This window comes from Vitis riparia, chromosome 18 (assembly GCF_004353265.1).
Source record: "Vitis riparia cultivar Riparia Gloire de Montpellier isolate 1030 chromosome 18, EGFV_Vit.rip_1.0, whole genome shotgun sequence".
NCBI classification, from domain to species: domain Eukaryota; kingdom Viridiplantae; phylum Streptophyta; class Magnoliopsida; order Vitales; family Vitaceae; genus Vitis; species Vitis riparia.
This window is the reverse complement of record NC_048448.1, coordinates 30,344,155-30,488,333: the sequence shown is the minus strand read 5'-3', so window position 1 is coordinate 30,488,333 and position 144,179 is coordinate 30,344,155. Positions and strand designations below refer to the sequence as shown.

General features: G+C 32.6%; 8 protein-coding genes, 1 long non-coding RNA gene and 1 pseudogene across 17 annotated transcripts; 8 read left to right on the top strand and 2 right to left on the bottom strand.

Annotated features, from left to right (window-relative positions):
* The first annotated feature begins 10,964 nt into the window (after window positions 1-10,964).
* On the top strand, window positions 10,965-12,062 carry LOC117905695 (annotated as a pseudogene).
* A 19,041-nt stretch (window positions 12,063-31,103) lies between these two features.
* On the top strand, window positions 31,104-32,637 carry LOC117907671 (V-type proton ATPase subunit G1-like). Of its 5 annotated transcripts, none has more exons than XR_004650030.1 (6): window positions 31,136-31,168; window positions 31,296-31,358; window positions 31,743-31,844; window positions 31,931-32,031; window positions 32,105-32,309; window positions 32,463-32,637. XR_004650030.1 is itself a non-coding variant. In XM_034821292.1 (6 exons), exons 3-5 carry the CDS (start codon window positions 31,757-31,759, stop codon window positions 32,246-32,248), a joined length of 333 nt encoding a protein of 110 aa, XP_034677183.1. In that variant the 5' UTR covers window positions 31,136-31,168; window positions 31,296-31,358; window positions 31,743-31,756; the 3' UTR covers window positions 32,249-32,257; window positions 32,463-32,637. The 5 variants fall into 5 exon arrangements, 4 of the variants coding, with proteins under 4 accessions (XP_034677184.1, XP_034677183.1, XP_034677182.1 ...); XM_034821292.1 differs by having other exon boundaries at window positions 32,105-32,257; XM_034821291.1 differs by lacking the exon at window positions 32,463-32,637 and having other exon boundaries at window positions 32,105-32,434.
* A 24,434-nt stretch (window positions 32,638-57,071) lies between these two features.
* Window positions 57,072-58,235, bottom strand: LOC117905694 (uncharacterized mitochondrial protein AtMg00810-like). The gene has a single exon (XM_034818580.1). It carries the CDS (start codon window positions 58,233-58,235, stop codon window positions 57,072-57,074), a length of 1,164 nt encoding a protein of 387 aa, XP_034674471.1.
* A 379-nt stretch (window positions 58,236-58,614) lies between these two features.
* Window positions 58,615-66,915, top strand: LOC117905693 (disease resistance protein RUN1-like). Its single transcript, XM_034818579.1, has 6 exons — window positions 58,615-58,811; window positions 63,591-64,683; window positions 64,806-65,111; window positions 65,198-66,000; window positions 66,052-66,511; window positions 66,640-66,915. The coding sequence occupies exons 1-6, from the start codon at window positions 58,615-58,617 to the stop codon at window positions 66,913-66,915; spliced, it is 3,135 nt and encodes a 1,044-aa protein (XP_034674470.1).
* A 2,951-nt stretch (window positions 66,916-69,866) lies between these two features.
* On the bottom strand, window positions 69,867-82,165 carry LOC117907920. Of its 3 annotated transcripts, XR_004650088.1 has the most exons (5): window positions 81,995-82,165; window positions 80,497-80,576; window positions 79,849-79,895; window positions 70,663-70,776; window positions 69,867-70,095 (listed from the first exon to the last, which is right to left on the bottom strand). It is a non-coding gene; the product is annotated as an uncharacterized LOC117907920 (long non-coding RNA). The 3 variants fall into 3 exon arrangements; XR_004650086.1 differs by lacking the exon at window positions 79,849-79,895; XR_004650087.1 differs by lacking the exon at window positions 79,849-79,895 and having other exon boundaries at window positions 80,497-80,568.
* Window positions 82,166-83,436: 1,271 nt separating this feature from the next.
* LOC117907897 (V-type proton ATPase subunit G1-like) lies at window positions 83,437-84,989 on the top strand. 2 transcript variants are annotated; one of them, XM_034821579.1, is made up of 6 exons: window positions 83,480-83,501; window positions 83,697-83,705; window positions 83,974-84,075; window positions 84,162-84,262; window positions 84,336-84,488; window positions 84,694-84,989. In XM_034821579.1, the coding sequence occupies exons 3-5, from the start codon at window positions 83,988-83,990 to the stop codon at window positions 84,477-84,479; spliced, it is 333 nt and encodes a 110-aa protein (XP_034677470.1). In that variant the 5' UTR covers window positions 83,480-83,501; window positions 83,697-83,705; window positions 83,974-83,987; the 3' UTR covers window positions 84,480-84,488; window positions 84,694-84,989. The 2 variants fall into 2 exon arrangements, with proteins under 2 accessions (XP_034677469.1, XP_034677470.1); XM_034821578.1 differs by lacking the exon at window positions 83,697-83,705 and having other exon boundaries at window positions 83,437-83,501; window positions 84,694-84,988.
* Window positions 84,990-95,584: 10,595 nt separating this feature from the next.
* Window positions 95,585-96,218, top strand: LOC117905692 (high mobility group nucleosome-binding domain-containing protein 5-like). The gene is made up of 2 exons (XM_034818578.1): window positions 95,585-95,618; window positions 95,755-96,218. Exons 1-2 carry the CDS (start codon window positions 95,585-95,587, stop codon window positions 96,216-96,218), a joined length of 498 nt encoding a protein of 165 aa, XP_034674469.1.
* Window positions 96,219-98,836: 2,618 nt separating this feature from the next.
* LOC117905380 (disease resistance-like protein DSC1) lies at window positions 98,837-106,403 on the top strand. Of its 2 annotated transcripts, none has more exons than XM_034818303.1 (5): window positions 98,837-99,503; window positions 103,323-104,427; window positions 104,513-104,824; window positions 104,917-105,693; window positions 105,780-106,403. In XM_034818303.1, the coding sequence occupies exons 1-5, from the start codon at window positions 98,998-99,000 to the stop codon at window positions 106,197-106,199; spliced, it is 3,120 nt and encodes a 1,039-aa protein (XP_034674194.1). In that variant the 5' UTR covers window positions 98,837-98,997; the 3' UTR covers window positions 106,200-106,403. The 2 variants fall into 2 exon arrangements, with proteins under 2 accessions (XP_034674194.1, XP_034674195.1); XM_034818304.1 differs by having other exon boundaries at window positions 98,840-99,503; window positions 104,361-104,427.
* Window positions 106,404-111,165: 4,762 nt separating this feature from the next.
* On the top strand, window positions 111,166-117,568 carry LOC117905691 (high mobility group nucleosome-binding domain-containing protein 5-like). Its single transcript, XM_034818577.1, has 2 exons — window positions 111,166-111,193; window positions 117,105-117,568. Exons 1-2 carry the CDS (start codon window positions 111,166-111,168, stop codon window positions 117,566-117,568), a joined length of 492 nt encoding a protein of 163 aa, XP_034674468.1.
* Window positions 117,569-120,172: 2,604 nt separating this feature from the next.
* On the top strand, window positions 120,173-126,621 carry LOC117906034 (disease resistance protein RPV1-like). Its single transcript, XM_034818967.1, has 4 exons — window positions 120,173-120,853; window positions 124,252-125,371; window positions 125,457-125,768; window positions 125,862-126,621. The coding sequence occupies exons 1-4, from the start codon at window positions 120,348-120,350 to the stop codon at window positions 126,594-126,596; spliced, it is 2,673 nt and encodes an 890-aa protein (XP_034674858.1). The 5' UTR covers window positions 120,173-120,347; the 3' UTR covers window positions 126,597-126,621.
* Window positions 126,622-144,179: the final 17,558 nt, after the last annotated feature.

Sequence of the window (144,179 nt, the reverse complement as noted above, 5' to 3'; positions counted from 1 at the left end):
CTGAACCCCTTCCTTTCTAGCACATGATCTAAAAAGCCCCAATCCACATGATCATATGCCTTCTCAAAATCGATTTTGAAGACCACCCCTTCCTCCCCTGACCTTCTTTTCTCATCCACCACTTCATTGGCTATCAACATAGCATCCAGAATGTGTCTCCCTTCAACAAAGGTCCTTGAGAACCAAAGATTGTTTCATGGAGGACTTTGTGTAAACACCTTGATAAGACCTTAGCAATTATCTTATATAAACTTGCAACTAAGCTAATAGGTCTAAAATCTGAAATTTTAAAGGTTTGGCTTTTCTTAGGCACCAGAGCAATACAGGTCGCATTTGTACTTTGATTTATTATCCCATTGGTGTGAAACTCTAGAAACACCCTCATGAGGTCCTCTTTGATCACATCCCAACACTCTTGATATACTGCAAAACCATCAGGACCAGGGGCCTTTTCCTTATTCAATTGGAAAACTGCCAATCTTTCCTCCTCTTCAGAAAAATACTTGTCCAGCCAAACCGCACTCTCTCCAGAAATAGGGACCCAATCTAACCCTTCAACCCTTTAAGAAGCACTTTCAAGTTTGGAGTAGAGTTTCCCAAAGAAATTTACAATCTCCTCTGAGATAATCTCAATGTTGCTTAAAGTCACCCCCCCCCCCCCCCCCCCCCCCCCCCCCCCCCCCCCCCCCCCCCCCCCCCCCCCCCCCCCCTTTCAGAGATCAAAGACTTAATGAACTTCCTGCTTCACCTTCCATTGGCCATTCTATGAAAGAACTTCAAATTGCAATCCCCTTCTTTTATCCAGTTGACCCTAGATTTTTGTCTCCAATGAACCTTTTAATTTAATAACAAATCCTCTAACTCCCTGCTTCTTAAGGTCCTTTCTGATAACAAATCAAGATTCAAGTTCCCTTATTGTTCAATTAGATCAATTCTACCTAAGTCTGAAAGAATGAAATTTTTCCTCTCTCTTAAATCTTCAAAGGCCACTTTATTCCAGTCTTTCAACTTTGATTTAACAAACTTTAATTTCCTCATGAACTTGTGACCTTCCTAACCTTCAACCGTACACTCTTGCCACCAATCACTAAAATTCTCCTTAAACTCAGGATGGAGCAACCACATATTCTCACACCTGAAAGGAGTCAGACCCCATTTTAAATGATTAGTTTCCAAACAAATTGGGCTATGATCTGAGGTCCATCTAGGAAGCTCCTCTTGAAGACTTTGATAGAAAAAATAATCCCACTCAGAAGAAAACAAAAACCTATCCAACCTCTTGCAAATAGGAGCAACTTGTATATTTGACCAAGTAAAAGCCGCATTTCTTAGAGGGGATCCAACAAACCACTCTCCCTTATAAACTCGTCAAAACACCTCATGTTGAATGTTAACCTAGAATCACTCAGTTTCTCACAGATCCTCCTAATTACATTAAAGTCCCCTCATACACACCACATTGGGAAAGTCAGACCATACAGGTCTTGAACCTCCAACCAAAAATCCCTCATCCACAAAGGCTTATTCGGGTTATACACTGAAGTTAACCAACCATTGATTACTACTCAAAAGTGCTATTTGATAGCTTATAATTAATCCTTTTAAACACTTTTGGAGTGTAGTTAGTGCCTTTTAACCCAATTAGCATGTTAAGCCCTTTCATCAATTCTAATCAAATTGTGTAAGTTTTGGTGTTTTTGTTAATATTTTGATCACCAAAGCATTATGAGATTGAGGAGAGTTATATGGAATCCTTGGAAAGAAATGGAAGCTTAGAGGAATGAAGAATCAAAGCTTTGAAGCTCTTTTGCCATAAGCAAAGTGGAAATGCAAGGGGAAGCAAAGAGAAATCAGCCATGAAGCATTCTTGATGACAGTCACTGCAGCCACTTTTGGAGTACTTCCTGATGTCCAATTTATGCATACAATATGTCATTGAAAGCTTGGGAAGTCAACAATCCAATGCCTCAAACCGTGTGCAATTTGGAGCTGAAATGAGGAAGTTACAGCCTTTGGAAGATAACTGCTCCAAGCTGAAGGAAGGAAGGCTTCAGAAAAGTGTGCGAAATCACCATTTTTTGTTGTGAAGTGATTTCGCAGCCTTTTTGCACAGTGCTATGGAGTTCCCCTGAAGCTTCACGCCGCGATGGAAGCCAAACACCACATGATGGAAGTCCACTTTGCAAAGGTGTTGAAGCAGCTGGTTACTAAGAAGAAATTTCGCAGCCTTCTTGTGCCTGCGAAATTTCGCAGACCTCACTTTTCACCTGCGAAGTGGTCCTTAGTGCTTCCCGATATTTGTAACCGACACTTGGAGATATTTTTCATTAGATTTTTGTTGCCTAAATGCCTAAATTCTCCTTGTAAGTCACCAATGATAGATTTCCTTAGCTTTTAAGTTAGGAATTTGGCAAAATATCAGGGGATAGCTGTAATTGTAATTTTGGTTTATTTAGAGCCCGAGGAGCCTGTTCTGAGGGTGTTTTGGTTGTTGAACCTTTTGTAAGTTTCAAAAGAAAGAAATACAAAGAGCTTTAGCTCTTTACTGCCTTACCTTCTCACTTTGTATTTTAATATTTTTATCAAGTTATGCACTCTCTGAGGAGCTTTCCTCAAAGAATGAGTAACTAAATCTTTTAGTTCCTTGGAGTTAAGGTTGCCGGGAAAGGTTCCAAGTGCAAGAATCAGAAGCTTTATGGTTTCAGCTATGAATGAAGAGTAAGTGTGTCCCGTGAATGGTTTCTAATGTTTTTAGTTAACTTAAAACACCTTGAGTCACCTGGGCCAACACTTGGTAAGGCAAGTGATCTCTAACCATGGAGATGCACTAGTTTACCCCTTGCGAGCCTCTGGTAGGTGACTTGAAGGTAGGATTTTCTAGAATAGCCAACACTTGGTAAGCTTTTGGACTCTTAGGAGACATCCATTAGTTACCTCTTGCGAGCTTTTGACGGGTAATCCAAGGTTAAAGATCACCTTGAATGGTAACGGCTAAGTGAGAGGCTTGAACCATTGCAAGTTGCATCAGTGAGAGAATTAAAGCTGAACTCCAATTGAGGGATGCATTTGTGCAGCACCTATTAGAGAATTGACTTTATGTTAATTCTCTAATGTGAGGAAATGAACCAACTGACCGGAGCTATGCTTTTGCATGAGGAACCTCCCCTGTGTACCTGAATCTCCAAGGAATGCTTTTCTTCTTAAGTTATTTTCATCACTTGTTGTGTTGTTAATCTAAGTCCAACCCTTTTTCAACCAAAGTTTGTGTTTTATTTCTTAAGCTAATCTTGAAATGAACAGCACCAATTCACTTTGAATTGGTATCATTTTCAACCTTGAGTACCCTTCCCAGTGGAACGATCCTAGAGCCACTATGCTATAGTAGCTTTGTATTTGCTACCCTAGTTCATGGTGTTATAGGTTAAAAATTTTGTTAATTACACCTGCCATCAAGGAGCACCAGCTGGACATACATCAGCTGAGACACCAATTAGGCATGAATCAACCATTCCTCACCAGAATTCAGCTTCATAGTTATAGAGAAAGACCCTAACACCTTCTCTATACACTTTAACTTATTTGAATCCCACATAATCACAATCCCCCCTGAAGCCCCACAAGTAGGAAGAGCAGCCCACTCTATGCTTCTTCCATTCCAAACACTACTCACAAACCTCCTATCCCAAATTTCTCTCTTTGTTTCCTGAAGCATTACAATAACTAGATTTTGAGAACTTAAAAAAACTTCTGACAATCCTCATTTTCTTCTTAGAACCTAACCCTCTTGTATTCCAACTTAAGATCTTCATGTAAACAAAAAAACCTCAGCACAAACTACAACCAGACCTAAGCCTCTCCCTAGATTCCACAAACGGTCTTTCCCTTTCTTCTGAAATAGACCTTGTCCGCAGAAAGAGTACTTCTACTCTCTATTGTCGCACCTTTTCCATTATCTTTGAAAATTATAATCCTCAAATTCTCCAAAATCGACTGAACCTTGACCATCTTCCTGGGCGTGAGGCCCTCAATCTGAAAACCTTCCAACGGGAGGGTGAGAGTTCTAGATCTGGGGACGAAACACTACCTGAGACACAAAGCTCATCTGGGTTATTAAGTGGTTCCCTAAGGAAATAACAGTCTTTAAGATTTTGGTTAAAGGCTTCTAAGGGGGACGCCACACCTTCCGAAATGGGCAAGCCAATAAAACGGCTAAACTCATCACTAGGAAAATTAAAAAAGTGAACAACCTGAGAAACAAAGTTTGACTCCAGTGGAATCGAAGAAAAGGGTTGGCACCGAAAAGAGTGAGAAACAGAAACAGAGGAGACGGGAAGAGATTTTGGAACAAAAGCCCTAGCCAAAGGATGACCCCTCTCAAAGGAAGCTAAGAAAGGAAGACACACCTTGTTTGCCAAACTGCAATGCGAAAGCCCTTCGTCTCCCTCTGTCTCCACAGTGAAATCTTGGGAAATTTCTGGACTACCCTATTGAAAACTGAATTGCCCCATAAAATGGGTAGATTTGCTTCCGCTAAAACACCCCCATCTAGTTTACGTTTTGGTGCAAAATGCAACACCTTAAGGTATGGAGGCCAGCTTCTTGCTTTGCACCTTGCGACAACTGAGGGCCTTTTATCTTTGATGACTCTTGAGAGTGTACAATCAACAGGACCTCCTTTTCAGAAGATTATGTGCACTAGAGCTTTGAGGACGAAAACGCTACAGGGCCACCCTTAGAAGACCTTACTTCTGTCTAGTTTATGAACAATTTCACCCTCTTGTTATTTACTTTACGCTTTTTACTCCATTTTTCTTTAGAATTTTATCTAAAAAATCATATTACTTCTAATTTGTAATAATTTAGAGTCTAAATATGTAACTGAGATAGTTTAACTTCAATTCTATTGACTTGTTCACATGAGTCCCCATGGATCGATAATTGAAAAGATGTACTATATAACTTCTCATTTTAAATTATTTTGGTTGGGATAAAAGACTATTGCAATATAGTTTTGTAAATTTGGTATTGTTGGACATTAAACAACTATCATGACTAGACTTATATCTACAAATTTTACCATAAATATATTCATTAGAATGTTAATGGAATTTAACGCTATGGTAATAATCACTAATATTATTAAATATTTATCCTGAATATATTCTTATATGCAAATATGTAGGACCTCTTGAATACTCAATGGTTGCCATCTATTTTTTCTTACTATTCATGACCTAAGGTTCTATTTTATCATCAATCTAATCACCGATTACTTTTTTTCCTTTTGTTATCCATGAATATATATCTTTACTTATATGACTTAGATGTATCATATTTCTCGAGAAAGTGATTTAATTGATAGGATTTGGTATGATACTTATGAGATCGATAATATTGATGACATTGATATTCAAATATTTCTTCTTAGAACATATTAATTTGACCCCACATTTGCATATATTTCATAATGTTGTCTAACTAAAATAAGTGTCTCATAAAAATTAAAAATAAATAAATAAAAGTTTTGATATATGCATACTATGTATTTCTTAGACAATTTTTTTCCCATATAATTAGATCTATAGAAATAACTATTTTATGGGAAAAATGCAGCCAACTAAGGAAAAATGAAAAACAGGTCTTCAAATGAAGTTATAGTTGGCAAAAAGATTAAATTATTCTCCTAAGAATGAACAAAAGCAACAAAATCTATACTTAGTTGATTACTACTCAAAACATGCTATTTTGTAGCTTGTAATTAGCTCTTTTAAACACCCTTGAGTAGTAATTATTACCTTTTAACTCAATTGACATGTTAAGGACCCTTGCAATCATTTCTAATCAAATTGTGTTAAGTTTTGGTGTTTTTGATAGCTTTTAGCTACACCAAAGCAATCCAAAAATGAGGGAGAGCTGTATATAGTTCATGGCAAAGCTTTTGGAAGCTCAAATTCATGAAGAACCAAGCTTTGGAGCTCCATAGCCCTTTGCCAAAGTCGTTGAAAGTATGCAAGGAAAGAACAATGGAGAAGAGGAAAACAGAGTGAAGAAAACAGAGGACAGCAGCTGCAGTCTTCTTTCGCACTTTTGGGGCACTTCCCGAAGTCCATTTTCTACATGCTATATACCATTTCAAAGCTCAGGAAGTCAAGAATTCAAAGCTTCAAACCGTGTACAATTTGGAGCTGAAATGATGAAGATATGGCCTTCGGAAGACAACTGCATCAAACCTTGCGAAAATTTCGCAAGGTGAATTTCACCTTGCGAAAATTTCGCAAGGGGATTTTCCTCATGGTGCGAAATTTGGCCATTTCGCACCATGAAGAAACCACCTTGCGAAATTTCGCAAGGTGGATTTAGGCACCTTGCGAAATGCCAAATTTTCGCAAGGTGGCTTTTCACCTTGCGAAATTTGGACCCTTCATCTTTCCCCTTGCGAAAATGCCTTTGAAATCCCCTGTTTTGAGACGCTGTTGATGATATTCCTCTGCCGGTTCTCCAAGATATTTTGCTTGACTTTTAGCTTTGTAAATACCTATTTTACCCTTGTAATCAACCAATGAAAAGGTTGCTTTTGTAATAGCTCTTGTAATTTAGCTTTTTATTGTCTTTAAATAGAGGTGAAGAGCCTCAGACACGATCATCTTGTAACCTGTAACTTTATAAGTTATAAGAGCACTTTTGTTCAGAAGCTTTTTTTCTCTTTCTTTCTCATTTTCTTAGTAACCAAACATCCTTGGAAGATGAAATCCCCAAGGATGAGAGGCTAAAACCTTTTAGTTTCTTGAAGTAATGGATGCCATGTGAAGCTCCTGTGTCAGGATGGAGATTTCCAAGCCATAAATGTTAGTAGCTGAGCGTCATAAATGTTTTCATTCAAAGTAAAGCTTTTAATCCCTCTGACTTGCTTTGAATGGCCAATACTTGATAACCTTTTGGTCTCAGTGGATTCTTATTGTTAGATCCACTGACGTTCATTAGTTATCTCCTACAAGCCATTGTATTGCAAGTCGAGGAGATGACCTATATCAATAAAGAGCATTTATGAGGTTCAACTACCCTTTTTGTAAGTTTCAAGGACTAAAACTCAATTGTTAAACTCATACCGGTTCAGGAAGTAAGCATCACCTTAGTTGCTTCCCCAACTCGAGGTGAAAAGTCCCAAAATCTCCATTTTTACATAGTGAGTTAAGCATGGCTATCCAAAGCTTTGAGAAACTTCTTTTTCCATCTTTTAACCTATTTTCATGTTAGTTTAGTTTACAACACCTTCATCTTTTATGTTTTCATCTTAACCTAATTTTTATTAAGAAAAGTTCACTCCATCCTCCGAACTTCACCAGTTAAAGTAAAAACCCTTCCCAATGTTCGATCCTAGAGCCACTATGCTATAGTAGCTTTGCTACTTTAGTGTAAGGACCTTACGTATAAATTTTGTTGATACCCTTACATGCCAAGCTACCAAGAGTCGGGTTATCATTAGTATATAAGGAGTCAAGAATATGTTAGTTTGAGTGAATAAACAAATCTAAATATAAAAGCTACCTAAAAAATTTATAGTGACCTTAAAAATTTTAGTGCCTAATTGTAGACCCCCATTTAGGGCTCGTTTTTGTGCAGCCCAATTTTGCCAAGTGTCGCAATCTCAAGGAGCCACGTGTCCATGCATGGTTGGTTGTTGAGGAATCAGATTAGTGGTTTGGAGGACAAATGGAAGGATGACACGTGGAAGGGTATTCTAGAAGGTTCCTGCAGGCCGTTAGCAGGAGCGGATGAGAGAGAGGGAAAAGGCAGCTGCAGGCTGGTGGTGGTGCTTTTGGGGTGGCTTTGGCTGCAGATGTTGTTAGAGGGGCAGATCGGGTAGAGAAAATAGAGATATTTTGGAGGTATCCAGGGCTTTAAGGAAGTTAGAGAGAGACCAGAGAAAGAGGGACTGATTTTCTGGGATAACGAAGAAAAACAGGGAAAGTTTTTCTGGGGTGAAGGGAGAGATATTTTCGGGAGGAGATTCCAGGAGCTGGAGGAGCTTGGGCTGCAAGAGAGGGAGGGATCCATTGCTACCTGGAAGGCTTGGGAGGTAAGAGAGAGTAATCTTGCTGAGAGTTAAGGTGGTACTCCATGGCCAGAAGGAGTGGTTGAAGAAGATTGCCCGTGGAATTCCCAGACAGCCCTCAAGCTATGTATGTTCTTGTTTCTTAATATACTCTCGCATTCTCTACTGATTTACGAGCAAAGTTTGGATTGTTTGCCGTGGACGTCAAGGGCCACGGGGTTTGTTTCGATTGAATATATTTATTCATGTATGATGTTCTGCTTCATCTCTCTCCTGTGCTTGATTTTCTTTTCTTCTGAAAATGATTGGATCCTCATTGAGTTTTGGTTTGGATGTTCTGATGATTATATTGTGGATTTTTAACTCATCCCACCAGCTAGCCACTCGTTCATCGTTCATGAAACGAGATGTTGCTTAGTAATTCCTTAATCCATCCATTCTTGCTTTGTTTCCTTCTTCATTCTCTATCCTCTGTTTTCTATTTCTTTTAGTGTGGGTATTTTGTTTGAGTTTGACTGTCCGGACTGGGTGTTTTTGAGAAGACTCTGAAAGTTTGAAGAAGAAGCTTTCACGTGTACGCCATGTGGGTGTAAGGATGAAGAAGGTGACTTGAGGCAAAGAACCCTCAGTGGAAGGGGTTAGTTTGTGTTAGACTGTTTGGAGCGAGATGCGAACAGAGAATTCTCTTTCTATTATGCATTTCAAAATGGCAATTGATCACGGGCCGTTCCGATGTTGTGAAACTTCCTGGTTCTCCAAGTGATGATGTTTGCGAGTAGCCGTGTGGACCCTAAGATATATTGCTAGTGATTTCCCCCCAGATGTAGTGATTTTGTCTTTAGCCATGGAGCTTTGCTTTCTTTGCTAGTGCAGTGGGAAGAACTCGTCAAGCTACCTATGCATGCATGGCGTGCACGGCACGCGAGGCCACTTTACGTGGTTCGTGCTTTTAACAGAGCCTTAAGTACCCACGGGCAGCAAGTTTGAAATTGAGGAGAAAGCTTAATGCCAAATGCTTAAGAGGGTCAGAGCTTGGAACCTAAGCCGATAGCATCAGGCGGTGACGTTGGAGCTCCATGACTTGCGATCTTATTCTGACGTGGTACAATTCCCACGAGGATGAAATACAGTTGAAATGAAGGACGTGAGACGCGATCCTCTGTTTCATGATGATTTCGCGACTTAGAGATGATGAAAACCTGAGAGAAAGTGAAAGCCTACGGTAACGAAGATCCTGGAATGATAACTAGGCTACGATGAAGGTTGGATGATGTGTTTCCATAATGAAGAAGTTTCTGATACAGTAGCGGCATGACGGCGGTGTGAGCGTTAACGAACAGGGCCTGGTGCTATGGCTTTTCAGTATGGTGCTGGATCATCATCTGGGAAAGGGACTAGATGTTTCTATTTTTCCAATCAAAAGCCACGCGGAGTGCGTCCGATATACGAAATCATTTAATGTGCCACTATTGTTGTCGGGTGGTGGTGATCATACCCTCAGAAATGTTGCTTGTTTCTGGTGTTATGAGACAGGTGCCGCCATTGGGATTGGAGTTGATGACAAGACGCCACAACACGAGCACTAAGGGTACTTTGGGTCCAGACCATATTCTTCATGTCACTCCTAATAACATGGAAAATAAAAGTTTGCACCATCACCAGGATCTGAACCAAGGCCTCCTGATTCGGGTAGAAAAGGTTCTAACTCGTCACCCTGCAGTTTTCATCCTTCCATTCTCCATGGACTTGTTTTCCCTTGCAAAACCCACCTAATCATTCCTCTCCCACCATGTATATAAGGAATCTCCATAAACACCCATTTCCTATTATCTCTCTCTACCTTTTACCTGCACAGGCCATACTACTTCATACTCATTTCTATTCCTGACCATCTACTTTATTCACACATACCCAGCTGGCCTGCTCCTCATTTCCCACGCATACGTGATCGCCATGCATGGAAATACCCTACCCATATCACCACTTTTCATTACATCATGCATACCCATTTCCTACATTTTCTCTCTCCTCACCACTCCGCATACCCATTTTCTATCACATTCCACATCCATTCTTTCTCCTGATGCATGGCCCTAAGAGTCCACATTAACACCCATTACGTCTTTCTCCAGCCACCTATATCCTATTAGACACCATTATACCCGTGTTCTCTACCCATCCCACTCTCATACTTCTTCATGCATGCCCACTGCCAATGGTTCACTTCACCACTATATCCGCATCTACCACCCTTATAACCTATTCACATCACCCTCCATATCGTATGCCCACTCATCCACATCATCATGTTCATTTCCCTACGTCCCAATATCCGTTTTCATATCCACATGTATCACCAATCTTTCCTCCCTCGCGAATGAAGACCTATCGTGCATGGTCGTTTTTATGGGTATCGGGTGACTCACCAGGAGCGTCACTTGTACCAGAATTTGGCTGATCAAGCAGTCATCACCACCATGATCTGAGACATCAGTTTTCCACTTGCTTCGTCAAGCTTCATCAACCCAAAAACACAGTCAACAGTCATCACCGCCGCGACGTGGACCCGCCGGAACGTGCAGGGATGGTGATCGGAACTTTTACCATTTTCATTACTGTTGAGGGCCACGTGTTGACCATTATATCTTTGCTTGAACTATGATTGCTTCTGTTGATTAAGGCGTCATGCAATGCTAAGTCTCCGCACTCAGGTTGAGATTTTGACTTCGCGGATTATCCCAAAGTGAGGAATTGGAATAGAGAAGGGTGCTTCGCTAGGTGTGTTCATCAAAGGTGGAAATGCACTTGAGAGAGCGCACAAGAAGCAAATAGTGAGCATCCAATAGCGAAAGCTGTAGTGGAGTAAGCTAAGAGACTGCACCGGAAGTTCGGTCCTCAAACGGAACAAATGATGGATATTAGGGAATTTGAGGTGTATCCAGAAGTTGGGGTGAGCGGAAAAGTTGGTGACAAATTAATCTCGGTTGAGAAAGCGCACAAGTGGCAGCCCAAATATTTTCATTGGAAAAGGGCATACAGTCCATGACAGTTTTGGGAGTATTTTTCAATATCAGGTGCACCAGCGTAATGCAAATGGCAATGGTACAACCGTTTTGGAGATGGTTAGTCAGAGAATGTCCAGGTGCGGAGATAGGTGTTTCCATGTGGTGAGCAATGGATGCACTCCCGGGATTGATAAAAGCTTGTAAGCAGTGGAAATCCTCCTATCAAACTGATCTCATTCTCCAAACAAGCAGCTGAAACTTTGATGATAACTGGGTCAAGTCATTTATGGTCGGACTCTCCGGGATTGAGCACATAGTTACACAGTTGTGATTATATCCCCAAGTACTAACATAAGTGAAGATCTGAAATTTCAGCAGAGGTGGAAGTTCAGGAGGAGAGACAGTGACGTTGATTCTTCAAGTGATGATTCCAAATCGAGTTCCAGTGATGAGCCATTTCTCAAGAAGCACAAACTGGTTTCCTCTCTTATTTCGCCTGAAAATGATGAAAACAGTGGTACTTCTAGATCTCAACCAGAAGATAAGTCTGATCATAGTTCAGGGGATCAATTCAAAACTAGGAAAGCTAACAAAATGCAGATTGGATCGATCAAAAGGAGACTCTGATCGGATCACAGCTTTGGTGGCATTGGCACTATTCCTATGGGTCGCGTTGAAACTGGGCACATTAAACTTCGTATGGTTGTCACCTTTGGGTCCAAGTGGACTCACTACTACAGTCCAGTCAGCTGGAATTCACCATGAGTCTTTGGCAGAGGGTCTGCCTGGTGATAATGTTGGTTTCATTGTGAGGAATGTTGCTGTCAAGGATCTAAGACGTGGCTTTGTTGCACCTAACTCCAAAGATGATCCTGCAAAGGAAGCTGCCGACCTCACAGCCAGGTATTATCAAGAATCACCATGGCCAAATTGGAATGGTTATGTCCCAGTCCTTGGCTGCTACCTCTCACATTGCAGTAAAGTTCGTTGAGGACTGTCACTAGCAATGGACTTCATTCTTCTCTGCTGTGTCAGTACAGGATTGATACTCCTATCATTGTTCACCTCAATCATGGAAATTTGAAGAAATAGCTGGTGGATGTTCTTGTGCTGGGATTTGGTGTAGTTACAGTGGATGTTTCTCACTCTTCACTTCAGGGACAACCTCTCATGTTCTATCCTATCAGTGACTCCTCAGACCCACTGATATGATATTAGCTTGCATGGCCACCTTTGGCATGCAACTAAGGGGCCACGTGCCATCTTCTATTTTCTCTTCCCTTTGATTCCAAAATAATAATTTCCAACCCCGTTTTGAAATGATTTTCCAACTTTTGGTTTTTAAAATGTTTTCAAGTCATCAAATTTTCCATTCTTAAGGTTTTTAGATACCAACATCTCATTTTTAATAAAATTTGGTTGCCTTTTTCTTTTTGGCAGGCCACTTTCGAATTTTCTTTGATTTTCAAAATGTTTTAAAATAAGTGTGAATTTATTTTTCGTAATTCTTGGCGATAGAATTTACGAAATTAATTCATACAAAATAAATGGGTTTTGGTGGGGGCCCAACATCAATGAATTTTCTTTAAAATAAAAGTGAATTTTGAGTGAAGTGTCATGCGTGCTTTGATGATTTTGCACTCAATTTAGTGACATGTGAGCTATGTTTATGCTATTTATTGTGCACTAACCTCTCTCTTGATAGCGCATAGTGGTTCGCTGCTCAGGTACACACTCATTCTTACTCTGTTTAGTCTATGTGCATTTTTTGACTCCCGTATGTGTATGTTTCGCTCTGAGTATTCATTGATTTATTCATCCATTGCCATGTCAGCTTCATTTTATTAGTAGAGACCCGACTTTAGGGACTTAGAGGGGTGCTACGATCTTTACCGTACCTTCCCGATAAGTAACCTGACCCCCGAACCAGATCCGGTTTTTCACAAACCGCCTTTTCCAAAATAAGGAGTCACACTTAGGGTTTTTCTTTCTTATTTTGTTTACCCTTTAAAAAATAAAACAAAAATAAGTGGCAACTCCAAGTCATTTTCTTAATCAATAAAAATCAATTTTTCAAATAAAAATCGAGTTCGCCATCGAGTGGGAAACGCATGAGCACGAAATGCGGGGTCCACACTAATATATTAAGTAAATATAGTAAAATAAAGATCAAAAGTTTCATCAACATTGTTGGTGATAATATGTGGATGGCCCATAAATTTGAGAAATGTATAAATGTAAGTATTTAACAAGTTGGACCTTAGTATGCTATTGCTGGCACAACCATGGCATCATAATAGGCTATGATCCCATTATTTGCATCAACTATATCCTATGGTCTATTTTCAAAGTTGGTGTTTGATAAGAAACCAAATGTAGGATGATACTTAGATCCCTAGTAGTAAAACCCTTGAGGCCTAGCTCAAGTTTGGGTGATTCTAGGTTCAAGTCCTAATAGGGATAAAAATTTACCTATAAAAAGAAAAAGAAAAAAAGATCCCCATAAGTGGCTTCATATGGTCTAGTGCTCAAGTTATAAAAGGATTTTGGTTTTATTTTAGCAATGAAGTGTCATGTAAATCAATTAATGGTGGAGTCAAATGAGGAAAGAGAACTAGATAAGAATGGAATGGACATCCAAATCTAGCACAGGTGGATTTTTATCGAAAATTTTCTATAGTCTCATTGTGAATCTAAGACAAATACTTCTCATGTATTGTGGATCAAACTAAACTATTAGGCTTGATTTGTGTTTTTTCTCATCACAAATCTAGTGCAAGTGGATTTTTCTCATTGTGATGAACTCACACCACCATCTAGTTGTGGATAATTTCTAAGACTTTCTAGTTACAAATAATTTCTAATACGAATACACCCCTAATGCATTGTGGATCAAACAAAACTATTGGGCTCGTTTGTTATTTTTTCTCATCATAAATCCATTCTTAGAGTTCTACAAAGAGTTTAGGTATGAGATAGATATAGAAATAAAGCTATTAAACTTTGACAAGTTACTTTCTCTTAGAAAACAAGTCAAAACTATCAAATTTGAGGATAAGTCTATCTAATGTAAGACATGAGCTAATGAGTTTCTCTTCTATTCTCTATATAAGAGAATAGTGGAAGACAATTTGAAGATTTTGGAAATCTCTCTACCTCCTATCTTTTCATAAACCCTAGCATCCTAAGTGCTTTTTTATGCACTCATGGAATTGCAAAAGCCTTTCAAGAAAACCTTAGTTCTCTTGTATTGAATAATTGAGGAGAACTAATTAACATCCCCTAGTGCACTAAGATCTTGAAGAATGCACATTGTTTAAAAAAATTTGGAGTTGAAACTAGGGGTATAAAAAGATGTGATTTGAATGAGGTTTGGAAAAGAATTTATCAAAACCAACATGGTTGTTTTTATTTGAATCAAAACAAAACCAACTTTTTAGTGATGAAAAATTGAGTCAACAAAGATTGTTTAATGTTGGTTTGGTTTAGTTAAATGATCTATTGGATTCAAATTAATTTAGATTTTAAATCCAATTGGTTTAGCTTTTATCCATTTGGAGGCAATAAAATAAAAAATCAAATCAATTAAGTCAATTTTTAAAATTCACAAATCGAACTGATCTTAATGGTTTTTTTAAACCAAACCAATTTGCTCAATTTTGGTTGGTTTGGATCAATTTTATTGGTTTTCGCTTACATCTTTAGTTGAAACATTTCATAGATCATGAGAGATTGAAGTTCAAAGTGTGCTACAAATCTTCATCATATTCAAAGACCATAAGGTAACATCTAAATAGTTGTTTAGATATTTATTTGAGTTGAGCTTTCTTGGTTGTTTTTCTTCATGTAGGTCATAGGAAGAGAATTTAAAACTTTTGTTCTACATCAGATTCAAATAAAAAGAAAGATTTTGTTTTTATAAAAATTTGTTTTTCCAAAAACCCAAACAACATATGTTTCAAAAGCAAAGTTCCTAGTTTTAAAATTGAAAGTTTTAATTTTCTTTGGACATTTTAACAATCCTAAGGACATAAGGCTTCTATTTAGGGTCCAATTTTCCTTACTATAGTTTAGTCAATTCCTTCTTTCTACCCTATTTTGATTTTGTGCTTGAACTATATTTAGGGGAGTATTCAAATAATTGTGAGTTGCGTGGAAACCCTTACTATGAGTTTTATGTGCGTACTCTTATCATGTGAATGCTTTTATACTTATTTGCTATATAAGTGATCTCTTCCCTACGTTCTAGATAACTAATAACTTAGGGAAACATGAGATATATTCAACTAATTTAATTTTTATCAAGATGTAGGGTTAGAAATGATGTTTAGAGATCAACATGATGCAATTAATTCTTAATTTTGATTTATGAAATATTAGCATGCCATGACTATCCTAACACTTCCAATCATACATGTACTCATGTTTCCTCTATCGTTGTAATTTTTCTTTTCTCAAGCAAAACCTAGCTTTTAGGAAGCTAAGTTGAGGATGAGCAGTACCATAACAAGCGCCTAAAACTATTGTGTCTTTGCTTCTAGACATGGAATCCATTTGTCTTTTCTTTTACTAGACATAATTTAAAACTTGGGTTGTATTAAATCCATAAGGCTTAATCTCTTAGTCTTTTTGTTTTCATTAGTTTGGAACTTTTTTGTTGTTTTCTAAACTTTCTTTCCATTATTTGTCATATTTTATTAAATATTTGATGTTGAGCTAGTGGCTACACAATTGGTCTCAGTCTCATGTGAGCCAATTACCTCTGTAGCCCATTCTCAAGGTTAGGGTTGCCACACTTGAACCTTGTTAAAAATAAATCCTTTTGGTAACCCAAGTCCATTTACCGTTAATCAACAAGTTATATTAGTATGCTATGTTAATTAACAAGTTAACACTCACTTGCTATTTGGTACGTTGTGTGGGATATTTAGACTATCTTTGGGAAATATTAGAACCTAGCTAATGCAAATGAAATACATGGTCAAATTAATGATGCTATAAAGAAATTGTTCCCCAACCCCCTCCCCATCCCCAAAATAATAATAATAATAATAATAATAATAATTGTAAGTAGATCAATGAGTTAGTTGGATTAGTCCAAGTAAAAATGTCTTACAAGCTAGTAAATATAAGAAATAAAACTTAGTAAAAAAAAAAATTGGCATTTCTATAATTTTAGTATATGCTAATAAAATTAAATGTAAAATACGTACCTTTTTCCGACTCCGCTCAAGCTATTGTACTTCCCAAAAAAACAAACCTAAACAATAAAAAAAAATATATGTTTTATCTTATTTAGGATAACAGTGATTTGTAGCATCACCATATTGAAGGAATTACTTAATTTCTTAGGATGATTGACATAATTGCTTTTGTCGCCATACCTCTTTTTGATGAACAAATGATTATGTCTTTTATCTTGTTATACTAGTATCATTATACTCCTTTTACATCATACTTCTATAGCATGAATTAAATTGTCTTATTCAACTACTTGTTCCTTACACTAAAAGGGAAAACATACCACCTTATCAAATGCAAAGAGTAATGAATTATGAAATATAAATTTTTCTTATGCATTGAAGAAGAAATCACAATAGACTCAACTTGGTAAGGTCCTTCTTCCAAGTAACAATTCAAGTAAGTCATCTAGCCCAGAAACACTAATATCATCTTCTAGCAAAGTACATATTTCCTCTAGTGCGTTACAACCCCAAAGATAAATGTAGACTAGATATTAGAGTTAGAAATTCAAGTTGCAATCCACACATTTTTAGAGGATCTTAGCAAGTTCATGAATAAAAAATAATAAATGTCTCATCATTTCTAGAAGTAGAATTTGAAAGGAAAAAAGCCCATACCTCTAGATGAAGGTGACATGTTCTTATCCTTAGTGTTTCTAGACAAGATGCTATTCATGAGAGAATTATCACCTAAAACACTAACACAAAGAAGAGTCAATTTTTGAAATGAAAATTTTATCAACAACCATAATTTCATTTCATTGTCATATTGTAGGGACTTTTGAATATATATCAAAATCGTAACATCAAATCTTGTATCAAACAATGTGTAAAAAAGGTTGAGAAAATGACACATCCATCTCCCTAACCCTCTCAAAGGTTAAAGGACTTAGTCATATATATCCAAATGGAAGATATAGCAAATAGTTGTCCCAAGCACATTAGATAGGCATGTCACTTGGAAACCTTAGGATTTTGCTTTGGAAAATCTACTAAAATTTATAAGGTCCAAGACATATAGAGAACTTTCAAACTTTATTTTAAGAATAATTTTTTGGATTTAGGAAATAAAGGTAAAAATAGTCAATTTGAGCTTTTGATTAATCAAAGCTTAGTCTTGACTAGTGAATTTGTTATTATATCTTCAACAAAACCCAAATACTCAATTAATCAAAGATGAAACTTCTTGCTTGATTGATATGCATTTCTTCATAATCAATATGTAAGTTTTAGAATACCATTTAAAAAAGTCCTATTTCCAAATTAAGAGTTCATTTTAAGGCTACTTTCAATTAGTCTGAACTTCCTTAAAAACTAAAAAGAAGAAATAGTAAACACTTTCCAAGGAATATTTTGGGAAGATCAAGTACATCTATGTTTAAATCTCTTACCCTTATTTCTTAAACTGAGTCATCACATTTAAAGAATGCCTCCCAAGAGGCTAGGCTTCACCAAGGAATATGGGGGCAAGTCTTGGGGTTTCCCTTATTCCGGTTCTGCCTTTGTAGGATAACACTTTCCCACCACCAAACCAAACCCAAGGCAACTTAGGGTCTGGACTTCATCCCCATCTATTAAAAAAACTGGAATCTTGCTGCTACATTGTCCCACCTCAAATATGATCTAGGTTATGCCAAGATGCATGGACCTAGCCCATTCCCTTTTCTATTCACCACAGGTACATCACACAAAAAGAAATTATAAGAAAAAAAGAAAAACAATTTTAGAGATATGTCAGGCCCTATGTCTTCAAATTGATAAATTGTAGTTTTTTCATTCATACTTTCATTCGTTCATGTACAGAGTATATATAGAGGGTAATCACCATTCTAAGAATGGGAAAGAATGATACAAGGAAAGAATGATATAAGGAAATAACAACTAATATCCTAATATCTCAACTTTCCTAATATCTCAATATTCCTAGTATCTCAATATTCCTAATATATCAATATTCATAATATCTCAACTTTCCTAATATCTAAATATTCCTAATATCTCAACACTAAATGATATAAGGAAATAATGATATAAGGAAAGCATTCCTAATATCTCAACACTCCCCCTCAAGTTGGTGCATAGATGTCACACATGCCCAACTTGTCTAAAATTTTTTAGAACACTTGACTTGAGACAGCTTTGGTAAGGATATCGGCCAATTGATCTTCTGATCGAATCTTAGGCAATTCCACAATCTTATCATCCAACTTTTCCTTAATGAAGAATCTATCCACCTCGACATGCTTTGTACGATCATGTTGTACTGGATTATGAGCAATATCACATGCGGCTTTATTGTCACAAAATAATCGGATTGGTTGCCTAGATAGGTAACCTAAATCCTGTAAGAGGAGTCTTAGCCATAATGCCTCACAAAGTCCTAGAGCCATACCTCTAAATTCCGCTTCTGCACTTGAACGAGCGACGACATTCTGTTTCTTACTTTTCCATGTCACAAGATTACCACCTACAAAGGTAAAGTAACCAGATGTAGATCGCCTATCATCCACTGCACCGGCCCAATCAGCATCAGTATATACTTCTATACTCTGATGATCAACATTTTTAGCGAACAAAATTCCCTTCCCAGGAGCATTCTTCAATACCTCAAAATACGCATGACTGCATTCATATGTTGTTCTCCAGGATTATGCATGTATTGACTCACTACACTCAATGCATAAGCAAGATCTGGTCTTGTATGAGCTAAGTACATTAATCTCCCCACAAGTCTCTGGTATCTTCCCTTATCGGTTGATACTTGATTAGGCTCAACACACAATTTTAGACCTTCTTCTATTGGTGTATTAACAGGTTGACATCCCGACATTCCAGTCTCCTGTAAAAGATCTAAGGCATACTTTCTTTGAGACAGAAAAATTCCTTCACTTGATCGAGAAACTTCAATCCCAAGAAAGTATTTCAGAGGACCTAGATCTTTCATTTCGAATTCTCTAGATAGATAATTTTGTAGAGCTTTTCTTTCTTCAGGATCATTTCCTGTAACTACCATGTCATCTACATATACGATGAGTGCCGTGATCTTACCATGTTGCTTTTTTAGGAACAAAGTGTGATCTGAATTACTTTAACGATAGCCAAAAACTCTCATTGACTTTATGAACCTTCCAAACCAAGCTCTCGGGGATTGCTTCAACCCATACAATGACTTCTTCAATTTGCACACCTTCTGACATTGCTTTTCTGACACCATGCATCCTGGTGGAAGATCCATATATACTTCTTCAGATAACTCGCCATGCAAAAAGGCATTTTTCACATCAAATTGTTGTAATGGCCAATCTAGGTTTGCAGCTAAAGACAGTAATACTCGAATTGTGTTGATCTTAGCTACAGGTGCAAATGTCTCTGTGTAGTCAATTCCATAAGTTTAAGTGTACCCTTTTGCTACCAGTCTTGCTTTAAATCGTTCAATACTACCATCTGCCTTGTACTTCACAGTATAGATCCAACGACACCCAACTGGCTTCTTTCCTGGTGGACATTCTACCAGTTCCCATGTTTCATTCTTCTACAATGATTTCATCTCTTCATTCATGGCTGCTTTCCACCTTGGATCAGCTAAGGCTTCCTGCACACTGTTAGGAATAGCTACAGTAGATAATTGATTTACAAATGACTTATTTGATTCAGACAAACGATGGGTAGACACATAGTTGCTCATGGGATATTTGACTTTAGTAGACAATTCAGGTTCATATGTGGGTTTAGGAATACCTCTATTATGACGATGTAGTAACCGTTTCATGAATGGATCAGGTTCCAGATTAAGAACACCCTCAACAGACGACGATTGGTTTGGTATTTCAGTGAAGACATCTTCGGACCCAAATTGTTGACCACTCATATCCAACTCACCCACTTCCTGGTTCACTAGTTCAGATTGTCCAGATTCATCTTCCTCAGAGATATGATAATCATAATCGAGAGTCTGAATTTCCTTATGGTACCCCCCCTGAAGTTCAGACTCAGATGAAAAATACATTGAATCTTCATGAAACACCACATCCATTGTAATATACATTTGTCGAGTTGGAGGATGGTAACATCGATATCCCTTTTTGTGCAATGCATATCCAACAAACACACATTGCAATGCATGGGAAGTTAACTTGGTGCGTTGGTGCTTGTGTAGATGCACAAATGCCACGCAACCAAAAACACGAGGAGGTAGATTTGGGACGGTTGGGGCAACTACGGCATTAGTAAGAGTTTGGAGAGGTGTTTGAAAGTTAATTGAGCTAGAAGGTACCCGATTGATCAAGTATGCGGCAAATGTGATTGCTTCTCCCCAATAAGATATCGGTGTTTTTGCTGCTATCAAGGAAGCACGAACAACCTCTAACAAGTGTCGATTTTTTCGTTCAGCGACTCCATTTTGCTGGGGTGTATTGGAACAAGTAGTCTGATGAATGATGCCATGTCCTTCCAAATACTTTTGAAGATCAGAACTTTGATATTCTCCACCATTATCACTACGCAGAACCCGAACCTTTGCATTGTACTGAGTTTCAATCATTTTATGAAATTTTTGAAACAACAAGTTCACTTCATCTTTGGTCTTCATCAAGCATAACCATGTCATTCTGGTACAATCATCAATAAAAGTAACAAACCAACATGAGCCACTCAAAGTTGGGACTTTGGACGGGCCCCAAACATCAGAATGTATAACCATAAAAGGAAACGAACTTTTATTCAAAATTAACGGAAACGAAACACGATGGCTTTTAGCCAATTCACAAATATCACAACGGAAACCAGAAATATCACTCTTTGCAAACAAACTAGGAAACAATTTTTTTAAATAACCAAAGGAAGCATGTCCCAGACGTCGATGCCACAACCAAATTTCAGACTTTTTCTTCTCCCCCTCAGATCCATCTGCCATCAAGGCTTGTTGCAACTTATTTGAATCCTTTGACTGCAAGTCCAAGTAATAGAGTTTTCCCCGTTTAATACCACAACCAATCGTCTGTCTTGTTTGGATGTCCTTAATCACACAAAATTCAGGCCAAAAAATGACAATACAAGATAAGGCTGCAGTGATTTAAGAAACTGACAAAAGATTGTAATCTAAAGATGGAACAACTAAAACATAATCCAAATTCAAAGTATCAGTAAGAGTTAAGGATCCTTCCCCAATGACTGGGGTTGTGTTACCATTGGCTGTGGAAACAATTTTTTGTGAGGAAGGTCTAAGGGGTGAAACCTGTCTAGAATCAAAAGTCATATGATCTGTAGCACCAGAATCAATTATCCATGCACTATTAATAACAGGTGTAAAAGTATTTAAAAACTTACCACCATGATTAGTAGCGGCTACCAATGCAGAGGCTTTCTCAGCAACATTAGCCTCTGTTTTTATTTCGGCAACAGTTGCAGTCGAGGTTTTATTGGAATCCTTCTTCCGTTGATCACGATTATTATAATTAACAACAAAGTGTTGATAGCCTAAACATGATCTAAAGGTCCATGGTTCAAACCCTCGGTTCCTTATTGTTTTCCTGGTCATACCAAGAGTAGCTGCTTTGAAATTGTGGGATATCCAGACTGGTGGGACCAGTCTTATTGTAGTGAGTGCATTTGAAGGTTGACTTATCAATATTAGGGCTTGTCTTAGGATGGTTGATCGCTGTCGGACTACCATAGCGACAAAATATCCAGGATTTCAGTTCCATGGCTCTGATACCATCTTCAAATTGATAAATTGTAGTTTTTTCATTCATACTTTCATTCGTTCATGTACAGAGTATATATAGAGGGTAATCACCATTCTAAGAATGGGAAAGAATGATACAAGGAAAGAATGATATAAGGAAATAACAACTAATATCCTAATATCTCAACTTTCCTAATATCTCAATATTCCTAGTATCTCAATATTCCTAATATATCAATATTCATAATATCTCAACTTTCCTAATATCTAAATATTCCTAATATCTCAACACTAAATGATATAAGGAAATAATGATATAAGGAAAGCATTCCTAATATCTCAACACTATGTTCCTAAACAATGATATTTGCAAATTGCATGTTGAAGAAAATCAAAGAAAATTAAGCACATTAAAAACAAACCCACTTAAAAATAAAAAATAAAAAATGAAATCCAGTTAAAACCAAATTTACCAAAAATAAAAGAACTCAAATCTTGTGAAAGGTTAAGAACTTCAAGCTATCAAGATCAATCAAATCTAGATGATGAAATATATCAAAGAAAGCAATCATGCAAAAATGGAAATGAATTGAAGCATGAAATATAGAAAATTCCACTACATAATGGATAAAAAAAAAAGCCAACATCAACAAAATCATGATATCGAAACCTCTAAAGCCGAAAGAAAAATATATTTGGAAAAAAAAAAAAAGGGGGGGGGGAAAGATTGTGAGAATACCAGGTCTGGCTGTTCTTTGAATGTCCAACGAAGCAGTGAATCCTCCTAAAGATGAAGGGTGTAGAGGGAGAAACGAGGAGTTTTTCGAGAAAGGGAGAAAGTAAATTGCGACTCAAGAGATCAAATCAATGGCGCCAGAGGCTGGCTACGGAGGGATAACACATTTGGGAAATTAAGGGTTAGTGATTTAGGAGACAAATGGGTGTGGTTATGGAAAGAAACGAATGTAGAACACGTCTTTGGAGGTTAGATCCACGTAAGAGTCGCGCCCACATGTCCAATCCACTTTCAAATTTAAAATTTCAAGCCCCTACTATGCTGATATTATTTTGGTGGGTTGATATCTCTCTAATTTGGTAGGTACGTGCACAAAAAATAAATAATGACAAATACCTCCTTAAACGCGTACATTTATCTTCTTTTATGAGAATGAGAATATACTATAAGAAAAAAAGTTAACCATGACGTTTTTTAAGTGTCAAGAAATATATTCAATGGCGCTTCCCCAAAGCGTCATCTACTAGCCTGTCATAATAAGTATTTGCCTACAATGATGCTTCTAGAAAGCGCCATTAAAGAGAACCTTGATGCTTAAAAAGTGTCATCATTAGTTATATCAAACTACATTGACACTTTTATAAGCGCCATTGTTGAGTAGAAGAAACCTTGACACTTTCTATAAGTGTCATTGTTTAGCAGTTTCAAATATCGAACTATAAGGACACTTCTAGAAAGCGCCATTGAAGAGAACCTTGACACTTAAAAAAGTGTCATTGTTAGTTGTTCACACTACCTTGACACATTTATTAGTGTCATTATTGGGTTATATAAATGTTACTTGTGGTTACTCTCATTCCTTAACACTTAGTAAAAGCATCAAGGAAGATAATTGTTTAATTTTAAATTTAGTTTTAATTTAATAATTGTTGCACCTAATTTTTCACCTGCTATTGAAATAATGTATACATATAAGAAAAAAAAATTATATACCAATGAAATTAGTTGTTGCACCTAATTTTTCACCTGGTAATACATTTCCAAATTGCAGTATTTAATCACAAATAGAGAACTTGTATTTCATAAATAAGAAACACAAAAAAAGCTAAAATATATTAAAATAACAAAAAAAAAGTCACAACTTTAATGTTTAGTCCCTTAACATAGTCCATTTTTTCTTTACAAACCCATTTCTTTACATGCAACCCAATTGTGCTTTGGTTTTCAACATACTCCTTCATGCTAGCTTATCCAACTACAAGGTTAATTTCCCAAAAAGATGACTTACATGCACAAAAAACTAAAATCAATTACAATTTCAGAAAAAGATATATAAGTGAATACTTTTAGAAATAGAGAGAAATAAATGAAAATGAAAATATAATAGGAAAACAAATGTGTATACCAATTGACATATGTGACCCTAACAATAATTACAACAAAATTACTATCAATAGTTAAAACACAAAGCAAGAGATTAATAAAAAATGGGCACAAGAGAACATCAACAATCCATTAAATCTTTAGTATAGCCCAAAAGAAAATAGAAAAACAAACCAAGTTTGGGACAAGAGAATATCAATATCAATAGTCCATTAAAATATTTAATTAGGCATCATCTAATAGTAATAGACCTCATCGAATGCGCAACATTGACAAAGGAAGGTTTGGGAATAGGGTGTAACATAAAATAAATAAGGTTCACACCATGATACTTTATCAACTAAGTTTTTTGTTAAGTTAAAAGAATTAACATTTCCTACCATCTGATATGCATTGCAACATTGCATCCAAAATAGTAGCCAATTGTATCATACATATCATTCATCTTATTTATCACTATCAAGACTAGCAACAACTATATGAATTCCACAACTTAATAATAAATAAATTGGCATGTATAAAAAAATGTAGAGAAAAATATCTACAACTTAATAGTAGATAAACATCTTCTAATGATGAACACATAGTATTCACAAAGCCATAGGTGTTTACACATACAGATAAATAAATAAATAAACACATAGTATTCACATACACATTAAAAAATCCAATGAAAAGTATAGATGTTTCTTCATTGGAACTTCAAAGCCATAGGACAAATAGTAAACTATATCTTCCATGTAATTTTAACTAAAAGAAAAATTGCAAATATCCTATAACACATGGTTGAAATTCCAAGACTGATCCACCTACTAAAATTTGTTATATTATTTAATAATAAAAAATTAAAAAATATGCTACATTTATAGAAATATTAAACAATTTTCTACTTTATAAAAGTAGTGCATAATATTTATTATCAAAATAAAGGAGAATATTTTTTTACTTCTATTATAGAAAATAAAGATTACATACAAAAGACTTGTCTTCTCATCAACTACCATATTTAGATATTTAAGTAATCATTTTTTTTTATACAAAGTATCCAATTATACTTCCAAATTCATGAACAAGTTTGAATCATGTTTTCAAGAAAGAAAAAACCTAAAAAAACAAAAAACAAAAAAGCAACAAAATAAAAAAGGCATTGCTTTATGAAATAGTTTAGAAGAGTCAATTCTTTCAAGGAGTACAAGACTCCACTTAAAATAGAAATAATTTTTAATTTCCAAAAATCCACATAATTCTTGACACAGGTTCAACCAAATGACATAACCCATGGCCAATGAAAGAGCCCAATTCAAGCCATATTGCAACTTTTTTCACATGACCACACGAAATTTAAAAGCACTCACCTTGCTCAGAATAACAACATCAAGATCGATTTGCTCTATTGTTAATTCTTCAGCTTCTAAAACAGCTTCTGGAATAACTTGGCAAAAAATTTGACATAATCTATGACTTCACACACAATTTTATCATTCACTTATTACATGCCCAAATTAACAACATTATTTGCAACATGCATGAAAAAGGAGAAAGATGGAAAGGAACAAAGCCCAAAAAGAAACAGTACTATAAAACTTTCAATGTCCTTAAGAAGTGAAATTATATATTTTATTCAATATCCCACACATAGAAAAAAATAAAACTGAAAATGCATTACTAAAATCAATTAATCATGGCATAACCAATTTTCTAACAGCCCAATATATATTTATGATTCTGCATTTTTAGAGAGAGAAAAGGCATGGAGTTAGAAAGAGAGAAAAGTGGGTACATTGTCATTTAAAGAAGAGCAACAACAAAAGATTCAAATTCGGATTAAGAGTATGTTACCTAAAAAAATAATTAAATTAAATACAATGAGCTGACACCCTTGTTTTTTTCCCGCTGCTTCTTCATTAATTCTCTTCCATCATCCTCATTGACTATTGTGTGTCATTTTGTTGCCCTACTTTTTTTTTCTCAATATTTTAGAATTTAAAATAACTAATAATCTACCTATAAAGAAAGAAAAATAAAATCATTTTTATTTAACAATATAACACCCTTTAAATCATTTTTATTTCTCAATATTTCTAAAGTTTGTTTCTTGTTCTAAAAGATTATTATGAAATTTATATTAATCCAAAGCTAAGAAAAGGAGGATAACAATAATATAATGTTTTACTGTGAGTGTGTAGCAAAAAGTAATTTATTAGGAATCAAAAAGTAATGTATGGAAACAAAATCTGACTACAAGATGATTGAAAAATTTTAGGGCAAGAATTTATTAGGGATAGTTCAAGTCCCATCTCTTACAAATTAGAACATTGAATCAAAATATCTAGGAGGAAATAAATACAATCAAAATTATCATGACACATGAGACAACACTAACAAAAAACAGAGAGGTTTTGTATTCAGAGCAGTGCGACACATTAGACCACAAAATAAGCAAGCTTTGAAAGTACTTCTCCATGAAGTTCGTGCTTATGTGGCCTCCAACAGCTCTCCTCTTCCAAGCCATTGGTTAACCGCCAAATTTTGCCAAATTCAAAAGCTAAGATGTGAAAGAAATTGCTAACATTCTAAGCATTCGCCCCAACCTTTAGGAATTCAACAATTGGACTTAAAGTTAAAATTATTCTCTACAGTGTGCTAGCCCACATTTAATCCACAACAAAATCACAAGAAATGTCTACAATAAATTTGTAAGTATAATTGTTTCTGATTTATTGACTTAAATATACTTACCATTTAAAAATGTAAAAGCAACAAGGTTTTAGTGATTTTAGAAAAAGTGAATGTGTTATAAGAAATAACAATCCAAAATTTAATATATAGTAATTAAATTTTACTACTACTAATAATAAAAATCATAATAATTTTCATATTAGAAGGAAGAAGGGAGAATTATGTTTTAGGGGTAGATGGGCCCCCAAATTAACAAAAGGTCCATATAACTCTTCAAATTGAGTTGAAGGATATGAAATAGTAACGGACAAATATACCCTTTAAGAACACATATAAAATATTTTATAAAATTAAGTTAAATAATTTTTTCTCAATAATTTTTTTTTCAAAAATACTAAATTAAATAAAAGTGGTTTTCAAAAATATTAAATTAAATTTTTTTTTCAAAAATATTAAATTAAATAACTTTTTTTCAAAAATATTAAATTAAATAAAACTATTTTAAAAAATATTAAATTAAATAAAAGTATTTTTAAAAAATATTAAATTACATAAAAGTATTTTTTAAAAATATTAAATTAAATAAAAAATATTTTTAAAAAATATTAAATTAAATAAAAGTATTTTTCAAAAATATTAATTTTTTCTCAAAATCAACAAAGGGCATTTTTGGAAATACTGAAGGATAATATCCTTCAACTCAATTTCCATACTTTCATTGAGTCTTGGGCTCAATTTGAAGAGTTACACGGACCTTTTGTTAATTTGGAGGCTCATCTACCCCTAAAACATAATTCTCCCTTAGAAGAATTGGAGATAGTTAATAAAAGAAAGAAGAAAAGATATAGATTAAGTTGGATATATAATTAATAAGAATAATCTATATAGTTAACACCTTTAAAGCAATTTATTTGTGCATGTTCATTAATTGAAATTAATATACTTATAAAAAAAGTCAAATTTAATTCATTTGTTGTCTTAAATTAAGTTAGATTAATGAGCATTTCTTATGCTGTAATTTATCTTTGCTATTATTTTGTTATATTTGCTCCATTATTTTATGAATAAAGCATATATAGCATTTTCATAGCTAAGGTTATTAATGTATAAAAAGAGAAAAAAGGAAAAACTTACATAGCAACACGTTTTCTTTTTCAATTTCTCATTAAAAATCTAACTGTGCACAGTACCCAAGTTTCATATGTATTCCCCCATCCAAGTTTCAAATGATAAAAGAAAAAAGAAAAGAAAATATTAAATTATAAATTATGCATATAGATAAATACATTTGAAAACAATAAACTTAATTGAAACATATGAATGTTATGTAGTTAATCTAGGAAACTATAGGATAAAACAAAAAAAAAAAAATTCAGTCCACCACGTAAGGCTGCTCGACATTCAAGTGTCGTTGGAATTGTGCTTCAACTAGAATTTTCAGTTACCTTATATTGTCTATACCACAAATCAATCCAAGTCCAAAATCACCAATGCTAATGCACAGATTTCTTGATTTTCCATGCCTTTCGTGCATGTGAGGAAGTATTATTGGTCATGTTTTTCATAAAAATAAAAAATAAAAAATAAAAATTCACTTGTTACTGTACGTTTGTCTATGCATGTGTTTCAAAACCTCATCTTTCTTCATTTCTTTTCACTTGGATTTAACCTTCTCCCACATTATTTAGAGAGGGGAAGTTCCCTAAAATAGTCCTATTGCATGCAAAAATAGACCAAAAATGCATCATTGAGGAGAAATAACCTTATTTGAAGTTAAGTTCATGATTGCTAGTGAATTACTAGAGAATTAGACTTAAAAGGTCTCACCTAGAAAGCCTAGTTGAGATTTTCTGTCATTGACATTTTGGCCATAGATAACCAACACATCTCCAAAAGATACTCTTTCTAGTGATTATACACAGTTGGCAATAGAAGTGAATAACAAAATGCCCAACATGTACCGACTAGACTACTTGGCATTAGCATCGGAAATAAACATGGAATATAAACCAGAAAATAAGAAATAAAAATAAATTAAAAATAATGATATAGCACATATAGATACATATATCGGGGTTAGATGCGACCAATCTTCAAACAGTGGAGGAGTAGAAAGAAGAAAAAAAAATTGGGACCTGACAGCAATCAGGAATGTTGTCGATTTGCAGAGACAAGTGTTTAATCTGATGGTCAAGAAAATGGTTGCTCTTAAGAATAGGTTTCTGCTTGCCCCCCAGAAATTATTAAAAGTCATAGCAAGATAAATGTCATCTACTACTCAACAAAACACTAAAGTTGAATTTTTTTTTTTTCAAAATAATAATAATAATAATAGTAATGGAGCCTCAAATACAACCAAAATAGGGGATTGGGGTTGAATTGGGAAGATTGCAATTCCAAATTATATCTTCCTGATTTTACTTGAATTTCTTAACAATAAATGAAAACATTAACACAAAACCACAAAAGAATAAAGAAATGAAAAGGATAAAGTAAAAGAACCAAGCAATAGAGACTTTGATTTCACGAGTGTGAAATTGCGAAGGCTGTGACACCATCAGAAAAAAAAAAAAATTATAGAAGCTCTACCTTTAGAAAAGGGATTTACTTGTGTTGATTATTTGAAGGAGTTCCCAATATCTTGGTGGCGGCAAATCAGTTAGGGCATCTCACTACTGGAGATCATCTATGAAAAAGGGTTAGGGCCTCTTCGTTCTAGATTTCTCCAGTGATGAAGGTTGTCTGTGGTAGTTGTTTTCTAGTGAAAAATCATCACAATACCCTGTAAACATAGAGATTCAACTTGCCAATAATATTTATTGAGGTTATCGACTTGATAGTAGAAGGAGCGTTCTAACTGGTTGTTGTTGTCCCCGATGAGGCTACAGATGGGTGTCTACTGGTTGCCATTGAGTTCGTCGGTCATCTTTGCTGTGGCTGTTGTTGGTAGATTGCAAGGCTAGAGTTCTTATTTATGATATCAATGGTTTGCGAGATGGGAGAGATTGGGAAAATAGAAGTGTATATATAGGCATAGAGATAATGACATTTATTACAAGTGTTAAGGTTGGCAAATTTTACTCTAGTAGACAATGACACTCCAAAAAAGCATCATCTTATTTAAAGCGCCAATATTTAGGTAAATTTCGTAAGCGTTAATATATTTATTCAAGAAGCATCCTTGTTAGCCAAATTTCTATAAGTGTCATGATTAATGCAATTCCTTGACATTTTTTACAAGTGTCAAGAAAATGAACGTCATTAAATACATTTTTTGTAGTAGTGATATGGAATGTGAAGCGAGCACAATCTCTAGTAAAGAGTCCATGGATTTTCCTCATGTAACAAGTAAAATTTCTCTTCAAAAGTTATGAAGTTAAATTAAAAGTTCATATATTTGGAGAATGTTATAAGTACAATCTCCATTTTATTACTTAATTTTTTTTTTTTATGAGAGCTTGAAGAAGTTTAATCTCAAATAAAGATTTTTGATGATATGATTTTATAGGCACTTAGCTTGGACATTTGTTTTGAATCTTGGATTGATTCGAGCCTTCACATAACTTAAGTTTTGGTTTGAATTGAGCTTTGATTTGACCTAAGTTTGATTGCAACTTGGGCCTTAATGTGACTTAAACCTTGATTTATACAACATTGATTGAGAGGATTTTTTTTTTTTTTTTTTTTTTTTTTTTTGGGGTAGATTTGAAGATGAAGCTTGAAAAGGTTAGAAAATTTTGAAAATTTTTATATTTCAAATAAACTTTGAAGAAATTGAAGATAATCTAAAGAAACTTTCCAGATTGAAAGATGATTTGAAGTCATTTTTAAAGATACGAAGATGTTTTGAATCTACTTTCAAGAGTTTCTCTTCAATTCTAACTTAGGTCTTATGATTTGTCTTCTAAACCATGCTATAAATTAATAAGGATGCAAAAAGATGTAAAGGATTAGATATAATATGATTTAGGTGTCCTCTTCTTTAAAGGTGATCATAATCATAATAATAGTCCAAACATTTTGTTATAACTACTGTGGTCCCACTTGCTTATATTATATGTAGTGATGGGACGTAACAATTAATATGTTTAATACTTATTAATTTACATCCTATCTCTAGTGCCACCTAAAAAATAAATAAATAAATCGTAGTAAAAAGAATATAGGAGGTGGCTAGTCCCAAAAAAAATGAAGTAAAATAAATAATTAAATGTAACAATCTTTTAATTCAATTAGTACTACCCACCAAGGAAGCCGGTGAACAGGTGGCAAATGATCCATTTTTATCTCAATACTACCAGAGCCAAATAATATCCTCCTCTACCTCAGTATTTTTGCCTTGAAAAACTAACTGCAACCTTCTCCCTTTGAAGAAATTAAACACAGGTATGGGGTGCATTTCCTTGGTTTTTTTTTTTTTTTTTCAATTCAATTTCCTCCCTTTAAAATTTTTTATTATTCACAATCCAATTTGAAGAATTGGGTCTTTTATTTGGCATATGGAATTTGGAAGACCCACTTAAATACATCGATTTGAGTCGCAACATTTTGTTTTTTCATCTCTCAGATCCACCAGGTCGGGGAACGCATTTGAGATAAGTATTTTAGAATCATTTGGAAAGCATTGGAATAGAATGATCCATTTACATCAAATTGCAGGGTCATTCTGCAATTGAGACATTGAATGATCTTCTTCGGCAGAATTTTATGAAATGATGCTACTTCTGTTTTCTTTTTCTTTCTGATTAAAATTTCTCAAAAATGTATCCTGAATTATACAGAAGCAATTCAGTGATATATTTCTTTTCCAAATCCATACAATTATCTTATAGATTAATCACTGAATTTTTATTTTTATTTTTTCTCTATATATGGGATTGAAAAGTGCTTATTCTTCACTGAATTGTATTTTATATTTCTCTACATGTGTGATTGGAAAGTGCTTATTCTTGTATTTTAGGTAGCATATTTTCCATGGATTCCATGAAAGGACAAGGAGGCATCCAGATGCTACTGACTGCAGAGCAGGAGGCCCGACAGATTATTTCCAGTGCTAAAAACTGTAAAACCCCAATCCTTACATATCTCTTTCCAAAGTTACAGTACTCGTAATCCGAAATGATGCTATGATTGAACAATGTGTTTCAGTAAAGTTGACGAGGTTGAAACAAGCTAAAGAAGAAGCTGAGAGGGAAGTGAAACTCTACCACTCCAATATGGAAGCTGCCCACCAGAAGAAAATTTCTGAGGTATCAGCACAAATATTGTCATTGCCAAAGGTTTTAGAATGACAAGGTCTCACTTCACTTTTGATTTATATAGACGAGTGGGAGCAGTGGGTCAAATGTAAAACGGCTTGATGAAGAAACTGCATTGAGGATTCAAAGCTTGAAAGAGTCTGCTTCTAGGGTTTCATCAGATGTTGTTGCCATGCTCATCAAGCATGTCACAGCGGTGGAAGCTTGATATGTGGTGGTCAGTACAACTACTTCATCAGTTACATCGATTAAAGCTCGATCTACTTTAGGTCTAGGGCTTCTACTTTTATGGTCTTTTCTAAAATTGTAGAAACCCCGAGCTCCATTTGGATCAGGGAAGTAGCCGATAAATGTTATTAACTTCACGATCCTGATTTAAATACCCACTTTTCTCTATGTTTTTCTTTCTTATTTATTTTTAGGTTCTCAGTTGCAGAGTATGAGGCATATGAAAAATGAAAATTGCAATAAAGGAAGAATGGGAGATGAGAGTTATGGAATAGGCTGCCAGCCTTCTCCAGACAGATTTTTTAAATTAATTCATGTAGTCGCCTTGATGAGTTGATTACTTAATATAAATTCCATGGAGAGCGAAGTAGTGGATGAGTTGTTGCAATTTGAATGATTCAACTGTCATATGATTTCTTTGAGGGATCGATAAAAAAATCTCATAAGACTGGACGTTACAAATTTTGAAAATTTATGTGGACAGATTAAATAGAGGCTAAAAGAACTTGATTTTCTTTATTTAATTTGTTATATTTTCTCTCTAGATAAATACAGATCATATCAAGTGATTCTTTGGTTAATTTCTTTGATACCCTTGAGAACATAAGGTGTACCTTTTTTTTTTTTTTTTTTTCACAAAAGTAATGACATGAATTGATTCCCCTACATTTCTTTAGGGAAGCTTTTTACTCACTATATATGTTTGAAGAAGTAAATCAGACATATAATGCCTCATAAATAATGTTGCTTATCTTCTTGGTAATACAGCTGCTGCTGCTGCGGTATCTAAGAATTGAATAGATAATGTTGTTTATCCTATTCTAGCTTCACTTAATCCTTAGAATGGAGGAATGAGACCAAACTGATTAATGTTGGAAGAATATAAGGCCTGTTTATTACTTGTTCAATTATATATATTTATTTTAAATAAAATAAATCAATATTTATGCTTTTATAAGATATTAATATCCATATTTTTATAATTAATATTCATAAAAAAAATATACTAATTCTAAGTAATAAATTTATTTGTTAAACATTCATATTTTTCAAAGTATTATAGAGACATAAATTAACTACAAAGATATTTACTATAAAAGATGAGTTGTGAATGTAGGATCATAGTCATAAAATATACGTTCGCTAAACATGAATAAATAAGGCAAAAGAAATTTGAGATTAAAAATAAGTTAACAATTTTAACATAATATTTAAAGTTAATTTTTATTTAAAATTGTGATATTAAATTATTTTACCAAACATGCTTAAACTACTTAATAACTTAAGTCATTAAATTATATTAAACTGCATAACACCTTCTTAATCTCTAATTTAGAGTCATTGTTGGGTTAATAAGTTACGGTACTTTACACCTCAATCACAGGCCATTTTGATTCTAACCATGACCCATTCAGATTCTGATTCGCATTTGAAAGTTTCAGAACTGAGATAATGGAGGTTTGCCTCTTCATTATATGACAGTTGGTAGTAAGGCTTATCAATTGATCGCATTGCTGCTCTTATACATCGATTCTTGTCATATCTTTCTTTCTATTCTTGAGGTTTGAGACAGGTAATATTAATTTCTTGGGTTTTTTCTTGGAGTTTTGACAGTGAATTATGTTCTTATGTCATTGATCTGAGATAATTTTAAACAACCTTTCTGTTTCATCTTTGCATTTTTAGGTCTTTGATCTGGACTGCACTGAAAATCAAATGTTTTGTATGAAAAAAAAAAAATGATTATTAAATAACCAAAATCTACAACCAAGTACGTCTTTTCTCAAAGAAAAATCACTCTGTTTTGATACGTAGATACTGAGAAATTAAATTTTAGTGGAATAGCCAGTTCTGTTGGAAACGTATGCAATGTAATCTTCTTCTTTCCTGCAGTGGAGGAGTTCCCTGCAGTGGAGAGGAAAAACGTTTTGATCAACTGATTTGTTAGGATACCACAGTCATCCCCTATTTTCATCATGTTAAACTAGAGGTGGCCATCTTAATTTTGTTGGTCTTTTTTATGGTTTTGGGTCGGAAACCTCTAGAACAAGTTCAGAATGCATGAAAGGCATATGGTACATGGATTTTCTTCAGTCCTTCCACCTAGACATCAAAATGAAGGTTCTTTCAAGGCCTCTCTAATTTGGTCAACCACCAGCGAAAGGTTGGCCACAATGCCCCTCCCAGGAAATTGATGCCTTAAGAAGTAAGGCTTGAAGTTGTATGTGGCTGGGATTTGGTGTCGGCCCGAGAAATATATCCAAGATCAAGTTGGCTCGGGATTTGGTATTGGCTCAAGGAGTAAGCTAGAGATTGTGTTCTTGGGATTTGGTGTTACCCTAGGAAGTTTGTCCAATGTTGTTGGCTTGGGATTTGTGTTACTCAAAAACCACAAAAAAAAAAAAAGGATTAATTTGATACCACTAACAACCTTGGTAGGACCATAGAGGAAAATATCGGGATATTTCGACGATATATTACCAAAACATCTGTGTGTTGGTGCACGTGGAAACGAAATTTTCCACAGAAATATCGGTGGTCAACGTCCGCGTTGATCGAGGCAAATCTCATCATTGATCAAGTCAAAGCTCAAAAATGAGCTATTTACATCCTGTTCGGGGAGTTGAACCCCCAACCAAAAGGTTGGGGGAGCATCCTTGTTAATATTCTTGCACCATATATACATATATTAAAAGTTTTCATATACACAAAATATTAAAACAATACTTTAAACAACAAATTAATTATAATTATTTTATAATTAAATAAAAAAATTTCATTTAATTGAGTAACAAAAATTTTTTAATATCATTAATATATTAATTAAATATTAAAAAATTATACATTTATCATCATTTGTTTTATATCATTTAATACAATTAAATTAAATATTTATAATTTAAATATTAAATATATTTTAAAATTAAACATATTATAATCAAATATCATAATATTATTATAAAATAATATTTGATGTAATTTAATAATCAATGTACACTTATATATATATATTAATTTCTTTAACAAAATAACTTTAAAATATTTATTATACTTCCAATTTAATTTCTAAGAGGTTTATTTTACATTTTCAAAAGTTTTGATCAATTTTAAATCAATCGATATTTTGTATCAAAATATCCGCCGATATATCTCCGATATATTTGATATATCCATAAAATCGAACAACCGATATATCCATGATTACGGATATTTTTAGTTTTGGATAGGACATCATTGCAGGAAGGAACATCTTATAATAGAAGTATAATATCTCCAAATGTAGGTTTATAAGGAGGCTTTGAGAGTGAAATACAAAAGTACTTTTCACTTGTTTATTTGCAGAACATGCAATTGAATGTGGACAAATCTCAAAAACTAATGCCAATGCCTTACTTTGATAGCATTAGCATGAAGATCGATTCTCATACCTCAAACCCCTCTTTTTGTTACCCAAGCAGATGACCACAAAAATTACTTTTCAAGACCTTATGATCTTGATGGCTATAGCTTATACCATTTCAAACCATGGCTGTGCTAGGTAGTCTCAGCATGGTTGTTATTCAGGAAACCTCTGATACAATTTGAGGCCATCCATAGATTATGATCATTTAGTACTTTAGTTTGTGCCTATGCTAAATGGCAAAATGAATGAATCAGTTCCCAACATGCTCTGATTTAGTATTTCGTGCCTGTTAATGCGATTTTCATTTGACCTTTAGTGGTAGTTCCTTTTGAGTTATTATTAGAGTTTGAATCAATGGTAGCAATTTCTTTTTTAGACATTCTGCGTTTGTCTAAAGTCCCCACTATCAATTACCAACTTGAAGACATATTAAGGCAGATGGATTGGTTGTGCTTTACACATGTTCTTCTTGCTTAATCCATTGAAGACTTCTTGTATATTCCTTGCAATTTATAGAAGACCTCCCAAGTATCCTCCAAACTAAAATATTTATCACGAAGCCACAACTTTACCTTTAGAATTATTTAACTCTTTTACCATCTTCATGACATTGCCAAGTTCACAACCATTGTTTTCTTATATATGCTTTCATTAATTTGATATCAGTATTTTGGCACTTTAAAAGTGCACACAAACTCTACTCGATAAATATTTTCAACCATTGCTTATATATGCTTTCAACCATTGCTTGGTCTTTATCTTCAATCTTCACTTTACTATTTTCAAGATCTAATTTGATATTATTGAAGTTGTCAATGCAGTCTTCAACCTGTTATGCCATTTTCTACTTTTAGTATAGTCTATTTGTCAATGATTTTGCCACGAGCAGATGCTTCAATTTCAACCATATCAAAGATATAGTTGACTCCTTTAAGACTTCACATAACATCTTATCACTAAGACTCGAAAAGACAGCACTGTGTGCTTTATCAAGGATCTTGGTCTTGTCCTCAAAGGATAAAGAAATTGGTAAGTTTACTCCTCGGAACTTCTTGAAGACCCTCTTAACTAGTGATGCTATCATCTCCATTCTCCATAGTACCAAATCATTCTTCCGATTGAATATCAACCTTTGTTAAATCCATCTACAGGCTCTCAGAACAGTTTGTTAAGGGGATTTTACCTCGACAAGATCAATTCAATAAGCCCAAGAACTTAAATACAACAAAAAATAGCGTACAATCACAACACCAAGATGCTTCGTGGTTTGATAAAGATCACCTATATCCATAAGAAAAGAATCCACAAATGCTTTGCTAGTCAATGATATTGAACCTTTGTTTCTCTCTTTTGCACAAAATAGAAGGCTTTCTCTCACCCTTTCCTCATGGCCAAACAAAAGAGTACTTATTCAGTTAGATTCACTCAAGAATTTCTTTTCTTTTTTAGATTATTTCTTACAATGATCTATCTACCAAGACCATGTATATTCCCTTTAGGATGAATAAAAGAAAACTCATTTCTACTCATTTATACCTAAGATATTCTTAAACATAAGTTTGTTACAAGTCAATAACCTAATGATAACTTTTAAGCACATATTTGAAGTGCTTAAAAGTTATTCTAATTTAAAAATTTTAAATTTTAAAGTTGCTTTTAATTTCTTGTTGCATGTTAAGTTTTGCGGTTGTCTCGTTATATGCTTTAAACTTCATTTGATAATTAGATCTCAATACACAAATTAAATGGGCGTTTGTTAAAACTCTGTACTTATTAATTAATGACTTAAGGTAACTTTAAATTAAATTATTCTTAAATTGTTAACTTAAAACTTATTTTTTATTTTTTACTTTAAGTATTAAAGTTTTCTTTTCTTTTTTTTTGGTAAAATTAACTTAAAATTTTTTCAAAATCATCACATTGATATATTTATCTTCATTAATTCTAACTAATATTTATATTTTCACTAATTCTAAGTAACAAATTTATTTGTTAAACATTCATATTTTTCAAAGTATCATAGATGCATAAGTTAACTACAAAGATATTTACTATAAAATATGAGTTGTGAATGTAGGATCATAGTCGTTAAATATACCTTCGCTAAACATGAATAAATGAGACAAAAAGGTTTTGAAATTAAAAATAAGTTAACAATTTTAACATAATATTTAAAGTTAATTTTTATTTAAAGTTGTAATATTAAATTATTTTACCAAACATGCTTAAACTACTTAATGACATAAGTCATTAAATTATATTAAGTTATTAAATTGATTTATCAAACACCAACCAAAAGTTAAACGTGCATAACACCTTCTCAATCTCTAATTTAGAGTCATTGTTTAAGTTAGGTTACTTTACACCTCAATCACAGGCCATTTTGATTCTAACCATGACCCATTCAGATTCTGATTCGCATTTGAAAGTTTCAGAACTGAGATAATGGAGGTTTGCCTCTTCATTATATGACAGTTGGTAGTAAGGCTTATGAACTGATCGCATTGCTGCTCTTATACATCGATTCTTGTCATATCTTTCTTTCTATTCTCGAGGTTTGAGACTGGTAATATTAATTTCTTGGGTTTTTTCTTGGAGTTTTGACAGTGAATTATGTTCTTATGTCATTGATCTGAGATAATTTTAAACAATCTCTGTTTCATCTTTGCATTTTAAGAGCTTTGATCTGGACTGCACTGAAAATCAAATGTTTTGTGTGAAAAAAAAAAATTATTAAATCACCAAAATCTACAACCAAGTACGTCTTTTCCCAAAGAAAAATCACTCTGTTTTGATACGTAGATACTGAGAAATTAAATTTTAGAGGAATAGCCAGTTCTGTTGGAAACGTATGCAATGTAATCTTCTTCTTTCCTGCAGTGGAGAGGATAACCGTTTTGATCAACTGATTTGTTGATACCACAATTATCCCCTGTTTTGATCAACTGATTTGTTAGGATACTACAGTTATCCCCAGTTTTATTGGAAAAGTATGCAATATCCCTTGTTTTCAGCATGTTCTTGGGATTGGGTGTTAGCCTAGGAAGTTTGTCCAGTGTTGTTGGCTTGGGATTTTGTGTTACTCAAAAACCATAGAAAAAGGATTAATTTGATCCCACCAACCTTGGTAGGACCATGGAGGAAAATATCGGGATATTTCGACGATATATTGCCAAAACATCTGTGTGTCAGTGCATGTGGAAATGAAATTTTCCACAGAAATAATGGTGGTCAACGCCGGTGTTAACCGAGGCAAATCTCAGCGTTGACCAAGTCAAAGCTCAAAAATGGGCTATTTACATGCTGCCCAGGGAGTTTTGGTTGGGGGAGCATCCTTGTTAATATTCCTACACCATATATACATATATTAAAAGTTTTCATATACACAAAATATTAAAACAATACTTTAAATAACAAATTAATTATAATTATTTTATGATTAAATAATTTTTTTTCATTTAATTGAGTAACAAAAAGTTGTTAATATCATTAATATATTAATTAAATATTAAAAAATTATACATTTATCATCATTTATTTTATATCATTTAATACATATCATTAATATATTAATTAAATATTAAAAAATTATACATTTATCATCATTTGTTTTATATCATTTAATACAATTAAATTAAATATTCATAATTTTAATATTAAATATATTTTAAAATTAAACATATTATAATCAAATATCACAATATTATTATAGAATAATATTTGATGTGATTTAATAATCAATGTACACTTATATATATATATATATATATATATATATATATATATATATATATATATATATATATATATATATATATATATATATATATTAATTTCTTCAACAAAACAACTTTAAAATGTCTTTTATACTTCTAATTTCATTTCTAACAGCTTTATTTTATATTTTCAAAAGTTTTGATCAATTTTAAATCAATCGATATTTTGTATCAAAATATCTGCCAATATATCCAATATATTCGTAAAATTGAACTACTGATATATCTATGATTATCGATATTTTCGTCATTAGGTAGGACATTATTGCAGGAAGGAACATCTTATAATAGAAGTATAATATCTCCAAATGTGGGTTTACAAGGAGGCTTTGAGAGTGAAATACAAAAATACTTTTCACTTGTTTATTTGCAGAACATGCAATTGAATGTGGACAAACCTCAAAAACTGATGCCAATGCCATACTTTGATGGCATTAGCATGAAGATCGATTCTCCTACCTCAAACCCCTCTTTTTGTTACCCAAGCAGATGACCACAAAAATTAATTTTCAAGACTCTATGATCTTGATGGCTATAGCTTATACCATTTCAAACCATGGTTGTGCTAGGTAGTCTCAGCATGGTTGTTATTCAGGAAACCTTTGATACAATTTGAGGCCATCCATAGATTATGATCATTTAGTATTTTAGTTTGTGCCCATAGTAAAAGGCAAAATGAATGAATCAGTTCCCAACATGCTCTGATTTAGTATTTCGTGTCTATTAATGCGACTTTCATTTAACCTTTAGTGGTAGTTCTTTTTGAGTTATTATTAGAATTTGAATCAATGGTAGCAATTTCTTTTTTAGTCATTTTGCATTTGTCTAAAGTCCCCACTATCAATTTCCAACTTGAAGACATATTGAGGCAAATGGATTGGTTGTGCTTTCCACATGTTCTTCTTGCTTAATCCATTCAAGACTTCTTGTATATTCCTTGCAATTTACAGAAGACTTTCCAAGTGTCCTCCAAATTATAAAATATTTATCATGAAGCCACAACTTTACCTTAAGAATTATTTAACTCTTTTACCATCTTCCTGATGTTGCCAAGTTCACAACCATTGTTTTCTTATAAATGCCTTCATTAATTTGATATCAGTGTTTTGGCTCTTTAAAAGTGCACACAAACTCTAGCAGATGGGAATCAATTATAGCATAAATCTTTTCTTTTTTTTCGGCACAGGATATTAACATTCATGTTACAATAGTTCCTATTAGCTTTTCACTGACTACTTTACACAATTTCAAATGTTAAAACAACTCTAATGGAAAATTTTTGAATTATCCATCTGGGATACGATTAGATTTATAACCTTCACCAGGAAGGTTATTCATGAAAATATGTCCTCTTTCCCCCTTTAGCCAATACTCTAGGCACCTAAATTTTGGGTCCAAACTCATGTGTTCTGATTGAAATAAGATTAGCTAAAAGTAAACACAAGACCAGCTATGATACATAGTACTAATACATAAATGTTTTTTTGTTACTTTCTTATAGATGGTACTAATACATAATTTTTTTTTTTGTTACTTTCTCCATTAGAAAACAACTTCTCTAAGCTATATCTTTAGAGAATGATTCATGTTTTAAATTTTTATGTGCCTTTGAATTTGAAATGTTTATCTTATCTTAATTGGATTTCTTTCTTCTTAATTTAATATAATATATCTGAAGCTAGAGAATTTATGACCCATTGTGATTTCTGAAACCCCATTTTCAGATTTTTAGATGATTTTCAATTATTTTATTACATGTCATGAGGCACTTTAAATTGGAATCATAATTTAGTTAGGAAATCCTTTGATATATTGGATGGTGTTAAGGAGATTTTTCTCAAACAAGGTTAATTAAACAAACCTAAGAATCACAAAAACACAACAAAAAATACAACACACTTAAAACACAGATACTACCTGGTTCAATGAAGACCACTTACATCCATATGAAATGAATCTACAAAGGCTTCATAATTGATCAATGAGATATATGACTGTGGACCCGCATTTTTCACGTGCGTCCCCACTCGATCGGCGAGACTCGTTTTTTATTTGTGAAAAAAATAATTTTGGAAAAAAAGTCGGAGTCGCCACTTATTTTATTTTTATTTTAAAGGAAAAATAAAACAAAAAATAAAACCCTAAAAAAATGACTCCATAATTTTTGGAAAAGCGTGTCTTTGAGAAACCCGAGTCTAAGTCCGGGGATCAGGTTACTTATTGGGAAGGTACCTCTAGGAGGTAGCACCCCTCTAAGCCCTAAAAAGGTCTCTACTGACTAAATTAGGGGTTATGTGGCAATTAATTGATTAATTGTAGATACCTAAGTAAGCTAGGTGATTTCAGAAAGTAGCATGCTAAATAAGGAGATCAATCACAATAAAGGAGAGTTAGGGTGCGTACCTAAACCACTTCTTAAGCGCTATCATAAAACATCAATGGTTAATTCAAAAATATGACACACGACATGCATTTTATCAAGTATGATCAAACAAGCATCGAGACAATCAAGTATGGCATCAAACAAGGGCAATGACATGCATATTCATGAAATTTTGGGAACGTACCTGGATAGCATTTATAACTCCTAATGCGCTTCCTCAGGACATGGGGGTTAGATAATAAATAATAATAAATCCTAGCATGCTTATCTAATTAATTAGCAAAAATTATAAAATTCGGAATAATTAATTATCATACATATCTTGTATACAATTCCTAAAAAGAAAAATGCAAATATAATTACAATAAATAGTAGGGTGGTAGCAAAAATAAATTTTTTAAAAAAGATTTTCTTATGTAGGGGTTTCACTAATTCCCCAAATTAATATACACCAATTTAGCCTAAAATTGTCCCATTTATTTGGGACCACAAGCTTTGATTCGTGTTTTGTTTAAAACCAAAATTATTGTTGAACATTTAGAAGGATGCAAACCGATTGAGATATGGTTGCATGTTATTTTTTAAATAGAAAAGAGATTTTGATTCTAGAGGCTTTAAATGAATTTTTAAAAGAAATCTCTTAAAAGGTTTTTTTTTAGAAAAGGAGTTTTGTTTTAAAATAAAGGAAATTAATTTTTAAAATAACAAAAATAGAAAACAAAATATCAATCAAAACAAAAGGAAACAAAGATCACGAAATAAAGATTTTAGGAAATCTTGTCAATTAAAGTGGTGAGAATAAAGGCCAACCTTCATGGGTTTCCAGTAGCCCTCAAAAATAAATTTGACCAACAATCACTAAGGCAACAAATTTATAACTTCCTAACCAAATAAACTAACAAAATTATCATCCAAAAACTAACATTTAGATTTTAAGAAACACATGAATAACTAGAATTAAACTAATTGGAATTAAAAAAAAAATGTAAACTTTACCTCACAGGATCAATTAAACTAAAGAATCAAGATTGATAACACGTTCAAATTAGAAATAAACTAGGATTAAACTAATTGAAATTAAAAATACGAATTTTACCTCACAAGATCAATTAAATTACAGAATTAAGATCAATAACGTATTCAAATTAAAAATAAACTAGGATTAAACTAATTGAAATTAAAAATACGAATTTTACCTTACAAGATCAATTAAATTAAAGAATTAAGATCAATAACGTATTCAAATTAAAAATAAACTAGGATTAAACTAATTGAAATTAAAAATACGAATTTTACCTCACAAGATCAATTAAATTAAAGAATTAAGATCATTAACATATTCAAATTTAAAATAAACTAGAATTAAACTAATTGGAATTAAAAATATAAATTTTTCGTCACAAGATCAATTAAACTAAAGAATTAAAATCAATAACATATTCAAATTAAAAATAAACTAGGATTAAACTAATTGAAATTAAAAATATGAATTTTACCTCACAAGATCAATTAAATTAAAGAATTAAGATTATTAACATATTCAAATTAAAAATAAACTAGGATTAATCTAATTGAAATTAAAAATATGAATTTTACCTCACAAGATCAATTAAATCAAAAAATTAAGATCAATGATGTATTCAAATTAAAAATAAACTAGGATTAAACTAATTGAAACTGAAAATACGAATTCTACCTCACAAGATCAATTAAATTAAAGAATTAAGATCATTAGCATATTCAAATTTAAAGTAAACTAGAATTTAACTAATTGAAATTAAAAATATGAATTTTACCTCACAAGATCAATTAAATTAAAGAATTAAGATCAATAACGTATTCAAATTAAAAATAAACTAGGATTAAACTAATTGAAACTAAAAATACGAATTTTACCTCACAAGATCAATTAAATTAAAGAATTAAGATCATTAACATATTCAAATTAAAAATAAATTAGGATTAAACTAATTGAAATTAAAAATATGAATTTTACCTCACAAGATCAATTAAATTAAAGAATTAAGATCAATGACGTATTCAAATTAAAAATAAACTAGGATTAGACTAATTGAAATTAAAGATATGAATTTTACCTCACAAGATCAATTAAATTAAAGAATTAAGATCATTAACATATTCAAATTAAAAATAAACTAGGATTAGACTAATTGAAATTAAAAATATGAATTTTACCTCACAAGATCAATTAAATCAAAGAATTAAGATCAATAATGTATTCAAATTAAAAATAAACTAGGATTAAACTAATGAATTGCAATCATAAAAGAGAGACATTTAATCTAAGAAAAATAAAAGATTGTTCAAAATCAAGATTTAAAAGAATTTATCACAAACAATTAATTAAACCAATCAACTAAAACTCAAACTAAAAAAAAGAAATATTGTATTGAAAACCGAAATCTAACCTGTATTGTCCCGGGAAAATACTCTCTTGATCTGTCCTCTCTAGAAAAAGATTACCCTTGTAGGTGAATTTCCGCTCCAAAGGAAAAAGTCTCCTCCTCCAAGCCAAAAAGGTCCCTCCATGTGGATCTCTTTGCCAAATTAAAACTCCAAAAAAAATCCCCCTCTGAAGAAAGTTCCACCTTCTTATTTATATGACAACCCAACTTTATGGAATATTTTATTTCCTTTTGGGAGATGTGTTTCCAACCTTAACGGAGATCCCACTTTCTAAACTTCTCATGGCAGTTACCATTTCAATTGATGTAATAAAAGAAACCTGTTAACCCAATGAGTTGTCTGGTGGGTCCCATGGTTATAACATCTTCTCTCTTCCAATTAGACACAGCCCGCCTATGCCATTTCTTCGTGTTCCTGGTATGAGACCCATAACTACACCATATCAAGTGCTAAAATGCGCCATAAGTGACTCGCCCTCATACCCAATGCGCGTCTAGAGGCCTGTTGAATCGGACGACCATGGTTGGATGGATATCATCAAAGCTCAAAGTTGCAGAAACCTTTCTTCAACAAATCGACCAGCAAGCGGCAGTCTCTACGGAAGAACGAGACACCACAATCAGATGAGCATGATGAGAGGATTCCCGTGAAATCTGGAGGGGTCATGCCTTTGAGAGATCAGAGACTCTGCTTCCTCGTCTAACTCAGAAGGTGAACGCATTAGAGAAGAAAGGAGATGAGGAGTGAACATCGGTGGCAGGGGCAGCGGTCGGAGAGATGGCGCCGGTGAGGGCATTCGCGATTCTGTTCTTTGATGGATTCAAGCTTTTTCTCTCACTCGCGATCACGGTTTCTCCGCTCTGAATCGCGATCCCGGTCTCGGTTTCTGGAAGAGCAGTGGTGGCGGCTGTCCAGAGAGAGGTCTGATGGTTTGTTGGTGGAGGCAGCGCATGAGGAGTGGTCGGCGGAGGGAAAACACAGTGATGGAGATCGCGTCGGGGGGTCATCCTCGAGGAGAAACCAGTTCGAAGGCGGATTCAACATGCTGGATTTTATGCTAAAGATATCACACTTATTTGGCTTCGAGTGGGACCTCCCGTCGGAACGGCTGGTGATGGTGCTGGCGATGACGTCCTCGTGGCGATACGGTCAACGGGGAGTGAACTCCATAAACACCGCCTTGTTCGCCTATGACTAGCCACCATTGTTGCCGTTCTCGCTACGACTCAACTTCACCAGAAAAAAAACTCGCTACGTCGCCGAGGATCTCAGCCACAACGGATCTGGGAAGGTCTTTCATATCCAAATCTGTCAAAACCTCAAATTTTAGGATAAAAAAAAAAAAAAACTCCAAGGCTCCTCATAGCAGCTCATGCTAGACCAGGGTGTGAAGTGCTTCCGGGCTCGGGGAACTTCGTGATCGAAATGAAGACCCTCACGAACTGAAGTAGAACCGGTTACCTTTATGCTTGACATGGGTCCCAGCTTTTGACGCAGAGGAAAGTGGAGCCAAAAGGTTCCAACTGGCCATGCTTTTTGTAACGGAATCTTGAAGTCGTTATGTGAGAGCGTGTTCATCCTTGCTTCTATTGGAGAGTGCTCTAAATGGTTGTGGGTGTCCTCCTTGCAGCGTGTTGGCATCTTTGGAGCGGCGACGTGTAAAGATGTCTAAGGGTGGCGGTTGTTTGTTCTTTTGCTTAATGAAGCCTGCGTGCTGCCCCAGACCCATATCACCAGGCTGCGTGTTGTCTTCCCAATGGAGCCTACATGCCTCTCCACGTGTCAATGCCTTTCAAATAATAATGCAACCCTTGGAGCATTACAGTCGTGTATGTGGATCATTCTTAAGTGGCAGTTCACATGTGTCATTCTTGTTGAGTGGCAATCTTTGTGTCATCCCTCCCATGTGCGACTATGCATAGAGATTTCTTCCTAGCAGTCTCTGAGACCTTGGTGCCTAGGATCCTTCTTGAGAAATTCCAGTGCTCCTCATGCAAAACAGAATAAAATAAAATTTAAGAAGGTAAAAGAAAAGAGAAGAAACTGATAAAAATTATGAGATTGATAATAAAACGAAATACGATTTTAAAAGCCAAGAAAGAGAAAAGAAAGAGAAACCAAGTTATATAATTCCACCATCCAATCAAGGGTTATTTGCACATTTTGGAGTCTAAACAATTCGAGCAATTTCCTATTAAATGAGTGAATAAATAAAATAAAAATAAAAATAGTAATAATAATAATAATGACAATGATAATGATGAACAAATAAAGGGTAAAAAATGAAAATGAATAAACAAAATCAATATAATTATCGAATGCATGCAATAATAATAATAATACTAATAAAAGTTATATATATATATATATATATATATATATATATATATATAAATTAAGCCCGATGAAGTGTTTATACGGGCCTAAGTGGGTGCCTAATGAACTAAGTGTCCTAAAGTGATCAGGATATTGTCCACGTGACCTAAACATGCCTAAGAACTATCCTAAAAATGAATAGAAATCTTAAGTCAAAATCAAAACTGCCAAGGGTCACAATAAAGGGGTTAGGCAATCCCTTAACCAGAGTCTCCAAGGTGGCTCAAGAAAGGTAAGTAGCGTGAGTAGATATGGGCCACCAATGAGCTAACTGTAAAGTATCAAACAAGTATGTAATAAGACATGTGCTAGGAGGACAAAATTGAGGGTCTACAATGACCCTCATATTTTCTTTCAAGACTCTCTCATACTTTCCTATTAGGAAAGCATAGGAGCACTTCCTGGTTATATTCACACAAGCATTTCTCGTGTTTAGAATCTTTCTCATAACGATCTATATATCAAGGCGATCTAGATTCCCTTTACAATAAGTAAAATAGTACTCATTTATCTTGAATAAAAGTTGTTAGAAGTGAACAACTAATCATAATAAACATTAACTCAATAAACAACCTAATCTATATTGGTAGCAAAACTAGTGTACGTGCCCAAAGTACTGAAAAGACCACACAAAGAGACTTGTCCACTTGGTGTGCATTACCTTACGTCACCTAAAGTTTTCAAAATGGAAAATGTCACTTTGTACACACCTTTGAGCTCTTACCTTACTCTATGCTAATGTACACAAATGAACAAAGTGTCTTTTGAATGTGATTTCACTCGTTCATATAGTTTAAGTGAGAAATTTCAAACTCACTCCTCAACAATCCTCCACATTGGTTGTAGAATTCAAATCACTTGCAACACTAGCCTTTTCCTATTTCCTAAGTCAGCAACCTTTTACATAAACTAAGTCCAAGCAATACTTGAACTAATTAAACATTGTGGCCTTTGTGATTATATCTATTGGATTCCCAAGAGTTAAGATTTTCTTTATGTGTAATACTCCCCCAATGTTTATGTCTAAGATAAAATGAAGCATTACCTTAATGTGATTTATCCTCTCAGGTTATATTTGATTTTTGGACTAATAAATTACACTTTGACTATCATAAAACACTGTTACAGACCCTTGCTTCATGCTTAGCTTACTAACCAACCCTTGTATATGTCCGCATAATTGCTTCCTTGATAGATTTAGCTATTGCCATATATTCCACCTCTATGATTGAAAGAGAAACTATGCACTATAATGAGGCTGTCTAGCAAACTATGAATCTCCCTAGATAAATAATATAACTTGTCAATAATCTCCTACCATCCAAGTCTCTTGCATAATTAGAATCCACATAGCCATTAACCTATTGACTTGTATTCTACCCTCCTTAATACATCAATCCAACATTCTTAATACATTTAAGATGCCCTAGTTGTTATTTCACAACATTACAATCCATTTTCTAGATTTTTCATACCTACTGATCACACTCATAGCATTACATAAATTAGGTCTATCACATCAAAGAGTACATGATACTTCCAACTACACGAGCATAGTGTCACAGGATGTTTCAAATGATCCTCCCCATGGGCTTATATAGAGCCCAGGAAGCTTCTGGAGACTCCTGGAGCCATCTACACTAAGACATTTGTGGGAAGAGTGTGGAAGGTTTTAGAGATGTCTAGAAAAGTCCACACATCTCTACACTATGGTGGAAGGCATGAGAGGAGTCCAGGGCTTTGTAGAGAATTCTAGAGATTTCTTGTATATTCTTGTACATAGGATTGTACATAGATTAGTGTAAGGAGTTCTAGAATATTCTTGACTTGTAAGGAACCCTCCAAGGTTCCAGAGAGTTCCATTGATGCCTATAAATAGGTGAGGCCCTCATTTGGGTAGGGCATCACTCAAATCACTTCTTGACCAAGCAAGTGAGCTTCCAAGCACTTGTAAAGGCTTCCTTGAGTTAATAAGAGCTTCCATTCTCTAAAGAGTTGCCTACTAAGCTTCTTAAGCTTTCGAGTCGTGAGCGTCTTAGCCTAGCTAGCTAAGCATTGGGAGCAAGGTTGACTTAGCAAGATCAAGCGTCTTGACTTGCCTAAGTGTCGCACGAGCTTAGTGAACGACTAAGTCTGTGACAATAGGGTACCTTTACCATATAATCCTTATCCCCGATTTTAGGTCAAGGTGACTAAGCTTGGGATAACTTAAAATACAACGCAATTGTTGTTCCCACTGGATTTGCCCTTGACTTCACAAACCTATCAAGAACCTTTATGATTTCAATCCCTAGAATCCTCTTGGCTAGTCCAAGATCCTTCGTCTTTAACTCACTTTGAAAAAAATGACTTTAGTCTATTAGATACTATGAACATGTCATCATAGATTAGCAAATAAGTGGCATTATAAGGCATTCTTATAGTACACAAAAACAATGGAAAATAAGTGGCAGTATTAGATAGGAGGTTCTTATAGTACAAAAAAACTATCACATCTAGTTTTTTTAAAACTATATTTCAATTGGAATATATCAAACCTGTTGTACCAATGCCTTGGAAACTACTTTAAGCCATACTATGATAAGCATGCATGCATGGTTCGCCTTCCTTTTCTATAGAGCCCTCTATACAGTTGTTGCATTTAGATTTTATATACACCTATACTCTTCTTTGATAATCATCAATCAATGTAAGGTATATCTAATCACTCAAAGAATCAATCCTTGTTGGCCCAAAAGATTTAAATGAACATAATCGAGAGTTTCCTTTGTCCTTTGATTTGCTATATTGAATTTAATTCTACAAATGTCACCATAAATGCAATCTTCCGAAAATTCCAACTTACTCATATTATCTCCCCAAAGAAGATTTTGTTTACTTAATTTAGACCACTCCTTTCACTAATATATAAGTAAATGTGTCAAAAACTTTACTTTGTCTAGAATATATATTCCTTGAAGTTGTAGTACCCTCATAATTCAAAACATCCACCTGTAGCATATACAAATTATTCTTTTGAAATCTTACATCACTACTAGTGATCCTTTAATTACCTTCAAGTCTCCATCTTCTCTTTTACACTTTTGTCCAACATTCTCAGTGAAATTAGATTACTCTTCAATTCAAGTATATGTCTCACACCTACAATATGCTTTCAACCCAATCTGCTATCTTGATTTTTGTAACTCCTACTCCAATCACGTGACATGCCTTATTGTTTCCCAGCAACACTTAGTCCCCATCAATCATTTAATAGAAGAAAATCAAGATTGATTTGGAAACATGTGAGAAGTGTGACCAAAATCAATAATTCATTTAATTATTTTCAATAGATTTTGAAATGGATAATACCTTAATGCTTTCATACCCCTTTGATGTAGTGCCAATATCTTTAGGGTCCTTGAAGTTATCTTTTTAGTTAATCTTTCTTTACATGGCATTCTTTATGATAGAGAAAACATTATGTACTTATATTTCAACCTTGACCTTGGTCTATATATATCCTAAAAAAGTTTCTTACAAGATCACCATCTCACTGTGTGCCCCTCACCCCTGAGTCATCTTCTTTATTCTTATAACATTTCTTCTTCAACTCCTTAGAATTTAGGGAATCCTATACTTCTTGCATAAATAAATACCCTCTACCATAGATCATGGTGTCTACAAAGTGCTTATATAACTCAGACAATGAATTTGATAGGATTATTGCTTGGTCTTTATCTTCAATCTTCACTTTACTATTTTCAAGATCTAATTTGATATTATTGAAGTTGTCAATACAGTCTTCAACCTGTTATGCCATTTTCTACTTTTAGTATAGTCTATTTGTCAAAGATTTTGCCACAAGCAGATGCTTCAATTTCAACCATATCAAAGCTATAGTTGACTCCTTTAAGACTTCACATAACATCTTATCACTAAGACTCGAAAAGACAACATTGTGTGTTTTATCAGGGATCTTGGTCTTGTCCTCAAAGGATAAAAGAACTTGGTAAGTTTACCCCTAGGAATTTCTTGAAGACCTCTTAACTAGTGATGCTATCATCTCCATTCTCCATAGTGCCAAATCATTCTTCTGATTGAATATCAACCTTTGTTAAATCCATCTATAGGCTCTCATAACAATTTGTTAAGGGGATTTTACATCGACAAGATCAATTAAATAAGCCCAAGAACTTAAATACAACAAAAAATAAAGTACAATCACAACACCAAGACGCTTCGTGGTTTGATGAAAATCACCTATATCCACAAGAAAAGAATCCACAAATGCTTTACTAGTCAATGATATTGAACCTTTGTTTCTCTCTTTTGCACAAAATAGAAGGCTCTCTCTCACCCTTTCCCTCATGGCCAAACAAAAGGGTACTTACTCAGTTAGATTCACTCAAGAATTTCTTTTCTTTTTTAGATTATTTCTTACAATGATCTATCTACCAAGACCATGTATATTCCCTTTAGGATGGATAAAAGAAAACACAATTTCTACTCATTTATACCTAAGATATTCTTAAACATAAGTGTAGACCCCAAAATTTGTCCCAATTTTATCTTTACATTAATTTTGAGCCCAGTTTTAAATTCCCTTAGGATATTTTTTTGTCATTGAAGAGCAAACTTTTATTCCAAGATTTTGACAGGAGATTGATTTGTTTTTCCTATTTTTATATATTTTTGAAAAGTTTTTTAGATAAAGTATGAATACTTAAAACAAAAAACAATACAATTACAAACATGTTCATAGTTTCATTTAGGATGAATAAATTTTATTTTTTAAATGTTTCCCTCGATAAAATAATTTAGTGGGACACAATTTAGTTTGTGATGGGATAGTTGATGTGCCCACTCCATGCTCAACAATTATCCCAAAAAAGAAAAGTCATTAGGCCTGGCCCATACTTGGAATTTAACTCTTAGCTTAAACTCAACCCTAAGCCTAGGTTTAATGCAGACTATGGTTTGATGACTTGAAACGTCAGTGTAAAATCTCATCCTATGCATATACTATTTTATTTTTTATTTTTTATTTTTTAAGGTTAGATTTAGTTTCTAAAAATCTGAGGAAAAGTGTTAGAAAAAGAAAACATAGAAAAAAAATCGAAAAAAGAGAGAAAATGAAAAAAAAAATTAAAAAATAAGTTTAAAATCAATAAATTATTTTTGTATATTATTTTAAATTATTTTTTGTTTTTATAAAAGTCAAATGATTTTAAAATGTACACATTTTTATAATTTTAATTATATTTTATTTTATTTCTTTCTTTCACAACAAAATTAAATGTGATTTTCTTCCATTTTTTTTTTAATAATCTTCTGAACAAAACATGACCTTAGAAATTTAATTACACCACTCCCAACTCACCCCTATGTGTGTGTATATATATATATATATATATATATATATAGTCCTACAAACTATGGTCTAAAGACAAATTATTTTTATTTTTGTTACTAAATAACTATTGGACATTTTTGTTATGAAAGTAATCTCACTTAATGTCTCAAAAGAAGAAAACAAATTCATTTGAAACTAAGAAAATAAACATTGGTTTCCTAATTTTAATACAAAAATTAGTTATTTTTTTGAGAATTATGTAAAGAAAACAATTTTCATGAGAAAGTCTCTCTTTCTTTGACACTTTGGTTTAGTAATATATATACTTTTTTATTTTAAAGTTTTTTCTCAAATATCTTGCAAAAAATACTTAAAACATCTTTTAATTTTTCCTAATTTGTTGTTCCAAATCCATAATTTGTGAAAGTTATTACAAAATGAAAATATTAATGCACTCAAGTTAAATTCTTGTTCTTGGAAAAAAAAAACAATATTTTAATAATTTCTATAAATATTAGTGACTTAAAAAATTGAATGTAAAATCGATGGTGGTATTCGAAGACCTTTTTGTTTTTTATTTTTAGAAAATAGAAAATAGCTACTGAAAGATGCATACTTTAACAAGACAATGATTTTCAAAAAAAGTTTAGAAGAATATATAGGTATTGAAAAAAAATTTACTATCTCAAATTTTAAAAATTTTGGTAACTACTTGTGGACCCCGCATTTCGGCTCATGCGTTTCCACTCGATGGCAAGCTCAATTTTATTTGAAAAATTGATTTTATTTATTAGAAAATGACTTGGAGTCGCCACTTATTTTTGTTTTATTTTTAAGAGTGTAAACAAAATAAGAAAGAAAACCCTAAATGTGACTCCTTATTTTGGAAAATGTGGTCTATGAAAAACCGGATCGGGATCGAGGTCGGGGTCAGGTTACTTATCAGGAAGGTATGGTAAAGACCGTAGTACCCCTCTAAGTCCCTGAAGTCGGGTCTCTACTAATAAAATGAAGTTGACATGGCAATCAATGGGAAAATCAAGGGATGCTCAAGTCAATTATGCACATATGGGAACCAAAACATGCATAGAGAATGACCACAAAGAGAGTGGATGCGCACCTGGGCCACAAACGAGCAACACGCTATCATAAAAATGGGGTCAGTGTACAATAAAAAGTACAAAACATATCACATACATCACCAAATAGAAATTGAAACTGTTCGAGGGAAAACTGGATTTTTAAAGTTTATTTGAAAATTGGAGTCTTAGAGATTATTTGAAAATTGGATTTTTAGAAATTAAATGTAAGAATGAGAATTTTAGAAATTAAATTTGAAAGAGATTGGAATCTTGAAAATTATTTAAGAGTTCGGGATTTTTAAAAAAAAAATTAAGTTACGAAAATTGGGACCTTGGAAATTAAATTTTGAAGGAAACCAAGATTGAAAATTATTTGAGAAGTAGAAGTTATGAAAATTGAATTATAGAAATTGAAAATCTTGGAAATCATTCGAAGGTAGAATTTTTAGAAATAAATAAATAAAATGATAATAATAATAATGATAATAAATAAGTAACAGAATAAATGCGAGAATTGGAGTATTGGAAACTGAAAATTAAGTTAAAAAATTAGAAAATTGGAATTTCAGATAACTAAATTTAGAAATCAAAATTTTGAAGAATTATTTAAAGGCGGAATTTTAAGTAAATGATTAAGTGAATGGAATAATAATAATAGCAATAATAATCGTTAAACAAGTAAATGTGAATAGTGGAATTTTTGAGATAGAGAATTAGATTTGGAAGTAATGACGAAAATAATACTTAAACGAATGAACGTGAATAGTGAAATTTTTTAGATTGAAAATTAAATTCGGAAAACAGATTTTTGAAGAATTAAACTTTGATGATGGGAATTTTTAAAAGAAATAGACTAGTAAATATGGAATAGCAATAATAACAACAAAAATAATGTTTAAACGAGTGAACGTGAATAGTAAGATTTTTTAGATTGAAAATTAAATTCGGAAGTCGGATTTTTGAAGAATAGGACTTTGACGATTGTGATTTTTAAAAGCGATAAATATGGAATAATGTTAATAATTAATAAAAAAATGATATTTAAAAGAACGAAAGCGAATAATGGGACTTTTGAGATCGAAAATTAAATTTGCAAGTCGGACCTTTGAAAGATTAAACTTCAATGATTGAGATTTTTTTAAAAGAAATAAACAGATAAATATGGAATAACGTTACTAATTAATCAAAAATGATATTTAAACGGATGAAAGTGAATAATGGGATTTGGGAGATTGAAAATTAAATTTGAAAGTCGGATTTTTGAAGAATTAGACTTTAATGATTGAGATTTTTAAAAGAGATAAATAGATAAATATGGAATAACGTTAATGATTAATCAAAACGATATTTAAACGAATGAAAGTGAGTGGTGGGGTTTTTGAGATTGTAAATTAAATTTGAGAGTCGGACCTTTGAAAAATTGCTTAAAGACATAAGTTTTGAAAATAGGATTTAAAATTTGGAATATAGAAAATTCATTGGGACCAACATAATCTAATTATAAAAAAAATTTCCATATACGATGATTAGACATAACTAAATAAGAGAAGATAAAATATAAATTATTTTAAGTTTCGAAAATGATATTCAATCCTAATAATTTGTCTTTTAGTTGAGTTTAAGTTGAGTTAAAAATATGTGAAAGTAAAATAAGATAAAACAAAATAAAATAAAAAATAAATAAATAAATAAATAAATAAATTACGAAAATGAGAAGCTTGACAATTACTTAGAATTGAAGTAGCCAAATGGGCTGACTTAATATGGGTATGGGTCATAAGGGTAATGGGAATGAGGGGCATGAGGCCCTCCATCAACAAACTTAGGCCTGGGCTCCAACTCAAGCCCATATTCGTCATCATGGGCGAGCCCAAAACCTCAATCTCCATCACGACCCTCCTCTCCACCGGGCATCATCATCTCCACCAGTAGCCTTCTTGGCAGCCGCCTTCAAGTCCTTTCTCTCCACTCTCCCAGGGTGACCACCACCAAAGGGACATGTGTTAGCGAAACCAATGTGCTTCTGTGGCTCCACCCTTACCGACAATGGAGCACCCATCACGCGTGGGATCACTAAGAAGGCTCAACGTTCTCGGTACCTCCTTTCACAACTTGAACACCAAGAGAGAGAGATGACACTTTGTTGTAGCGGATATGCACCCCAGCTTGCAAATCAATTCCTAGGCACTCTTTAAAATAGGATGTCCGCATGTCACGTAGGGGACAACCCGTGCAGCATATTCATTGTTGTCTTGTTCACTTTCGAAAAGACGCCATTAAATATTTGTCTCAAGCGTAGGAACTGCAACATCTTTTTGGTCTTCGGGTGGTTATTGATGGAACGAAGGATGAAGGGTAGCAAGATGAGAGGGTTTTGTGAGTTTGGAAGGAATGGAAAGATGGTGAGTGAGAGAAGTGGGCACGCGAAGATGGGTATAAGGGTGGAGAGAAATTGAACATGACATGAGTGGCCATGTGCATGATGCACTGTTTGCATGGGAATGATGGAAACGGTGAGAATGAAGGATTGGTAAACGGGTATGGAGGTAGGAGTGGCCATGCATGCGTGAGGATTGGCAAACGGGTATGGAGGTTGGAGTGGCCATGCATGGCCATGCAAAGATGAAAGAAATGGGTTTAATGCGTGAAAAAAATAGGTTTGAAAGGCACGTGGTGTAGAGAGAGAGAGAGAAGGTGGTGATGGACATGTGGTGGTTTAGAGAGAGAAGTGAGTATGAAGATGAGCATGCGAATAAAAAGAAATGGAGCATGGTGAGGGAATTGGTTGCTTGTAGTGGATGAAATTGATGAAGAAAATGTGTATGATCATGAGTGGAGATGTGAGAGAAATGAGGGTGGCCATGCATAGGGTTCGGTGGGTATATGGGTATGGTAAGAACCATTGAGGGTGATAGAAAGTGGTGAGGGAAAGTGAGATTTATGAGTTCAATGATTAGGAAAATGGGAAAAATGATAGGAGAGGTAGGTAATAGAAATGGGATTAGAAAAAATGGGTTTATTAGATGCATTATGAGAAGAATATGGGCTGCCAGGTAATGGGAATAATGGAAATGCATAAGGGGGTGAAATATGGGTATCTAGGTTAGGTGATGAGTATGGGTAATGGGGATAATGGAAACGCATGAGGGGGTGAGATATGGGTATCTAGGTTAGGTGATGAGTATGGGTAATGGAGGTTGGTGAGGAGTGGATTCAATGGGTATTAAGAGGTAGAAAGGTATATAGGATAATGGGTATGCAGGGTGGTTTTTGTAAAAAAAAACTTGTGGGGCCATGCATGGCCATGCAAAAAGTGATGGAGATGGCGGCTTTGGCAGCATGCACTTCACTGCATCATTTTTATTTCACCAAACAGCAAACACGCATTCTCTCAGGCGTAGGTCACATTCCATTACAGACGGAGACTCAAAGGCCCTGCTAGTGATCTCTGTCACAGAAAACTACAGTGAAGGCTCCATCGAAACAGAGAGATGCAGTTTGATAAAAAAAAAAATATCTGAGCACCAAGCATGTTTAGGTTGGTATAAATGGGTATCTTCATGTTCAGCGGACCATGGCAGATATCATAGATGACCTCATTGTCTCAGAGCAATGCAACATCAATGTGCTCAATCACAGTCGCCTCTTCCCAAACTCTTCCTTAAGAATTTGTCCATGAGAACCTAAAAACTCTTCTTCCTTCCCATATATCAATCAAACACAGTAAATCGTTTCTTTCAAATGACAATTCTGCGTTCACGGTTCTCAGACTCTGTTGAAGAAATGGAATAACAGAAACGATTAGAAGAAGAGGAAGAGAAAACAGAGTAAGAGAAAAACAGAGTAAAGTTTCTTGCTGTTATTTTCAGTGCTTATATCATTACACTTCTGTAGTATTTATATACTTAGTTGTTGATAGCTATAACTAACTTGAGAGGTTGGTTTTAAACAGAAATGATTAGTTGAAACTAACTGGACTTCACAACTAACTCAACTAGTTCACTAACAGCCCCCCTCAAACTCAAGGTGGACTTTGGTTGACACTGAGTTTGGCACGTATGGTGAGGAATCTGGAGTTAGGAGTTGCCTTGGTGAAGACATCTGCCAACTGATCAGAGGAAGGTACATGATGGATTTGTATTTGCTTCTGAATAACTTTTTCTCGGACAAAATAAAGATCAATTTCGATGTGCTTAGTCCGAGCATGAAGAATGGGATTAGCCGAGAGGTACACTGTGTTGAGGTTGTCACACCAGATGATCGGAGTTGTGGAGGAAGATATGTTTAATTCTTTGAGGAGAGACTGCAACCAAGAAATTTCAGCAACTAAGGTAGCTACACTTCGATATTCTGCCTCGGTGGAAGACTTAGAGACTGTATGTTGCTTTCGTGAGTGCCAGGAAACCAAGTTTGGACCAAGAAAGAGGCAATATCCTGATGTGGAGTGGCGGTCATCAACATCTGATGCCCAATCTGCATCACAGAACCCTGTTATGTTGAGATGTGAGTTGGAGCTGTGCTGAAGATGGAGTCCATGGTGAAGAGTGCCAGCCAGGTAGAGTAGAATTCTCTTGACAGCCTTCCAATGAGCAGTCAGAGGAGCTTGCATGAATTGGCAAACTCTATTGACACTATAGGTGATATCTGGCCTTGTGATGGTGGCATATTGGAGGGCACCAACAGTGCTTCTATAGAGTTGAGTGTTGCTGAATGGAGCACTTCCAGAGTTGGATAGGGACTGATTAGATACCATAGGTGTAGGAACCGGCTTGACATGAAGCATCTTGGTTTTTTGAAGTAGATTGGAGATATACTTGGCCTGTGACAAGTGCATTTTAGCGGATGTATGCTTGACTTGGATACCCAGAAAGTAATCAATATCTCCAAGATCTTTGAGAGCAAATTGGTTGTTAAGCTGAGTGATCACTTGTTGAACAAACTGATCATTGCTGCCGGTGATAAGAATATCATCCACATATACTAGAATGTAAGTGGAGTGAGTAGGTGTGATGTTGATAAATAGATATTGATCTGATTTGGTGGATGAGAAACCAAGAATGCCAAGTGCTTGATGTAGCTTTTCGAACCAAGCTCTAGGGGCCTGTTTGAGGCCATAAAGAGATTTATTGAGCTTGCAGACATAGTTTGGGTTGACAGGGTCGATAAAGCCTTGAGGTTGATGCATGAATATGTCTTCATGTAGGTCGCCATTGAGAAAGGCGTTATTGACCTCTAATTGTCGAACTTTCCATTGTAGATTTAAAGCAATAGTGAGAACAATGCGAATGGTAGTCGGTTTGACAACCGGGCTAAAAGTTTCATTGAAGTCAAATCCAGCAATCTGATGAAAACCCTTAGCAACTAAACAGGCCTTGTATTTGTTTATAGTTCCATCGGGATTCTCCTTGACTTTGAACACTCATTTGCAGCCGATCAATTTACGATCAGTGGGAGGAGGAACAAGATCCCAAGTGTTGTTTCAGAGGAGAGCGAGATATTTTGTTGTCGTTTTTTCGGAAAACTATGCTCATTCAAAATGATGCTTGGATGAGCTTGATAAGATCATGCGGTGCAGCAGAGAAAGGGGCCAAAAAGTTCTACCAATTTTCTACCATGTGGATCCGTCTGATGTGCGGAAACAAACGGGAACTTTTGGAGAAGCATTTGCAAGATACGGAAACGTCACTGAGGAGAGGGTGCCGAGATGGAGGGCGGCACTGACCCAAGCCGGCGGTCTGTCTGGATGGCATGTGCAGCATGGGTATGTTATATAACTACTCCATCTCTTCCGTTTTGAGTTGCTTTTTATTCATTGACCAACTTAAGTCACAATTATGTTTGATTTTTAAGTGTTGGAAACTGAGTTTAAGCATGACCAAAATTAACTGAGAGTCCGTTCTTGGCATCCCCATTGCTCACTTCCTATATGCTTGTTTACATATTAGAAATTTAGGGCGTCGAATTAGCAATGCTTTTTTCTACTTGCTTTTAAAAATTATTTTTAAAAGAAATGGGATTTGATAGCTCGTCTTTAAAATCACTTTTCAAAAAACAAAAAAATAAAAAAACCCATTTGGATAAATTATTTTTAAAAGTAATTTTACTATTTAAATTTTATCAAAAAAATTGTGAATTCAATTTATATGATATTAATGAAATTTAGTTCAAGTCTTATTAAACTAAAAATAGTTTTCTAATTATAAATAAATTAAAAAATAAGTAGTTTTAGTACTAAAATAATGAATTATATATATATATATATATATATATATATAAATATGATCATCTTTGTAAAGCTTAATTGATTTTTTATTAAAAGAAATAATAATTTAAAATTAATAATATTTTATTCAAAAAAATTTTAAAATAAATAAAGGTTAATATTTTTAATATTTAAATATGTAAAATTTTTTATCACATCTATATATTTACCATTCAATTAAAGACATAGTATTTTGGATTAGATTTTATCTTTAGTTTTTTTTTTTTTTTAAATTTCAAATTATCTTAAAAATGAGAAGATTCATTAAAGAATTTAAGATATTAAGTCTTGATTTGGATTTTATTTACCTAGCAAGAAAAATTGGAAAATATGGTCATGCGCTTAGGAGAAACAGTAAGTTATAACTTATTATGTATTAATTTCGGTTTATTATTTTTTATAGTACTTACGTCTATTTTTGAATTCGATTAAAAATCCATTTTTCAGCGACAAAACTCATAAAAATAAAGTTATGTATGGGAGATATAAGAGTCATTTTGAATTTTTTTTAAAAATTAATAAATCATATATATCAAGTACCATTTGATTTGAAATTTATTTACCTAAAGAAATTTAAAAGTTAAAGTAAATTCAAAATAAATAAATAAATAAAGTGTAATTAAAAAGGAATCATATTTAAAAATTTTGATATTGATCCGTGGAGAGAGAATAAAAGAAGAAAGACATCTATCGGACTTTGTTTATTTTTTTGTTGTTTTCTTTTTTAAATTACTTCCCAATGCTTTTCTTTGTTTTTATAAATATGTAAAAATAACTTCTATTACTTGTTCTCCAAAATTGTTTTTTATTTCATCTTATTTTTAAAGATTATTTCTAGAGAATGACCACCAAACTGACCATAAATTTTTTAAAACAGGGTTTTAATTTCAAAAATAGAAAAACATTTTTTTTTAAATGTTTTTGAACAAAAATTTAACCAGTTTTAAAAAAATTAAAAATTTACTTTGAGTGATTCTTGAAAAAACACTGTTTAATGGAATCTTAGTCAATTCTTTGTATTCCCCTCCTATATGCTTGTACATATTCAAATTTTAAGATCGGTTTAGCACTGTATTTTTATACTTATTTTTAAAATATATTTTAAAATTAAAGAACAAATACCATATTTTTAGTATTTTTAAAAAACAATGGTACTTGATAACTTGCTTTTAAAATCACTTTTCAACAAATAAAAAATAAAATACTCATTTGGATAAATTATTTTTAAAAATAAATTTACTATTTAAATTTTGTCAAAAAATTTGTGAATTCAATTTATATATAATATTAATGAAATTGAATTCATATTATATTCATTATTAATAGTTTTATAATTACAAATAAATTTAAAAACAAATCATTTTTAGTACTTTAGTATTAAAATCCTTTTCATATATATATATATATATATATAACTTAAGTGTCTCAGATGACCTAAAAAATATGCTTTGTAAGGTAATGTTAAGCTCCACAGATTCTGATACCATAGACACCCAGGACAAGGTCATATGCAATGAACAAATGAATTATGCAGATGATTCAAAACAAAGAAGAGGGTTAGAAAATACAAAAGATATCCAACCAGAAATTTAAAAATACCCAAGCTCCTAACCAGAAAACCGCTTGAAGTCATTGCACAACTTAATCCCTTCAGCTGTGACAATGCTTATAATCTCACCATAGGTTAGCTTATCATAAGGGATTTGACCATTATACTGTTCCCTTATTTTGATCCTAATTCTCTCAGAGAAAAGCTTGGGTAATCCTGAGACAAATTTTTCTTTCCAAAAAGACTGGTTACAGTCTGACCTTAGCATGACTTTGGTTAGGAAGACTTCCTTATACCACCTAAAATCATGAAGCTTAGGACACTTAAGGTTGGTTAAGAGATCTGCAGTTTTATCCTTAATTTTTGCAGGATCTCCAATGAAATGCTTAGATATTGAGTAGATTAGAGTAGCCACTGCATCCTCTATATCTTGGCCATCTTCGTCCTTAACAACTTCACTATTCTCATTCATCCTATAGGCTTTAAGGATACTATTTCTATCATCTAAAGTGAGATAATTATCCCACCAACCCTTAAGCTGACCTGTAAACCCAACAACAATGGTCTGAGCTACAGCATGATCTGGCAGTCTATTGTTTAACTTATAGGCTGTACTTACCATGGTCATTTCTTGAAGCTTAGTGAGTATGTTATACTCGGTCATACCGTCTATGTTCCATTCATAGATAGTACCACTGGTGTATGAGGCTTGAGTATACTGATTTCTTTCCTCAAACTGCATGTCAGGAAATGTAGGTCTAGGATAGTAATTCCTAGTCTTAAAGGTTTCTAAATTGTTAATAATTTGATTATGGGGTTCCTCAAACATCTTAATTAGTTCATCAACTTCTTCTTCTGAACTAATATCACCTTTAACCATATTGATTCTCATATGAGGCTAAACAGTCAAAGGGGTAACAAGATTATCCTTAATCTTCTGATTAATCCTATCAACAAAGGCTTGGTTGATTTGGGGATTTTCTTGGAATTCCTTAGAAAATTCAAAGGACTCAATGCTCTTAGTGTTATTAACACGCTTACTAGGATAATCTGGATATTCCTCTTGTTTGAAGAGTTCAAACCAAATCCAAAACTTAATGTTTTTCTTTTCTTGTCTTAAGTAGGCATAAAATTCTTCTTGGTAAATGGTTCTAATGACCTTAGGGACGGTGCTAAAGAACCAATCATTTCTTTGCTTATTGACTTCAGAATAAAAGTCTTTTCTTAAGAGATCCTTGTTGATCTCAAAGTCTTCATCACTTAGGCTTATGGTATTAATCATCTGGGAATAGGTAGGAGACATAACAGGGGACTCATCCTGTTGGGATTCCTCATTTTCCTCAGAGTAAAATGGTCTAGCCACGTTGGTGTGACTTCTGACACCTGTTAGCTTAATATTCTTAGGATTTCCTGAGCTGGAACCTTCTTCTTCCCTAGTGGTTCTAACTGGGATGGAAAAGCTTGAAGCTCTAGAGGGTTCATAAACAGAAACTCTAGGGCTGCTGGAATGTCTGAAAGAGTTGGAGAAAACCAGTTCTCCTCCTCCATCAGGATATTGAACAATTTGTTCAATACTTTCAGAACGCTGTGTTATGGCTGGAACAGCATTAGCAAAATGCCAATTTTCAGGAAACTCAACATCTTTCCACAAGATCTTCTTGGGGATGATGAAGTCTGACTTATCTAGCATATCAGAGTGAAAATAAGTGGTCTCACCTTTAGGACTGGTGCAAAGAGCCCCAGATCCAACGCTTGTGTTCATGCTCTTGTAGGCAAACCTGGTTATGATGGAAACAGGACTGTTTCCTGGTTTGATCTTAAAGCCATGAGTCTTAATATGCAGGACAACTGAATCTAAGATGTCTGCATCTCTTATTCTAACTGTGAAGTTAGGATAGCACTGGAAATAAACTGGGCCATCATTCAGTCCAGCTTGGACTGCGCCTATAATAGAATCTCGATATTCGAGATGCCTATTATCCCTTAAACACATGACAATAGAGGTGTTTAAACCTAATCTTGTCAAAGGCTTAGCTGCTACTTGAATCATACCAAAGTGTATGAAATTATAGTCATCTTTCTTATGCTTTTCAATGGATCTATTATCCAGAAGTCTTATGACTTGGTCGTCTTGTTCTAAACTGACTGACATCTCAGAGGTCTTGATGGTATAATCTGTGAAGAACTTAAAGGTTCCTTTCTTATAAATTTCTTGATTAGACACCTTGGGTAACTTCCAATCATCTAAATCATTTTGAATCTTAGGATAATTGATATCTTCACTGTTTACAACAGTATCTTGAGAATCACTGGATCTCCTAGACATGGTTCGGAAAATTGAACTCATTTTAGGGTTTTTGAACTAGAGTCTAATAGCAGATTGACAAACCTGATGAGACGTCACCCCAACCCTCTTACAGCCTAACAAAGTTATTGAAAGAGAATTTTTCTCTGAAAACCCCAGAGAGATTGGAGCTTGATGCTAATTCCTTTTGGTTATTGAAAGAGAATTTTTCTCTGAAAACCCCAGAGAGATAGATATATATATATATATATACACAAAATGATAGTATTTTGTCTCCATGATAGTAATATTGATCAGAATGAGGCATTAGGATAAATCAATTGATAGCATGACAAATATTGAAATTAAACATCATCAATTTATTTTTTCCCTGCCTTTCTTATAATTAATTTGTGGTTCGTATATTGTGCTTTTTATTTGGCAGGTATGAATCTCAGATTATTCAAGTAATTGTTCGACGCATTTCGAAAATGCTGATCAGTCGTCCTGAACTCTTATTTATTTCTGACAACCTGGTAGGATTCAATTCCCGTTTGGAAGAAATGTCGTCACTATTATGTATGGAGTCAAATGATGTTCGAATGATAGGAATACATGGAATTGCTGGAATAGGCAAGACTACCCTCGCCAAAGGAATATACAACCAAATTGCTCATCAATTCGAAGGTGCTAGCTTTCTTTCAAATGTTTCAGAGGTAGAGAGACACCGTGGATCGCTTAAATTACAAAGACAACTTCTAGCAGATATCCTACGGAAAAAAATTGCACGCATAAGCAACATTGATGAAGGCATTAGCTTGATAAAGAAGACGCTTTGCTCTAGAAAGGTTCTTATCATTCTAGATGATGTTAGTGCTTATACTCAATTAGAATTCTTGGCAGGCCGTCACTGGTTTGGTTCAGGTAGTAGAATTATCATAACATCGAGAAATAAACATTTACTCGATGTGCATGAAGTTGATGGATTATATGAGGTTCAGAAATTAAAAAATAAGGAAGCTCTTCAACTGTTTAGTTTGTGGGCGTTCAAGGCAGACCTTCCTGACGATAGCTATTGGGAGCTCTCCGAACAAGTATTAAATTACTGTGATGGACTTCCGGTTGCTGTTAAAGTTGTGGGATCTTTCCTGCGCCATAAGACGGTGCTTGAATGGGAAGATGAACTGCTTAAGCTAACAACAGTAGGGGAGATTACAGTCCACATAGTGCTTAGATTAAGTTACGATAGACTGGATCACACAGTACAGGGTCTATTCCTTGATATTGCATGCTTCTTCAGAGGGAAGGACTCAGATTCTGTTGGAAGAATACTTGATAGTTGCAACTCCTCTGCAATTGGAATGAAAGTTCTCAAAGATTGTTCTTTGATTAGTATTTTAGACAACAAGATAGAAATGCATGGTTTGATGCAAAAAATGGGTTGGGAAATCATTCGGAGAGAATCACCTGGACAACCTGGCCAACGGAGTAGATTGTGGAATCCAGAAGATGTCCATGCTGTGTTGACACAAAAAACGGTAAGAGCCAAGTGCCTGAACTTATTTAAACTTTTAAGGCATTTAATTTCACTTAAAGAAGTTGCTTATGCATATGATTTTAAGCATTTTGTGCTTCACTTATCCCCTGTTGTTGGTTTTAGGGGACAAAGGCAATCGAAGGAATATCCTTTGATGTGTCGGCATCAAAAGAAATACAGATTACGACTGAAGCTTTTAAAAAAATGACAAACCTTCGACTCCTCAGGGTCTATTGGGATGGACTTTCATCATATGATTCTAACACAGTGCACCTTCCCGAAGAATTCGAATTTCCTTCCTATGAATTAAGATATCTTCATTGGGATGGATGGAGTCTGGAATCGTTGCCGTCAAATTTTAATGGTAAGAAACTGGTTGAACTCAGTTTGAAGCATAGCAGCTTAAACCACCTTTGGAAAGGGAACAAGGTATGATCACTACTTATTCTCAATAAATTTTGAAGTTCTTCCAAGAAAATTTATTCAACAATTTTTATTTTATTTTTATGTTACAGTGTCTTGAAAATTTAATGGTCATGGATCTCAGTCACTCTCGATACCTGGTTGAATGTCCGGACGTGTCTGGTGCACCATCTCTGGAGACACTAAATCTGGATGGTTGTACAAGCTTGCATGAGGTGCACCCATCAATTCCTAGGCTGAAAAATCTTAAGATCTTGAATTTGGGAAACTGCAGGATGCTTCACTATTTTCCCAGAATCATTGGATTGGAAAAACTTGAAGTTCTTAACCTCTCAGGGTGCTCAAGACTTGAGAAGTTTCCAGACATCGAAGCCAATATGGAGTCTTTATTGGAGCTTTATTTGGAAGGCACTGCTATCATTGAACTTCCCTCATCGGTTGGGTATCTCCGAGGGCTTGTTTTATTAAATATGAAAAGCTGCAAAAACCTTAAGATCCTTCCTGGCAGAATTTGTGATTTGAAATCCCTCAAAACTCTCATCCTTTCTGGCTGTTCAAAACTAGAGAGACTTCCAGAGATCACGGAAGTTATGGAACATTTAGAAGAGCTTCTTTTAGATGGAACATCTATAAGAGAGCTGCCCTGTTCAATTCTTCATCTCAAAGGTCTTGTGTTACTGAATCTGAGAAAATGCAAAGACCTCAGGAGTCTTCCAAATAGAATTTGTGGTTTGAAATCTCTTGAAACCCTCATTGTTTCTGGTTGTTCAAAACTCAACAGATTGCCAGAGGACCTGGGAATGTTGCAATGCTTAAGGAGGCTTCAAGCTGATGGAACTGCCATAACAAAACCACCTGTCACACTTGTTCATTTGACAAACCTTAGAGAGTTATCATTTAGTGGATGCAAAAGATCAACATCTAACTTCTGGATCCCATCCCTTATATTCAGGTTACTGCATAGAGAAAATTCAGATGATATTGGTTTGCAGTTGCCTTCTTTGTCAGGTCTACGCTTCATGGAAAATTTAGATCTAAGTGACTGCAATTTAATGGAAGGAACAGTCGATAACAAGCTTTGCCACTTGGAGCTTCTGGAAGTATTAAACCTCAGCAGAAACTATATGGTTAGCATACCTGCAGACATCAGTAGACTTTCTAATCTGAAAGTTCTTTTGGTGAGGCAGTGTGAGCGACTTCAAAAAATTCCGAAGCTTCCACCAAGAATAAAATTATTAGATGCCTGTGATTGCACATCCCTGATGTCTTTACCGACTCCATCTCGGATGATAAGCCTACAACACCGGTTGGTTTCCACTTGGCTTCGTCCTGTGGAATTCATGCTATGGAATTGCTCCGGACTATATCAGGATCATGTGGCAATGGCATTAGAGACACTTCATCAGGTCTCTCTCTCTCTCTCTCTCTCTCTCTCTCTCTCTCTCTCTCTCTCTCTCTCTCTCTCTCTCTCTTTCTTTCTCTCTCTCTCTCTCAATGGTATTATTATATTAACATTATAAACTGCATGGTGCAGAAACTTTTTCCAGAAATAGGATACAGTATTGTGATTCCTGGAAGTAGGATTCCAAAGTGGCGCTGGCATGAGAATATGGGAGCTTCAGTTTCAGCAACCCTGCCTCCACATTGGCTTGACAATAACTTCTCGGGGGTTGCTCTATGTGCTGTGTTTGCACTTGAGGAGGGCGAAACTATTCAGCGGCCTGGTGAGATTCGCTGTAATTTTGAATGCAGGGAAGGGCCTTATTTCAGTCATTCCATCACTTGGACACACAGTGGAGACAGTTGTTGAGACGGATCACGTGTGTATGATGTATCAGCCTCGCACTCAATTTGTCAAATCAAAGTCTACCCATGCCAGTGTGTTCAAGCACATCAAGGTTTCTTTTAGTCTATCAGGGGCATCCCATGAGGTGAAAAAATGTGCGATCCGTCTTATGTACGCCCCAAATACAAGTGGTAACAAAAGAAAATTCCTCGCAGCCCCAAATACCGACATTGATTTTAGGGATACTCATATATTAAAAAAAAAAAAAAAAAAAAAAAAAAAAAAAAAAAAAAGAGGAGTGAAAGAAGATCAATAGTTTTGGTCCCTTTAATTGCCCATTATCTTTAACTTCTTATGGTAGGTCTCTCTAAATTATAACAAATTGAAAAGAGAAAATTGAGAGAGAGAGAGGTCCCTTGAGAACTTTGATTCAAAGAGTTGGAAGAAAATTTTAGGATTTATTGTGTTCTACAATTGAAATGTGTGGATTAATTCTTTTAAGAGAACTTTGATTCAAAGAATTAGAAAAAAATTTAGTATTTACTGTGTTCTACAATTTAAAGGTGTGAATTAATTCTTTTAAGAATTTGAGTGATTTCTTCAAGATAGGAGTTAATAATGCAATGAGTTATTTTATAATTCCCTATTTGTTATCATATGTTTTTTTTTAAGGTATCAAAATATTTGAATTCCCTAAAATAATTTTAAAGTGATATTTTCTTATATATACTGATTTGTTCATTGGTTCATAAAATAAATGGGGAATATCATATTTGTTTGATTGTTATGCAAACGAATTTTATCTTTTTCAATTAATTAAAATAATTATGAAAACTTTGGATGTCAATGGCTTGGGTCAATAAGGGTTAAGTTATTGACCTTCATTACCCTTGGATGGGATAGTGATGTAGTGCAATCCTAGTCAATACGGGTGTTATTAGTCTTTGGTATACCATTAATTAGAAACCATTCCATCCATTAGGAAGAGGAATAATCTGTGGTTAGTCACTTAGATCAAGTCCCATTATTTGGGCATTGTGATATTATGAGGGACTAGAATAAAATGTTTGTTTATAAAACTTTTTTGAATATGAATTAATTATGCAAAGTATACTCATTGGTTCTATCTTCAAATTGAAATTGTTGAATTTTCTAAAGAAATTGAATTTTATTATTAAATTAAATGAGTTTACCTATAAATTAATTTATGGAAAAGAATTCATATCTTATGAACTATTTTTCCTTATTAAGTTGTTGAGTTTATCCTTATCTATTATTTTAGGGTGTTTCTATTAAAAACTGCTTTAAATTTGATTTTATTTAAGATTCTTAACCTAAGATTGAATTCAGTTATGATTTTTAGAATTTTTATCCAAGTGTTTAACATTATTATTTTTTTTTTAAATTTTGGATTCGTTAATTAATCACACTCATATGTTGGGTTCTATGGGTTTATATGTAAAATGACAGAGGCCTCCATAGCCTTCGGGTTTGGGTGTCATATTATTAGCTATGTTGTTGAAGTTGAGACCCTTCCTAAAACGTTTGTCATACTTTTTGCTTACCGTTCCCATCTTTTCTCGGATTTGATTTATATTCTTTAACATCCCACTTAAATAGTGAGGCCCTCCTAACCATCTTTGGGAAGTCCCTTCTAACAAAAAATGAATGAATAATAATTTTTTTTTAAAAGTAATATTTTTCAAAAAGAATAAAATAATGATAACTTGTGTAAAAGATGAGTACTAAATAATAAAAACATAAAATATATTTCTTTGTTAAAAAAAAATTATATTACTTTACTAGATATTATAAAATATGGATATGCTATGAGTAATAATATAACAGTTAATAATATTTTATTTGGAGAAGACGAAAAGAAGTGTAATTTGTTTTTTTGTAAATTCTTTTTTTTTTTTTGCTTATATGCACGTATATATACCAACTTATTACTGCTAGGGCATTTTGGATGCATTTAGTTAAGGAATTTTTTCATTGGAATTAATTTTGTAAATTTAAATTATTTTTTAAATTAGTGGATTCGTTCACAAATCTAAAACATTAAGTTTCAATTGATTTTGAGTTCATTCTAATGATTAAATTTTTTTTTTCTAATTTTAATTAAACCAAAATTATTTTAAAAAATTATTAGACTCAATGCAACAAATCGATTCATTTTATTTGGAGTACTCTATTTGTTAACTAAGAAAATATGGACAAATTCATTGAAAATTAGGTACAAATAAATACACATAGGGTTCAATCAAACACATACACTAATAGTTTAAACTTAATTAAAGAAATAAGTGTACACTACGCATTGTTCATGCATGCACTATATCATGCTCAAATAAATATTACTTTGATAATGAAACACTCATTATAACTTTTTATAACTTTTTGAAGGGGTTAATGAGTCTTTCACAATTTTATAATGGGAGGTAGATTTTAAATCAAACGAGACTTAATTTATTAAATATTCAATAAGTTGAATAATTTTTAAAAATGATTAAAAACTGAAAATTTAATCCCATTAATACTAAAATTTCCTAAACTAAACTTAGTTTAGAATGATTATATAAGTTTCTTTTTTATATATTATGCTTCCCTAATTTTCTCATTAAGCAAATAAACTATAAATTAAGGTATAATGCTTTGAATTTTTTATGAGTCTCTTGATTTAAAATAGTGATATTTATTTTCCCTTTACATCTATTTAAACAAACTCCAAATCAATCAAGACTCAATGCATTACGCTTATTAAAAGGTATAGTAACTTCTAAAAGTTATTTAGAGATGGTAGAATTTTTTTCATTTTCCAAAATATCGCATAAGCAATTAATAAATGTATACTTCTAATGTAAAAACTAAGGTAATTTACATATATATTTTTTAAAAAAGGACTCTGCTTGTTTTAATAATATATTTTAGACAAAATATTATTATGCATTATCATTTTTTTTTTAATTTTCTAATTATTTATAATGAAAGTTATAATTTATGAATTTATGAAATATTCATATCCATGTCTTATAGCATGTACTAAAATATTGCAAGGTATAGCAACAGGAGCAGAATCTCGAGGGAGAGATGAGAGTAATGTTGATGAAGGCACAAAAAGTGGCTTTGGTGGTGTCCGATCGTTCTCTCCTACCCATCCTGGTCCAAACTTCACTCTAGGGGCAATGCTCTAAAACTAGGTATCTGTGGAGATTGAAATTTGAAGGAAAATCAGTAACCCTTAAATTTATTTATTGATCGATGAAGAACACATCTATGAAATCTACACTGATTTTACCCCTCAGTAATCATATTTCAACTGATCAAACAATTGATCCTCACAAATCAAATAGAAATTCCTGAATTACTTGGGCATAACTGAATACATCCCTTGGGAAGTGAGGGATTGACTGTAACAAGGAGCCTTGCTTGGATCAAATCTATAATTATGAGGATCATCAAGCAAGTATTATACCACATAACCACATTGCCAGAGATTATGTTCTTCTTCCAACAGTTAGCCAAGGCACTAGCAGCATGACCATTTCCATGTTCTTATTTGAAATGTGGTTAAGTATATATATATAAACAAGAACTCAGAAAGAATTCATGTGGTATCAGTACTCTAAATTTCTTTTCCTTTTTATTTTCCCATTCTAGTTCCTAGGAAGCAAAGAAAGTTGCCTAATGAGCTTACATTGCAATATTAGATATAAGCAAGAGGAACCAAAATGAACATTATCATAACAGGATTAATAAAAATGTATTTACCTTATATTTTGCTAAATCATTGATTCGATCTTGAGAATTCTTTTTCTCCTTGACTATGCATATTAATTTCTAGGTAAGTACACATTCTTCTCTATCATGGACCTTTTCATATCACTGCAATCCAAGCAAAAATGAAAGAAATTCGTTTGAGATTATATTTAAATAGGGGTTATACTTGAGAATAATCCAAACAATAATGGAGCTACATAGATACACATTATCAACAGGCAGTATGAAACACATAATGGAGCTTGATTGAATTAACCAAGGTCCTTATCCAAAAAACCACTTAATTAAGCAAAAAGTCATGCAAACTCCATCTAAGTTTAAATATTTTAAATAATCCTTTACCATTGATTAAGATCCTTAATTCATACACTAAAATCCAAATTAAAAAAACAAAAACCTCCAATAATTAGACTGCATTTGTAAAACATTTATGCCTCTTCATCAATGAAGATCATCCCATTATATGATAAATTTTCTAGGATTTGACTCAGATATAGAAACAGATAAAGCAAATTCACTCTAGATTAATCATTTCAAATCATTTATGATTCAAAATTAACAAGAACTAGAATCTCGATATACTTAAATTTTAATTTCTCATATTAAAAATCAAAATGAACTTTTAATTCAAAATATTAATGTTTAAAACTTCCATATTGTAATTAAATTCTAATGATTTAATTATTCAAAATACCATTTTTTTAACCTTTAAAATGTGTTTAATAATTCTATCAAAATATATCATTCATGAGGCTAACAAAGAATGAACATTTACATACTATTCACCCCAAATAATTAAATCTCCTAACATAATAGCAAATCTAGGAAGTAGATCTCATAAAATCAAGTTAATAATTTAAGAACAAATTAATATACAACACTCTTCATCTAAGCTAAATAATCTGAAATAATTCAAGAAATATGCTGATTAATTAATCCAAAAATCCTAAATCTAGTTGAAAATTTTGCTAACCATAAATCATTATAATTGCTAAGTATATGAATGAATATACTTAGGTTTCAAAATACTTACCTTTTATTAACTCAACTTGGTGGCATGATTAAGAAATCGAATTTTCTCCTTTTACTCATGAAGTTTATGAGTCAACTTTGAAGATGCAAAAAAAAAAAAAAAAAAAAAAAAAGATCTCACTTTATAAAATTGAGCGAGAGATTGATGATTTGTAAGAAAAGTGATACCACCAAGAGTTTCAAAAAGCTCAGATAGAAGGTGCTTGATATGGATTTGCTACTTAAGTCAGCAAGTTGGAGGAAAAGTAAAACATGAAGAAGAGAAAATTTTTGTTTACCTTGTAATTCGAATGGAGCATTCAATTTATAATGGATAAGTTCATTTGAAGATTGGGATGGTGCCTAGGGTTGGAATTATGATAAGATTATGATAACCCTTATCCCATGTTATCCTTATCACTCTTAGGATTTTATAGTCGGTAAGCCTTATCTAAAAGGAAATTTGGAAAAATTGTGATCCTTTAAAGGGAAAAGGGCCTCGGTGGGACTTAATTGGAGTGACTAGACCAAAATAACAACATAAATATGCAAATTTGGGCAATTTGGCCTTAATGATTGCCATGGATCATCCTCGCCCTAGCAGCTCAGGCCTAGATTGAGATAAGCAAGCTTGAGTTAGTTCACATGAGCATAGCCTAACTTAATTAGGCATATCTAAGCTAATTGGTATGGCCCCCACTCAACCTTGTTAAGGAAGCCTTGAAAAGGCTTAGAATGGCATGATGACACGGGCTTGGGTGAATATATAGGCCACTTGGACCTTTCTTAACTTAGGCCTACCTAAGCATATCTGAGTAGGTAGTGGGCTAGAGTTGAATTTTGTAGACAACATGCCATAGGCTCAAGCTCATATTATTTGTGGTACTTTTTATTGAGTAAATTATATTTTAAATAAATTAATTATATTCTATGGGTTAAGCTACTTTAAGTTTCACGAAGTTTCACCATAACATATCAATAATTAATTCTTGGGTTTTATTGGGCTATTTGATTAATTGAAACCCATCTTATGGCTAATTAATTAAATAGGACCAATAAGCTAGATTAAGTGACCTTAGCCCATATTTTGGGCCCTAGCCACTTGTCCATTTCTAGCCTATACAAAAGCTTTTAGAGTTTAGGGTTAGGCTAACTCTTAATCTCACACCTAAACGAATTGTAGTCTCCATCTTCCTCAATCTAAGTGTTAATATCCAAATAGGAGTCATTGGGTAGAAGACATACAAGAGGTACCGTCTTCAAGAGCTTCACGAAATTGGAGAGAAATAGTGCGCAGGAACATCCAAATTCAATGGTATGGTTTATGAAACTTAAAGATCCTATTTTTGAATTGTTATGACTTTCACTGTGCTAGGTTTGAGATGCCAACAATGCCAATTTGGAATCTATGTGATGCGAATAAAACTTCCTAGCAGCCTTAAGTTTGATATGAGTCGTTTTTTAGGGGCAAAGGCTGCATTGGACATGTAGTTCTTCCAATCACAAAGAGGAATTGAATGCTATCAAAGATAGGGTTGAGTTTGTTACTAGAAATTCTACTAATCTATATTTTTTCTTCTAGTGTTTTCCAATCGTCTCTCCTTTCGTTACTTTTTTTATGTTTCTGTTTTTTAGATTATTCTCATTCATAGTAATTAAGAAAGATAATAACATTTATCTTTTATGTATTTCTTAGCTAAAAATGAAGAAAGAAACATAGAAAAAAATTTCATACAATTTTGAAGAGAAAAATGAATATTAAAATGTACCTTTTGGTATTTGACCTCAAAACAAAAACTAGCATATGCTTGAAAGCCATTCTCATCACTTTCTCATAGCATTTATTAGTTTTTCTAAAAACAATTAATATTGAACTAAGAAATGGAAAAAATGAAATGCATTTTCATCATCTATAGTAACATTTCACAAAAGTTGTGTGCTATTAAAACCATTTAGTCATTAATGTCTACTATAAAATTTGAAAGCTTTACTCTTACCATCTTCTTGCCATACGAGGCATTTTCAATTTTTATGATCATATCCTCACCATTGAATAAGTTAAATTCAACTACAAGGCCTATTTATCACTAGTTGTTGATTTGAACCCTCCTTATCTATTGGGATGAGCGTTCTTCACACCATCTTTCCTATTGATCCATTGGAAATATGGCTTCAGCTTCCATTCTTCTCAAGGCCAAAGATGCTTCCGCATCTTATCAATCGTCTAATGCTTTCCTTTCTTATCCACTACAAAGTTGAAAAAAAAAAACATGTAGATACTTATATAGTTTCTGAATAAAACAAAATCAGTTGTTATTTAGGGAAAATTTAAAGTTGAGATCATATTTAACTTACAACAAACTAAGGAATGTTACATAACTATAAGTTATGTTTGTTATTTTGATTAGAGATTTTTAGGAACCTAAGATTTGGGTATAATATATATTATCAAATTAACATAGGAACTTAAAAATTAAAATTATACCTAACAGTTAAAAAGGCTTTGATTTGTACTCAATGTTTGTATTAAAAGTTGATTAAAGACATGGTTTTGAGTATATAAATACAAATCAATGATTTTACCTTGAATTTGAGCTAGGGATAGCAACAACATGGGTTCAAACGAGTCGCCTCCCACATCCTAAACCCATTCCATTTACACAAAGTAATTCCTATCGCCACCCTAAAAAAAAATAAATAGTACAGGATGAGGTAGATATGAGAATTTCCCATACTTGTCCTACCCCGTTTGATTTTTAAATTTTTTTAAAAATTACATTAAAATTAATATAATTTATAAATAAGTAAATATTATAATTTTTGTAACTTATTTTATTAATAAGTAATTTTTTTATTTTATATGTATTAAAATAGGAAAATAAAAAAATAATTAAATTATTTTTAAAATTAGTTATATATAATCAGAACAAGGCAATAGTCAAACCTGCCCTAAACCCATCCCTAGTTTAAAGAAAAATCTCAAACTCACCCCTAACCCTTTTATCTTAATTCCAAACCCATCCCATTAAAGGCAGGGTAGGGTGAGGTCTGTACTAAAAAAAACCTACCCTATTGTCATCACTAATTTGTGCTAAGACCCATTTAGTGGACAAATCAATGTTTTTAGCTTCAATTTGTGCTAAGGTACAATTTAATGGACTAATTCTTTGTTTTAAAGAAAATGCATAAATAAAGAGTAAAAAGAATATTTAAGAGTCAATGGAGAAAGATAGCTAAGAAAGTGTTGAAGGAAATATGACTTAGCATGATTACTAAGAGTGTAGTTCAGTATTAATGAAGGAAAAATTATAGTATGAAAGGATCATGGCATAGTCTTGCAATTTTTGAAGATTAGAAGTGTACTTTAAGTGCAAGAGGACATCTTAGTTTGATATTAGAAAAGCTACGAGGAATTAGTAAATCAAAATTTCCATGTGGTTATGAAGACAAAATCCCACATTGAATTTTGATGTGTTACAAGCATAGAATCAAAATGTGGATATGAAAATCTAGACAAACAGTATCTATTGATGCGACCATTTGCATACATCAAAATTTTGATGCGGTGGAGAATGAAGTAGGAGCTCACATTGAAATTTCAATGATCAAATTAATGAGAGGGTTAATATATTGAAATTTTGATTTCCAATGTAACATTATATTGAAATTTTGATTTGTGGTTCATGTCAAATAGATTTCCATTATAAATAATCCTTTTTTATTCAAAGTGAACTTTAAGTGAGGCAAAAGGCTTGTAATAGTTACTTTTACACTTGTTTTAATGATAAGGCGTGATGAGATGTTGCCACATAGCTTATAACTTTATTGAGAATCTTCTAAACATTTTTGTAATTAATATTTTGAATTTAGTTTAGAGCTTTTTGTATTTTTCTTTTCCATCCATTCCATTTTCCTGCATTTTTTTAGCTGCAGAACATAGGAACCAAGGTTGAATTTCTTATGATTAGTGGCTAAATCTTTATATATCTAGAGAATGAATGCATTTAAGGGAGAATTTCAATGATGAGTATATCTCTTGTTATGAATTCTATCTCTATTCTCCAGATTCTTGGATATCAATTAGTAGTGCGACAAAATTCTCTTTGGATCTATCAAGACCTGATATCTTTGATGCTTATATTGGCTCACTGAATGCTCATTTTTTTTTATTTGATTTATTAAGCATAGACTTTGATTAAGGATGTGCAAAATCTTATATTACGGCTTGAGATGAATTTGGAATTAGAAGTTGCAAAGACTAAATTTGAAAGAGATATATAGATCATCTTGAAGAATGCCAAGATTCTATTCTTAGTAGAAATTTGATCTTAGATGTGTGGCCTTTTATGAACAATTTCACCATCTTGTCATTTACTTTACACTTCTTACTCCATTTTTCTTTAGAATTTTATCTCAAAAAGCATATTACTTCTAATTTGTAATAAGTTAGCCTAAATATGTAAATGAAATAGTTTAACTTCAATTCTATTGACTTGTTCACATGAGTCTCCATGGATCAATAATTGAAAAGATGTACTATATAACTTCTCATTTTAAATTGTTTTGGCTGGGACAAAAGACTTGTGCAATATAGTTTTGTAAATTTGGGATTGTTGGACATTAAACAACTATCATGACTAGACTTATATCTACAAATTTTACCATAAATATATTCATTAGAATGTTAATGGAATTTAACGCTATGGTAATAATCACTAATATTATTAAATATTTACCCTAAATATATTCTTATATGCAAATATGTAGGACCTCTTGAATACTCGTTGGTTGCCATCTATTTTTTCTTACTATTTATGACCCAAGGTTCTATTTTATCATCAATCTAATCATCAATTACATTTTTTCCTTTTTTTATCCATGAATAGATATCTTTACTTATATGACTTAGACATCTCATATTTCTTGAGAAAGTGATTTAATTGATAGGATTTGGTATGATACTCATGAGATCGATAATATTGATGACATTGATGTTCAAAAATTTCTTCTTAGAACATATTAGTTTGACTCCACATTTGCATATATTTCATAATGTTGTGTAACTAAAATAAGTGTCTCATAAAAATAAAAATAAATAAATAAAAATTTTCATATATGTATACTATGTATTTCTTAGTCAAATTTTTTTCCCACATAATTAGATCTATGGAAACAACTATTTTTTGGGAAAAATGCAGCCAACTAAGGGAAAATGAAAAGCAAGTCTTTAAATGAAGTTATAGTTGGCAAAAGGATTAAATTATTTGCCCGAAGAATGAACAAAAGCAACAAAATCTATACTTAGTATATAAGGAGTCAAGAATATGTTAGTTTAAGTGAATAAACAAATCTAAATATAATAGCTACCTAAAAAATTTATGGTGACCTTAAAATTTTTAGTGCCTAATATATTAAATAAATATAGTAAAATAAATATCAAAAGCCTCATCAACATTGTTGGTGATAATATGTGGATGGGCCATAAATTTGAGAAATGCATAAATGTAAGTATTTAACAAGTTGGATCTTAGTATGCTATTGCTAGCACAACCATGGCATCATAATAGGCTATGCTTCCATTATTTGCATCAACTATATCCTATGGTCTGTTTTGAAAGTTGGTGTTTGATAAGAAACCAAATGTAGGATGATACTTAGATCCCTAGTAGTAGAGCCCTTGAGACCTAGCTCAAGTTTGGGAGATTCTAGGTTCAAGTCCCAATAGGGATAAAAATTTACTTATAAAAAGAAAAAAAGGATCCCCATAAGTGGCTTCATATGGTCTAGCGCTCAAGTTGTAAAAGGATTTTGGTTTTATTTTAGCAATGAAGCGGCATGTAAATCAATCAAACGAGGAAAGAGAACTGGGTAAGAATGCAATGGACATCCAAATCTAGCACGGGTGGATTTTTATCGAAAATTTCCTATAGCCTCATTGTGAATCTAAGACAAATACCTCTCATGTATTGTGGATTAAACTATACTATTAGGCTTGATTTGTGTTTTTTCTCATCACAAATCTAGTGCAGGTAGATTTTTGTCATTGTGATGAACTCACACCACCATCTAATTTCTAAGACGAATACACCCCTAATGCATTGTGGATCAAACAAAACTATTGTGCTTGTTTGGTATTTTTTTTTTCTCATCATAAATCCATTCTTATGAGTCCTACAAAGAGTTTAGGTATGAGATAAGACATTTCAGCGGTAACAAAAAAATTGAATCTATTGTATTTATCCATAGACTAAATTGGTTGTGGACTACTATATGAATATAGAAATAAAGCTATTAAACTTTGACAAGTTACTTTCTCTTAGATAACAAGTCAAAACTATCAAATTTGAGGGTAAGTCTATCTAATGTAAGACATGAGCTGATGAGTTTCTCTTCTATTCTCTATATAAGAGAATAGTGGAAGACAATTTGAAGATTTTGGAAATCTCTCTACCTCCTCTCTTTTTCATAAACCCTAGCATCCCAAGTGCTTTTTTATGCACTCATTGAATTGCAAAAGCCCTTCAAGAAAACCTTAATTCTCTTGTATTGAATAATTGAGGAGAACTAATTAACATCCCCTAGTGCACTAAGATCTTGAAGAATGTACATTGTTTAAAAAACTTTTAGAGTTGAAACTAGGGGTATAAAAAGGTGTAATTTGATTAAGTTTTGGAAAAGAATTTATCAAAACCGACATGGTTGTTTTTATTTGAATAAAACAAAACCAACCTTTTAGTGATGAAAAATTGAGTCAAACCAACATTGTTTAATGTTGGTTTGGTTTAGTTAAATGATTTGTTGGATTCAAATTAATTTAGATTTTAAATCCAATTGGTATAGCTTTTATCAATTTGGAGATAATGAAACAAAAAATCAAATCAATTAAGTCAATTTTTAAAATTCCCAAATCGAACTGATCTTAATGGTTTTTTTAAAACCAAACCAATTTGCTTGAATTTATTGGAAATCTTAACAATCCTAAGGACATAAGGCTTCTATTTAGGGTCTAGTTTTCCATACTATAGTTTAGTCAATTCCTTCCTTCTACCTTATTTTGATTTTGTGCTTGAACTATATTTAGGGGAGTATTCAAATAACTGTGAGTTGTGTGGAAACCCCGACTATGAGTTTTATGTGAATACTCTTATCATGTGAATGCTTTTATAATTATTTACCATATAAGTGATCTCTTCCCTACGTTCTATATAACTAATGACTTGGGAAACATGAGATATAGTCAACTAATTTAATTTTGTCAAAATGCAAAGTTAGAAATGATGTTAGAGATCAACATGATGCTATTAATTCATAATTTGATTTATGAAATATGAGCATGCCATGACTATCCTAATGGTTCCAATCATACATGTACTCATGTTTCCTCTATCGTTGTAATTTTCTTTTCTCAAGCAAAACCTAGCATTTAGGAAGCTTCAAGTTGAGGATCAGCAGTTCCATAACAAGCCCCTAAAACTATTGTGTCTTTGCCTCTAGACATGGAGTCCATTTGTCTTTTCTTCTACTAGACATAATTTAAAACTTGGGTTGTATTAGAGCCATAAGGCTTAATCTTTTAGTCTTTTTGTTTTCATTAGTTTGGAACTTTTTTGTTGTTTTCTAAACTTTCTTTCCATTATTTTTCATATTTTATTAAACATTTGATGTTGAGCTAGTGGCTACACAATTGGTCTCAATCTCATGCGATCCCATTATCTTTGTAGCCCATCCTCAAGGTTAGGGTTGCCACACTTGAACCTTGTTAAAAATAAATCCTTTTAGTAACCCAGTTCCATTTACGGTTAATCAACAAGTTATATTAGTATGCTATGTTAATTAACAAGTTAACACTCACTTGCCATTTGGTATGTTGTGTGGGATATTTAGACTATCTTTGGGAAATATTAGAACCTAGCTAATGCAAATGAAATACATGGTCAAGTTAATGATGCTATAAAGAAATTGTTCCCCAACCCCCTCCCCACCCCCAAAACAATAATAATAATAATAATAATTGTAAGTAGATCAATGGGTTAGTTGGATTAGTCCAAGTAAAAATGTCCTACTCTTACAAGCTAGTAAATATAAGACATAAAAACTTAGTAAAAAAAAAAATTGGCCTTTCTATAATTTTAGTATTGCTAATAAAATTAAATGTAAAATACATACCTTCTTCCGACTCCGCTCATGCTATTGTACTTTCCAAAAAAACAAACCTAAACAATAAAAAAATATATATATGTTTTATCTTATTTAGGATAACAATGATTTGTAGCATCACCACATTGAAGGAATTACTTAATTTCTTAGGATGTTTGACATAATTGCTTTGTTGTCATACCTCTTCTTGACGAACAAATGATTATGTCTTTTATCTTGTTATACTAGTATCATTATACCCCTTTTACATCATACTTCTATAGCATGAAGTAAATTGACTTATTCAACTACTTGTTCCTGACACTAAAAGGGAAAATATACCACCTTATCAAATGCAGAGTAATGAATTATGAAATATAAAATTTTTTTATGCATTGAAGAAGAAATGACAATAGACTCAACTTGATAAGGTCCTTCTTCCAAGTAACAATTCAAATAAGTCATCTAGCCCAAAAACACTAACATCATCTTCTAGCAAAGTACATATTTCCTCTAGTGCATTACAACCCCAAAGATAGATGTCGACTAGATATTAGAGTTAGAAATTCAAGTCGCAATCCACACATTTTTAGAGGATCTTAGCAAGTTCATGAAATAAAAAATGATTAATGCCTCATCATTTCTAGAAGTAGAATTTGAAAGGAAAAGAACCCATACCTCTAGATGAAGGTGACATGTTCTTATCCGTAGCGTTTCCAGACAAGATGCTATTCATGAGAGAATTATCACCTAAAACACTAACACAAAGAAGAGTCAAATTTGGAAATGAAAACTTTATCAACAACCATAATTTCAATTTCATTGTCATATTGTAGGGACTTTTGAATATATATCAAAATCATAACATCAAATCTTGTATTAAACAATGTTTAGAAAAGGTTGAGAAATGACACATCCATCTCCCTGACCAACTTAAAGGTTAAAGGACTTAGTCCTATATATCCAAATGGAAGATATAGCAAATAATTGTCCCAAGCACATTAGATAGGCATGTTACTTGGAAACCTTAGGATTTTTCTTCGGAAAATCTACTAAAATTTATAAGGCCCAAAACATATTGAGAACTTTCAAACTCTATTTTAAGGGAAAAAAATTGGATTTAGGAAATAAAGGTAAAAATAGTCAATTTGAGCTTTTGATTAATCAAAGCTTAGTCTTGACTGGTGAATTTGTTGTTATATCTTCAAAACCCAAATACTCAATTAATCAAAGATGAAACTTCTTGCTTGATTGATATGCATTTCTTCATAATCAATATGTAAGTTTTAGAATACCATTTAAAAAAGTCTTATTTCCAAATTAAGAGTTCATTTTAAGGCTGCTTTCTATTAGTCTGAACTTCCTTAAAAACTAAAAAGAAGAAATAGTAAACACTTTCCAAGGAATATTTTGGGAAGATCAAGTACATCTATGTTTAAATCTCTTACCCTTATTTCTTAAACTGAGTCATCACATTAAAGAATGCCTCCCAAGAGGCTAGGCTTCACTAAGGAATATGGGGGCAAGTCTTGGGTTTTCCCTTTTTTCGGCTCTGCCCTTGTAGGATAACACTTTCCCACCACCAGACCAAACCCAAGGCGACTTAGGGTCTGGACTTCATCCCCATCTATTAAAAAAACTAGAATCTTGCTGCTACATTGTCCCACCTCAAATATGATCTAGGTTATGCCAAGATGCATGGACCTAGGCCATTCCCTTTTTTATTCACCACAGGTACATCACACAAAAAGAAATTATAAGAAAAAATGAAAAGCAATTTTAGAGATATATCAAGCCCTATGTTCTAAAGCAATGACATTTGCAAATTGCATGTGGAAGAAAATCAAAGAAAATTAAGCACATTAAAAACAAATCCACTAAAAAAACAAAGAAGAAAGAAATGAAATCCCGTTAAAACCAAATTTACCAAAAATAAAAGAACTCAAATCTTGTGAAAGGTTATGAACTTCAAGCTACCAAGATCAATGAAATCTAGATGAGGAAATATATCAAAGAAAGCAATCATGCAAAAATGGAAATGAATTGAAGCATGAAAAATAGAAAATTCCATGGATAAAAAAGGCAACATCAACAAAATCATGATATCGAAACCTCTAAAGCCGAAAGAAAAATATATTTGGAAAAAAAAAAAAAAAGGAAAAGATTATGAGAATACCAGGTCTGGCTGTTCTTTGAATGTCATCGAAGCAGTGAATCCTCCTAAAGATGAAGGGTGTAGAGGGAGAAACGAGGAGTTTTTCGAGAAAGGGAGAAAGTGAATTGCGACTCAAGAGATCAAATCAATGGCGGCAGAGGCTGGCTACGGAGGGATAACACATTTGGGAAATTAAGGGTTAGTGATTTGGGAGGCAAATGGGTGTGGTTATGGAAAGAACTGAGTGTAGAACACGTCTTTGGAGGTTAGATCCACGTAAGAGATGCGCCCACATGTCCAATCCACTGTCAGATTTAAAATTTCAAGCTCCTACTATGCTGATATTATTTTGGTGGGTTGATATCTCTCTAATTTGGTAGGTATGTGCACAAAAAATAAATAAAGACAAATACCTCCTTAAACGCATACATTTAATTATCTTCTTTTATGGGAATGAGAATATGGAATGTGAAGCGAGCACAATCTCTAGTCTAAGAAAATAGTCCATGAATTTTCCTCATGTAACAAATAAAATTTCTCTTCAAAAGTTATGAAGTTAAATTAAGAGTTCATTTATTTGGAGGATGTTGTAAGTGCAATCTCCATTTTATTACCCTTTTTTTTTATGAGAGCTTGAAGAAGTTTGATCTCAAATAAAGATTTTTGATGATGTGATTTTACGGGCACTTAGCTTGGACATTTGTTTTGAATCTTGAATTGACTTAAGTTTTGGTTTGAATTGAGCTTTGATTTGACCTAAGTTTGATTGCAACTTGGGCCTTAATATGACTTAAACCTTGATTTATACAACATTGATTGAGAGATTTTTATTTTTTTTTTTTTGGTAGATTTGAAGATGAAGCTTGAAAGTTAGAAAATTTTAAAGATTTTTATATTTCAAAGGAACTTTGAAGAAATTGAAGATAATTTGAAGAAACTTTCGAGATAATTGAAAGATGATTTGAAGTCGTTTTTAAAGATACGAAGATGTTCTTAATCTACTTTCAAGAGTTTCTCTTCAACTCTAACTTAGGTCTTATAAATTGTCTTCTAAAACGTACTATAAATTAATAAGGATGCAAAAAGATGCAAAGGATAAGATATAATATGATTTAGGTGTCCTTCTTCTTAAGGGTGATCACAATCATAATGATAGTCCAAACATTTTGTTATAACTATGATGGCCACACTTGCTTATATGATAAGTAGTGATGGGACATAACAATTGATATACTTATTAATTTACATCCTATCACTAGTGCCACCTAAATAAATAAATAAATAAATAAATTGTAATAAAAGGAATATAGGAGGTGGCTAGTCCCAAAAAATGAAATAAAATAAATAATTAAATGTAACAATTTTTTAATCCAATTAGTGCTAGCCACCAAGGAAGCCGGTGAACGGGTGGCAAATGATCCATTTTTATCTCAATACTACCAGAGCCAAATGATATCCTCCTCTACCTCAGTATTTTTGCCTTGAAAAACTAACTGCAACCTTCTCCCTTTGAAGAAATTAAACACAGGTATGGGGTGCATTTCCTTGGTTTTTTGTTTTTTGTTTTTTTTTTTTTTGTTTTTAATTCAATTTCCTCCCCTTCAAATTTTTTATTATTCAGAATCCAATTTGAAGAATTGGGTCTTTTATTTGGCATATGGAATTTGGAAGACCCACTTAAATACATCGATTTGAGTCACAACATTTTGTTTTTTCATCTCAGATCCACCAGGTTGGGGAACGCATTTGAGATAAGTATTTTAGAATCATTTGGAAAGCATTGGAATAGAATGATCCATTTACATCAAATTGCAGGATCATTCTGCAATTGAGACATTGAATGATCTACTTCGGCAGAATTTTATGAAATGATGCTACTTCTGTTTTCTTTTTCTTTCTAATTAAAATTTCTCAAAAATATATCCTGAATTATACAGAAGTAATTAAGTGATATATTTCTCTATATATGGGATTGAAAAGTGCTTAGTCTTGTATTTTAGGTAGCATATTTTCCATGGATTCCATGAAAGGACAAGGAGGCATCCAGATGCTGCTGACTGCAGAGCAGGAGGCCCGACAGATTATTTCCAGTGCTAAAAACTGTAAAACCCCAATCCTTACATATCTCTTTCCAAAGTTACAGTACTCGTAATCCGAAATGATGCTATGATTGAACAATGTGTTTCAGTAAAGTTGACGAGGTTGAAACAAGCTAAAGAAGAAGCTGAGAGGGAAGTGAAACTCTACCACTCCAATATGGAAGCTGCCCACCAGAAGAAAATTTCTGAGGTATCAGCACAAATATTGTCATTGCCAAAGGTTTTAGAATGACAAGGTCTCACTTCACTTTTGATTTATATAGACGAGTGGGAGCAGTGGGTCAAATGTAAAACGGCTTGATGAAGAAACTGCAATGAGGATTCAAAGCTTGAAAGAGTCTGCTTCTAGGGTTTCATCAGATGTTGTCGCCATGCTCATCAAGCATGTCACAGCGGTGGAAGCTTGATATGTGGTGGTCAGTACAACTACTTCATCAGTTACATCGATTAAAGCTCGACCTACTTTAGGTTTAGGGCTTCTACTTTTATGGTCTTTTCTAAATTTGTAGAAACCCCGAGTTCCATTTGGATCAGGGAAGTAGCTGATTGATGTTATTAACTTCACGATCCTGATTTAAATAACCACTTTTCTCTATGTTTTTGTTTCTTATTTATTTTTAGGTTCTCAGTTGCAGAGGATGAGGCATATGAAAAATGAAAATTGCAATAAAGGAAGAATGAGAGATGAGAGTTATGGAATAAGCTGCCAGCCTTCTCCAGACAGATTTTTTAAATTAATTCATGTAGTCACCTTGATGAGTTGGTTACTTAATATAAATTCCATGGAGAGCGAAGTAGCAGATGAGTTGTTGCAATTTGAATGATTTGAAACAACTGTCACGTGATTTCTTTGAGGGATCGATTAGAAAATCTCATAAGACTGGACGTTACAAATTTTGAAAATTTATGTGTGGACAGATTAAATAGAGGCTAAAAGAACTTAATTTTCTTTATTTAATTTGTTATATTTTCTCTCTAGATAAATACAGATCATATCAAGTGATTCTTTAGTTAATTTCTTTGATACCCTTGAGAACATAAGGTGTAATTTTTATTATTTTTTAACAAAATTAATGACATGAATTGATTCCCCTACATTTCTTTAGGGAAGCTTTTTACTCACTATATATTATTTTTTATCTAAGAATTGGATAGATAATGTTGTTTATCCTATGTTAGCTTCACTTAATCCTTAGAATGGAGGAATGAGACCAAACTGATTAATATTGGAAGAATATAAGGCCTGTTTATTACATGTTCAATTATATATATTTATTTTTAATAAAATAAATCAATATTTATGCTTTTATAAGATATTAATATCCATACTTTTATAATTAATATTCATAAAAAAAAATATAAGTTATGATTATAATTATAATATTACTATTCATATTTTATTAAAATTACTTATTTTTAATTTATTTATAGTCTCAAAATTATTTTTATTTTTAATAAGACTTGAATTAAATCTAATTTATGTTATATAAATTACATTTATAATTTTTTTACAAAATTAAAATAAAAAAATATTTTTAAAAATAGCTTATTAAAAAAAGTTTTGGGTTTTTAAAAATTTTTGAAAAGTATTTTTAAAAATAACTTGCACTAATGAATCAAAATACCTTCTATTAGAGAGGAATAAAAATTTCATTTATAAGTGAGATTTCATTTCCTTTGAAATCATTCTTAACTTCATTCTCATTATACTTAGGGGGTGTTTGGTACGTCGGAATAAGGAATGGAGACGAATATTTTGTTTCCATTCCTATTTCTTAGTGGAAAGAAATGAATTTGATGATTCCATTTCTAGCATTTGGATGAACTTAGGAATGCAATATTGGAATGATTATTTGTTTCCATTCCAATGTTTGATAATAATAGGAATGGAAATGAAAAATAAATAAATTTATAATAATATCCTTACATATAATTTTAAAATTTTTTTTATTTTAAAAATAAATAAATTTTGAGAGTTTTTTGTTATTAAATAATAAGAGTAAAAAAAAATATATACTTAATAAATAAAAAATTAACTATAAAAAATCGTATAACCCTAATGTACAAATATTCAATTAACTCGATTCTTTACATGATGTGCGAGAATATGCAAGAATAATGCAACCATTTCTTCTACATCAACATATTTTGAATCCTTTAGTTTACCAATAGTACAAAGCATAGAACATAATGTGGTGAAAGTATGTCTATCCATCCTAAGTTGCTCCATACATGCTATATCACTCCCATAAATCAATCGATTAAGATTTTCAACTCGCAAAAATTCTCTTTTAGCTGGTCTTTCCATCAATGTTTGCCTCTGATAATGTTTCCTTGTAGTCGTACCAAGTGTAGTAAGCATATTAAGTATGTTTACTATAATATATAGAATCAGGATAAGTTGTTCTCTTCTTTCCATCTCAATGAGGTCCATGGCTGTGCAAGAGTCCTAATTATAAAGGAGGAAAAAAAAAAAGCATTCTGTGTTTTTAATAGGAACAAAAAAATAATACATGTCTATATTTGACCTCATTATTAATTTTCTATAAGCAAAGAAAAATTAATATATGCAAATTCATTTGTACCAAACTAATACTAATTTTCATACCTTTTAAGAAAATTAGTAGCTTAACAAAATCAAAAAACTAATTTAAATATTATGTTAGCAAGGTGTCTTTTTTATTTTTTATTTATTTTCCCCCGGAAAAAGGGTTGAAAAGAAGGCACCCATGAGCCCTCTTGCAGGTTCCACAATAGGGTTCAAAGCCAATAACTAGTCCTAATATTCCTCAGAATGCTCCTGACTTTAGGAAGAAGACATGAATTATGGCATCAATGTGGGTATATGTCCCTCTTCTTCAGTAAATCTAGAGTGCCAACTAAAACTTGGGACTGAATAAAATCCCAATTCAAAATTAATAAAAATATAAAGCATAGATGTGACACATGTTTGTTTCTTTTCTAGAATGGAACATGAAGTGTGTTTATTTAATTTGTTTGTATAGACTGTGGAAGGCTTGAACAGAAGAGCAATGCATTTCGAAGATATTAAAATCCAGATATCAAATCTTTTGGTGCTGACTTCTTATATCCAAACAGAACCATAGCATCTGATTTTGACATTTTGCATTTGGCTGTGATCAGAAAATTAATTCCTTGTGTCTACAAAATTTCCACCAACAACCCCGCACAGATTAACGATCTTTCAGACAAAATAGCTTATATAAGTTACAACTTCTCTTCACATTTCATGGCTATTTGGTAGTTAATCAATGGCTTTTTTTTTCTTTATCTTTTTTCAGTATGGTACGTTATACGCTCATTCTATGATTCTCAATACACAATTATGACCTCTAACTTATGTGGGCCTTGGAAGAAATTTTGAGTCATCCTCATCATTCCTATTCAAGAAATTTTTTTAATAGAATTTTCCTCTCTTGATTTTGACACGTAGAGAAATTATATCATCTTGCCTTTTGATTTTATGAGATTAAATTAATTTTAAATATTGGCTTAAAATTAATTCTAATTTGTATACCTTGATATCTCTCATCTTTATCCAAAGTATTTATCGTTGAATCATGTTTCAAAATTTATCACACAATTGACCAGTCCGTACTGAAATTCGGATTATGCTAATGAACCCTAACAATAAATAAGGTTACAACTTTTATCAGGGCTCAAATCCATGAACGTGCCCAAGATCCAGAAGTCAAAGTTCGTGAAGTGATTGATGGTGACGAAAATGGTTTGTTATATGCATGCAACAGGTAATCGGGAGCCCAGGCCATGAACTCGTGAGGACACTTGAGATCGAAAATTGTAACTTTCGTAACATTAATAAAAATAAAAATAAAAAGGAGTAGAAAAAGAAAGACAAATACAAGATTCCAAACACAAATTAATAAAAAATAATAATCGATTTATAGAGAAGAAGAAAACAGATAAAGAAGTAGAAGAAGAAAGACAGATAAAGGTAAACCTGATCGGAGATGTAGAAGGAAGTTTTCAGAATCTAATTGTTGTGAACAATGACGAATCCAAGATATAACAATCAAAATAAACACCCAAAACCCTAAAAATTAGAAATTGAATTTTTTTTTTTAAATGTCGTGGAAGGTTTTTCAGTTTGGGAGAATCACTTGTTGTAGAGAAGTAGATGATGAATGAGACTCTAACTTTGCAAATAAGATAAGCATCGGGTTTGAAGAATGAGATAAGAGGGTAAAATAGTAAATTTAGGTTATTTTATATTATCAAATGGATTTAATGAATCAAAATACCACCTATTTTTTATGAATTCAAATCCGACTTATAAGTGGAATTTGATTTCTACCTGAATCATTTTTTATTCCATTTCCGCCTTCTTAATATTTATCCAAACATAGGAATAAGGGAGAAAAGGAATGAGATGTCTATTTCCACTCCCTATTCCCATGTACCAAACACCCCCTTAAGTTATCCAAATATAGGAATGAATGAGAAAATGAATGAGATGTTCATTCTTACTCTTCATTCTCGCATACCAAACATGACCTAATAGAAATTATTTATCCTTTCTTTAGAGTTCAAAATTATAGATTAAACTTGAACAAATTATTTGCATTGTTATTTTAGTGTTTAATTTGTGCAAGAATTCAATTCTATATATATACATATACCATAACATCAATATATATGTTCTAAAGTTGATACCAATTAACCTTACCATATTGGGCATTTAATGATAATTTTTATTATTTTTCTTTGAATTTATTCTTTAACCACATGAAGATGTTAAATATAAAGAGAACTAGGAAGAATTGTTTGTAAAATTGTGCTTACTCAGTTGATTCATGTGCACACAAATTTATAAAATAATGTCATTGGGCATACAAGAAATGTGAAAAAAAAAAAAAAATCATCTTGACTCATAGAAGTATGGAAATAACAAGAAATTATACGCTCAAGTTCCTAAAGATTTGCATGAGAATTAAGGGACCATCAATAATGGAATGAATTGAGCTTGATGTCATTGTGAATCTTTTGCCCACATTGAAGATACCAATCTTGAATCTAAGAAGAAAAAAAGGTGTTTACTCAGGGTTTTGGTTATGATGTTTACAAGTTGATTGTTAGTGTAAACATAAGCTAGACATAATGAGCCACTAGTTAATTTATCACCCACAAAGTGCCAGTCAAGTGAAACACGTTTCATGCATCATTGCGGCAATGGATTGACACATACGTAAGTTGCACTTAGATTGTTTAGAGACAAGATTTAGTGGTTTCAAGGGACTAAAACCAAGCTAACACAAAATATTAGATATCTAGGTTACTTTTGCAATTGTAAAGTCAACAACCCTATACTCTTACTTCATTAGATTACCTCACAATGGTGACTTTTTTTTTATCATTAGGAAATGAGATTGTCATCAAGAAAAATAACATATGTAGTGATATAGGTGTTACGATGGAGCCCTTAAAAGTAGTGACATGATATAACATTTTGATTTCATGATATCAGTTTTCCCTTTGTCTATTATGCTTGCAGTGTGATAGAATTGAGCATTATGTCATGATCACTTGTATTGTAAATGACTTGAGTATATTAGGAGTTGTATAGAAGATTTAAGTTGTAGGTTTCTTACAAATTAATGAGTTGGTTCATAATTGATTTATGGACTTGGGCAATCTATTAAAAGACATAGTGCGCTATCTCCCAATTGGTGGATGACTTGTCTTAATCATTAGGATGAGTTTCCAATGGTGAGTATACTACTGTATATGATTACCATTGAACATAACTTTCAGGGAGTCATGACTAATGGCTATTTGGTTGTCATGACTACTCAAACCTACTATGTTGCATGACTTATCAACTTTAAGAGAATATTGCACTAGTTATGAGGTCATCAATTACTTAACCTATGGGTGAGATCCTGAGTTATCATACATTCCATATGGATTGGGTAACCAGTGGTTAAGGCAAATGACAACAAAAATTCTTGGTAGAAGCACCATGATATCCCATAGGCTTGAGATAGTATGTCTCTTTGAGTGATCCTTGAAAAAAATGGGTACATTCTTAAGAAAAATACTTACTTTTTTCTAAGGTGGACTGCGACTCTATTATGCCTTAGTTAAGTCTAAGTATTCACCAATATATGCCTCAAAATGAAATTGAGGTTACCTTCTTAGCCATTTCTAGATCCTACGTACTTCCTTAAGAAAAATACGTACATTCTAAAGAAAAATATGAACATTTGTTAATATATATATATATATATATATATATATACACATATACATTTTTAAAGTTTGACTGTAACTCTATTCAACCTTATTTAGATTTAAATATTTTCATAAGGAAATCTATCTTCCCTTGGCTTGTTGGTCATTTCTAAACTCCACATACTTTCTTAAGAAAAATATGTACATTCTTAAGAAAAATGTGTGCATTTTTTGAAGGCAAACTATGATCCTATTATGTCTAAGTTTTTGGTTTAAATATTTACTAATGTGAACCTTAGAATGATTTTGAGGCATTCCCCTCCCCCATTAGCCATTTGCAAACCTTATGTGCATCCTTAACAAAACTACTTCCATAAGTGAATATTTTACACCTAAATAAGGTTGAGTAGGGTAACATCCTACCTTAAAAAATTTTACTCATTTTTTTCATGAATGTATCTATTTTTTATAAGGATGAATGTAGGGTTTATAAATGGCCAACAAGGTAGGGGAAAGGCCTTAAATTTATTTTAAGGCTTCCATTTGTGAATATTTAGATCAAATAAGGCTTAAAATAGGCCACGGTTAGCCTTAAAAGAATGTACGTATATTTTTCTTAAGGATATATGCAAGGTGTAGAAATGGCTAAGGGGTAGGGGAAAGCCTCAAATTCATTTTGAGGCTTACATTAGTCAATATTTAGACCCAAATTAAGTACAAGAGGGTTATGATCCTCCTTTACAAAAAATACACATATTTTTCTTAAGAATGTATACATTTTTCTTAAGAGTGTATGTAGGGTTTTGAAATGACCAAGGAGGAGGAAGGGGGTGGACTCAAATTCATTCTAGGGTTTACATTGGTGAATATTTACACCCAACTTAGGCATAGTAGGGTCATAGTCCGACTTACAAAAAACCTATGTATTTTTCTTAAAAATGTATCTAGGGTTCTACCATGCTAAATGGGGTTTGGCAAGCCCTTAATTGCATCTTGGGCATACATAAGTCAAATTTTAGACTCAAATTAGTCCGAATGAGGTTATGATTTGTGAAATCAAGGTTTGGTCAATCTTGGTTGAGATGATAACAAAACAAGGTTTAGAACTAATGATTATATTTCAAGTGTGACTAGGCAAGATGATTTCCAAAGTGACACTCACAAATAACAAAATCATGTTAAAGGGAAATCAATAAGAAGAAGAAGATCTCAAAGAGAAGTGTTTTTCAAGACCTAAGCTTCTTAGGATCTCTTTATAAGATTGTTGGTGCACCAGGTTTTTCATACATTACATTCTTTACTTATGCACCAAAATCATTAAAGAGTTATTTTGTTTTAAATCTTTTAAAATTAGATGATTTCATATTTTTAACTAAAACCTTGTGTCAAATGTTTTTTAAACTCATTTAAAAGGTTTTAAGTTAAACAAGATGGTTATTGAGCAAAAAATGGCTCAATCGATTAAGGGATCAACTCAACTGATTGAGGAATCTACTCAACCTATTGAACCAATTAAGGAACTGATTGACCTTTTCAACTCAATCAGTTGAAAGGTGTAAAAACCTTTTCTCTCTTCTGGAACTCTTGTTTGACAGGTTGAAATTGAACTTCATCTAGTCGACTACCGATCAAAGGGCGGTCGAGGTTCAACGGTCACCTTCAATCTATTAAATGCTAACGGCTGGTGAACCGATCAAACTGGAACTCGATCGGACAAACCCTAACGGCTAGTTTTACCTCTTTTCTCTATAAAAAGGCTCAAATCTTTATTGTTTTAAGAGTTTAACATTTCAAAACCTTTCTTGAATTTATTTGAGACTTGGGAGAGTGTTTTTTAATGCACCTTTGTTCTAAAACTTGCAGATCATTGATTAGTGCACAATTCAATCCTAATTTATCTTGTATTATTTTAGCTTAAAGTTTTGTATTAGGATTTTGTGAGGATATTTCCTATCTTTATTTATAAATTTTTTAGAGGAAAAATCTAAGTGTGAGGTATCACTTAAAGATTCTCAAATGTGGGGCTATCACTTGAGGGATTGTTCAAGATTGATGTATCTCTTGAGGATTGTAAAGTGTGCTTAGAACCAAAAGTCCAAGATAGTGGATTAAAACCATAATTCAATTGTATTACTTGAAGGTTTGGTTTGGAAGCTTTGAATTAATGAAACCTTAAGTTTGGGATTGAAGCTAGAGGAAAGTGAACGTAGGTTGGATTGTGTCGAACCACTATAAAAATCTTGTATTTACATCCTCTCTTTCTTACTTTTTTATTTTGTATGCAATTGTTTTTATATTGTTTTTATTATATAAATTGCATATCATTGTCTCTTGCATTTACATAATCTAAATTTGTAAAAAGAAACAATCACCCTATTCACCCCCTCCCCCTTCTAGGGTGATTACTTTCGATTGGATTAACCAATTTTTCTAACATGATTAACTTCAAATCATATACACATATTTTTCTAAATTATGTACCTAGGGTTTTACCATGTCAGGCAAGGTTTAGGAAGACCTCAAATGCATCCCAAGGCATGCATAAGTTAAAGTTTAGACCCGAAGTCGAATGAGGGAACTATTTAACTCTAATCACACATTTTTCTAAAGGATATGCCTAGGGTCCTGCTATTTAGAATGGGGCATGAGAATGCCTCAAATGCACATATTTCTTTGTTAGATCTAAATTAAGTCGAATGAGGAAACAATTCAACTCAAATCAAATGTAGGTATTTTTTTTAAATTTATATGTATTTTTCTAAAGAATGTACCTAACGTTCTACCATGTTGAACGGGCAATGGAAGGCCTTAAATGCATCTGGAGGCCTACAAGAGTGAAATCTCATGCCCCAATTAGGTAGAACTAGGTAAGATTCAAGTTAGATGGAATGTACATATTTGATAATAGATGTACCCATTTTTCTAAAAGAATGTACATTTTTAAAAAAGATGTAAGTATTATAACAATTCTACAAAAAAAAAAAAAATTAATTAAGAGAAAATTAATATAAAATATTAAATACAATTTTTTTTAATGAAAAAATATATTTTCTTGATTTATGTAAATTTTAAAATTAAAATTTTTAACCAAAGAAAATGTTAGAACCAATATCAAATTAAAATCATAAGAAAAAAACTAAGACCACCATCACTTGTTGTGATTTTGATATGAAAATTTTAAATTTTAAATTAAAATAATATAAACTATAAAATAATATTATAAATATATTTCTATTATCTTTTAAAAATAAAATAAATATTTTTTTTACAATTTATATAAAAAAATTCATATCATAAATCTTTAAATAATAAAATGTATGTTTTAAATCCAAACTCTAAATTATCAAATGTATTATTATAATTAATATTTAAAATTATCAAATATAATATTTGCAGAATGATATTTTCATTATTTGTTTATTATATATTTATATTTATATTTAACTTGTTGTAACTAATTTTTTATTATAATTTTATGTTTAATTATCAAAAAATAATAAATATGAAATGGTGAAAGAGTGAAAGAGTGAAAATTTTGAAATTAAAAATGCTTTACACTAAAGGACATGTCGGCCTATAAAAGAAATGAAAAAGGAAAAAGAAAAAACATGTGCTAGGCATGTAAAAGTCAAGTGTGAGGTGTGTGACGTGAGGCATGTAAAAGTGAAGTGAGGGAGAAAAAAAATTAAAATAAAAGGTTGGCAGGGTCGATTAAATTGCTATTCAAGTGCACATTATAGAATAATTTTCTTTTTGTATTTGTGGGATGAAATATGAAAGTTCGACTTCATAAAATGTAAATTTTTTATAGATCGTGTACGAAAGCATCAATATTTTTAGAAATAAATGGTCATTTAATCGAAAAAATTATCAGTTCATAAATCAAACAAGTTATTAAAGCGCGATTAAATCGGTGTCATAATAAATATATATTTTATATTTTATATAAATTAAATTTTTTAGTAAGAAATTAAGATTAAAAAATAATAATATTTCATTTTGTTATTAAAATAAATAATAAAGATAAATATAAATATATTAATATATTAAATTTTATTAAATAAAAAATATATGATTTAATGTGAAGATATATTTAAAATGGAAAAAAAATTATAATATATAGTTTTGCATAGATATCAAAAGTTACATATTGTTTTATAATTTTTTTAAAAAAATAATGTGTTATTTTCATACATATTAATATATAGTAAATAATTACTACTAATTATTTAAGGGTTTTTGAAAGACATACTAATTTTATATATTGGTTTCTGACGGTAGAAAATAATGTCAAGTTTCAGTACCCAATGGTTCAATTTTGGACAAAGTACTTTCCTACACCTTAAATTTTGGACAAACAGGTGGGCTGGAAGTGGAGTCTCGGAAGAAAACAAGCCCAACCCATGAAATGGATAAGCGGCCCCCCATCAAATTTTGGTCAAATGAGGTTTGACCAGTTATGTGCAACCATGACCAATAAATATTGTAGTTAATTGTAAACAAACAAAAATAGAAAAGATCATGCTATAAGAAAGAAATTGAACCCGCAAACCAAGGAATACATCCCTATTAATTCTAGCTCTACTAAAATAAATAAATATTAAACCCTTAATTAATCATTTCAAACCATTTACATTTTCAAAATTAACAATAAATACGAAGTGAGATTAATTCAAAACTCGGAATTATTTAAACAAAACAAGAATTTACATTTCATAAAATCAATTTAATTATTATATCCTAATCATTTCCTAAATGAAATAATACACAATTTTGTTCATCTAAATTGAATTTTAATTTATAAAATTCAAAAAAACCTATTGATATATTCATAAAAATTTTCTTACTCTTTAAGTTTAGTTAATTACACAAATTAAAGTACATGGCCTTATTCATTGAAATATACTCATATTTGAAAAATTATTGCTTAATACCCATTTAATCTCACTAGTTTCAATGATAAGGTAAGGCTATGTTTGGTTCTCGGAAAATGCAAGAAAAAGAAAATTAGAAGGAAAAATGGAAGGAAAGAAAAAGTTATGAAAAGTAATATAAATTTTTTCACTTGTTTGGTTATTCATGTAAAATTTAAGGGAAAAAAAAGAATTTATTTTCTTTTCTTTGGTTAACCACGAAAAAAAGTGAAGGAAAAATAGAAGAAAATAAATTCAACAATTTATCTTAAATGATTATCAATTTGTTAAATAATAAAATAAATTTTATGCTCTTATTTTCTAAAAATCAGAGGAAGAACCCAATTTTCCAATCTTCCACGTAATTCTTAAGAGATGGATTCCAGATGGACCAAATTGAAGATCCTTCACAATTGAAGGGTCTCGAATAAAGCAAAGCACCAAACCCAGTATAAAAACAATTAAAGCAGCTGGAATTGACGACATAATCCGCAATCTCCATCGCACACGGCGACAAGAGCGATTCACATAATTATTTTCTTCTTCGTCGCACAAGGGGATAGCTTCATCGCCAAAATCACCAGAACCAGTGACCAAGACCAAGAACAGAATAGCGAAAAGGGCAAGTGCAATTCCGTCGAGGCCGAGCCAATTTCTAGGTGGACCGGATTTTCTGGCAGAGAAGTCCTGGTTGTAACGGATGTATTTGATGGCGGAGAAGGCGAAGGTGAGGCCCTAGGAGAGATGGATGCCACGGACGACGGGGAGGGGGATGAAGCGGTAGAGGAGGGACATGAGGCCGGTGACGCCAAGGATGAAGAGGGTGGCGGCAGTGGAGAGACCCGCGACATCGATTTGGGGGAGGGAGAGAAGGGGGTCGGAGATGGCGATGACAACGATGGACTTCATGGGCTGGACAGGCATTGGGATGCCGAAGAGAAAGCCGGTGGAGATGTTGTAGAGACCCATGAAGATAAGGGTTGTGGAGAGGTCCAGGTGTTTGACCAGTGTGAGAGCTAGGACGATGGGTCTGTAGGTGCCCAGGTCGATGAATTCAATTTTGCGGTGAGAGAGAGAGAGAGGGGTGTGATAGTGAAGAGCACAATAAAATTTCCCCATTATTTTTTAAAAAATAGTAAGGAAAATATTATGATATTTTCTTTAATATTTTTCTCTATACTTTTTTCCCATCATATTTTTCATATCACCCAAACTAAAGAAAATATTTTTTCACATGATTTTTTTTCCTTTTCTTAGCATTTTTCGGAACCAAATATAGTCTAAGTGTTTGCTCTTATAGTTACAGTTATTGAAGTTAAGGATCAAGCTAATAACCTAATTATGAGATGGCAAATTCCACAAAATTTTCTATCTTCATCTTCAAAGTTCACGAATTAACTCTCAATTCTCTCTCTAGTTTTTCCAACTTCACTAAAATGGTATTAAAGTAAGAGATAGTTCACCTAAAACAAGTATTTATAGTAATGGAGACTGTAATGTCAAATTCCAACAAAATCATTCTCATGTCTTATAAAATTTAAATAATAAAAAAGTATCTAAAAATCAAAACAAAAACAAAGTTAATCAAATAAAGAAATATATCCTACTATTTCCTAGATCCATTTGAAATTGATATATGTCCGTTGTCCTTAATTTATAAAAAAATTGAATAATGCAATTTTTCCCACTTATCGACCTCTAGGTATACTGGAATATTCATACAATGCATATTAACCATTTCTCATAGCTTGTAGTCACAACTTACCACATAAAAGAATGTATAAAAATTATGGTAACTATAATGAAAAGAAGAACACTACTATTTATTATTTATTAATATTAAATAACATTAATTATTATAAATATTTTATTTAGTACTCATACTTTTAGGTTTAATTTGAAGATGATAATTATCAGGTTAGTTTTTCAATTCTAGGTTTTATTGAAATTTCCTATTATCCATAATATGTTATACGAAATATAAGTATTAATGTAATTTATTGTATTCATGGAATGGCATGTGACCATGTGACAACGTCAGAGTATATAATGTTTCTTCTTTTTTAGTCTGCCACTCAATGGATTCCCGTGAATTATAGAGGAAAAGTGTATCACTGCGTGTGCACGCCTTTTTTTACATGCACCGACTGACATGTGACCATGTGACAACGTCAGAGTCTATAGTGTGTTCTTTGTTTGGTCTGCCACTCAATGGATTCCCGTGAATTATAGAGGAAAAGTGTATCACTGCGTGTGCACGCCTTTTTTTGCATGCACCGACTGGTATGTGACCATGTGACAACGCCAGAGTCTATAGTGCGTTCTTTGTTTGGTCTGCCACTCAATGATTCCCGTAAATTGCGGAAGAAAAGCGAATCATTGCATGTGAATGGTTTGTGATAATATATATCACGTGAAAGTGTCTTTTCTCCCTTTGATTGCATTCACTGAATAGCATGTGACCATGAGACAATGTCAGAGTGTATAGTGTCTTCCTCTGTTTCTAGTCCACCACTCAATGGATTACCGTGAATCACTGTGCAAGCATTTTATCGAGTGGTTTGTGACAATCTATATAGGAAAAAGTTACAAGAAAAATATCATTTCCAAATAATAGAATGTCTTAATGAATTTCTGCCACAAGACTTTGGGTGCTAAGCAGCCCTGCTCCTCAATTCAAATACGGTATTTTGTAACTCAAAACCATGTCGCAGAGTATAACACCATAAAGATAACAGGCAAGAGGAAATGGACATAGAAATGGAACAGGCTGGAAAACCACTACCTCGAAAACAACGTTGGAAATTAAGCAGCAAAAAGACAAAAATTGATGGCTTTTGATGTACCCAACTCATCTGCAAAATTTCCAGTCATACAAATACTACAGGACAGAATTTGCTTGACTTTTGGGGCCCACGCTGCTTCGTAGAAACCTGCTCCCACCCACCAAGTTAAGATTCTAAGAAACTGCTTCAAATGTTTCTTTTACCTTAGGCCTTAGCATCCTATTCCTATCAAGGACCATTACATTCACATCGATTTCATAGAGCCAGTGACAAGCCACCTACCTCTGGTGTTAAGATTCTAAAATTCTAAAATTCTTAAATACTTACATTTAAAAAAAACAAAAGTGAGGTATTAAAAAGGTTTAATTATTATAAATTATAAAATTTCTAAAAAAATCATTTTTAAGTATATAAAATAAGTAAATGCTTTTTTATTGGAGAGCTGTAATGTTTTATATAAAACTTATTATAATTTTTTATTTTTAAAAATAAAAAAATAAAAAGTGTATTTAAACTCTACATATCCTTGTTACTTTCTTGAAATTTTAGCATGACAAAAATATTATGGAAATAAAAGTTTTTAATTTAAAGTCAAGGGCTTTAAAAAATAAATTCAAATACGGTATTTTGTAACTCAAAACTATGTAGCAGAGAATAATTAACCCCATAGAGATAAGAGGCAAGTATAGCGTCAAAAGGGGGATGGTGCACCCGTATGACTAGTTCACGAGGGAATGGACATATAGAAATAGAATATGCTGGAAAACCACTCCTTCGAAAATAAAGTGGGAAATTAAGCAGCAACAAGACAAGAGTTTACGGCTTTTGATGTACCCAAAAGGACACAGAATTTGTTCGACTTTTGAGGGCCGATGCTCCTTCCTGGAAACCTGCTCCCACCCACCAGGTTAAGATTACAAGAAACTGCTTAAAATGTTACATTTATCTGAAGCCTCAGCATCATAGCAGAGAAATCCCAGTTCTTTGCAATTTTAGCACACCACCTGTCTCGAATGGCTTCAACCAGTACCAAAACCTCGTCCTCTTCTTCCAATCTCCCACACAAGTATGATGTATTTTTGAGTTTTAGAGGGGAGGATACCCGTACGAATTTTGTCGATCATCTTTATGCAGGTTTAGTTGCAAATGGATTTCATACATTTAGAGATGATGAGCAACTTGAACGTGGAGGGGAGATTGCATCTCAACTCTTAGATGCTATTGAAGAATCACGTGTTTTTATAGTAGTTTTCTCTGAGAACTATGCTGATTCCCGATGGTGTTTAAATGAATTACTGGCTATTATTGATACAATGGCACGCGATGTTAGCAAAATTGTTTTGCCCATTTTCTATCATGTGAATCCTTCAGATGTACGACATCAGAGGGGAAGTTATGCCACAAGGCATACTTCTCCCGTTGAAGACGCAGACGATGATGAAGTTGCGATGATAGAGGACTGGAAATATGCTTTGACTGAAGTAGCCAATTTTAGTGGATATCCTGTGGACCCAAATACGTAAGTATAACTTTCCTTCATCTCCTGTTTGCAAATTTTCTCCTTTATGTCTCTTAATTTATTTTCTAGTAAACTATAACAAGTTTTACTACCCATATTTTGTTATATGGAAGCGTTGTCCCGTGGAAGCAATTAATCTCATCTCACACCTTTCTTCTTAAATTATATTATCTACTTACGTACTTAAACTGGATTCGATAAAACTTAATACTTTTTACTTAATGATTTAAGTTAAATTTAAATTAAATCATTTTTACGTTATTAAATTAAAACTTATTACTTAATTTTAAGGCTTTTTATAAAAGAATGAAAGCTTTTAGGAATATTTTTATAAATTTTTTAGGTTATAAAGGAAAAAAGTTATGATACAAAATGAGTTTGGGAAGATTATATATGATAAATAGAGATGAATTTGCATCTAATTTATGTTATTTATAATATTCTCTATAATACAGTGGAATGATCTCCTTTATCATGTCAAAACCTTGTATACATTTGTGAGTAGTTTGTTTTATCTTTATGTACTTACACTAACACGTTGATATTAAAGCTTTTGCCTCTATAAGAAACTAGTATCAAATCTTTCATAAGTACAACAAGGCCAACCCCAATTTTTATATATTCCTTTCAAATTTTAATCTAAATCCTTTTAATTTAATTAGGAGCATTTGTAATTAAAATGGTCATCTCATTCAAATTTTCCATTGGTCTGATATTTAAAAGCTCTTTGTTATGTTGAAGTGCTTTATCATATGTTTCATTAAGCATAAAAATTTTGAAGCAAATGAGAGAGATTTAGGATTTAAAAACGCTCATTTTCAATCCAATCAATTAAGGGGTTTTAGAACTTTTTTTTTTTCATTTAATGAGGAATTTGAAATATAAGGATCTTAACAAAGCAAACACGCCTCAATTCATTAAAACATGATATTGTGTATATTTATATAATTGAATAGCAAGCTAAGATAGGCTAAGACACATGCTATAATCTTAGGAGATTTATGCCATTTAATAGCTTACTACGACAAGTGTAAGGCTAAGAAAGAGAATAATCTTGGCAGTTGAAACCATTAGAGTTATTTATTTATTAATTTTGGCTAGGATATGGTGGAACATATTTTTTTCTTTATATATCCTAGAAAGTGGCAACAGATATTCTCATATTAGGTACTATAATATCTCATGAGATCGAGATAACATGTCTTTTCTGGGTGACCCTAAACACTTGTCATAGTGTAATATGTGACCATAATAATTTCTTAAGTGGAATTTGACATATGTCATTTGTGGACTAGAATATGTCAATTGAACACATATTTAAGGATTGTAGAGGTAATTTTGAGAGGTTAATAGCATTTACTTTGTTGAATTGTGGACACCAGCTCATAGGGAGTCTATACGCAGTTGATAGTAGTCATGGATTTGAGGAATTGATTAAATTAAATTTAATAAATTTTCATCTTGATGTAATTTCATAGGATATTAAAGTGTAGTCGACTCTTTTTAATAAAATGTTGAGTTAAATTTACAATTGGATTCTTAGGGAGTTAGTATTTTCTTGTAAGTCTCATTGATCCCTACTCGAGCTCATATTCTTTGTTGGCACAAAATCTTAAGGTTTTATGGAGAATTAATCATTTATGTGCATAAGGGTGTTTTGATAATAAAAAAAATGCAAGGTTGTGTAGGATTTTATAATTAATTAATTTAGGTTTTTTGAATTTGGCTAATTAATTAATTAGAGTCTATTAGGAGTAATTAATTCATTAGAGCTTAATAGACTATATTAAGTGATCAAAACCCAAGTTAAACCAAAGTCACTTAAATTTATAAGAAAGTTTATATAAACACTCTTAAGGGTTTAGTACTAGACACTTGTCTTTTAGAGAGCCTCCATCTCTCTCTCTCTCTCTTTTTCAACAAAATTGTATAGCCAATCTACACAAGTGCCAAGGCTCAAAGAACTAATCTAGGAACATCTAGATCAAAGGCAAAGATTTTGAGCTCTAGATCTTTGCTATTCGCTTTTTTGTCTTCCATTGCAATTAGATCTAGTTGTTGAAATTAAGAGAAGATTTGAAGAGAAAAAGAGAAAAGAAAATTTAGGACTTTTCATTATGAATTCTCTTTAAAAATGGATAAAACACTATTACAATTTCAATAGGCCTAATAAAATAAAATAAAAACTAATTTACCCTTATTTTTAAAAAAGAAAAAAATAATTCTAATATAGTAACTAAATAAATAAAAGATATAATAACTAAATATATAATTTTAATATAGTAACTAAATATATTAATAACTTCTAACACTAGTGTCCCTAGATTGACAGAGGGCATGCCATATTGTCACTATGGATAGTAGCATGCTTCGAAGTGCATGTAGCAATGCCTAGCTCTCAAAGGAACCTCCTCAACCAAATACGCTTCTGGAATACGGCTAAGCAAGCTATATGCTCTGATACCAATGTCAAAAATTGAAACAATGTAACAATAATGTGGGCACATGGTTCATTCATTGATTGGGTTAGGGTCTCCAAGACCTCTTACTCATCAGGGACATATTGGATTTTGTGATGCCATATATCATAATTATCACCATCTAGCTTCTCCCCTTTGTAAGATAAGCAATAATTATTTTTTTATGGCATTTCCTAGACAATGCACAAAAATAGGGATATTATTATGGCATATATTCAAGATTATTGCAGCATGAATCTTAGGCCAGGGTAAAATTAATAATTCCCTAGGTCACAAGATTGACAATAGAACTAGGTTTCCAATCATCTCTCGCACCACACTAGGTCATTTCATTACCAATTTTAAACCTAAATTTGTTTCACAATAAAGAAATAGAAAATATGCTTATCCTTTATATGATGAGTGGAACTAAAGAATGTGCAGATTTGATATACCTCATGATGTCAGAAAATGGGAAGAGAAGGGAGTGGGGAGAGATACTACTCGTGCTTTTGATTGATGCTTAATATGGGAGAGAGAACCTCTTTTCATAGAGCCTTAAGCTATAAGGGGGATCGTGAGTTTAAAACCTTTCAACAATCCTCCCTTATCCATTCTGCTCAGCTCCACATTAAGCAGTTCCTAAAATCCCTGCCGTATCAGTTGGCAAATAAGGAACGAAGCAAACACAAGGGCAAGTGAATTGAGAAGACAAAAAAGTCCCTCATAATTAATACATCGGCAAGTTGTTAGAAGCAAATTAGACAAATAACACTAATTAAATGGAACCATGTAGAACTTATTTGAAAAGTATGTTTTTACGAACACTCTTGTCTGCCCTAGTTCACTAAAATGTCGGAGAAGTGTTCTCATGAACAACTTGTTTGAAATGGAAAAAATGAATGGAGTGGAGGATAGTTTATGCTTTAGCATATACTAGACTGAAAAGATTAGACAACATTGTAATAGCTTGGCCTATGTTAAATTAACTGGTGGTCATTTTATCTAGGATTCTAATAATAGCATCATTTACCATAGAAGGGACATAACATTGCGATACCTTAATTAAGACAATAACTGAATTCTGAACATGTATCATTCTTAGGCTAACAAAAATCACATTTTCCATTTCATTCCAGTTTTCTAACCTTTTTTTTTTTTTTGCATAGGTACAAAATGAAGCTAGATATGGAATTTGATTAAATTTGATTCAATTCCTTTAATTTATATTATTTTCTTCATAATTTAATTGCTTTGAACAAAAGTGAATACCATCAAATTTACTATGCAAATATTTACATCTCTATAGTTCACTCTCGGAATCTTGACATCTTCTTTTGTATCTTATAATTGTGTATAGACGTGAATCCGAGGTTCTTGAAGAGATTATTAGTGATATTTCATCTTGCCCCAATCGTGTAACTTTACATGTCGGCACACACCTGGTTGGAGTGGATATACGTCTGAATCAAATAATGAAGTCGATGAACATTAAGTCAAAAGAAGTTCCAAAAGATGTTCTGATGGTTGGGATATGTGGATTTGGTGGAGTAGGCAAGTCCACAATGGTTAAAGCTATTTACAATGAAATCTCTAATCAATTTAAGAGCAAAAGCTTTCTGGACGAAGTTGGAGACGTTTCCAAAGGCTATCATGGTCTACTGGATTTGCAAAAACAACTTTTTTGTGATATCTCACCCAGAGGAAAACGAAAAATAAGCACTCTTGCTGAAGGAATTAATGTGTTAAAGAACGTGCTTTGCCATGTAAAGGTCCTTCTTGTCATTGATGATGTGAATAATAAGGAGCAATTAGAAAACTTAGCTGGAGGACATGATTGGTTTGCTGAAGGAAGTAGAATTTTTATAACATCTAGGGATAAAAGTTTGCTGGTCCGGCACAAAGTGGATGTATTATATGAGCTTCCACAATTAAACTGGGACGAAGCTATTGAACTCTTCTGTTGGCATGCTTTTGGTCAAAGATTTCCATATGCTAAGTTTTGTTCTCTTTCCAATCATTGCGTACTCTATTGTGACGGTCTTCCCTTAGCTCTCAAAATATTGGGTTCTTTTCTATTCGAAATGCAACCTGATGAATGGGAAAGTGAGTTACGTAAACTTCATGAAGAACCTAACATGGAAATTTTAAATGTGCTTAAAGTAAGTTTAAATGGACTACAAGATACTCATAAGGCAATATTCCTTGACATTGCATGTTTCTTTAAAGGAGAGTATAAAGGCTTTATTATAAAAATACTAGATGGTTGTGGTTTTCATGCGAGGAGTGGAATAAAAGTTCTCCAAAATAGGTGTCTTCTAACAATTTCAAATGGAAAGGTTGGCATGCATAATTTGATACAACAATTGGGTCATAAAATCGTTCGTGCTGGTCTCAGGGACAAAGGTATGCGCAGCCGATTGTGGGATCATATGGATGTACAAGATGTATTGAAGAAAAGGACGGTATGAATGCTCCTTGGTGATCTATGCAACTAGGTAAAATTATATGCACGTTATGCTTATTGCTTATCATCTGCTCTTTTGACAGGGGACCAAGTCAATTGAAGGCATATTCCTAAATTTATCGAAACTAAACAACATAAATTTAACTACTAAAGCAATGAAAAAGATGGCCAATCTTCGATTGCTCAAAATTTTCTTGGGTTCTGAAGTTGTTTCTGGTGAAGAGGATTACAAAGCGTACATTTCTAGTGATTTTGAATTTCCTTCATGGGATTTATGCTATCTCCATTGGCATGGGTACCCTTTGAATTCTTTACCATCAAATTTTGAGGCTGAGAAACTTGTGGAACTCAACATGCCATACAGCAACATAACAAATTTTGGGGAAGGGAATATGGTATGTATACTTTCTTTATACGTTTCCTTTTTTATGCACCTTTTCTTTATTTACTCGTAGTTTATTTATTCAAGCAACATATTTTTTAACAGGTTCAGTTTTCCAAACTAACAGCCGTCATTCTCAGTCACTCTAAAAACCTCATAAAAGTCTCAAACTTTTCCAGCACCCCAAATTTGGAGAAACTAATTCTTGAAGGTTGTACAAGCTTGCGCGAGATTGACCCATCTATTGGGGATCTGGAAAGGCTTGGTTTGTTAGATTTGAAAGAGTGCAAGTCACTGGGTAGTCTTCCAGACAGCATCTGCAACTTGAAATCTCTTAAAACTCTTTATCTTAGTGGCTGTTCAGAACTCAACTGTTTGCCCGAAGACTTGGGAAACATGCAACATCTAACTGAGCTTTATGCAAATAGAACAGCTACAGGAGCGCCCCCTCCTGTAATTGGTCGTTTAAGAGAACTTCAAATACTATCCTTTAGTGGATGTACAGGGGGAAGAGCTTACCCATCATTGTTTTCTTTATCAGGTTTATCCCTCTTGAGGGCATTAGATCTAAGTGATTGTTATTGGTGGGATGCAAGAATACCCAGTGATTTTTGGTGCTTATATTCGTTGGAAAAGTTAAATCTGAGTGGAAACCATTTTACTATGGTTCCAACAAGCATCACAGAACTTTCAAGGCTAAAGGTTCTTGTGTTGGGGCGTTGCCAGAGGCTCCAAGAAATTCAGCAACTTCCACCAAGTCTGGAAGAACTGGATGCACACGAATGCGTATCCCTGTTAACTTCCTTGGCTTCATCAAGTGATGTTGTGGAAGCTACCTCACGAATGATGTCGCTGCACAGAACCATATTAGAGAGGATTCAGGTCTCTACCTCTCTCTCTCTCTCTCTCTCTCTCTCTCTCTCTCTCTCTCTCTCTCTCTCTCTCTCTCTAATGATTTTCCATGGCAGGACCACGCTCCAAAGAGTGAGTTCTGTATTCTCATTCCTGGAGATGGAATTCCTGAATGGTTTGAACATCGGGAAATGGGTTCTTCACTAACAATGGAGCTGCCTTCAGATTGGTACGACCGTGACAAGTTCCTAGGATTTTGTGTATGCTTTGTCTTTGCTTTCAAGGATCAACTGCCTCAGATCCACCACGACATATTATGCCAGTTGAACAATTTTTCATTTTTCTATCCCTACTGGGACAAGTGGAGTGGTGAGCATTCATCAAATGATCCCCACATGTGGTTGGCATATCAACCACGCTCTGGAGTCGATATTTGCTACCCAGAGGCATGGAATAGCATTCGGGCTTCCTTTGAACTGTCTGGTGTGACTGATGCGTTGTCGATAAAGTGTGGCCTTCATCTTATCTACAAATGACGTCATTAAAAAGTAATTGTAATACCCATCCATAGGGATAAACTCAAGGGAAAGGTCTCCTACAATGGCCACAACATTATTTGAACTCTTCTTCTAGGGATCTCTGTTTTTTTAATATTGTTCGATTTTCCATGTTTCCAATTATCCAATTTCTTGTTTCATGCATACATTATTTTATTTAACAAATTGTTAATTTGTGCATTATTCATACCCCCAACTATCGAAATAAGTAGACAACATCCTAATATGAGCAGGCAAAAATAAATCAACACAAGGAACATCAAATTTTTAGACTGGAAAAACCCTCCCACAAGAGGTAATACAAGAGAATGAGAAATATTTAAGGAATATATTAGGAATTTTTAATAAGTAATTATTTAAATTTTTATGAAAAATTATTAAAAAAAAAAAAGAAGAAGAAGATATGTTATATATTAAAGAATCAAAAAATATGGAAAAAGAAAGAAACAAAGAAAGAATGAGAGGAATATGAAATTAGAAGGTTTAAAAGAATCTATGGAATATATTAGGGAATTTTAGCGTAACTAAATCATTTATGTTATAAATGCATTAATAATAAATGAATTCAATATCTTGTTTGCTTATGGCCAAAAATTACATTCAATTCTCATTTAATACTATCATTGGTAGATGCAATGTGCAAATTCTTATGCAGTCCAAAGGTATGTAAAAATTATTCTTATAATCCGAAACTATTTGCAAATTATAATAAAAGTTGTGCAACAATTATTTTACTTAAACACAATCAAAAGCTGTAAAAACTCAATCGATTTCACTATCCTAATGAAAATATATTAACAAGGACCTACAGATCGCAAATATCACAACTTTAAAAAGAAATTATATTAATTTTAAAAAATATATTTTATTGTATTTAACTTGTCGGGGAAAACTTTTAATTTAAAAAAAAATAAAATAAATCATTATAGATTTTATTTCATTCAAGTTTTAAATTTTTATTTGAACAACAAAACATTACTTTTTGTTCCTTCGGAGTCCATTAAATTACTTTTTAATAAACTTAAAAATGAAAAAAAAAAAAAAAAAAAAAAAAAAGGAAAAAACCTTTGTGTTAATTTTGAGTTTATTAATATATTGCAACCTTATTTAGTATAGGTCACATCAATTCTTTGCTATAAAACATTTATATAGTATTAAATTATATATTTACATTAATTAAACAATAAAAAGTTAAATTTTACTATAACAATATACATTATTTTTTATAATAAATTTCAATAATTTTTTTTTAAAAAAATTATAGTTCAATTAATTTTAAATTTTAAATTTTATCTTAAAAATCAATTAATTCAATTTTTTCTAATTAATTTTAAGTTGTAGATTGTCATAAAATGTTGTCTGCATTGAATTCTCATATCTAAGATAAATGATTTAAAAGGAAAAAAAAAATCACTTTCCTCACAATTTTGATAAAGAAATCTGCTCTTTCAAAAATAATGTATAAGATAATGAAGAATAAAGTTATATTGAATCTAACTTCTCGTAGATGAGAAATTTTAAAGAGTTTTTAAAGAAATGAAGTTGTTATATATTTCACCTAATTTTTTTTTATTTTTTTTAATAAAGAAGGGACGAAGCATTAATAAATTCATTATTAATTTTGAGTGTATTGAATTATTTTTTAAATAAAAATTGTTTCCTTGCCCTTTTTAAATTAATTTGATTAAATAAAATTTAAAGTTGAAATATTTATTATTCATCTTAAAAAACAACATAAAGTACCCAAAAAAAAAATTTGTTTTTATGTGGTGAGGATAATCTTCAATGTAGAAAATATGATGTTCATGATAAAATACATATAGATGATATATAGTTTTGCAATAATGTTATTTATAAATAATAAAATTGGAATATTTTTGGAATTGATTGAGTACGTGCAGACTAAAACATGATCATGTATTTCCATAATTCACGGGAATCGATTGAATGACAGATTAAAACAAAGAAGAAACACTGTATATTCTGACATTGTCACATGGTCATTTCGATGAATACAAAATAAGGAGAAAAGACACAATTCACACTATATACTCTGACATTGTCGCATGGTCATTTCGATGAATACAAAATAAGGAGAAAAAACACAATTCACACTATATACTCTGACATTGTCACATGGTCACGTAGCATTTCGATGAATACAAAACACGGAGAAACTTTCTTCCACAATTCACATCAATCCATAGGGTGGTAGAGAGAAAAGACACTTTTCTTCTACCATTCACCTCTGGCATACATAAAAAAAAGGGAATTTATGTAATCATACACCAAGGGGTAAAATTTTGCCTTTTGGAAACTTTACTTTTTACTTTTCAAATTCAGTGAATTTTGTAGAAAATAAACAACCTTTCATACACTGTAATAGTGATGTTGAGACCCTTCCAAAAATACCCTTCTATAGTTTGACATCTCTCCTAGTTGGATAAGTTGCTTGTTGTCCACTTAAGCCAATGACATGGCTCAGTTACATGTCATCGGCTAGCTAGACATTTCACATGGATTGATGTTTTAAACAATATTTACCCCCAAATATCTTCTTCTTTCTTCAACCAAACCCTAACACCAAAAACCCATGTTTTTTCTTATTCGTTCACAAGCACAACCCATCACAAGGCGAAAGGATCCATAAAAAATCTGGTAGGTTCTCAAATCGCGATAACCCATCAACCCCAAATGAACCTCCAAACTTGATCTCTTATTTTGTTTCTCCTCCATCACCATAAGAAAGACGACATCTTCATTTTCCCACCAAACATCAATCTGAAAACAAAAGTCCAAGTGCGAACCCCTTAACAAAGGCCAGGTAGACAAAAAAACCCATTTCCTTCTTATTTCAGGAGTGACAGTCATTTTTCTCCTAGTTGTACTTCCTATTTTGCTTTTACATCGAAAAAGGAGAAAGAAAGCAGTTGAGAGAATGAGATAACGAAGAATAAAAATATTGTAGTTGCATTTAACTTTTAAAGTAAGGGTTTTTCCAGGTGATATATATATATATATATATATATGTTATTAAATTTTGTAATAACTTTATATTTTGATTTGTCATTTTGATTCTTTGAGATTTGAATAATGTCATAGTTATGTGATTTGTGCAATTTTGTGATTTAAACTTGATTACATTGCATATTTCTACATGTTCAATGTCCATTAATATTGTATCTAAATTTATATTTTAATTTATTTAGGGTTTATTTGAAATGAAATATGGCTTAAAATTTGATAAATGATGGGAAAATGAGATGGTGGTAAGCTATATTGATTTTGTTTTATTTTCTGAATTGTTGTGTTTGTGTTGTATGTGGTTGTTGGGAAGAATACGGAAAAGAGAAGAAAAATATGACTATTGCATGTGAAGGGAATACAATTTTTAGGAATGTTCAAACAATTTGTTGTTTAATGTTGTTTATATGGGATTCGAGATGTTTTGTTGTTTAATGTTGTTTATCTGGGATTCTAAAATGAGTAATTTGAGTGATCTTTTATAGTTGTTAATTGGTGAATCTAATGCATGGGAAAAGAATTCATGTTTAGTCATGAGTAGATGAGTATAAATTTTAAAAATGATTGAGATTAAAGTTTGAATAAATTTCTTAATAAAAGTTTTGAATTTGTAATGAATAAGGGTTGAATTGAAGAAGAAAATAAAACAAATTTATTAAAGCGGGCATTAATTTATGTGGGAATTAGGGAAAATAGTATTGGAGCCTTAGGTTCAAAATTGATGGTTACAACCACAAATATGAAATTTGTTTTGTTTATGTGTGTAGTGGTCATAGTAAGGGTCTACCCTTGGATGAAGGGGTTGGCCGTAATTCAGTTAATGACATTTGGATGAAATTATTGTTTTCGTAAGAGGTTGCAGTAAGTGAATTAAAGGCTGACCCATTTGTTTGGAGGTAGACCCTTAGTTGTAAATATTGTTGTGGTTTAATCTGGATAGTAGGCAAAATAAAGGCTGACCCATTTGTTTGGAGGTCGGCCCTTGGTTGTAAACATTATTGTGGTTTAATCTGGGCAGTGGGCAAAATAAAGGTTGCCCCATTTTTTTGGAGGTAGGCCCTTGGTTGTAAACATTATTATGGTTTAAGTTGGGCAGTGGGCAAAATAAGGGTTGGCCCAATTGTGTGGAGGTCGCCCCTTGGTTGTAACATTGTTGTGGTTAAATTTGGGCAATGGGCAAAATAAAGGTCGACCCATTGTTTGAGGGGGTGGCCCGAAGAGAGTGACATTAGCACAATTTGGCTTGAAGAGTTACCAAAACAATGGTTAGCCCATGAATTGAGAGGTTCACTCCCTAACTTATATAACATAGCAAATTACTACGAAGTAAAATAGAATAATTGCATTGCTTAATGTTAAGTATACACTATGCATGTCTATATTTACACCATTAATTGTAGACTATGAAATGTAAATGAAGCTCGTTTGTAAAGTTTCAAAGATAAACGATGTATTAATATATGATGGTCATAGGCATGATAATCAATTTTGTTATAAGTAAGTTGGTTTATGCAGTGTTATTAAGAAATTAATTAATTGTTTCAGCTTGACTAAAGGTTCATGCTTCTAAACAAGGGCTGCACATGATCGAGTAGCATTTAAATGGATCCAAGTAATACAATTTATTGTTATCTGCACATTGGAGGAGAGCTAGTAAGGGATGAACATAGCAATGTGGAATATATGGGTGGGAGACGAGAGAGTCTAAGTTTAGAACGATCAATGACTTATAATGATTTTGTTTCAAGGATTTGTGGGAAAATGAACATCAATATAGTGGGACCAACATTTTCATATACTCTCCCGTTTGATTTATATGCACTTCAACCATTGAAAAATGATGAAGACTTGACAAACATGTTTCAATTTAGTGATCGACGTGCACGTGTATATATATGTTTAGCATCAACAGTTGAAGACGATGAAACGATTGAGAATGAAGGACAAAGGTAAGTTATATAAAAAAAAATATATAATCTTAAATGATTCCTTGTATTTATTTATTTTGTAATATTTATGTTTATTCATTAGATGTTATAATGCAGCTTGAACGAAACAATCGTAGGGTCTAACTCACCGGTCCCATATTCAACAAGAGATGTTGATATTAGAATGCAATCACGAGGATTTCATCAAAGATGTGCTGAATCACATGTTGGTCCACTAGAGTCAAGCCGTTTTGAGAGTGCAATATTGGGTAGTGGGCATACCTTCTCAACTGCAAATGAATTTCAGGATGCAATATATCTCATGTCAGTAGGAGGCCGTTTTAGATATAAGTTTAAGAGGAATTGTCTTAAGCATATGACTGTAATATGTGTTGTTGAAGGATGCCCTTAGAAAGTAACTGCTCGTGCTGTTGGGAGAACAAAAATAGTTCAAGTGCATACATTTAGAAATGAACATAACCACTCTTTAGAAGATGTGTCAATTTCCGAACCAGTAGTTCGTTGTAATCGAGCCACAGCTATGATTGATGATGTTATTCGTTCAAATCCAGATTACTTACCCCGTCAAATATGTAAAGACTTTCGTCGACAATACGGAATGCAATTGAATTATTGTCAAGCATGGAACTTGAAAGAGAAGGCTAAAGAACGAATTCATGGTGTGCCGCAATGTTCATATAAGTTGTTACCTTGGTTATGTACAGGGCTTATTGAAACAAATCCAGGGACGATTGCTAATATAGATGTTCAGATGATGGTCATTTTATGCAATTGTTTGTTGCCCTTTCAGTGTCAATACATGGGTTTCAACTAGGATGTCGGCCTATTATATCAATAGATTCATCCCACATGAGTGGGCCATACAAGGGTGCTTTATTTTCAGCTTCTTCCTATGATGCTGACGATGACATGTTTCCACTTGCTTATGGCTTATTTAGCTCTGAGAATTACGAGGATTGGCTTTGGTTTTTAGAGAAATTGAAGATGGTCATAGGTGAAAGAGATGTTATAATAATATCTGATAGGCACCAAGGGATTATCCATAGTGTTTCAGAGGTATTTGGTAGTACAAGAGGGTTATGATCCTCCTTTACAAAAAATATACATATTTTTCTTAATAATGTATACATTTTTCTTAAGAGTGTATGTAGGGTTTTGAAATGGCCAAGGAGGAAGGGGGTGGACTCAAATTCATTCTGGGGTTTACATTAGTGAATATTTACACCCAACTTAGGCATAGTAGGGTCATAGTCTGACTTACAAAAAACCTATGTATTTTTCTTAAAAATGTATCTAGGGTTCTACCATGCTAAATGGGGTTTGGCAAGCCCTTAATTGAATTTTGGGCATACATAAGTCAAATTTTAGACTCAAATTAGTCCGAATGAGGTTATGATTTGTGAAATCAAGGTTTGGTCAATCTTGGTTGTGATGATAACAAAACAAGGTTTGGAACTAATGATTATATTTTAAGTGTGACTAGGCAAGATGATTTCCAAAGTGACACTCACAAATAACAAAATCATGTCAAAGAGAAATCAATAAGAAGAAGAAGATCTCAAAGAGAAGTGTTTTTCAAGACCTAAGCTTCTTAGGATCTCTTTATAAGATTGTTGGTGCACCAGGTTTTTCATACATTACATTCTTTACTTATGCACCAAAATCATTAAAGAGTTATTTTGTTTTAAATCTTTTAAAATTATATGATTTCATATTTTTAACTAAAACCTTGTATCAAATGTTTTTCAAACTCATTTAAAAGGTTTTAAGTTAAACAAGATGGTTATTGAGCAAAAAATGGCTCAATCGATTAAGGGATCAACTCAACTGATTGAGGAATCTACTTAACCTATTGAACCAATTAAGGAACTGATTGACCTTTTCAACTCAATCAATTGAAAGGTGCAAAAACCTTCTCTCTCTTTTGGAACTCTTGTTCGACAGGTTGAAATTGAACTTCATCCGGTCGACTATCAATCAAAAGGCGGTCGAGGTTCAACGGTCACCTTCAATGTATTAAATGCTAACGGCTGGTGAACCGATCAAACTGGAACTCGATCGGGCAAACCCCCAACGACTAGTTTGACCTCTTTTCTCTATAAAAAGGCTCAAATCTTTATTGTTTTAAGAGTTTAACATTTCAAAACCTTTCTTGAATTTATTTGAGACTTAGGAGAGTGTTTTTTAATGCACCTTTGTTTTAAAACTTGTAGGTCATTGATTAGTGCACAATTCAATCCTAATTTATCTTGTATTATTTTAGCCTAAAGTTTTGTACTAGGATTTTGTGAGGATATTTCCTATCTTTATTTGTAAATTTTTTAGAGGAAAAATCTAAGTGTGAGGTATCACTTAAAGATTCTCAAATGTGGGGCTATCACTTGAGGGGTTGTTCAAGAGTTATGTATCTTTTAAGGATTGTAAAGTGTGCTTAGAACCAAACGTCCAAGATAGTGGATTAAAACCATAATTCAATTGTATTACTTGAAGGTTTGGTTTGGAAGCCTTGAATTAGTGAAACCTTAAGTTTGGGATTGAAGCTAGAGGAGAGTGAACGTAGGTTGGATTGTGTCGAACCATTATAAAAATCTCGTGTTTACATCCTCTCTTTCCTACTTTTTTTATTTTGTATGCAATTGTTTTTATATTGTTTTTATTATATAAATTGCATATCATTGTCTCTTGCATTTACATAATCTAAATTTGTAAAAAGAAACAATCATCCTATTCACCCCCTCCCCCTTCTAGGGTGATTACTTTCGATTGGATTAACCAATTTTTCTAACATGATTAACTTCAAGTTATATACACATATTTTTCTAAAGGATGTACCTAGGGTTTTACCATGTCAGGCAAGGTTTAGGAAGACCTCAAATGCATCCCAAGGCATGCATAAGTTAAAGTTTAGACCTGAAGTCGAATGAGGGAACTATTTAACTCTAATCACACATTTTTCTAAAGGATATGCCTAGGGTCCTGCTATTTAGAATGGGGTATGAGAATGCCTCGAATGCACATATTTCTTTGTTAGATCTAAATTAAGTCCAATGAGGAAACAATTCAACTCAAATCAAATGTAGGTATTTTTTTAAAATTTATATGTATTTTTCTAAAGAATGTACCCAAGGTTTCTACCATGTTGAACGGGCAATGGAAGGCCTTAAATGCATCTGGAGGCCAACAAGAGTGAAATCTCATGCCCAAATTAGGTAGAACTAGGTAAGATTCAAGTTAGATGAAATGTACATATTTGATAATAGATGTACCCATTTTTCTAAAAGAATGTACATTTTTAAAAAAGATGTAAGTATTATAACAATTCTACAAATAAAAAATAAAAAAAATAAAAAAATAAAAAAATAAAAAATTAATTAATTAAGAGAAAATTAATATAAAATATTAAATACAATTTTTTTAATGAAAAAATATATTTTCTTGATTTATGTAAATTTAAAAATTAAAATTTTTAACCAAAGAAAATGTTAGAATCAGTATCAAACTAAAATCATAAGAAAAAAACTAAGACCACCATCACTACTTGTGATTTTGATATGAAAATTTTAAAATTAAAATTAAAATAATATAAACTATAAAATAATATTATAAATATATTTTTATTATCTTTTAAAAATAAAATAAATATTTTTTTTTTACAATTTATATAAAAAAAATTCATATCATAAATCTTTAAATATTAAAATGTATGTTTTAAATCCAAACTCTAAATTATCAAATGTATTATTATAATTAATATTTAAAATTATCAAATATAATATTTGCATAATGATATTTTCATTATTTGTTTATTATATATTTATATTTATATTTAACTTGTTGTAACTAATTTTTTATTATAATTTTATGTTTAATTATCAAAAAATAATAAATATGAAATGGTGAAAGAGTGAAAGAGTGAAAGAGTGAAAATTTTGAAATTAAAAATGCTTTACACTAAAGGACATGTTGGCCTATAAAAAAATGAAAAAGGAAAAAGAAAAAATATGTGCTAGGCATGTAAAAGTCAAGTGTGAGGTGTGTGACGTGAGGCGTGTAAAAGTGAGGTGAGAGAGAAAAAAAATTAAAATAAAAGGTTGGCAGGGGAGAATTGATTTCCCATAAAAGTTAAGAAAAGGGTCGATTTAAATTCCTATTCAAGTGCACATTATAGAATAATTTTCTTTTTGTATTTGTGGGATGAAATATGAAAGTTCGACTTCATAAAAGGTAAATTTTTTTATATATAGTGTATGAAAGTATCAATATTTCTAGAAATAAATGGTCATTTAATCGAAAAAATTATCAGTTCATAATTTAAGAATTAAACAAGTTATTAAAACGCTGTTGAATTGATGTCATAATAAATATATATTTTATATTTTATATAAATTAAATTTTTTAGTAAGAAATTAAGATTAAAAAATAATAATATTTCATTTTGTTATTAAAATAAATAATAAAGATAAATATAAATATATTAATATATTAAATTTTATTAAATAAAAAATATATGATTTAATGTGAAGATATATTTAAAATGGAAAAAAATTATAATATATAGTTTTGCATAGATATCAAAAGTTGCATATTGTTTTATAATTTTTTAAAAAAAATAATGTGTTATTTTCATACATATTAATATATAGTAAATAATTAATATTAATTATTTAAGGGTTTTTGAAAGACATACTAATTTTATATATTGGTTTCTGACGGTAGAAAATAATGTCAAGTTTCAGTACCCAATGGTTCAATTTTGGACAAAGTACTTTCCTACGCCTTAAATTTTGGACAAACAGGTGGGCTGGAAGTGGAGTCTCGGAAGAAAACAAGCCCAGCCCATGAAATGGATAGGCGGCCCCCATCAAATTTTGGTCAAATGAGGTTTGACCAGTTATGTGCAACCATGACCAATAAATATTGTAGTTAATTGTAAACAAACAAAAATAGAAAAGATCATGCTATAAGAAAGAAATTGAACCCACAAACCAAGGAATACATCCCTATTAATTCTAGCTCTACTAAAATAAATAAATAAATAAATATTAAACCCTTAATTAATCATTTCAAACCATTTACATTTTCAAAATTAACAATAAATACGAAGTGAGATTAATTCAAAACTCGGAATTATTTAAACAAAACAAGAATTTACATTTCATAAAATCAATTTAATTATTATATCCTAATCATTTCCTAAATGAAATAATACACAATTTTGTTCATCTAAATTGAATTTTAATTTATAAAATTCAAAAAAACCTATTGATATATTCATAAAAATTTTCTTACTCTTTAAGTTTAGTTAATTACACAAATTAAAGTACATGGCCTTATTCATTGAAATATACTCATATTTGAAAAATTATTGCTTAATACCCATTTAATCTCACTAGTTTCAATGATAAGGTAAGGCTATGTTTGGTTCTCGGAAAATGCAAGAAAAAGAAAATTAGAAGGAAAAATGGAAGGAAAGAAAAAGTTATGAAAAGTAATATAAATTTTTTCACTTGTTTGGTTATTCATGTAAAATTTAAGGGAAAAAAAAGAATTTATTTTCTTTTCTTTGGTTAACCACGAAAAAAAGTGAAGGAAAAATAGAAGAAAATAAATTCAACAATTTATCTTAAATGATTATCAATTTGTTAAATAATAAAATAAATTTTATGCTCTTATTTTCTAAAAATCAGAGGAAGAACCCAATTTTCCAATCTTCCACGTAATTCTTAAGAGATGGATTCCAGATGGACCAAATTGAAGATCCTTCACAATTGAAGGGTCTCGAATAAAGCAAAGCACCAAACCCAGTATAAAAACAATTAAAGCAGCTGGAATTGACGACATAATCCGCAATCTCCATCGCACACGGCGACAAGAGCGATTCACATAATTATTTTCTTCTTCGTCGCACAAGGGGATAGCTTCATCGCCAAAATCACCAGAACCAGTGACCAAGACCAAGAACAGAATAGCGAAAAGGGCAAGTGCAATTCCGTCGAGGCCGAGCCAATTTCTAGGTGGACCGGATTTTCTGGCAGAGAAGTCCTGGTTGTAACGGATGTATTTGATGGCGGAGAAGGCGAAGGTGAGGCCCTAGGAGAGATGGATGCCACGGACGACGGGGAGGGGGATGAAGCGGTAGAGGAGGGACATGAGGCCGGTGACGCCAAGGATGAAGAGGGTGGCGGCAGTGGAGAGACCCGCGACATCGATTTGGGGGAGGGAGAGAAGGGGGTCGGAGATGGCGATGACAACGATGGACTTCATGGGCTGGACAGGCATTGGGATGCCGAAGAGAAAGCCGGTGGAGATGTTGTAGAGACCCATGAAGATAAGGGTTGTGGAGAGGTCCAGGTGTTTGACCAGTGTGAGAGCTAGGACGATGGGTCTGTAGGTGCCCAGGTCGATGAATTCAATTTTGCGGTGAGAGAGAGAGAGAGGGGTGTGATAGTGAAGAGCACAATAAAATTTCCCCATTATTTTTTAAAAAATAGTAAGGAAAATATTATGATATTTTCTTTAATATTTTTCTCTATACTTTTTTCCCATCATATTTTTCATATCACCCAAACTAAAGAAAATATTTTTTCACATGATTTTTTTTCCTTTTCTTAGCATTTTTCGGAACCAAATATAGTCTAAGTGTTTGCTCTTATAGTTACAGTTATTGAAGTTAAGGATCAAGCTAATAACCTAATTATGAGATGGCAAATTCCACAAAATTTTCTATCTTCATCTTCAAAGTTCACGAATTAACTCTCAATTCTCTCTCTAGTTTTTCCAACTTCACTAAAATGGTATTAAAGTAAGAGATAGTTCACCTAAAACAAGTATTTATAGTAATGGAGACTGTAATGTCAAATTCCAACAAAATCATTCTCATGTCTTATAAAATTTAAATAATAAAAAAGTATCTAAAAATCAAAACAAAAACAAAGTTAATCAAATAAAGAAATATATCCTACTATTTCCTAGATCCATTTGAAATTGATATATGTCCGTTGTCCTTAATTTATAAAAAAATTGAATAATGCAATTTTTCCCACTTATCGACCTCTAGGTATACTGGAATATTCATACAATGCATATTAACCATTTCTCATAGCTTGTAGTCACAACTTACCACATAAAAGAATGTATAAAAATTATGGTAACTATAATGAAAAGAAGAACACTACTATTTATTATTTATTAATATTAAATAACATTAATTATTATAAATATTTTATTTAGTACTCATACTTTTAGGTTTAATTTGAAGATGATAATTATCAGGTTAGTTTTTCAATTCTAGGTTTTATTGAAATTTCCTATTATCCATAATATGTTATACGAAATATAAGTATTAATGTAATTTATTGTATTCATGGAATGGCATGTGACCATGTGACAACGTCAGAGTATATAATGTTTCTTCTTTTTAGTCTGCCACTCAATGGATTCCCGTGAATTATAGAGGAAAAGTGTATCACTGCGTGTGCACGCCTTTTTTTACATGCACCGACTGACATGTGACCATGTGACAACGTCAGAGTCTATAGTGTGTTCTTTGTTTGGTCTGCCACTCAATGGATTCCCGTGAATTATAGAGGAAAAGTGTATCACTGCGTGTGCACGCCTTTTTTTGCATGCACCGACTGGTATGTGACCATGTGACAACGCCAGAGTCTATAGTGCGTTCTTTGTTTGGTCTGCCACTCAATGATTCCCGTAAATTGCGGAAGAAAAGCGAATCATTGCATGTGAATGGTTTGTGATAATATATATCACGTGAAAGTGTCTTTTCTCCCTTTGATTGCATTCACTGAATAGCATGTGACCATGAGACAATGTCAGAGTGTATAGTGTCTTCCTCTGTTTCTAGTCCACCACTCAATGGATTACCGTGAATCACTGTGCAAGCATTTTATCGAGTGGTTTGTGACAATCTATATAGGAAAAAGTTACAAGAAAAATATCATTTCCAAATAATAGAATGTCTTAATGAATTTCTGCCACAAGACTTTGGGTGCTAAGCAGCCCTGCTCCTCAATTCAAATACGGTATTTTGTAACTCAAAACCATGTCGCAGAGTATAACACCATAAAGATAACAGGCAAGAGGAAATGGACATAGAAATGGAACAGGCTGGAAAACCACTACCTCGAAAACAACGTTGGAAATTAAGCAGCAAAAAGACAAAAATTGATGGCTTTTGATGTACCCAACTCATCTGCAAAATTTCCAGTCATACAAATACTACAGGACAGAATTTGCTTGACTTTTGGGGCCCACGCTGCTTCGTAGAAACCTGCTCCCACCCACCAAGTTAAGATTCTAAGAAACTGCTTCAAATGTTTCTTTTACCTTAGGCCTTAGCATCCTATTCCTATCAAGGACCATTACATTCACATCGATTTCATAGAGCCAGTGACAAGCCACCTACCTCTGGTGTTAAGATTCTAAAATTCTAAAATTCTTAAATACTTACATTTAAAAAAAACAAAAGTGAGGTATTAAAAAGGTTTAATTATTATAAATTATAAAATTTCTAAAAAAAATCATTTTTAAGTATATAAAATAAGTAAATGCTTTTTTATTGGAGAGCTGTAATGTTTTATATAAAACTTATTATAATTTTTTATTTTTAAAAATAAAAAAATAAAAAGTGTATTTAAACTCTACATATCCTTGTTACTTTCTTGAAATTTTAGCATGACAAAAATATTATGGAAATAAAAGTTTTTAATTTAAAGTCAAGGGCTTTAAAAAATAAATTCAAATACGGTATTTTGTAACTCAAAACTATGTAGCAGAGAATAATTAACCCCATAGAGATAAGAGGCAAGTATAGCGTCAAAAGGGGGATGGTGCACCCGTATGACTAGTTCACGAGGGAATGGACATATAGAAATAGAATATGCTGGAAAACCACTCCTTCGAAAATAAAGTGGGAAATTAAGCAGCAACAAGACAAGAGTTTACGGCTTTTGATGTACCCAAAAGGACACAGAATTTGTTCGACTTTTGAGGGCCGATGCTCCTTCCTGGAAACCTGCTCCCACCCACCAGGTTAAGATTACAAGAAACTGCTTAAAATGTTACATTTATCTGAAGCCTCAGCATCATAGCAGAGAAATCCCAGTTCTTTGCAATTTTAGCACACCACCTGTCTCGAATGGCTTCAACCAGTACCAAAACCTCGTCCTCTTCTTCCAATCTCCCACACAAGTATGATGTATTTTTGAGTTTTAGAGGGGAGGATACCCGTACGAATTTTGTCGATCATCTTTATGCAGGTTTAGTTGCAAATGGATTTCATACATTTAGAGATGATGAGCAACTTGAACGTGGAGGGGAGATTGCATCTCAACTCTTAGATGCTATTGAAGAATCACGTGTTTTTATAGTAGTTTTCTCTGAGAACTATGCTGATTCCCGATGGTGTTTAAATGAATTACTGGCTATTATTGATACAATGGCACGCGATGTTAGCAAAATTGTTTTGCCCATTTTCTATCATGTGAATCCTTCAGATGTACGACATCAGAGGGGAAGTTATGCCACAAGGCATACTTCTCCCGTTGAAGACGCAGACGATGATGAAGTTGCGATGATAGAGGACTGGAAATATGCTTTGACTGAAGTAGCCAATTTTAGTGGATATCCTGTGGACCCAAATACGTAAGTATAACTTTCCTTCATCTCCTGTTTGCAAATTTTCTCCTTTATGTCTCTTAATTTATTTTCTAGTAAACTATAACAAGTTTTACTACCCATATTTTGTTATATGGAAGCGTTGTCCCGTGGAAGCAATTAATCTCATCTCACACCTTTCTTCTTAAATTATATTGTCTACTTATACACTTAGACCACGTTTGATAAAATTTAATACTTTTTATTTAATAATTTAAATTTAAGTTAAATTATTTTTAAGTTGTTAAGTTAAAATTTATTATTTAATTTTCTTTTTATAAAAGAATGAAAGTTTTTAGGAATATCTTTATAAATTTCTAAGTTTATAATAAAAAATGATTTTGTGAAGATTATATAGGGTAAATAGAGATGTGAGAAAGAATGAGAGAGTACACCCACTAGTGAAGTGAAGGCTTGTAATTCAATGTGTAGATACAAAAAGTGAGAAAATATGGAATGTTTCAACACTTAAAAATTATATTTAATTTATGTTATTTGCAATATTTTCCTTAGTACAGTTAAATGATCTCCTTCATCATGATAAAACCTTATATACCTTTGTGTGTGATCTCCTTAATGTTAAAGCTTTTGCCTTTATAAGAAAATGGTATTAGATCTTTTGCCTATACAACAAGGCCAACCCCAATTTTATGTATTCCTTATAAATTTTAATCTAAATCCTTTTAATTTAATTAGGAGCATTTGTAATTAAAATGGTCATCTCATTCAAATTTTCCATTGATATGATATTTAAAAGTTCTTTGTTATGTTGAAGTGCTTCATTATATGTTTCATTAAGCAAAACTGTTTTGAAGCAAATGAGAGAGATTTAGGACCTAAAAAAGCTCATTTTCAATCCAATCAATTAAGGGGTTTAAAACTTATATATATACATTCATTTAATGAGGCATTGAAATGCAAGGGTCTTTACAAAGCAAAAACACCTCAATTCATTACAACATGATATTGTGCATATTTATACAATTGAATATCAAGATAAGATAGGCTAAGGCATATGCTATAATCTTAGGAGATTTGTGCAATTGAATAGCATACTATGGCAAGGTCTAAGGCTAATAGAGAGAATAATCCTGGCATTTGAAACCATTAGAGTTATTTATTTATTAATTTTGGCTAGGATATGATGGAACATATTTTTTTCCTTATATGTCCTAAGAAGTGGTGAAAAGTATTCTCATGAGAGACACTATAATATCTTATAGAATTGAGATAGCATGTCCTTTTTGGGTGATCCTAAGCATTTGTGATAATATAATTTGTGACCATAGTAATTCCTAAAATGAAATTTGACATATATCTTTTGTAGACTAGAGTATGTCAAATGATCACAAAATAGAGATAATCGAGACTCAAGGATTGTAGAGGTAATTTTGAAAGGTTAATAGCATTTACCTTATTGGATTATGAACACCAGCTCATAAGGAGTTGGTATAATTTCATGGGATACTAAAGTGTAGTTGACTTTTTTTAATGAAATCTTGAATTAACTTTATAATTAGATTCTTAGAAAATTAGCATTTCCTATAAGTCTCATTGGACGTTGCTCAAGCCCATATTCTTTGTTGGCACAAAGTCTTAAGGTTTTATAGAGAATTAATATTTTATGTGCATTAGGGTGTTTTGATAAAAAAATGCAAGCTTGTGTAGGATTTTATAATTAATTAATTTGGGTTTTTCTGAATTTGGCTTATTAATCAATTAGAGTCTATGAATATTTATTAATTCATTAGAACTAAATAAGTTAGATTAAGTAACCTAAACTCAAGTTAGACCAAAGCCACTTGAGCCCATAAGAAAGCTTATATAAACACTCTTAAGGGTTTAAGACTAAACATTCTTGACTATTGTCTTCTAGAGAGCTTACATCTCTTTAAATAAGTTAGATTAAGTGACCTAAACCCAAGTTAGACCAAAGTCACTTGAGCTTATAAGAAAGCTTATATGAACACTCTTAATGGTTTAAGACTAAATATGCTTGCCTATTGTCTTCTAGAGAGCCTACATCTCTCTCTCTCTCTCTTAAGAAAATTGTATAGCCAATTTACACATATGTTGTGATACTAATGTCAAAAATTGAAACAATGTAACAATAATATGGGCACATGGTTCATTCATTGATTGGGTCCAATACCTCTTACTCATCAAGGACATATTGGATTTTGTGATGCCATATATCATAATTATCACCATCTAGCTTCTCCCCTTTGTAAGATAAACAATAATTATTTTTATGCCATTTCCTAGACAATGCACAAAAGTAGGGATATTGTTATGGTATACATTGAGGATTATTGCAGCATGAATCTTAGGCCGGGGTAAAATTAAGAATTCCCTAGGTCACAAGATTGAAAGTAGAACGAGGTTTCCAATCATCTCTCGCACCACACTAGGTCATTACCAATTTTAAACCTAAATTTGTTTCACCATAAAGAAATAGAAAATATACTTATCCTTTATATGATGAGTAGAACTTATAAAGAATGTGCAGATTTGATATACCTAGCCTCAAAAAACTGGGAAGAGAAGGGAGAGGGGAGATACTACTTGTGCTTTTGATTGATGCTTAATATGGGAGAGAGAGCCTCGTTTCATAGAGCCCTAAGCTATAAGGGGAATCGTGAGTTAAAAACCTCTCTCAACAATCCTCCCTCATCCATTCTGCTCAGCTCCACATTAAGCAGTTCCTAAAATCCCTCCCGTATTAGTTAGCAAATAAGGGACTGAGGAAACACAAGAACCCTAAGGTAAGCTGAAGTTTTGGCAAGTGAATTGAGAAGGCAAAAAAGTCCCTTATAATTAATACATCGGCAAGTTGCAAGGAGTGCTTTTACAAACACTCTTGGCTGCCCTAATTCACTAGAATGTCGGAGAAGTGTTCTCATGAACAACTTGTTTGAAATGGAAAAAATGAATGGACAGGAGGATAGTTTATGGTTCAATTTATAGTCAGCATATACTAGACTGGAAAGATTAGACAACATTCTGGTGGTCATTTTTTCTAGGATTCTAATAATAGCATCACTTACTGTAGAAGGGACATAACATTGTGACACCTTAATTAAGACAATAACTGAATACCAAACATGTATCATTCTAAGGCTAACAAATATCACATTTTCCATTTTATTACAGCTTTTTTTTTTCCTTTTTTTTTTTTTTTTTTTTTTTTTTGCAAAAGAACAAAATGAAGCTAGATATGGAATTTAATTAAATTTGATTCAATTCCTTTAATTTATATTGTTTTGTTCATAATTTAACTGCTTTGAACAAAACTGAATACCATCAAATTTACTTTGCAAATATTTACATCTCTGTAGTTCACTCTCTGAAACTTCACATCTTTTGTATCTTATAATTGTGTATAGACATGAATTCCAGCTTCTTGAAAATATTATTAGTGAGATTTCATCTCGCATAAATCGTGGACCTTTACATGTCGGCACAAACCTGGTTGGGGTGGATATACGTCTGAATGAAATAAAGAAGTTGATGAGCATTAAGTCAAAAGACGTTCCAGAAGATGTTCCAGAAGATGTTCTCATGGTGGGGATATGTGGACTTGATGGAGTAGGCAAGTCCACAATGGCTAAACTTATTTATAATGAACTCTGTGATGAATTTAAGAGCAAAAGCTTTCTGGACAAAGTTGGAGACGTTTCCAAAGGCCCTCATGGTCTACTGGATTTGCAACAACAACTTCTTTGTGATATCTCACCCAGAGGAGAACAAAAAATAAGTACTCTTGATCAAGGAATTCGTGTGTTACAGAGAAAGCTTCGCTGTGAAAAGGTTCTTCTTGTCATTGATGGTGTGAATGCTAAGGAGCAATTAGAAAAGTTAGCTGGAGGACATGATTGGTTTGCTGAAGGAAGTAGAATTTTTATAACATCTAGAGATAAAAGTTTGCTGGAGCACAAAGTGGATAAGTTATATGAGCTTCCAGAATTAAATAGGTGCGAAGCTCTTGAACTCTTCAGTTGGCATGCTCTTGGTCGAAGTTTTCCAAATGTTGATTTTTATAATATTTCCCGACATTTCGTAGAGTATTGTCAAGGTCTTCCCTTAGCTCTCAAAGTATTGGGTAATTTTCTATGCAATAAGCAACACAATGAATGGGAAAGAGAGTTAAGTAACCTTGATAAAGAACCTAACGTGGAAATTTTAGATGTGTTTAAAGTAAGTTTTGATGGACTACCATTAACTTCTAAGGCAATATTCCTTGACATTGCATGTTTCTTTAAAGGAGAGTATAAAGATTTTATTATAAAAATACTAAAGAGTCATGATTTTGATGCGGAGGGTGGAATAAGATTTCTCCAAAATAGGTGTCTTCTAACAATTTCAAATGGGAAGGTTGGCATGCATAATTTGATACAAAAATTGGGTCATAAAATCGTGCGTGATGAAAGTCTCAGGGACAAAGGTATACGCAGCCGATTGTGGCATCATATAGATGTACAAGATGTATTGGAGGAAAGGATGAAGGTATGAATGCTCTTCTATAATCTATGTAACTAGGTAAAACCATATGCACGTTATGCTTATTGCTTATCATCTGCTCTTTTGACAGGGGACCAAGTCAATTGAAGGCATATTCCTAGATTTATTAAAACTAGACAACATAAATTTATCTACTCAAGCAATGACAGATATGACTCTACTTCGATTGCTCAAAATTTTCTTGGGTTCTGAAGTTGTTTCTGGTGAAGAGGATTGCAAAGTGTCCATTACTAGTGATTTTAAATTTCCTTCAGGGAATTTATGCTATCTCTATTGGCATGGATACCCTTTGAATTCTTTGCCGTCAAATTTTGACCCTGCGAAACTAGTGGAACTCAACATGCCGTATAGCAACATAAGAAAATTTGGGTTAGGGAAAATGGTATGTATACTTTCTTTATACGTTTCCTTTTATATGCGCCTTTTCTTTATGTTACTCGTAGATTATTTATTCAAGCAACATACTTTTTAACAGGTTTCCAATCTAACAGCCATCATTCTCAGTCACTCTAAAGACCTCGCAATGGTCTCAAACTTTTCCAGCACCCCAAATTTGGAGAAACTAATTCTTGAAGGTTGCACAAGCTTGCGCGAGATTGACCCATCTATTGGAGATCTGGAAAGGCTTGGTTTGTTAGATTTGAAAGAGTGCAAGTCACTGGGTAGTCTTCCAGACAGCATCTGCAACTTGAAATCTCTTAAAACTCTTTATCTTAGTGGCTGTTCAGAACTCAACGGTTTGCCCAAAGACTTGGGAAACATGACACATCTAACTGAGCTTTATGCCAATAGAACAGCTACAGGAGCTCCCCCTTCTCCAATTCGTCGGATAAGAGAATTTCTAATACGGCCCTTTAGTGGATTACAAGGGGAAAGAGCTTACCCATCATTGTCTTCTTTACCAGGTTTATCCCTCTTAAGGGAATTAGATCTAAGTGATTGTTATTGGTGGGATGCAGAAATACCCGATGATTTTTGGCGCTTATATTCATTGGAAAAGTTAAATCTGAGTGGAAACCCTATTACAATCATGCCAGCAAGCATCAAAGAACTTTCGAGGCTAAAAGTTCTTGTGTTGGGGCGTTGCAAGAGGCTCCAATCACTTCCGAAACTTCCACCAAGTCTGCAAGAACTGGATGCACACGAATGTGTATCATTAAGTTATGTTGTGGAGGTCTCTCTCTCTCTCTCTCTCTCTCTCTCTCTCTAATATGTTAAACATTCCGATTTTCCATGGCAGAGGCCCGCTCCAGAGAGTCAGTTCTGTATTCTCGTTCCTGGAAAAACAGTTCCTGCATGGTTTCGCTTTCGTGGAGAGAAATCTTCAGTAGCAATCTGTTCGTCTGGAGATCTCCTGGGAATTTTTGTATGCTTTGTCTTTGCTTTCAAGGATCAACTGCCTCAGATCCACGACGACATATCATGTCGGTTGAACAATTTTTCATTTTTCTATTCCTACCGGGACAAGTGGAGTGGTGAGCATTCATCAAATCGCCACATGTGGTTAGCATATCAACCATGCTCTGCATTCGATATTTGCCTCCCTGAGACATGGCGTAACATTGAGGCTTCCTTTGAACTGTCTGGTGTGACTGATGCGTCGGAGATAGAGTGTGGCATTCACCTTATCTACAGACCAAAGTACTCTCACAAGAATTGAGTGATCGGGTTTTTTTTATTAAAAGGGCCTCTCAAAATCCAAATTTTGAAATTTAATCTCATACTATTTTTTGGCATCCTTTGGACAAAAATGCTTTCATTATTTTCTTGTAAAAATAACCCTTTCTTTTAAAATCTATATGTAAATACTTGAAATAGAAAAGGACATTTATGTCAAAAATGGGTTACTTTTCTAGAAAAAAAATGGGAGGGTTAGATTTCCGATTTAGGGATTATTTCATCATTTTTATCCAAATATTCCTATAGGATTATTGATAAATTTACGGTGGTTATCAAGGAAAGTAATTTTTAAAATGTCGTAGTTTGGAAAATAATTCCAAATCTACGGCACTTTTTAACACGTAGGATGAGAGTGGAAAAAATAGCATTTTATATTTGAAAAGAAGTGGAAACCCATTTCCCCCAGCCCGTTTTCTTCTCTGCCTCAAAACTCATTTTGTCCTCTGCCTGAAAAACCCATTTTCCCGCACGCTGATCATGGAGTAGAGATCCTTACCTCAACACCAATAGGAAGGAAGTGAAGTGCAGATCTGAGAGACCATTGCCCCTGGTGTTTTCTGTAAGTTTTGTGGTTATATTTGGTGGTGTGGTTGTGTTTGGTCACCGTGAAAGTGTGGGAAAGTTGAAAGAAAATAAAGTTATCGTTTTTTTTTTTTTTTTTACAATGAAACCGAGTAGACTAAAAATTATGGAGAAAGTTTTCATTTTTTTTTTGTGGTTCGACTTGTCGTGGTTCTGTTTGGTTGCTAAGAAAGTGTGGGAAAGTTGAAAAAAATAAAGTTTTCATTTTTTTTTTTACAATGAAACCGAGTAGACTAAAAATTATGGAGAAAGTTTTCTTTTTTTTTTTTGTGGTTCGACTTGTTGTGATTCTGTTTGGTTGCCAAGAAAGTGTGGGAAAGTTGAAAATTTTGTTTTCATTTTTTTATCGGTCGGCTCCGACACAATATTCGTCACCGATTATGTGTCCAATTTTTTTAATAAAAAAAATAAGATGCTATTTGGTAATCTAATCATGATTTGCGGGGAAAGGTTGTGTTTTTCAGCTTGGCTCAAAAATCGTGGATTTAGGGTTCGTGAAATTTAAATCCAATGGCACAAGAGCAAAGAGACCCCCTATAACAGATTCAGAAAGTACAGGGAGCCAAAAAAAAAAAAGCATTTTTTTTTTTTTTGTTTTCATTGGGGGCTTTGCATGGATTTTCTCGAAAATCAAACTAGGATGAATTTTCTCGGAAATCGAATAGGGGATGGATTTTCTTGGGAATCAAACGGGGGTTGCAAAAAAAAATATAAAATAATAACATGATTAGATTAGTACCTGCGAGGATTGAGAGTGGCAGAGGAAAAGAGGGCCTTTTTCATGAGGGTAAATTGGGATTCTTCACTGGGTAAAGCTTGTTGCCAATGTAGTGAAGGAAATGCTACCAGCAGTGGCAAATTCAATTTCATGGGGCAAAATGGGATTCTTCAGTGGGTTGCAACTTGGAAGCAAATCCAACGAGATTCTTCATCGGGCAAAATGGATATACTATCTTTTTATTTGTTAAAATTAAATAGTCTATCTTGTATAAAATGGATACATTAAATTGAATATGATAAATTAAAATAAATTTAATTTGATTCAGTCTTATATATTTTTTATTTGATTCTTTTTAGTCCACCATCTTATCAGCAGCCGATATCATCCATTACTCGATCAGGAGGTGTATGGACTAAAGGGGAGGGGCTCATACGAGAGGGACTAGGCATACATCTGTTCTTAGAGATGCACCATCGACTGACATTAGCCCGCCACCTGTTCAGGAGACTCCTATTACACCTATGGAGGTGCCATCCACCCCACCTATAGTACCACTTGTTGCATCATCACCACCATCGATAGAGGCTACATTGGTTGATGATCGTGGTCGAGGACATGGTCGAGGACATGGTAGGACATGTGGTCGTGGAGCTCATGGAGGGTTACATGTTAGCCCCATAGAGCCAAGTGGGGAGCATGCACATCATAGACGTCCACAACGGAAGAGGAATGCTCGTTCGTGCAGTACATATTGAGGATGTTACTACATCTGACTTGTATTTTGGATACTATTATTATTTTTCATATCATTATTTTGGACAAATACTCAAGATGTATATTTATACTTGTTTTATTTTGGATTAACTAACTTTTTATTAACGTTAATTCTATAGTATTCTATATATTCTGGACTTATTTTACACAAAATAGTATTGTTACTATTTTGGAAATGTGATAACCAAATTGACATTTGGTTTACTTGTTTTCATTGGTTTTGGATTGAATGTCAAAATATTGATTATAATGTATACAGGTGATAAACTTTAAACATTTGGTTGTATAGCATGTAATACTAATTAAGAGATAGAATTTTCTTTTTTCTTTTGTGGAAGGTGTTTCTTCAAGAGACACCTTCAACATAAATTCGAAATTTTCCACCGTGTATGGAAATTGTGGAAAGTCTTCAAGAGACACTTTCAGTATAAACCCAATTTTTTAAAAATTATGGAAGGTGTCTCTTCAAGAGACACCTTTAGTATAATTCCATTTTTTTTTTTCGAATTGTGGAAGGTGTCTCTTCATATAAACCCAATTTTTAAAAAATTATGGAAGGTGTCTTTTCAAGAGACACCTTTAGTATAATTTCCTTTTTTTCGAATTGTGGAAGGTGTCTCTTCATATAAACCCAATTTTTTAAAAATTATGGAAGAGACACCTTTAGTATAATTCTATTTTTTGGGAATTGTGGAAAGTGTCTCTTCAGAATAAATCGAATTTTTTTTAAATTATGGAAGGTGTCTCTTGAAGAGACACCTTTAGTATAATTTAATTCTTTGGGAATTGTGGAAGGTGTCTCTTCAAGAGACATCTTCAGTATAAATTCGAAATTTTCCACTGTTTGTATGGAAATTGTGAAAAGTGTCTCTTTTCAGTATAAACCCAAAAAATGGAATTACACTAAAGGTGTCTCTTGAAGAGACACCTTCCATAATTTTTAAAAAATTAGGTTTATATTGAACAATTTCATGCACAGTGGAAAATTTCAAATTTATGTTGAAAGTGTCTTCAAAAGACATCTTTAGCTTTAAAATTATTTCCATAATTTTTAATACATATTGAATTTTGTGGAATTGTGGAAAGTGCCTTTTCAAGAGACACTTTTAGTATAAATCCAATTTTATGTAATTTTAGAAGGTGTCTCTTGAAGAGACACTTTTAGTATATATATATTGGAAAGTGTTTCTTCAAGTGACACATTTTGTATAAATTAAAATTTATTGGAATTGTAGAAGGTGTTTCTTCAAGAGACATCTTTAGCTTTAAAATCAAATTCATGAGACATATTCAAATTTGTCAAATTGTAGAAGGTGTCTCTTGAAGAGACACCTTTAATGCATATTGGATTTTATGAAATTGTGGAAAGTGTCTTTTCAAGAGATACCTTTAATATAAATCCAATTTTCTGGAATTCTAGAAGGTGTCTCTTGAAGAGATACCTTAAACTTAAATTCAATTCTTTTAAATATGTATCATGATTTTGAAAATTGTGGAAGATGTCTCTTCAAAAAACACCTTCCACGTGGTCAAAACTGCCATAGATTTGTCAATATTTTCACAACTACCATTTTTTAATAATTATTTTTAAAAACTGTCGTAAAAGTTAAAAAAGCTTGGAAAAAGATGGGAGTACTATAAACTTTTTGTTAACGCCTCTCTCTTGTTTTCGATCTTCAAAACTATGGGAACAAAGTGTGTGTTCCATTTATCTGGCTCACCTGAGGTTTTTGAACTATGTTGTATATCTCATATAAGCAAAACTACCTTGAAGTTTTCTTTGTTATAGTTTCTAGGGGCTTTTTTTTGCAGTAATTTTTAAAAATAATTATTAAAAAATGGTAGTTGTGAAAATATTGATAGATCTACGACAGTTTTTGTCACGTGGAAGGTGTCTTTTGAAGAGACACCTTCTACAATTCCAGAAAATTGGATTTATACTAAAAGTGTCTCTTAAAAAGACATTTTTCACAATTCCATAAAATCCAATATGCATTAAAGGTGTCTCTTGAAGAGACACCTTCCACAATTTGACAAATTTGAATATTTCTCATGAATTTGATTTTAAAGCTAAAGATGTCTCTTGAAGAGACACTTTCCAATATATATACTAAAAGTGTCTCTTCAAGAGACACCTTCTACAATTCCAGAAAATTGGATTTATACTAAAGGTGTCTCTTGAAAAGACACTTTCTACAATTCCAAAAAATTCAATATGTATTAAAAATTATGGAAATGATTTTAAAGCTAAAGATGTCTCTTGAAGAGACACATTTAACATAAATTCGAAATTTTCCATTGTGCATGGAATTGTTCAATATAAACCCAATTTTTTTAAAAAAATTATGGAAGGTGTCTCTTCAAGAGACACCTTTAGTAGAATTCCATTTTTTGGGTTTATACTAAAAGTGCCTCTTCAAGAGACATTTTTCACAATTTTCATACAAACAGTGGAAAATTTCGAATTTATGCCGAAAGTGTCTCTTGAAAAGACACCTTCCACAATTCCCAAAAAAATGGCATTATACTCATACACCTTTCATAATTTAAAAAAAAATTAGGTTTATACGAAAGTCTCTTCAAGAGACACTTTCCACAATTTCCATACATAATGGAAAATTTCGAATTTTGAAGAGACACCTTCCATAATTTTTTAAAAATTGGGTTTATACTGAAGAGACATCTTCCACAATTCCCAAAAAATTGAATTATACTAAAGGTGTCTCTTGAAGAGACACATTCCATAATTTTAAAAAAATTGGGTTTATACTGAAGAGACACCTTCCACAATTTCCATACACAGTGGAAAATTTTGAATTTATGCTGAAGGTGTCTCTTGAAGAGACACCTTCCACAAAAGAAAAAAAAAATTATATCTCTTAATTAGTAATTATAATACCCATCCATAGGGATAAACTCAAGGAAAAGGTCTCGATAATGGCCATAACATTATTTGAACTCTTCTTCCAAGGATCTCTATTTTTTTTTTCAATATTGTTTGATTTTCCATGTTTCCAACTATGTAATTTCTTGTTTCATGCATACATTATTTTATTTAGCAAATTGTTAATTTTTGCATTATTCATACCCCCAACTATTGAAATAAGTAAGACAACATCTTAATATGAGCAGGCAAAAATAAATCAACACAATGAATATCAAATTTTTAGATTGGAAAAACCCTCCCACAAGAGGTAATACACAAGAAATACGTACTACAAAACTTGCTATTTATGCCTCCCTACAAAACACTTGCATCATTCATTTTGATTGTTGAAGAAAAATATATGATATTTTGTATGAATTGATTGATCCTTTATAAAAACTTGTTATTTATGTCTTCCTGCAACATAAAGTAGAGAAAGCTTGTTTATAAATTATTTTTCTTTTAACTTTTTTTAAAGTAAGAAACATTCAATAACTTTTTTAGCTGTATCAAATAAAGTAATAGTTGTTTGCTGAGTTCCATAGCAACAAGTTTGAGCATTCACCTACGTTAATGTTATTGACTTTAGTAAAAAGAAAGTTATCAGTTCTAATAAATACAACATACGACTATGTATAATGTAATGTTACCTTGAACAAGAGTCTACATTTGTATATTTTGTTGGATTTGTACTAAATTTAATATAATGTTGGAAGTTCTATGAGAGAGCCCTTCGTCGTCAGAACTTCATAAAAAAGAATCATATCTATTAAATCTTTAAAAAAATATATAAAGATGCATGAAATAGACTAGGAATTCTTAGCAATAAAATATTTAAGTTTATATATATATTGAAGAAAAAAAATGAAAAAAAAAATATTGAGAGAAATATGAAAATAGAAGGTTTAAAAATAATGCAAGAAACATATTAGGAATTTTCAGGATAGAACATTATAATATTTTAAATATATATATATATATATATTCATCCATTAAAGAATAAAGAAATATAGAAAAACAAGGTTTAGTAGATAAATTATTTAAATTTTTATAAAAATGAATAATATATATTGAAGAAATATATGGAAAGGAAAGGTTTTGAGAAATATGAAAATAGAAGACTACCTAAATTAATACATTATTTAAAATTCTTTGAAAAAATAATAATATTGTAGACCCCTCTTTTGGACCAAGAGACATTTGTTTTTTCATTACTTTTATTTATTGCATTTTATGGGATTTTTGTCACCACTTTCTTGCCACCTGAGAAGCTTGGTTTTTTTTGGGTAGGTTAATGACACCATCTCTATAGAGGAGTGGGGACGATCTTAGTGAGAGAGAGCAAGCATGCATGGGACGTGTGGCAAAGACATGACCACCTTGCCATGGTGGTAGTTAGGGATGGAGACCTTTTTGCTGAACGAGGAATAGTGGAATTGATAGAGGCTTGGATGAGAAGAAATGGGATGAATGGAAAAATAGAGAAGGGGGGAGTCATTTTGAAAGGAAGGTGCAGAAGAAAAGAGTTGCTGTAGGAAATAGAGTGAGTATTGGCTAAGAAGAAAAAGAGGAGTGCATAACAGGGAAGGGGAGTAGCCCCAAGTAAGTTTGTTGTGGGTTTCTTGCTTATTTTGATTAATATAGTTTTTTTTTCTTTCCCATTGTTTGCTTTGCATTGCTTGTCGATTTGGGTGTTGATGATATGAGTTACATGTTGAACTTTGTTGATTTCTGGATCATTTTTATATTTTGTTGTTATCGATCTCCCTACTATTTTTGTGGGTTGGCTTGGGACTAGTGTGACTCTATTTCATATACACTGTGTAACAATCCATATAGATCATTTTCATTCATGCTTTGAATCTAGCTTAAGATTTCCTTACCCGTTTCAAGCCCATGGAGGATATATGAAATGAAACTATATGAAATGAAACTTCATACATTTAACATTTGTTTGGTTTTTTGTTGGCTTTTCTCTAGTTTTTATGCTGTTTTTATCTTTGCTCTATGTTCCTCTGTATGCTTTCTTGTGAGTCTTCTGTTGGGTTGTGTGAGGTTTGAGAGGAAAGAGTATATGAAGCTGCTGAATGTTGCTATGAAGGTGTCATTAAGTTAGGCGAGTGATACTAGCAGATTTTAGGGATGCTTGTGGGGAAAGATCTGAAGAGGATGGATGATTTGGTCCAGTAGGGGGGTGAGCAATGGTGTGTCGGCGGTTTAGAAAGTTCAGTATTGAAGGTTGAGTTGTGGTAGATGCTCTAGAATTTAAGGACTATATATCTGCAACCTTTCATATTAAAGGTCTATTTCTCGGTATGGGTACATCTAAAGCTTGTTAAATTTGGGAAAATACTGAAAGTGGCCTTCCTTTTGATATGTGATTTCGGGTGACCATGGAAAAGACGAGATGTCGCCTTGAATCCAAGCTTGCTAAGATACAGTTTGCCTAACCTCCTATTTACATTGAGCAGAGTGATGTGGATTTAAAAGAGAATGAAACCAACATTTGCAATAGGAGAATGCATGGTGAGACCCAAAGTGGGATAAGAGTTTCAGTCAACAGTTTGTTAGACAGAGTAGGAATATAGTGGTGAAGTCATGACTTTGAAGCACTTGATGGAATGAAGGTGGCCATGCAAGAGTAGTCTACACTTGGTATTTACGCATTATCAATCAGATTTCTTTTCTGGGCTTAGGTGGATGCCATTTAAAGCTATATGGGATAGGTTTTTGAATTTTCGGAATGACACTCATCACAATGATAACTTTGTTGCTGGGCTTCTTGTCCTCTCTCAATTGAGGGGCCTCATGACTGCCATAGACGTTGTTACTCAAATGCTTGCGTCCATGATCAAGTCTCTCACTTTCCAGTCCGTACCAAAACAACTGATATGGCCAAGGTAATTCTCAGTCAGGTCTCTCATCACCTAAGCCACCCACTAGACCTCACCTATAATGATCGGGTTTTTAGACCACGTTAGAAATTCTAGTTTGAAAAGTCTTCTTTTGAGTGGTGGTTGAAAAGTCAAAAAAGAAAAAAGGTGATTGGAGAACATGTGTTAATTTTGGATTGACGGAATTCGAAATATTTTGTCGGTTAATTAGGCGAGTTGAAAATTTTGTGTCATGTTAGCTTTATGGTAGAAAATTCATTAGAATCGTAGAAATTGAAAATTTTCAGAAATGAAAAATGAAAACGAAAAAATGAAAAATTAATTAATTAAAATTAATTAAAACTAATTAAGTAAAAATTAAATTAAATTGCTTAATAATAATTTTGAGAAAATTAAAATTTTGGGTTGATGTTTAATAAATTATTTTGTGTGTTGTAAAAAAAAATGAAAATGAAGTGACTTGGAAATGAAATGAAAAATAAGCAAAACAAAAGAAATAAAAACAAAATTGCAAAGGCTTGATTGGTTGGGTCGTGGGCTTGTGGCTGGGGTTAAAAGCAAAAGGAATTGGGAATTAAAAAAATGAAGTAGAAAGTGGCAGAAAGGTCTCGGCGACTGTGTGGAGAAGATTTTTCCACCGGTTCTTTGGTCAGCCGTTTGGATAGCCGAATGTCGTCCGTTCCCCGTGAAATTTTGAGGAAGTGTTCTACTCGACGCGAGGAACATTTCTATGGTGTTTGATTTTCATTTTAACGGTCTGATTTATAAATCTGTGGTAGGGAAACTAACCCTAAACTTTAATTAAATGCCTTTTTTCCTTGAAAAAAAATTATAGATTTTGTTGTTATGAGTTAAATAGGTAATATTTGTGATATAGGAATTTTATTGGATGATTTGGGAATATTTTTGGAATTTTTGTGATTTCGAAAAAAAAATTTGGTTGATAAATGATTGTTTTCGAGTTGTTAAAATTATTGGAATTGTTGAAAAATTATGAAATTGTGGTATAATTTATAATTTATTGATATGTGGTTTTTTTGATAATTATTGGAATATTTTTGTCAATTTTATTATGGAAAAATAATTATGTTTGATTATTGAAAATTATTGGAGTTGTGGAAAATTATGGATTGTTGATATAGATTATGTTGAATTGAGAGTTGAATTATTGGAAATTTATTTGGTTGCTTTTGGTAATTTTAGTGTGGAGAAAGTAATTATATTTGAATATTGGAATTATTGGAATTGTTGGGAACTTTTGGAATTGTGGTATGATCGTAAATTTCAATGATATTTAGACTAGTTGGAAATTTATGTGACATTGGGGATACTTGTGAATGAGGGTAATTAATCTCGTGACTTTTCATTTGCATCATGGTTGTGTGAAGAAAGGATAAAAACTATGAAAAATGCATGAAATGGAAAAAAGAAAGAAAAAAAATAAAATAGTGATGAAAACTAAAGGTCTGTGTGAGGCGAATTAAGAAGGGAGAGAGATCCCTATGGTGAAAGACCCAAAAGTTTACTCCGGGAAGACTCCGAATGGGGAGTGTATTTGGGTGCGAACGCGTATCATTCGGTGAAAGCCCAAGAACGACAATGCATTGTATGACTGTGTGTCACATGTTCATATGCATTTCATTTAATTTTTGAAAATTGTGTATAATTACAGAGATTAAAATATGTGGCTTGATCAATGTTGATGAAATGATTCTTTTGTATTCATTTGAAACTTAGTAATCCCTATTAACCCCTTGGGTGTTAAACACCCTATTGAGCAATATAGAATGCTCACTCTTTCTTTTTTACATTTTTTTTAGATGTAAATGTCATTCCTAAGGATTCACAAGTGGGGTAGGGAGGACTTCAGGATGCTCCTAGAGGTTTTGGAGCGACCTAGTGGAATGTGGTGTATTTGTTATGTTTGTTGTATTGGAACTTGTATTAGCAAACTATGAACTTTTATTTTTGGACTTTAATGATAATTATTATATCTTGTTGCTAATGAGTAGTGATTGGTATATTGTTAGTTGGTGGGAACTCTAGTGTGGTTTATGCAAAATAAAATAAAAAATAAAAATTCAGAGCGTTTTGGTTGACTGCCAGTGTGGATTAGGAGGAACCCTTAGGGTCAAACCTTTTACCTAGGGTCATGGGCCAAATTTTGGGTTGCCCGGAATTTGGGTCTTGACATCACCTTTCCGACTCACTCCTGCATGGCTACCTTTGCAAAGCCTCCATCAAGGCCCCACCAAACCTAAATCTCATCACCTCCACCACTTAAACCACCTTCAGCTTACTCTCCACCCATTTCCCGATCAATCCATCACTGCACCTGCCTTTAGCTCATTTCTTTCCCCTTTCCCCTTTCCCGTGTGCATGCAATCTTGGTCATGCATGGCCACCTTGCCCAAGACAACCTCGACATACCCGTAGCTACAATTTGGCCCGTAGATGTGTTCATGCATGTCCATAAGCCAACACTCTATAGCAAGCTGTTGCAAATCAAGACTTCTTGTTATTTGAAGGGTCGAACTTGGCACTGACGCTTGGCATTTATGCTCGGGAACTGAAAATCTGGCCATGGAATTCATTGACAGCTTATTCTCTTCCACATCTCTTGTACAAAACACAAGGAATGATGCAACTGTCGACGGTGGCGACGGTGCTGGGTTTCACTTATTAACCTATTTCCATGCCACTGTTGAGATATTCCGGTTTTAGTTGCTACATTGCCTAGTTTCATCATCAACCGCTGCACCTGTATAAGCACCACCACTTTCGCCTAGTGAAGCCAAAATCCAACAACTCATTGAGGAGATAAAGGAATTGATTTAAGGATCCTTCAAAGATAGGCAATTCAACGTAGGTTCAGTATTGCTAGGGTTCGAAGTTTTTGAATCAATTGGAGGAGGAGTCAACACATGGTTCAAAACAAGAAAGCTATTCCCAGGACCTCATCTCTTTGCAGGAGCAACTATCATACCATTATGGGCAGATGTAGTAGCTTTTGTTCCTACAATGTAAAAAGGGAATTAAACTGCCAGAAATCTTCACATTGCATTAAATGAGCTAAATGTGCTACTCTTCATATGGCATATCCCTACCAGAATCGAAATAGTATTCAAAGTGTTTGGGTTTGCTAATTGGCCTTGAGGGGCTACCATTCCAAATAGAACTTGGCAGGTTGAAAAAAGAAATTTTGAACTCACTTGGAATCAGAAAGCTTGTATCTAGCGATGATGATTATCTTATGGGTCTTGCACCACTTGTTGAAACAATTAAGAATTTGGAGTTTGTGAAGAGGTCCACAACTAGGCTTGAGAAGAGATGCACAGACCCAATGTTTCAGCATTTTAAGCATTATTTCAATGACTCAATCCAAAATGATGTTACATGGCGTGGGTGAGAGTATAAATGGAAGAATATGGACATGAAAGTAAAGAAAATGGAGAGATTTGTTGCAATTATTTCACAAGTGTACCAAGAATGGAGTTTCTGGAAACAGTTGAGATACCAATATATGCGTGGTCTTACAGCATGCTGGAAATACTATTTCATCTTGTCAATCTCTTAGGCAATTATCATTATTTCTAACCTAGGATTCAATGGGTAGACAAAATCTTCCCCGTAAAAATCAAAGTGGGACCGTGAAAAGAATGTCAACATTTTTGGTGTTGAGTTGGCAAAGAATGCAATAATACTGCAACTTAACCTCTCCACCCCAGGTCCACGCGCATGAATCAAATTTGCATGGCAACCTTTGACATGTAGTTCCAAAGGCCTCATGTCATTCTCTCTATTTTTTATTTTTTATTTTTATCTTTTGGTGTCAAAATTTAATTTTCAAATAATTTTCAAAACTCCAATTTTCAAATTTAATTTTCATTTCAAATAATTTCCAAAACTCCAATTTTCAAATAATTTTCAAAACCCAATTTTCAAACAATTTTCAAAACCCAATTTTCAAAACTTCAATTTTCGAATAATTTTCAGAACTCCAAATTTTCAAATAATTTTCAAAACTCCAAATTTTCAAATAATTTTAATTTCACTCTGGTTTTCAAATAATTTTAAGTCATTTCTTTTCTTATTCCTTCATTAGGGTTTTAGGTCACCAAAAATCTCAATTTTAATAAGCTTGCTACCATTCTCATTTTGGCATGCACTTGTACAAATTTTCTTTGATTTTCAAATAATTTTCTATTTCTCTTAATTTTAAATAAGCACAAATATGATTTTTCATAATTATAAAATAATGGAATTTATGGGATTAATTCATGCAAAATAAATTAAGCTTTTGGTGGGGGCTCAACATCCATAATATTTTCTTTGAAAATAATTCAAGTGAAGTGCATGATTGACATAACTTGATTTTGATTGGTTTTGTGTGAGATATTTTACACCTATCATTATGCACTAACCTTGTTTCATTGATAGCGCATTTTTACTAGCTACTAAGGTACGATCTCACTACCACTTAGCTTATTCTAATGCATGATTTTTTTTATTATTATTTGATCATTTCATTAGTATCCATTTGATTTCCTTATCAATTGCCACACTTGTCTTACCTTATTTAGTAGAGACCCATTTTCAGGGACTTAAAGGGGTGCTACGACTTACCATCGTACCTTCCCAATAGGTAACTTGACCCCCAGACCCGACTTTGATTTTTCACATACTGTCTTTTCCAAATAAGGAGTCGCTCTTAGGGTTTTCTTTCCTTCTTTTTTTCCCTTTAAAAATAAAACAAAAATAAGTGCCGACTCCAAGTTTATTCTAAAAATCATATTTTTTTCACCAAATAAATAAAAAACGAGTTTCGCCATCGAGTGAGAACAAATCAAGCGAAATGCGGGGTCCACAAATATGTACTAATGAGTAAAGAAATTTAGAAAAAGAAAGTTGAGAGAATGAGAAATATTTAAGGAATGTACTAAGGTACCAGTGGTCTACCTCCAAGATTCAACAACCAAAGAATCTCGCCTTGGGTGCACTTTGTTAGCGAGACGTGTACAATTTGGGTTCTAAAATATTCCTCCAGATAGATGTATGAAAGGCTCTCTGAAAAACTCTTATAAAAATTGGTATGTAGGGAGGAGGGGTGACCTGCTTTTATAGGCCACTAACACAGCCCAAATAGGACTCTACTGGTAAGCAGGATTCTGCTTGTAAGCGGAACGGGATTCTACTTGCACATTCTTCCCAAAAATAAAATACTCATTGAATAAAATTAAATAAAAAAATTATTTTGAATTTTGTAAAATTTAGCCAAGATTGTGCATGTACGCAAGGAGAAGAACCCCCCGCGCAGGATACATGTGCGGATGCAACGCGCATTAAGGAATTTCTAGCCCAACCAGCCTAAAGCCTCACTCAATTGGGCTTGGGCCCCATGGGCGTCCGAGGCTTTCCCACACCTCTTCACAAGCCTATTAGGTTAAGGAAAGTGGGCTAGTTAATAAACCCATTAAAGGTGTTCCTTTTTTTCCTATATGGGACAAACAAAAAACACTTTTAACATTTACACTCTTCCTCCAAGTGGGGTGGTAACTGTAGGTGAAGAAGCAGGTGAAGTGGCAATAATAGGAGTGGTCGGATTATGTGCTATAACAGGAATAAAGGTCGGTGATGTTTCCGGAGATCGACCTTCGACATCAGCCACGCCACTATAATGTTGATAAATGCGAGCCTAAATGCACTATTTCAATCCTTAGCATTCGCAAACTGAGAGGCGGAGAAGGTGTAATCGAGTTCTATTAGTAAGGGCTGAGGAGATGAGAGTGAGGATGAGGAAGGAGAGAGAAGGTTTTCTCTTTTGTTTTCTATTTGTTTCAAAAAGTGTATGTGTAGAGAAGGGATGAGTGAGTGGATGGCAAGCATGGAAGGGTGGTCGTTGAATGTGATGGAGACCGGTCTTAAGCAACCCAAAGCATGGGTAGTGACAAAAGAAAAAGAGACACCTAAAGGGGACGTGAAACTCTATGCAACTTGGCTATAAGGTGTGATTTTGGTAATTGATATTGGCTTGATTGTGGTATTCTAATAACTATAAGACTGGCTAGGGACAATTGGTGCAATGTACCTTGCTTCTACAACTATGAAACACTAAGGGAGAATTACCCAATAGAGTGGGCTGGGCTAGAATAATTACTGGCAAAGCTAGTCTATTCTGATAATTTTTGGGGAGGACGATAATAGGCTTGAATACCAAAACTGTCCTTCAACTAAAACTTTTATGGTGCGTGGGCCCCATATTTATTGTAATTATTGACATTCAAATTTTAAATCAACATTTTGGGTTTAACCATTACAATTATTATATATAATGATAGTATAATTTGTTATTTAAATTTACTATTTAAAACAAAAATGCTTCTAAAAAATATTTTCAAAATATCATTTATTGTTTTTTTTTTTTTACATTTTTTTATTCTAATTTTTCATTTTATTAAGAAAAAATAAGTTTTATAATTATAGAATAAAAATGATGATTTTTTCATATATATGTATATATATATATATATATATATTAATTTTAAATTGATAAATTATGTTTTTGTATTAAATTCAAGGAAGATAAAATGTTTAATTTTTCATTCAGATTATCTAAAAAGTATAAGAAAATGATGGAGAATGTTTAATCATTTTTTATTTTTTATTTTTTGTAATAAAATAATTTTTAAAAATTTATATGATTTTTTTTTTCCTTTGCATAGTGTTTTTTTTCTTCTTAATTTTCATATATAATTTTTTTTCCTCAATGCATCGAGTGGATGATGTTAATACATTTGATATGTTAAATATTAATGAGGTATAAAAAGTAATCTTCAAGATTATTACTTTTATTATAAAATACTGGTATAACAAAAATATGTTATAATTATAATGTAAATACACTTACATTACAATAAAATCTAATTAGGAAAATTTTGAAATTTTTTATAAAAATGATAATTTTGTATGATCATACCATATTTCACAACATACTTATATTATAAATAATTTCTGAAACCAAATGAAATACTAATTTGAATTCACGAGACTCATAGTTTATATATATATATCCACAAATTATTTAATAATTTCAATGCACTAGATGAATGTTGTTAATATATTGATACGATGTGTTAATACCAATAGGGTATGATTAAACATTTTTCGAATTATTATTTTTGTAATGAAATATAGGTACGACATAAATGCCTTATACTTACAATACAAATACACTATCATTATAATTTATTACAATATAATTTAATTTATTTTTGTTTAATTTTTTCACGTGCTATATTACCCAAGGAATAAATGTGAGTTATTCCATTTAATAGTTGTGTGTTAGTCAACTGAATATTTATATATTACTCAATTGATGAGTGCTCGTAAAAAATAATTATTCATTCTATTATGGTAACAAAGTTTTTAATTGTATGTTCCATATATAAAACGATATAATAACCTTAGGATATGGTTTTTATTTATGAGATATTGAAAATTATTTTTTTTTACAAGGTTCTTTAAAAAATCTCAATTTTTTTGAAAAAAAGAAAAGAAAAAATAGCATATTTTTAAACAGTCACTTGATTATTCAAAAGTGAATAGCAATTTTTTCGAGTTTGAGAAATGTAATGTTGATTACTTGTACTTATCATCATGTATGGGCCTCACATAATTGACAGTCTCAATTTTATTTATAAATAATATAGAAAACATATTTAAGGGTAAAATTGTCCTCTAAAAATCCTTGAGATGAGTGAACCTTCCTAGTAATTATTCCATCCAGTCTACCCTATTGGGTAATTCTCCCAAAAGCTAATGGGTTAGGATTATGGGTGATAGGATTAGGTGTATAGTTGGTAGGGTTTAAAAGATGAGTTTTAGCATGAGACAATAGTAGATGGGTGAAAGGAATGGGGGTTGTTGATGGACGGATGATGCATGGGTTAATCTAAGGTGTGGTTGGTATGTTTTAAATTATATAAAAGCTAAGTATAAATATTTTATGAAAGCAGACAAGTTGCACATTTGTTTTTTATTTAGAAAATTAATTTATTTTTTGTTTTGAAGTGTGAATTTTAATAGCAAATAAAATTTATTTATGATTCATGATATACTAGAAATGATTATTATTTCGGCATGTTTATTGTAAAAAAAAAAATCATTTTATTTATATTTTAAGACATTAATTAGATAGTTATAATAAACTCAAATTTTAATTTTTTTTTTTTTGGTTCATGAAGAATAAAAAAGGATAATTGTTTTGGTATATTAATAAACTCAAAGTATATATAAAAACAATATATTCAATAGTCATTAACTTTTAATTTACCCATTTAATAAATATAATTAATATTTATAAGATAATGTTAACAAAAAATGATTGAATCAAATTAAATCATATTCATAAAAAATCCTTTCTTAATTGGAATACGAAACCTTCATTGTACATCTTTAAAGAAAATGAAATCTATTATCAATTAATTCAAATAATGAATTTATTTTATGGCATTAAGGTTTTAAAAAATTCTAAATAGGTCTAAATATACTATAAATCAATCAAAACAAAGTCCTAGACTAAGATTCAAAAGTCACTAAAATCAAGGTTGAGATTCACCTAATCCTTCAAAAATGTTTCTCATATAAAATTTTAAAAAACTAGTGATTGAGATAGTTTCAGTGGACCACCAATAAAAGCTAAAAAAACAGCTCAAAAAATTACCATAAGTGCGTAATAAGACATCAAAAGGTGTAGAAAGGTAATCTTGAATGGAATGTGCTAAAAGGACAAAATAGAGGGTTTGCATTCCCTATAGAAAAATGAAACCAATGAATTGAGAAACTTCCTAAAGGAAGAAAATCATTGAAAAAGAAATGGGTGTTCTAGTGGTTGAAGGATACAATTGAAGAATGCCTCAAATATGCTGACAAAGGTTGTTTCCAAACGGAAGCTTCATTAATTGTGCATTGGCATAGCAAGTTTGAACTCCATGTAATGGAGTTATAGATTATCATTCCTCCCTCATGTGTTAGAGGGGAAGATTGTTGGACTAAATTTGTCTAGCCTATAAGTCCATGTATTAGACTATTTTATATTTGAGTATTTCCTAATCCCAAATATAAATAACATTAAGGCTTTCGTATGTTGGGAGAAGGGGTGATTGAGGAAAGGCAAGTAAATTAGGGTTGTTTTCTGGGTACTATTTTAAGGTTCAA

Coding starts and splice junctions, on each gene's coding strand:
- LOC117905694 (XM_034818580.1), bottom strand. CDS start 58,235: ATGCATCAACCTCAAGGCTTTATCGACCCTGTCAACCCAAACTATGTC.
- LOC117905380 (XM_034818303.1), top strand. CDS start 98,998: ATGGCTTCAACCAGTACCAAAACCTCGTCCTCTTCTTCCAATCTCCCA. Junction 99,504..103,322: donor TATCCTGTGGACCCAAATAC/GTAAGTATAACT, acceptor AATTGTGTATAG/ACGTGAATCCGAGGTTCTTG. Junction 105,694..105,779: donor CCATATTAGAGAGGATTCAG/GTCTCTACCTCT, acceptor TTTCCATGGCAG/GACCACGCTCCAAAGAGTGA.
- LOC117906034 (XM_034818967.1), top strand. CDS start 120,348: ATGGCTTCAACCAGTACCAAAACCTCGTCCTCTTCTTCCAATCTCCCA. Junction 120,854..124,251: donor TATCCTGTGGACCCAAATAC/GTAAGTATAACT, acceptor AATTGTGTATAG/ACATGAATTCCAGCTTCTTG. Junction 125,372..125,456: donor TATTGGAGGAAAGGATGAAG/GTATGAATGCTC, acceptor CTCTTTTGACAG/GGGACCAAGTCAATTGAAGG.
- LOC117907897 (XM_034821579.1), top strand. CDS start 83,988: ATGGATTCCATGAAAGGACAAGGAGGCATCCAGATGCTGCTGACTGCA. Junction 84,076..84,161: donor TATTTCCAGTGCTAAAAACT/GTAAAACCCCAA, acceptor AATGTGTTTCAG/TAAAGTTGACGAGGTTGAAA. Junction 84,263..84,335: donor ACCAGAAGAAAATTTCTGAG/GTATCAGCACAA, acceptor TGATTTATATAG/ACGAGTGGGAGCAGTGGGTC.
- LOC117905692 (XM_034818578.1), top strand. CDS start 95,585: ATGGACCAAATTGAAGATCCTTCACAATTGAAGG. Junction 95,619..95,754: donor AGATCCTTCACAATTGAAGG/GTCTCGAATAAA, acceptor TCGTCGCACAAG/GGGATAGCTTCATCGCCAAA.
- LOC117907671 (XM_034821292.1), top strand. CDS start 31,757: ATGGATTCCATGAAAGGACAAGGAGGCATCCAGATGCTACTGACTGCA. Junction 31,845..31,930: donor TATTTCCAGTGCTAAAAACT/GTAAAACCCCAA, acceptor AATGTGTTTCAG/TAAAGTTGACGAGGTTGAAA. Junction 32,032..32,104: donor ACCAGAAGAAAATTTCTGAG/GTATCAGCACAA, acceptor TGATTTATATAG/ACGAGTGGGAGCAGTGGGTC.
- LOC117905693 (XM_034818579.1), top strand. CDS start 58,615: ATGCGGTGCAGCAGAGAAAGGGGCCAAAAAGTTCTACCAATTTTCTAC. Junction 64,684..64,805: donor CTGTGTTGACACAAAAAACG/GTAAGAGCCAAG, acceptor TGTTGGTTTTAG/GGGACAAAGGCAATCGAAGG. Junction 65,112..65,197: donor ACCTTTGGAAAGGGAACAAG/GTATGATCACTA, acceptor TTTATGTTACAG/TGTCTTGAAAATTTAATGGT.
- LOC117905691 (XM_034818577.1), top strand. CDS start 111,166: ATGAAACGATTGAGAATGAAGGACAAAG. Junction 111,194..117,104: donor ATTGAGAATGAAGGACAAAG/GTAAGTTATATA, acceptor TCGTCGCACAAG/GGGATAGCTTCATCGCCAAA.